The sequence below is a fragment of the Moschus berezovskii genome, chromosome 8 (genome assembly GCF_049115385.1).
Source record: "Moschus berezovskii isolate FMDL1 chromosome 8, NW_MosBer_1.0, whole genome shotgun sequence".
NCBI classification, from domain to species: domain Eukaryota; kingdom Metazoa; phylum Chordata; class Mammalia; order Artiodactyla; family Moschidae; genus Moschus; species Moschus berezovskii.
In genome coordinates, this window is record NC_142467.1 from 39735281 (window position 1) to 39879459 (window position 144179).

At 43.5% G+C, this 144179-nt stretch overlaps 1 protein-coding gene across 1 annotated transcript; it reads right to left on the bottom strand.

The window, feature by feature from the left end:
• Window positions 1-26434: 26434 nt before the first annotated feature.
• Window positions 26435-87269, bottom strand: ADRA1B (adrenoceptor alpha 1B). The gene is made up of 2 exons (XM_055429816.2): window positions 86198-87269; window positions 26435-27033 (listed from the first exon to the last, which is right to left on the bottom strand). The coding sequence occupies exons 1-2, from the start codon at window positions 87144-87146 to the stop codon at window positions 26435-26437; spliced, it is 1548 nt and encodes a 515-aa protein (XP_055285791.2). The 5' UTR covers window positions 87147-87269.
• Window positions 87270-144179: the final 56910 nt, after the last annotated feature.

Below are 144179 nucleotides of genomic sequence, written 5' to 3' on the forward strand. Positions count from 1 at the left end.
CAAGGCTTGTCTGTCCATGGGGTTCCCCAGGCAAGAATACTAGGGTGGGTTGCCATGCCCTCCTCCAGGGGATCTTCCCAATCCAGGGATCAAATGTGAGACTCCTGCGTCTTCTGCATTACAGGCAGGAGAATCTTTACCACTGAGCCACCAGGGAAGCCCCATTTTTTTAAGTTACTAAAATATTAAAAACAAAATTTGTAAGGTAGATCTATATAGATACATGCTTCTTAATTAACATATTAAATATGGCAGGTCTAATAATGACCACAATTTTAGGTAGTGATGAACATAAATGACATCTTAACATATCTGAAACAACTATCAGTTCAGTTCAGTCGCTCAGTCGTGTCCGACTCTTTGCCACCCTATGAATCACAGCATGCCAGGCCTCCCTGTCCATCACCAACTCCCGGAGTTCACTCAAACTCATGTCCATCGAGTCGGTGATGCCATCCAGCCCTCTCATTCTCTGTCATCCCCTTCTCCTCCTGCCCCCAATCCTTCCCAGCATCAGAGTCTTTTCCAGTGAGTCAAATCGTCGCATGAAGTGGTCAAAGTATTGGAGTTTCAGCTTTAGCATCAGTCCTTGCAATGAATACCCAGGATTGATCTCCTTTAGAATGGACTGGTTGGATCTCCTTGCAGTCCAAGGGATTCTCAAGAGTCTTCTCCAGCACCACAGTTCAAAAGCATCAATTCTTCGGCAATCAGCTTTCTTCACAGTCCAACTCTCACATCCATACATGACCACGGGAAAAACCATAGCCTTGACTAGACGGACCTTTGTTGGCAAAGTAATGTCTCTGCTTTTTAATATACTATCTAGGTTGGTCATAACTTTCCTTCCAAGGAGTAAGCATCTTTTAATTTCATGGCTGCAATCAGCATCCACAGTGATTTTGGAGCCCCCCAAAATAAAGTCTGACACTGTGTCCACTGTTTTCCCATCTATTTCCCATGAAGTGATGGGGCCAGATGCCATGATCTTTGTTTTCTGAATGTTGAGCTTCAAGCCAACCTTTTCACTCTCCTCTTTTACTTTCCTCGAGAGGCTTTTTAGTTCCTCTTCACTTTCTGCCATAAAGGTGGTGTCATCTGCATAGCTGAGGTTATTGATATTTCTCCCAGCAATCTTGACTCCAGCTTGCGCTTCTTAAACAACCATAATAGGCTCTAAAATATCTGTGATTTCCTTTGGTTAAAAAAAAAGTCACAGAATCTGCTACTATTACTGTGGTCTGTTGTCTACAGTCATAATAGAAGGAAATGCTAAATTTCAACTAGAGGTTAGAGAAAATAAGAATGAAATGACTTTCTCCATCCAAATTCACAACCTTTCTTCCTGGGTTTTATCCATGGTCCCTGTAAGGGTCTGGAGACTTTAAAAACTCCTTCTCTAGTCTGGTCCTTCATAAAACAGATGAGAAAACTGGGGGTCAGAGATGGAAAGTGATTACTTTGGATTGCTTAGCTATATAATAGCAAGGATAAAACCAGAGCCCAGGGGTTGTAAACAGCTCTCATACAGGGCTGTTATGAAGAATAAATACAATACATGTGAATGTTAGGTACAGTATCAGGCACACAATAGCCATCTTGCAAAAAAAAAAAAGCCAGGTGATACAGTAGAAGCACATATAGAACTTTCTCGAAATCTCCTTAAATAAAAGGGGGACAGAGTCAGCAGTATGTGCCTTTTGTTCTTGTCCCTTTCCTTTTCCTGTCCAGAAGAGAGACCTGGTGTCCACATTAGAAGGACAATGCAGGCAAATACTAGAAGGGACACAGGAACTCCATCCTCAATGGTAAGGAGGAACCACACAAGCCCTGGGTTAATTACTCCCAAACTTCTCACATGAGAAAAAAAAATCTGAGTTGTTCAAGCCACTGCTACTTGTGTTCTGTTACGTGTGACCAGTTCACTCAGTGACACACACCTCTTGCTGCTTGGTGGCTGACTCTCTCTGAGCTTTGCATCTGTAAGAGCAACATCCAGGTTTTCTGGTGAGGATCAGAGGATACAGAGGACTCAACACAGTGCCTGGTTCAATTTCAAGTGCACAGTTAAAAAGAGTTGTTGCTCATACAACTCAACAAAATAAACCAAACAACCCAATCAAACAAATGGGTAGAAGATCTGAATAGACATTTCTGCAAGGAAAAACTACAAATGGCCAATGAGCACATGAAAAGATACTCAACATTGCTAATTATCAGAGAAATGCGAATCAAAACTATGGTAAGGTACCACCTTACACTGGTCGGATGGCCATCATTAAAAAGTCTACAAATAACAAATGCTGAAGAAGACGTAAAGACAAGAGAACCCTCCTACACTATTGGTGAGAATGTAAGTTGGTGCAGCCACTGTGGAAAACTGTATGGAGGTTCCTCAGAAAACTAAAACACAAACTCTAATCCAAAAAGATACATGCACCCCAATATTCTAGCAGCACTATTCACACTAACCAAGACATGGAAAAAACAGATGGATGCATAAAGATGTGGTTCATATGTACAATGGAATACTACTCAACCATAAAAAAGAACAGCAAAAAATAAAAAAGAACAAAATAGTGCCATTTGCAGCAACACAGAGGACTCAACACAGTGCCTGGCTCAATTTCAAGTGCACAGTTATCATACTAAGTCAGTCAGAAAGAGAAAGACCAATACCATATGATGCCACATATGTGGAATCTAAAATATGACACAGATGAACTTACAGAGAAACAGACTCACAGACATTGTGATTGCCAAGCGGGGAGGAGGTTGGGGGAGGGATGGAGTAGGAGGTTGGTGTTAGCAGATGCAAACTGTTATATAGAAGGGACAGAAAGCAAGGTCCCACTATATACCACCGAGAACTATATTCAATACCCTATGATAAACCATAATAGAAAGGAATATAAAAAAGAATATATACATATTTATAACTAAATCACTCTGTTGTACAGCAGAAATTAACACAACACTGTAAATCATTATAAATCAACTATATTTCAACTTTTTTTTTTTTAAAGGCAGCTGCTGTTACTATTATTGTTTCAGTGCCTTGTGGTTTGTTTTAGTGTCTTGCGGTTCAGTGCTCTTTCTTCCATATTGGCTCACAGCTGCAAAACCACATACACGCCTCACCATTCCTATCCACCCTCCCACCCCCTCAAAACCCCTCTCCCCCTCCCTCTGGCACACACGCCTCTAATGCAACCTTGATTAAGTGCTTATCACGTCTCACAGAAAGGAACAGCTTATGAAAATGCTGACAGAGGCAAAACACCTAATAATTAGTGGCTAACAACCACAGACATGGAAGCAATTAGGAGGTTTATACAAATTCAGGGAATGAAAGCAACTTCTCATTTATTCCTCAGATTTCTTGCATAAGCCCCGGAGATGTTATTTCCAACCAGCAATGCTGACTTCACAGGAAGAATGTGGGATGAGAAGCGAGTGGAGAGGTTGGAGGGTGTTGTGAAGAACCTTCAGACCCCAAATGCCCCTTCCACCCTGCTCCCGTGGCTACTCTGCTGGACCTTTACCACCCAAGCTGGGGACCTATGGATGGCACTCTTGCCTATGGGTCTTGACAACAGGATGGTGCTATTTCCCCACTCTGTCCTTTCTTTTCTTAGACATCACTTGCCCCAGCAGTGATGGACTGGGGACCACCTGGGATGCTAATGCCTTCCAAGTAGGCTTCCTTAGCCATGGGGCACTTCTCTGCACTCAGGGCTGGCTGGGGCTCTGTATGTGTAATGGGCAGGCTAAAAGTTGGCACCTCTTCCAATTAATATCCTTTTATCATCATCACCAACTATTAAAATAGTGTCATTTTAAAAATCCCTGTAGAAGAAATAGGACTAACTTGGAACCCCAGCACCATTCCCCAGAAGTGATATTAGCAACAATTTGCTGTGTATCTTTCCAGAAAATTTCCATACACTGTAATGGACTGCATTGTGTTCCCCCCCCGCCACCCCCTACCACCCCAGTTCATAGGTTAGAACTCTAACTCCCAATGTGACTGTATTGGGAGATAGAGCCTACGAGGAGGTGATAAAGGTTAAATGAAATCATAAGGGTAGGGCCCTACTCCAGTAAGACTGATGACCTTATAAGAGGCAGAGACGCCAGGGATGTGCAGGCCAGAGAAAAGGCTGTGTCAGGCCACGGTGAGAAGGCGTTGGAGAAACCAGCATTACCAACACTTTGATCTTATACTTACAGCCTCCAGAACCATGAGAAAATAAATTTCTGTTGTTTAAGCACCCAGTCTGTGGTTTGGCCACCTGGGCTGACTAATACTTCATTACGTAAGTCCATGAGCCGGACAATTTATCAAAATGTTTCATTGTGCTCAACCTCTCTATTTCTTTCTTCTTTTACCAAGGAGAAAGTCAGCTTTTGTTATTCCTTAGCTTAGGGGTGGCTGAAGTGCCCTTCCCCTTAAGAGATTTTCTTCACTTCCATTCCTAGGAGCACTGCATGATAACGTTTGCCCACATTATCTCAAGTATACTGCCAAACTTTCCCCTTTAGATTTAGTGAGGATGAGAAGGAACCGATTTTCTAGAAATACAAATGCATAGAAATAGATTAACCACCCAGCGGGGTCCACTTCTGCTGGCAAAGCAAAATTAATGTTCTAAGAAAAAAAGTCAGGGGAGCATCTCTTATTGTTCCACATACTTATTTTCTTGTTAACTCTCTTTTGTAATTTTTCTGAATCAAACAAATTTGGGGGAGGCAGGTTAAAGGGTGCAAAATGAAGACTATTTAACAAATTACCCAGTCCTCATAAAGAGGTCCACACTATGCATTATTTAGTGTCAAAATTTCAGCTATAGTGAAGCTAACTTCAATTATTTTTGGCGTGCATTAGTTCTATCCCATCTGCATGGTTCAAAGGAATTTATCACTTTTTACCACCAGGCACTGAGGAAGAAAACTACTTATTCTCTCATGTAGGCACAAAGGAAAAGCAAGAAGCAACATCAAATGTCTACCTTCCACTCCTCTTTCTCCTGACTTTGGGTCAAGGGACACCCTGAGATCGGGACCTATTTTCTAGGTGGAAATCGCTTATCCAAAGTCAACGCTCCTTCTGGATCAGAGTGTAGAACTCGGGTCTCCCTCTCCTGTGTCTAGGAAAGCCCAAGGACAGAGCTGCTAATGAGGCCATGTGCTGATGATACATATGAGAAGTTCCAGGGTCCAACAAGGACCCTTTCCATGCCTGACCTTCCAATCTGGTCCCTTAAACTAGAACCAGGTTCCTACTGCCCATCTCTTCCATGTTTGTAAATAGGACTATTCTACCCTAGGAGCTGAGTTCAGCTAGGGAGGGATTTCTTTTGGCTAGGTTCTGCTGGGGTGTTATACAACGTTATGTCTTGATTTGTGACACACTTTGTGCCAAAATATAATCACTATTTGAACATCTTTTTTTTTTTCCCTCTAAAATTCTGTTTTTAAAGGAAGAAGAAACATTTGTTTGAGAATGTTCCCAGGCACAGGCAGAAGTAGAACTTTAAAAATACTCTCTTTGCTATGATTACTAATGTTTTGTTGACTTTGACCAAATACATGTATTGCACAAAGTTAGGCCTGTGTAAGGAAAGAGTCGACTAAAAAAAAAAGTCCACATTAAGAACTGTCTTTTAGAGCAGGAATGAGACCAATTAACTTTTCCACTTATTTACACCAGTGATGTTTTAGCATTTTTTTATAGATCCCACCCCACTCCCTGTACCCCCCGGAAGCTACAGAGCTGGTGTGCTGTTTAATCCAGTTGTCTACACTAAAGTCCCAGGGCTCTCAAGGCATCAGTTTGAAGGACACTGGAAACTCCTCAGAATGATTTTTCTTATCTAGGAAGATTTTTCTAAGAACTAAAATGCAGAGTGCTGCTCTTATTATACCTTAAAATGAATAGCCTTTTAGATCTTAGATTTAGAAATAGTGCTCATCTGGGGGCTTCTTAGTAATCATTGCTCTGAGGGGCTCCTTGAATGGATGAATGATGAAGTCTGAGTGCTTGTGGAGGCTACTTAGAGAGGAGTGGACTCTGCTAGTAGCATCCTCATGGGAGGATAGCTATGACCAGCACTGTGAACAAAACTCATGAAGACCTGTTTCTAGATCCTCTCACTTCAGAAGGATGAGTTGGGGTTTGGGAAGTAGTGAGACTGACAAGATTGACTGATTCTTGGGGACTTCCCTGTCCAGTGGTTAGGACTCTGAGCTTCCACTGCAGGGGGCATGGTTCCTTTCCTAGCTGGGGAACTGGGATGTCACATGGTGTAGCACAGCAAAAAGAAAAAAAAATAGTCTTGAAACACATCCATTGATTGATTCTTGTCACCACTCATCCATCCCTTCCTGTTGAGGACTTCTGTGAGAGAATCATGGTTGAGTCCCCAGTTACCCTCGAGGTCAGCTCCAAGGGCCTTGGGGGAAAAGCCAGATTCTGCCTCCTCAGCTTTAATTTCCAAGCCGCAGGCCTCCCTGGCTCACCCCCACTTACTCCCTTATAGTGACACAGTGACAGGGTGGGGGTGGGTAGGGGCTGCTACAAGTTGAGCCTGAGCCAGAATTGAGCCACAGCCTATAATTTCCACAGGTTTGATGGGCTCCAGTTCCTGCAAAGTAACAGCAGTATTTGAACAGTGTATTGTTTCCCAAACTTCAGTCATTAGTACAGTCACAGCATAATTTTTGCTACTTCTGGGGTCCTCTATTATTTCTGTATATTTAAGATAATAAATTATGTATATTTAAAAATAATTTCTGACTGAACAAAAAATAACTTCACCACTTAAAAAATATTTTAAAAGGAAAAATTTTATGTCATCTGCATAGTTGAAATACTAGTGCCACTTGCTCTAAAGAGAAGCTTTCAGCAGAAGTAAATACAATGAAAACAAAACAATATTATTAAAGTTGAGCTCTGAGGCTGCCTGCCTAAAGCCCTGGGCCTAAGGTGTGCTACTTCTTTACTTAAACAAGAGAGGGAGGGAGGAAGAGAGAAACAGAGAGGGGGAAAGTGTTAGAGGGGTGTTTGGGCTTGCAACCCACTCCAACTCTTGCCTGGAAAATCCCATGGATTTTCCATGGGGTCGCTAGGAGTCGGACACGACTGACTGAGTGACTTCACTTTCACTTTTCACTTTAATGAATTGGAGAAGGAAATGGTGACCCACTCCAGTGTTCTTGCCTAGAGAATCCCAGAGATGGGGGAGCCTCGTGGGCTGCACAGAGTCAGACACGACTGAAGCAACTTAGCAGCAGCATCAAAGTCAGACTTTCAATATGATGCAATCGGAAAGACTAAAAGAAACTGAAAAGAGAGTACTTTCTCATTTTACGGTCTAATATTATTGCCTATTCAGTGTTCTACTTAAGTCATCCTATAGGTAGTCAGCATGCAAAGTATACTAGCTGAGCAGTTACGGGATCTTAAAAAGTTAAGAGAAGGGACTTCCCCGGTGGTGCAAGCAGGGTCCAGGTTTGATCCCTGGTCAGGGAACTAGATCCCACATGCTGCAACAAAGACCCCATATGCCACAACAAAGATCAAAGATCAAAAATTCAGAGTGCAACAACGAAGATCCGGCACTGGCAAATAAATATTTTTTAACAAAGGATCAGAAGGTCATAATGAAATCAGTTTCCTTCTTGCATAGATAAGGGGAGATGAGGACAAACTAAATTTTTTATTGTAGTCAAGTACACATGAAATTTACTATTAGTGACATTTAGTATATTCACAGTGTTGTGCAACTATCACTGCTCTCTAGTTCCACAAACTTGCATCATCCCCAAAGGCCTCCCTGGACCAATTATCAGTCTTTCCTCACTTCCCCCACTCCTAGCCCTGGCACCCTCTAATCTGATCTCTGTTCCTATGGATTTGCTCACACCAGGTGTTTTGTATAAATGGAATCATGCAACATTTGGCCTTTTGTATCTGGCTTCTTACACCTAGAATGATGTTTTTAAGGTTCATTCATGTTGTAGCATGTATTAGTACTTTTCATTATTTTTTATGACTAAGTAATATTCCATTTATAGTTGTACCACATTTTGTTTATCCATTCATCAGCTGAGGTACACTTGGGTTACTTCCACCTTTTGCTCTATGCTGCTATGAACATTCATGTACAAAGTTTTGTTTAAGTCCCTGTCTTCAGTTCTCTGGGGTATATACCTAGGAGTGGAATTGTCAGGTTAAATGGTCATTCTATGTTTACATTACTGAGGGACTGCCTATCTATTTTCCACATGGGCTATACCATTTTGCATTTCAATCAGCAATGTACAAAGGTTCCAATTTCTCTGTATCATTGTCATCACATGTTCTTTTCTGGGGTTTTTGTTTGTTTGTTAAACTGTAGCCATTTTAGAGAGATGGACTAACTAACTTTGATTGAACACTAACTCTCCATTTCTTCTCTAATTAATTCTCCACTCAGCAGCCAAATTAATCTTTCCAAAATGCATATCTGATCACATCATCTGCTTTTTTGATCCCAATCTCTTAGGATGAAGACAAAACACATCCCAAGTCCTCCAGACTTTGACCTGGTCCTTGTCTGCCTTTCAACCGGCGCTATTCCACCCAGGCCTTTTCAGAAAGCATCCTTTTGCCAGAGCATGGAGAGTTCCCTCTGGCTGGAATGCTCCCTTGCCATACCTTCAAAGCTTAGCTCATTCTCTTAGGAAAGCCACCCCCACTCCCCCAGGCTAGGGGGCTTGTCCTCAGCTCTTAGAGCACTGTGCATTTCGCCTTTTTAACACCTTCCCCTGTTTGCAGTTACATATTTATTCATGTCATTATTTGGGCCTGTTGGAGAGCTCCACCTTCACTCTGCAGAACAGCCAGCAATGAGGCCTTGGACACTCCTTGAAACTGGGCAATTGTCCTTTCCCTTTTCCATTCAGTCCTCCCAATGAAGGAAGATGAATTTTCCTTTCTCCGCATTCCTTTGCTCAAAGAGCAACTTTTCCCTTCCTCAGAACCTTATCAAGCATGCAGGGTTGTCTGCTGGGTTTGCTCGATTCTTAAATTCAAAAAACACTTATAGGGCAATAAAAAGCATGAACACTGTTCAGGAAATGAAAACATGAGACAAACTGGGAGAAAATATTTGCAAAGCACATAAATATTCAAAGAATTGGGCTTAAGATATATAAAGAACTCTTAAAAGTCAGTAAGATTTAAAACAAAAACAAGCAGACAATTTAGACATATGACCAAAGATGTAAGCACATAAAAAGATGTTCAATATCATTAGTCATTAGGGAAACACACATAAAAATAAGCACGTAAAAAAGATGTTCAATATCATTAGTCATTAAGGAAATGCAAATTAAAGCCACATTAGAAGCTATACACCTACTAGAATGACTAAATTTGAAAAGACTAGCATAATGGCCGGAGAAGGCAATGGCAAGCCACTCCAGTACTCTTGCCTAGAAAATCCCATGGACGGAGGAGCCTGGTAGGCTGCAGTCCATGCGGTCGCTACGAGTCAGACATGACTGAGCGACTTCACTTTCCCTTTTCACTTTCACACATTGGAGAAGGAAATGGCAACCCACTCCAGTATTCTTGCCTTGAGAATCCCAGGGACGGGGGAGCCTGATGGGCTGCCGTCTATGGGGTCACACAGAGTCGGACACGACTGAAGTGACTTAGCAGCAGCAGCATAATGGCAACCCACTCCAGTATTCTTGCCTGGAGAATCCCAGGGACAGAGGAGCCTGGTGGGCTGCCGTCTATGGGGTCGCACAGGGTCGGACATGACTGAAGCAACTTAGCAGCAGCAGCAGCATTACCAGGTGTTGGTGAGGATGTGGAGCTTCTAGAGATCTAACACATTGTTGACAGGAATGCAAATGGTACAGCAATTTTGGAAAACAGTATGGCAGTTTTGATAAAGTTACCATACAACACAGCAATTCCACACTTAACTAATTACCCCAAAGAAAGACAAACATCAATATGTTCCCACACAAAGATCCTCAGCTGCTGGCTGTGCTGAAAAGGTCTCCCCAGCAGAGGTCAGTCTGCTATGTGTTTACAGGATATTTTCGGCCATCACAAAGGAGACATATAAGATGTTAAGTTATCCGTCTTGCCTTTGCTTTTACAGAGTTTTCCGGGGGATGAAGTTAAAAAATGCCAGATAAAAACGCTATATAGGCTTTGTGTTTCAGACACTAGAAAAACCTCCAAGAGGCTCATAAGCTTCCACAGAGTCTGATGAGGGGAATAAGAGTCAGGCTTCCCTTGTGGCTCAGCTGGTAAAGAATCCGCCTGCAATGCAGGAGATCTGGGTTAGATCCCTGAGTTGGGAAGATCCCCCTGGAGAAGGGAAAGGCTACCCACTCCAGATTCTGACCTGGAGAACTCCATGGACTGTACAGTCCATGAGGTCGCAGAGTCAGACAGGACTGAGTGACTTTCACTTTTCCCATATTTAGTTCCTCTAGGGAGGATTTCATATCTATGACACTGGGGAAAACTGTAGGGAAGATCAGTGGTTTCTAGGACTGAAAGTGAGAGGAGAGTGCCTACATACAGGCATGAGTGAAATTTGGGGGTGTTGAAATCTAGATCTTGATTTCAGTATTGGTCATACAAATGCATACAGTTGTCAAAATTTATCAAACCATACACTTAAAAAAGAGTAAGTCTAAAAAGATTTTTAAACTACTAAAAAAATTGAAGTATAGTTAATTTACAATGTTGTATTAGATTCAGGTGTACTGCAAAGTGAGTAAACTATATTTTCCAGATTCTGTTCCATTATAGGTTATTAGAAGACACTGAATATAGTTCTCTGTGGTATACAGTAGGTTCCTGTTATTTATTTTATACATAGTAATGTGTATATGTTAATCGCAAACTCCTAGTTTATTTCCAAGAGTTTTATTTTATATAAATTATACCCAATAAAACTAACTTAAAAACTTACTTAATTCAACCATAAAAGAGAAATAATTTAATTTAAAAATGGGCAAAGGACTTCCAACAAGCATGTAAAAGATGCTCAACATCACTAACCATTAGGAAAATGCAAACCAAAACCACAGTGAGAGGGTCTTCCCTGGAGGTCCAGTGGTTAAGACTTTGCCTTCCAATGCAGAGGGTGCAGGTTCAATCCCTATTGGGGGAGCTAAGATCCTACAAGCCTCCCAGGCAAAAAATCCAGAACATAAAAAACAGAAGCAATATTGTAACAAACTCAATAAAGACTTTAAAAATGGTCCATTTAAAAAGAATCTTTAAAAAAAACCACAATGAGATACCATCTCATACCTATTTAGATGGTTACTATTAAAAAAAAAACAACATAATAACAACTTTTGAAGATTTGGAGAAACTGGAATACTTGGGCACTGTTAGTATAGATGTCAAATGGTGCAGTTGCTATGGAAAACAGTATGTTAGTTCCTCAAAAAATTAGAATTATCAGATGATTCAGCAATTCCATTTTTGAGTAAATATCTAGAAGAACTGAAATCTGAGTCTTGAAGAGGTTTTCATACACCCACGTTCATAGCAGTTCATTCACAAAAGTCAAAAGATGGAAGCAACCTACATGTCCATCAGAGAATAAATGGTAAACAAACTGTGGTATATACATACGATGGAATATTATTTATCCCTAAAAAGGAAACTCTGACATATGTTACAACATAGATTAACATTGTGTTAGGTTAAATAAGCCAATTGCATAAAGACAATTACTGTACGTGAGGTGTCTAGACTGGTCAAACTCATAGAAACAGAAAAACAGAATGGTGGTTGACGGGGCAGGGAGGTGGAGGGTGGCTAAGAAGTTGTTTAATGGGTACAGAGCTTCAGTTCTGTAAGATGATTCTAGAGATTGGTTTACAACAATGTGAATATATTTAACTCCACTGAATTACACATTTAAAAATGGGTATGATAGTAAATCTTATGTGTGAGTGAAGTGAAAGTCATTCAGTTGTATTTGACTCTTTGTAACTCCGTGGACTATACAGTCCATAGAATTCTCCAGGCAAGAATGCTGGAGAGGTAGAATTGGTAACTATGCCCTTCTCCAGGGAATCTTTCCAACCTAGGGATCGAACCCTGGTCTCCCACATTGCGGATGAATTCTTTACCAGTTAAGCCACCATGGAAGCCCTATGTGTATTTGACTGTAATTAAAAAAAACCCAAAAAAACCTTAGAGCACTTTAGGAATATGTGTGTGTGTGTCTGTCCTGTATACAAAAAAAGTCAAGATAGGGAATATACGAAATTAAAAGAAAAACCTTTCTCTGTTCCTTTTTTCTCTCTGGTACATACTCTCATTCCCATTTCCTATTGAGAGTCACACACACACACACATAGCTTTAAAACGTACATAAATGGAATGGAACTATATGTATGGTTAGGTAACCTGCTCTTTCCATAGTGTCCACCTCATTTTAGAGATTTTCTATGTCAGGATACAGCCAGTGACTGCATTCCTTCTAACCATCACGCTGCATTTCATAGCGGGGCAGTGCATAATCTATTTAAGCATTTTTCTCTGGATGGATAGTTACATAGTTTCCATTTTTTCCCTTTCCCTGACAGAGCTTCAGTAAACATCCTTGTACATCCCTGTGGGCTTGTAAGAGTCTCCCTGTGGGTCACAAGCCTACAAGTGCCCTGCTGAAGGGACGTTCCCTTAAAATGTTACAGATATTGTCAAACTGCCTTCCAAAACATCTTCGCTAAGACCACCCCCTAGTACTGCATGAGATTGCCTTGTCTTCACACTCTCACTAGATTATCAATTAAAAAAATATTTCCTGCTGGGCTTTCAGAAGCCCCCAGAACCCCAGCCAAATGGCCCACTTTTTCCATTGACACAGTGGCCACCAGCTAGGTCTTGTTCTTGCTATCTCTCTCTCTAGGAGTGTCCTCCCTGACCCCACTACCCCCAGTCCCTTTCCCTTCCCTTTGCCTTTCCAAATCCTTCCAGGTGGGCTGCAGCTCCCCCGCCTCAGCAGTTTTCCTGGACACCTGGGCCTCACCTCCTGCCTGGAGGCCTCCATGGAGTCCAGGCCTATCTAACTGCACCTTCCACTGCTTCTTTAACAGTGCCTGTTTCTTAATCTAGAGCTTTTCAGGCTTACCCACCAAAATCTCTCTACCGGCAGGAGAGCGTGAAAGCAGAACCTGGAATGTCTGGGGAGCACAATTGCAAGGCTTCCCGGATGGCTCAGTGGTAAAGAATCTGCCTGCCAATGCAGGAGATGCAAGTGACGTGGGTTCCACCCCTGGGTTGGGAAGATCCCCTGGAGGAGGAAATGACAAACCACTCCAGTATTCTCGTTTGGAGAATCCCATGGACAGAGGGGTCTGGCAGACTGCAGTCCATGGGGTCTCCCAGAGTCGGGTACGACTCAGCATGCATAGCATAGGGAGAGGAAAATTTCTTTCAAAACCCTCGGTTTAAGATTCTTGTTTTATATTTAAAATGTTTTAATACATGTCTCACCCCGTAAAATTAGTGCTTCAGGAGATGCCCCACATCGATCCCACATTTCTGTGAAGTCCCTGGCACACCTGTATGCCCAGGTAGAAAAATGCAATCTTAGTTTGATCTTTCTCCCTACTCCCAGAGTTCTCCAGAAGAGACTCAGATGTAGACTTACCCGTCTTGTACAGGGAGGAAGATTCAGTAAATTCACTCAGTGTTTGGTGCACTTTCCCTCTCTTTGTCAGTTGGGGAGGTCATGGTTGCAAAGCAATTTCGTGCCTTCACACTTCTCTCGCTTAGGCGCGCTGGACGACAGGTGGCGCCCGGGTCTGCCTCACCGCCGAGCTTGCCCGGCTCCCATCACCTGCTCCGAAGGAGCCCTGGAGCGGTGTCGGTCACTGCGGTGTCTAAAGTACTGTTTCCCAGTCTGTGCACGTACACAGGAAGGAAGCCCGACTCTGGGAGGCGAGGAGCGGTCCCGGGAGGCTTCATCTCGCTGTGCGCAGCTGGAGACGCGGCGGCGCCAGCCCCGCAGGAGAGCGCAGCGCACCTCTGCGCGCACTGAGCCCCCCGCCCCTGAACAGCGATCCCAACTCCTGGCAGCGGCAGAAAACAGAGAAATCTTACGCCACTTATTTATGAGCCTGCTAGAGAAGGAAATTGAAACCTCTTGGTGTGATTTAAAAGACATGGTAACAACTGCTGTCTGATTTCTGGGAACTGGCTCCCCGAGCTTGTTACAACTCCGTCCTTTTCCCCCCGCTCCAGGCTTGGCGTCTTAACTCGCTGGAGGCAGGGGTGGGAGGTCAACAACTTGGGACAGAAGGATCAGAGGAGAGGCTTCGTTTCTCTGAAGCCACCTAGACTTAAGGCAGATGGACAACTCAGTGTTTACCGAAGCAGGTTCTGGAAAACAGTAGATTCTGGTGTATGTGGAAGGGGAGTAAAACCTGATCCTTTTCCTGACAGGGTGCATGTGCTTCTCCAAATGTGGTCTACCCATCAGCGGAATAATTTGCGAAAAATGCATATTATCGGGCTTTACTTCCATATACTAAATCAGCCGGAAGAGGCCAGAGGTGGTAGCCGTGGGTCTGTGTTACATTTGCGGGAGTAGTTCTCTTCGGAGAAGGCAATGGCACACCACTCCAGTACTCATGCCTGGAAAATCCCATGGGAGGAGGCTGGTAGGCTGCAGTCCATGGCATCGCGAAGAGTCTGACATGACTGAGCGGCTTCCTTTCACTTTCATGCATTGGAGAAGGAAATGGCAACCCACTCCAGTGTTCTTGCCTGGAGAATCCCAGAGATGGGGGGGCCTGGTGGGCTGCCCTCTATGGGGTCGCACAGAGTCGGAGACGACTGAAGCGACTTGGCAGCAGCAGCAGTTCTTACTCCCCGAGTCTGACCAGCTAAAAACATTGAGTTTACATAAACCGAGTAGAAAGGTAGTTGCCAGGGACTGAGAGGTATGGGAAATGGGGGGATGTTGGTCAAAGTGTACAAAGTTTCAGTTATGAAGGATGAGTAAGTTCTGGAGATCTAATGTACATGATGGTGACTCTAGTTAATAATACTGTATTGTATAGATGAAATCTGCTAAGAATAAATATTCTTGCCACACACAAAAAAAGGTAACTGTGTGAGGTTGATTAACTTGATTGTGGTAATCATGTCACAGTGTATACTTATATCAAACATCATGTATACACCTTATTCAATTTTTACTCTTCAATTACATCTTAGTAAACCTGAGGGGGGGAAATCAAACCACAAAGTACAAACCCTTCCTGCCCTGATTCTCTATTCTTTCCTATCCCTGCCCTCTGTCGCCTTTGTAAATTAAATCTTGCCCAGCATTCTCTTAGCTGTGTCAGAACGAACATATTATGGGCATTTGCTGGTGCTAGGGGTAATGGCTATGAGCGTGGGTTCCAGGATCAGACTGTCCATGTAGAAATCTTAGGTCCTCCTTTCCTTACTAGGTATCTGTTCTTATAAAACAAACTTGGAGATACAAAACAGCAAGTCATTAATTGCTATCTATCATGATTCTGGGAGTTGATTGAGCTCAGCTGGGTGATTCTTACTCAAGGGTAACTTAACACGTCTGGTGGTTGAGGCTGGCTGTTGGCTGAGACATTAGCTGGCAGGAACATCTACTGTGGCCCCTTGATGTGGCTTAGGGTTCCTCATAAAATGACAGGTGGGTTCCAAGAGCAAGCATCCCAAGAGAGTAAGACATGGGGAAACTGAATTATGTTATAGGACTTTGGAAGTCCTACAGGGTCACTAGGACCCTGCATTCTATTTGCCTCTTAATAAGAAGAAGCTGTAGAAGTTTTTTTAAACCACCCCATCTTCTAAAATCTGTATCCTTAGGCAAGTTACTTAGCCTCTTCATGCTTCAGTTTCCTTATCTATAAAGTAATGGTAACCTTGTTCAGAAAATGGCAACCCACTCTAGTACCCTTGCCTGGAAAATTGCATGGACAGAGGAGCCTGGTATTCTACAGTCCATGGGGTCGCAAAGAGTCGGACACGACTGAACGACTTCACTCTTTTCAACCCTGTTCATAGAATGTTATGAGAATTAAATGATCATGTGTGTAAACCCCCCAGCGTAGTGCCTAGCACATAGTAATTGATCAGAGGTAGTGATTATTCTCGGAGAAGGCGATGGCACCCCACTCCAGTACTCTTGCCTGGAAAATCCCATGGACGGAGGAGCCTGGTGGGCTGCAGTCCATGGGGTTGCTAAGAGTCGACACGACTGAGCGACTTCACTTTCACTTTTCACTTTCACGCATTGGAGAAGGAAATGGCAACCCACTCCAGTATTCTTGCCTGGAGAATCCCAGGGACGGGGGAGCCTGGTGGGCTGCTGTCTATGGGGTCGCACAGAGTCAGACACGACTGAAGCAGCTTAGTAGCAGCAGTGATTATTCTAGGGATTATCTCATTATCATCCACCCAAGCCTTTGAGGTAGGCATTTGACCCTATTTTGCAGAGGGTGGGACAGGGGTCCTAAGATGATATAAAACTTTCCCAACCCAAACATCTTCCCAATTCTTAGCAAAGGTTCTTCTCCAGGAAGGACAGGGGACATTGGAAAACAGTTACAACTGAGTTTCTGGTCTGAGATAAGTAGACACCCTCACCTGGAACAGCATTCCTTAAACTATGGTTCTCGCACTGTGAAATTGAGTTAGTGGGCCACAGTTAGCACTATTTTTAAGTGACCATCTAATAATACAAAATGAGAAATAGAGTACATTCTGTAAGCAAGTATAAACTTTATGAAACTTTTATTCCTTATATCTGTATGCCTCAGTGGTTTTCAGCCGTGGACAATTTTGTCTCCCAAGGAGACGTTTAGAGATGTCTGGACACAGTTTTGATTGTCACAACTAAAGTGGGACAGGAAATGCTTCCGACATTGAGCAGGTAGAGGCCAGGGATGCTGCTAAGTATCCTACAGTTCACAAGAGAGCCCTCTCCCCACTCCCTTAGAAATAAATTATCCAACCCAAACCCTCAAGAAACCCTGGTATACGTATACGTATATATTGATATCGACGTGCCCTGGGTTGCAGTGTGCAATGTTCCATTCTGTGGGTTGCAGTCAAAAAGCTTGAGAGACCCTAGCCTAGAAGACTCCTTGGAAGTCCAGCTCCTGAACCTAGTTCTGCCACTGAGATTTGCTCGCCAGGCCCTAATAGCATCTGTCCCTGCTCAGAGAATCTGAATGCACTATTTGTTTTCTCCTGGTTTGCCTTTATTGTCAGATCTCCCCAAATAGGATTTCTCCCAGGAGAGTTGGAGTGTGGCCATAAGTAGCTTCAGAAGAGAACCTTCTGGGACTTCCCTGGTGGTTCAGGGGTTAAGACTGTGCACTTCCAATGCAGGGGTTTTGGGTTTGATACCTGGTCAGGAAACTCTGATTCCACATGCTGGCGTGGAGCAGCAAGAAGAGAACCCTCTAACACCCATTAACCCTCGTTCAGACAGAAGGTGTTCACTTTCCTGTTGGCCAGTTCTGAGACCCGTGGTTTTCCCTGTGTCCTCACACTGAGCTAATCACTAACACTAGTTGAACACTTTCTGTAAGCCCAACTTCTCAGTTCCATGCCTTGGTTCATTTCTTCCTCATAGCAACTGTGTGAGGAAGATTCTATCATGGAGGTTTTACTAGTGTGGGAACTAAAGCTCAGAGAGGTTAAATCACTTTACTGGGACCACACAGCTGGTCAGTTGCAGAGCTAGGGTTTGAACTCAGTCTCATGACCAGGCTATACTGCCACTTTCCAAGCTATGTTCTGATTGGGACCTAGGCTTGAAACATATCTATCACACAGACCTGGTAGGAGAGGACAGATTCTAGGCTGGGGGCAGGCAGTGTTTAGTCTTGTTCTGACTCTCCCCTCTATCAGCCATGTGACCCTGGAAAGGAACTTTTAGAGGTTCAGCTTGCCAGTCTGTCAGGTGGGGATTCCTGTACCTGCTCAGCCTGTCTTAGGAAAACTGCTCTGGGGACACTATGGACATGGAACTGCTTGGGCCAGTCCTTTAAAGACACCCACCCTGTCACCTCTCACCTCTTTGACATTCCTCTTCAACCAGGTTCCCATTTGTCGCCTCTTAGGAGCCTGGTGGGCTGCAGTCCATGGGGTCGCTAAGAGTCGGACATGACTGAGCGACTTCACTTTCACTTCACTTTCATGCACTAGAGAAGGAAATGGCCACCCGCTCCAGTGTTCTTGCCTGGAGAATCCCAGGGACGGGGGAGCCTGGTGGGCTGCCGTCTATGGGGTTGCACAGTCGGACACGACTGAAGCGACTTAGCAGCAGCAGTAGCAGCAGCAGAGCCTCCTGTATCCATCAGCTTGGGCTGCCAAACAAACTCTACAGTCGGGGTGGCTTAAACAACAGACATTTCTTTCTCACAGTTCTGGAGACTGGAAGTCTGAGATAAGGCACCAGCAGACCTGGTCCTCGGTTGAGGACCCTGTTCCTGACTTGCAAGTGACTTCCCTCTCACTGCGTCCTCTTATGACAAATACAGGATGCGCTGGTGTTGCTTCCTCTTATAAGAGCATTCATCCCATCATGGAGGCCCTACCCTCCTGACCTCATCTAAACCTAATTACCTTCTGAAGGCTCCACCTCCTAACACCATCACATCGAAGGTTAGGGCTTCAACTCGAATCCTTTCTCCTTGGAACTCCCAAAGCCCTTTATCTACTGGTCTCCAATGGCAACAACACTGTGTCCTTTCAAAATTCCTGTGTCTTCAGGGAATGTCCAGTCTCCTCTTCCAGACTGAAATGTTCACAAGACAAAGCCTGTGTCTTATTTGCTTTTGTTTCTTTGGATCCTGGCTTTGCGCTCAACAATTGCTGGTAGGATAATGAAAGAACAGGTGGGGGAGCGAAGTACAGGTGTGAGTGCTTGCTGGGTTTCAGGTGGTGTTTGGCAGAGACACAAAGGTGCTTCCAGCAGTAGCAGCTGGCACCACACGTGAGAACAGTCACCAGGTTTTTACACTTTCATCTGCTCCTGAGCTGTTCTGGAAGCTTCGTATATAGATGCCGCTTTTCTGAATGAGGCCATCAGCAAGGGCCAATGATCTTTATCTTACTAATCCCAATGAAGTTTTCTCCACAAATAGCTTGTCTCTGAGGATTGTGCATTGAGGAAAGAACGAAAGTGGAATCACAGATCGGCAGAGCTTAGGGGTTGTCTTTGACTCAGTGCTTCTGATTGTCACAAGACTACGCCAAAGCCTTTGACTGTGTGGATCACAATAAACTGTGGAACATTCTGAAAGAGGTGGGAATACCAGACCACCTGACCTGCCTCTTGAGAAACCTGTATGCAGGTCAGGAAGCAACAGTCAGAACTGGACATGGAACAACAGACTGGTTCCAAATAGGAAAAGGAGTGCGTCAAGGCTGTATATTGTCACCCTGCTTATTTAACTTCTATGCAGAGTACATCATGAGGAACGTTGGGCTGGAAGAAGCACAGGCTGGAATCAAGATTGCCGGGAGAAATATCAATAACCTCAGATATGCAGATGACACCACCCTTATGGCAGAAAGTGAAGAGGAACTCAAAAGCCTCTTGATGAAAGTGAAAGAGGAGAGTGAAAAGGTTGGCTTGAAGCTCAACATTCAGAAAACAAAGATCATGGCCTCTGGTCCCATCACTTCATGGGAAATAGATGGAAAAACAGTGGAAACAGTGTCAGATTTTATTTTTTGGGCTCCAAAATCACTGCAGATGCTGATTGCAGCCGTGAAATTAAAAGATGCTTGCTCCTTGGAAGAAAAGTTATGACCAACCTAGATAGTATATTAAAAAGCAGAGGCATTACTTTGCCAACCAAGGTCCGTCTAGTCAAGGCTATGGTTTTTCCCGTGGTCATGTATGGACGTGAGAGTTGGACTATGAAGAAGGCTGATCGCCGAAGAATTGATGCTTTTGAACTGTGGTGCTGGAGAAGACTCTTGAGAGTCCCTTGTACTGCAAGGAGATCCAACCAGTCCATTCTAAAGGAGATCAATCCTGGGTGTTCATTGGAGGGACTGATGCTAAAGCTGAAACTGCAATACTTTGGCCACCTCATGTGACGAGTTGACTCACTGGAAAAGACTCTGATGCTGTGAAAGTTTGGGGGCGGGAGGAGAAGGGGACGACAGAGAATGAGAGGGCTGGATGGCATCACCGACTCGATGGACATGAGTTTGAGTGAACTCCGGGAGTTGGTGATGGACAGGGAGGCCTGGCGTGCTGTGATTCATGGGGTCGCGGAGAGTCGGACACGACTGAGCGACTGAACTGAACTGAACTGAACTGAGACAGAAGCCTAGAGAGGGGTGGGGACTTGGGGGCTGGATTATGACCAGATGCCTGGCCTTCAGACTCCCGCCTCCACGAGGGGTATATGAAAGCACTAACTATTAAAACACAGGGGTGTTGGGTAGGCAGGACCCAGCTGACATTCTTCAGATGCCACTTCCTACAGGAAGCCTTCCCTGACCAGGACTGCCCCTGGCCCAGCTCCCAACATCAGGTTAGAGGTAGGAGACCCTGCCATGAGGTCCCCGAGCACTCTGTTCTACTGCTATGAGAGCATTCTGACACTCATGGGAGGTAACATACACTCATTCAATCAAAAATATTCAAGCACCTACTGTATGAGAAGCACTATTTTAGATGCTGAGGATATAACAGTGAACAAAACAGACAATAATACACCCCCCCATGAAGCTTGTATTTCTAGTGAGCATAGGAAGACAAAAAACAAAACATAAAGACAGATAAAAATATATAATATGCTCAGTTCAGTCGCTCGGTTGTATCCAACTCTTTGCAACCCCATAGACTGCAGTATGCCAGGCCTCCCTGTCCTTCACCATCTCCTGGAGCTTGCTCAAACTCATATCCATTAAACTGGTGACGCCATCCAACCATCTCTTGCTCTGTTGTCGCTTTCTCCTCCTGCCTTCAATCTTTCCCAGCATCAGGGTCTTTTCCAGTGGGTCATATAACATGCTAGGCATCAATAAGCGCTGAACGATGTGGGCGGTGAGGAGGTCAGTTTTAAATAGGACGGCCCGAGGAATCAGATGACCCCTGAGAGGCGACACTTGAGGAAAGATGGAAAGGAGTTGAGGGAGGAAGCCACACGGACAGAAGGGGAACTAGGCAGAGGTGCCAGCAAGCGCAAAGGCCCTGAGTAGGGAGCAAGGCTCCCCAGTCTGAGGAACAGCAGAGGCCAGTGTGGCCACAATGGAGAGAGGGAAGGGGAGGGGCCTAGGAGAGAACGTCAGAGCAGACTGAACATTTGCTCACTCCCCACGTCCCAGCGCACACACTTCAGTGAACTAAGTAGGAAGACAAACATGTCCAGTTCTTGGCTGTTAAGCTCCAGAAGGCAGGTCCAGGTACAAGGTGGGAGGACTGCGAGGGGATGCAGGGTCTTCTAAAGTGACATGACATCTCTTCATATCTTCGCTCTCACCCTCAGCCAGCCTAAATAAAGATTCTGTGGACTGACGGGGTAGGGTGCAGATGGTCCTGAGGGATCTACTGAGAGCGGGTGGGGTAGCTGGAGCCACCATGTCTGTTTCCAGGGCCAGGCGGAAGTCCACTCAGAATCTGAGCTGAGGATTGGTGCGCTTCTCCTTTTTGACCTCTTGGGGATAACAGGCAGGGTGAGGCCAACCTTCATCTGGAGAAGTGATCTCAGTACGTTGCTGAGGTCCCATGCACTCCCCTCCCAAGGTCCCAGGGCACTTACCTGTCACCTCCATGCCCCAGATGGTAGATGAAGCCTGACACTTGGGGGCTCACCAGGAGAGGATGGTGGTAGACACCACCCCACCCCAAATCCTGTCACACACGTAAATGGGATTCCCTGGTGACTCAGCCACCTCTCATCCAGGCTGGGCTCCGTGAGGGCTCCATCTCTCTTGTGTGTGTTTCTCTCTGGATTTGGCTACTTCTGTATATCAAGGGAGTAAAATCTGTTGAAATCCATGTATCTGTTAGGAGATTTGGGCTGTTATGCCCAGTTTTCTCTGGTTTTTACCAGACTCTTAAAGGAGTTGTTGGTTTAAGAAGGTTCAGTACACATATGGTGGCCCACAGATATTAAAAATAATGCCCAGTCTGGCCAAGCTCTTCGGTATTTTGTCTCATCCCAATGTGCTGCTGCTGCTGCTAAGTCACTTCAGTCGTGTCCGACTCTGTGTGACCCCACAGACGGCAGCCCACCAGGCTCCCCCGTCCCTGGGATTCTCCAGGCAAGAACACTGGAGTGGGTTGCCATTTCCTTCTCCAATGTGTGAAAGTGAAAAGTGAAAGTGAAGTCGCTCAGTCATGTCTGACTCGTAGCGACCCCATGGACTGCAGCCTACCAGGATCCTCCGTCCATGGGATTTTCTAGGCAAGAGTACTGGAGTGGCTTGCCATTGCCTTCTCCCAATGTGAGGTCAGTGTTAATTGTATCCGCTATTTTCATGCAGGGCAATCAATCTCAGGCCTGAGTAGCTGGTTCAGACAGTGGAGATGGGCCTTGAACCCAGGTACATGTTCAGAGCAGCCCAGTGTCCACTCCTCCCACTCCTTTATCACGGGATGCACTATCCCTAAGACATCCAGGCTTCCCTCACACACAGATTCTGGTTTTGTCACTCTAGAATGTTCTATAACATTATTTTTTTAAATTAAATTTCACTTTTCCTTTTAGTTTGGGCTGGTCACTGCTTTGAGTAATATGTTTCTTCATGCTATAAGACACAAAATTCTTTTACTCTGTCATAAACTTGTGTCTTTTTTCCTCAAGTTGGACCTGAGTCCTAAAACCCTGACATCTGATGAATAGCACTGAATTTTTTTTCTTTGTCCTTTTACTCAGATTTTCTAAACTTCATATATCAAAGTAATGAATTGAATAACTAATACTCTGTGAATAGCTAGCCTTTATTGGATGTTTTCCAAGTGACTGGCACGGTGTTGTTCAACCCTCATAATCTCATTTGATCTTTCTAATATCCCTATGAAATAAGCATTATTATTATTACTATTTTATAGTTAAGGAAACTGAGGTTGTGGTAGGAGTGGGATTTGAGCCCAGAATTACAGTATTAACTACTGCCCTTGCCAAGCCACTGCCCTCTTTATTTTCTGTAAAAATGTATCCCTGTGCATGCCTCAGGGGTGACAAATGACCCAGCAGTGGTTGGGTAGCTGGAGATGACAAAGTTGAGCTGCTTTATGGCCAGTTGTGAGGTCAGAGCAGAGAGGACCTGCTCTCCCCAAGGGCTCTTGATGAACTCATGGCCTTGGCTGGGGTACACCGCAGTGAGGCTTCCTGGAGAGGTCAGCGTAATGCAGGCCCTGGCTGGGGGCAGATCCGGAACCTAGCATTCTCTGGGGATGTGAGCCATGGCTTGGTCAACCTTCATTCTGGAAAGAGGTCTGAGGCTGTCACTGCTATTTTGTGCTGCCTCGGTGGCCTCCAAACACCAATCATGCCTGAGGTCGTTGGAACTGAGCAATTCAAGGAATACCTTTGGTGACTGTGGCTTCAGATACCCGAGGTCCAAATTATAACTTGCGTCTGCCCAGTGATTCACAGTTCAGTGTTTACACCACAGTGAGCTCATTGAATTCTTTGTGCTTCCTGCTGGGCTCTGATGATTGTGTCCATTTGATAGATGCCGAAGCAGATGAGAAGAGGCAAGGTAAACTGCCCAAGGGCTTGAACCCAGGTCCTGTTGACTCCAAGTCCCGTTCACCGGTGATCTTCAGACTTCATGCTGTGGAGCCCTTGAGTGTTTGGGGCAGGCCAGGAAAGGGCTGAGAAGGTGGAGGAGGAGGCCAGGGGGCTGAGGCGCTGTCTTCCTTTTCCTACTTCACTCCAGGCCACACTTGCATCAGGATTCTGTGACAGACTTGTTTGAAATTTTTGTGTTGCTAAGAAAATATTTCCAGAGGACTCTCTCAAATGGTACTTTCTTCTCTGGGAACTGGGTGCAGGCTTTTCCTTCCCTAGGACTCCCTTTTTTCTATAGAGGCAGGAAGATACCTGCTCTTTGTTGGAGAACATACTCAATCCCAAGGTGGCAGCACAAGGAAAGGGAAACATGCTGGACAGGGTTGCAGCAGGTCTCAGTCCTAGGTTAGTGTGACTTGGCAAGTTATTTACCTCACCCTCTGTATCTGTTAAGATGAGGGCATTGGCCTACATAATTCTGAACATCCAGTTTCATTCAAGTCACCAGTGAATCTGGGATATCATTCTTAGTTCATAGGATCTTAAACAGAGCTGAGTCACTTGAAATTCGATGAACATGTAGTAAGTTTTTTGTATGCATTTTTTTTTTCTGGAAGGTGTACCTATAGCTTTCATCAGAATCTCAAAGGGGTCTGTGATACAGAACGTCTAGCATCTCGGGATTTTTTTTTTTTCTTTTTGGCAGATATACTGGGGAATCATATTTCTCCTTAGGGAGGGGGCTAAAGTTCTAAGAATGGTGTGAGAAAGCTATTTGGAGAAAGGAAACAAGGGAAACTTATAAAGACAAGCAGAGCTAAAAGATGGAAGCTAGATCAATGAGTAAGAGCCTGTGAGCAAGTGGGCAGTACTGTTTAAGCTCCTGAATCCAGCCATGCCTGATACCCCAACACTTTTCAGCTAAATAAATGACTGCTCCTTCCTCCTTAAGGCATTTTCTATTTCAATCATAATAGGATAAATGACTGATGTGCTAATATTATTGGAAGAAGCTGCTGCCATTTAAAAGATTAATGAATCGCAACATAGAAAAAGCAAAACAGGAAGAGAAAGGGATTGAGGGGGTTTCCTCATAGATTTTTTTTTTTTTTTCAATTTCAGGGAAGGAGAATGCTCCTTATTTTGTTCCCCATCCTTTATTCTTTCAGCAAACCAGTGCCTTTTAGAGGCAGAAAAGACCTTAGAATCAATCTTGACATTACACAGATGGGAAACCAAGATCCAGAGGAGATGCGACTTTCTCAAGGTCATATGCTAAACTGGTAGCAGCACCGAGAGTAGAACAGAAGTTCCCTTCTCCACGGTAGGCGCCTCCTGTCTGCAGAACGTTCCTCAGTGATTCTTTTCCAGGCAGGCTCTCCAGTTAGCAGAGCTGAGGAGAGTTCTTACACCACACGTGCTGTATCCACACATGGAGCCTTATGTTGTCCAGAAAATTCTGCAGTCTGGCTTTCTCTTTCCAGTTCCGCGGGCACAGGCGAACAATGCGGTGTTTTGTCCAGAGATGGAGGAGGTAAGGAACCCAACCCCTGACAGGTGACAGGCCCACCTAGGTAGCCCCAGCTAGGATTGGGGTCCTGGGGATCTGAACCAGGGCAGGCATTGCCCCGTCCTGCCCACAGCAGGAGGATTTAAAAGGGTCGAAAGCAGACAAGCAGGATTTATGGGACAAGTCCAGGGGGTCACTTTCAGTCATAGGGTTAGATTCCGTTCTGTTCTGTCACTCAGTCGTGTCCGACTCTTTGCGACCCCGTGGACTGTAGCCTACCAGGCTTCTCCGTCCATGGGATTCTCCAGGCAAGAATACTGGAGTGGGTTACCATTTCCTTTTCCAGGGGATCTTCCCAACCCAGGGATTGAACCTGGGTCTCCCACATTGGAGGCAGACGCTTTAACCTCTGAGCCACCAGGGGAGCCCAGGGTTAGATTAGTGCAGCCCTTAAAGGCAGGAATAGCAAAGGCACAAACCCGGGCCGAGCCGGGGCCAGCACAACCATTACCCATAGGGTCGGCAGGAGGCGCATACCTGAACGCGAAGGTAAGGGAAAGTCAAGAGCCTACCTGCCACCGCATTCACAAACCACTCAAAGCCGCACAGGAGAAATGACCTTTAATGTCCGACTTCTGTTTCCAACCCCGCCAAAGTGACACCCTTCAGGGAAGTACAGGAGGGGCTTGAGAGGTAAGAAATCAGGAGACAGACAGCGCCCCGGCGCCTCCTGGGCGCACGCACACTCGCTCTGCGCCCCCCGCGGGCGGCCCCACACACGCACACACGCAGTACACGCACATCGCACAGACACACGCACGTGACCCCACAGTTAAATACATGTACAGAGGGACTCGTTTAGATATATACAGAGAGAGAGACGGAAATCCCGGCTGGCGTCGGGTCCCCCAGGCTCTCAGCATGCTCGGCCCAGCTCTCCGCGCTGTACCTGGCACCCATGCCCCTGCCAGAAAAGCAGCTGCCCCTCTTCCCGCCCCCCACCCCCCGTTTCCCGGCGGGGCCCCGAGTCTACCGGGCGCCGACACTCCCCTCCCCCTCCGCCCGCCCTCCCCCCACGATGATGGGCTCCCCAGGGAAAGGAAGCGGTGCGCGGGGACCCTAAAACTGCCCGGGCGCCAGGGGCATGTTGCTTTTGAAGCCGGGCTGCCCGTTGGCCACGTCGGCTGCGGCCTCGTGGCCGGCATCCCCGTCAGTCCCGGGGCTCTCGGGCTCGGCAAGGAGCTTGAAGGTGAAGAGCGGACCGGAGTCGTGGCGGCCGCGGCGGCCCGGGGGCTCGGGCGCGGGTAGGCTCAGGAGGGCGCCGGGCGCCTTCCACTCCGGGAAGGCGCACAGCTCGACGGGCGGCGGCGCGCCGCGGCCCAGGTAGCCGGGGCTCGGCGAGGCCGAGGGCAGGGTCCGCTGGCTGCCGCTCAGGCAGCTGCCGCTGTCGTCCAGCGAGTCCTTGCGCGACTGCGAGCGCTCCAGCGAGCCGCCGCGCGTCCACGGCCGGTAGGTGTAGCCGCAGCCGCCCAGGCGCCGACGGCGGCGGCGGCGGCGGCGGCCGCGGCACTGGCACCCGAGGATGCGCACGAAGGCGCGCTTGAACTCCTTGCTGGAGCACGGGTAGATGATGGGGTTGAGGCAGCTGTTGAAGTAGCCCAGCCAGAAGACCACCTTGAACACGGCGTCGGGGGCCTTCAGGGTGGAGAACAGGGAGCCTGCAGGGGGAAGGGGTCGGGTGGGCACGGGCAGAAAGACAAACAATCGGTGAGCAGTCAGACCCTCTCTTCCACGTGATTTGCCCACAGACTTCTAACCGGTGGTATTCCTGTCTCCTGCCTCCTTTGCCCAGGCCAGTTCCTCTGCCTGGAATACTGCCTTTCCATCTCAAAACACACGACTCCTACATGCTTTTTAAGTGTAACCTTCATCTCTTCACCTTCGCCCATAACATCTTTCCCAATTTAGCTAAACAGGATTCAAACAACTGTATCTATAACGTTCTTAGGATAGCGCTTACCACTTTCTTCGTGAATGATAATAATAATCATACACAGCTCTTGTACAGCTGTTGGAACGGCACCGTGTTGGTTCTTCACCTACTATTTTATCCTTCACAGAATGCCATGAAGTATTTCCATGGGAAATATGAGATGTATCAAAGACCTAAAGGTGAAGGATAAGGAGTGCGTCAAGACTGTATATTGTCACCCTGCTTATTTAACTTATATGCAGAGTACATCATGAGGAACTCTGGGCTGGAAGAAGCACAGGCTGGAATCAAGATTGCTGGGAGAAATATCAATAACCTCAGATATGCAGATGACACTACCCTTATGGCAGAAAGTGAAGAGGAGCTAAAAAGCCTCTTGATGAAAGTGAAAGAGGAGAGTGAAAAGGTTGGCTTGAAGCTCAACATTCAGAAAACAAAGATCATGGCATCTGGTCCCATCACTTCATGGGAAATAGATGGGGAAACAGTGGAAACAGTGTCAGACTTTATTTTTTTGGGCTCCAAAATCACTGCAGATGCTGAGTGCAGCCATGAAATTAAAAGACGCTTGCTCCTTGGAAGGAAAATTATGACCAGCCTAGATAGCATATTAAAAAGCAGAGACATTACTTTGCCAACCAAGGTCCGTCTAGTCAAGGCTATGGTTTTTCCCGTGGTCATGTATGGATGTGAGAGTTGGACTGTGAAGAAAGCTGATCGCCGAAGAATTGATGCTTTTGAACTGTGGTGCTGGAGAAGACTCTTGAGAGTCCCTTGTACCGCCAGGAGATCCAACCAGTCCATTCTAAAGGGGATCAATCCTGGGTGTTCATTGGAAGGACTGACGCTAAAGCTGAAACTGCAGTACTTTGGCCACCTCATGTGACGAGTTGACTCACTGGAAAAAACTCTTTTGCTGGGAGGGATTGGGGGAGGGAGGAGAAGGGGACGACAGAGAATGAGATGGATGGATGGCATCACCAACTCGATGAACATGAGTTTGAGTGAACTCCAGGAGTTGGTGATGGACAGGGAGGCCTGGTGTGCTGTGATTCATGGGGTCGCAGAGTCGGACACAACTGAGCAACTGAACTGAACTGAACTGAAACCTTTATAAGGTCAAAGAAGACAAGGTGAACGACAGTCTTACCGATGGAGAGGTGAAGAACAACGACTTAACACTTCAAAAAGATAAACTGTGGGGCAAGAGTAGGAGAAGATATTTCCAATGTCTTCAGACTGTCAAGGGATTGGTATTTAGAGTATATTAGGACTCCTGAAAGTAAAAAAAAAGACAGCATTCCCAGTAGAAACGTGGGCAAAGTAAAGGAACAGGCAATTTACAAAATAGAAAACTTTAGGGCTAATGAGCATATGCCAAGGTGCTCAAAATATTAGGCCGTCAAATAAAGTGAGAGCCACAAAATGAGAGAACATATCTGTTGCATTGGCAAAAATTAGAAAGCTCGACAGTTCCAAGTGTAGGCAGGGGTGTGGAAACATGGGGAGTCTCCTGCTGGTGGCAGACACAGGCTGTGAAGACCTGATCCTATTAAGCATACAGATACCTCCTGACCCAGCAATTTTGCTCCAGGGCAGGGATCTGAAAGAATGTTCACACAGGTCATCAGGGGTCATGTGTGACTATGCTCAGGGTGACGGTATTTATGGTGTTTATGGTGACAGAGTTGGAAAACACCTCGGTGCCCCTCACTGGGAATTATGGAAAAGTAGAGTTTGGAACTGGAGAAGGCAATGGCACCCCACTCCAGTACTCTTGCCTAGAAAATCCCATGGATGGAGGAGCCTGGTGGGCTGCGGTCCGTGGGGTCGCTAAGGGTCGGACACGACTGAGCGACTTCACTTTCACTTTTCACTTTCACACATTGGAGAAGGAAATGGCAACCCACTCCAGTGTTCTTGCCTGGAGAATCCCAGGGACGGGGGAGCCTGGTGGGCTGCAGTCCATGGGGTCGCTAAGAGTTGGACACGACTGGGCGACTTTACTTTCACTTTTCACTTTCATGCATTGGAGAAGGAAATGACAACCCACTCCAGTGTTCTTGCCTGGAGAATCCCAGGGACGGGGGAGCCTGGTGGGCTGCCATCTGTGGGGTCGCACAGAGTCGGACAGGACTGAAGCGACTTAGCAGCTGCAGCAGAGTTTGGAACATGCATAGCAGAGCAATTACGCAGTACCTAAAAGTTCAAATAGCAGTATGGAAAGATCTCAAATAGCTTCTTCTTTGTAAAAAAAAAAAAAAAGTAGGAAACAGAATGAGCTTTATAACATAATATCTTTTAAGTAACACACCAAACAACCAAACACATTTGCAAAAACACTTTAAAGTTAAAAAATACATATCAAATGCAAAATGGGTGTCTAAGGGTGAGGCAGAGGGAAAGGGGAATAGGGGATAGGAATAAAAGGAAAGAAATCAATACAATAAGAGAGATGCCAGACTTAGACCTACGATGATGGGGTGCTGATAACTGAGAAACATGACTGACTCATGCATCTGAATTGAGGTCCAAAAGCATTTAATGCAAAATTAAGTTAAAAACTATTTCCATTTTAAATGCAAGGCTACTGAGACTTGGAGAGGTTAAATGACTTGCCCTGGGCCACATAGCATGTTTGTAATATAGCTGGGATTTAAACTCAATTCTGTTTGAATATGAAACATTTTTGTTTGTTTGTTTTGAATGCTATTAATTTCCCTTTGTGGAAAAATGAGAAGCTATTACAAGCAAAAAGAAAAGAAAAAATATTTTAAAAGCACAAATAAACCCACAATGCAGAGATATCACATTTTGGTACATAAACTTTCAGATTTTTTTCCTGTTGTATATACTACACACGTAAATACATATGTAAATGTTTGCATATGTACATGTAAATGTTGTATATATATACATATGTAAATGAATATATATTTGTTGTATATACATATGTAAATTTTAAAAAAATGCCATTATATTTCACAGAACATTCTGTAACTTCAAACCATGTCCCTAAGCCAGCCACTCCACCTGTAGCACAGTGACTTTTGTATTCCTGTCTAACCTCCTCTGTTACACTGTGAGCTTCCTAAGAGCCTGATCTTTGGGATCACTTTTGAATCCATCTGAAGGAAAAGCGTGAGTGGGAGAAATCTTAGCAAATCTCGAAATCCAACTTCCTCACTTGATCCACGGAGACACCGAGACCCAGAAAGTGGCTGAAGATCCCACAGTTGTTGCACAGATGCCATAAGAATCCCTATTTTGTATTGCATTTGTGTTTTCCCCCTGCAGCACTTGACCTTCTTGACTACTGAGCTCTGGCTTGTTACAGGGAGCCTCCTGATTCTCTGCTTCGCGATGGAGGGATGGTAGCTGGCCAGGGTTCCTGCTGCAGGGTTAAGTCAGAGAGGGATTAAACTTGGAAAGAGGGTTATCCATACTTGTTGCGGGTGCGCCAAGCTGCTTCAGTCGTGACTGACTCTCTGTGAGCCTATGGACTGTGACTCACCAGGCTCCTCTGTCCATACGATTCTCCAGGCAAGAACACAAGAGTGGTTTGCCATGCTATCCTCCAGGGTATCGTCCCCGACCCAGGGATCAAACCCGCGTCTGCTACCTCTCCTACATTGGCAGGCGGGTTCTTTACCACTACTGCCATCTAGCGTTAACTGTAAGTATGCTGACTTCTCAACTCTGGGTTAGGGCTAGGTGAGGCCAATTAGGGCGCCACCTCGTGGTCTGATTCGTGATGAGGTCTGCACCGTTGGGTTTTTGTCTCACTGTTGGCATCACCGACTGGATGGATGTGAGATTGCGCAAGCTCCGAGAGTTGGTGATGGACAGGGAAGCCTGGCATGCTGCAGTCCATGGGGTCGCAAAGAGTTGAACACGACTGAGCGACTGAACTGACTGTCCAAGATTATCCTTTGGATAGAAGGCTCCAGTGGAAATGCAAATATGACGTGTGAACACCTGGTATCCATGATGGGGCGAGTTGTTTCTGCCCATGTGGATGGTCTTGTTTCTGTCACAGAGTCTGAAGGGAATAGTTAAAATGGTCTTGACAAAAATGGGAAACTGGAGAATAAATCTGGAAAGTGGAGAGAGGGAGCTAACACTTGGAAACCTTGGGCATTACTCTGCAGGGTAAATGCTGGTGAGCACATGCACAGGTAGGCACACCATCCATGAGGTCATGTTAAGGCGTGGGATTCAGCTGGGGGGCCCAGACAATTGTGGCAAAGGTGGGGAGGGCCCAGAGCAGGAGAGCATCCTTGCTGAAGATAGACTTGTAACCGCTTGCCAACTCTGTTGAAGATGGGAGTAATATGGCCTAAAGTGGGTGCATCCTGAAGGACCAGCTTTTAAAGGATACACAAATTACAATAATACTAATAGCTAATATTCATCAGAACCATCAGTTACATTGTGTGTGCTTTATGCACATCCTGCATTAAACCCTTTACACCATTCACCTGTTTAATGATCACAATAATTTCTAGATGAAGGGACTATAGATGGTCCCATATTATGAATCAGGACACCAGCATATGAATGATAGCTTTTTACATTTTTATACATTCATTCTTTCACTTGTTCATGTATTCATTCCACAAATATGGAGCTCTGCTAAAGTGCCAGGCATGAGGCCAACCTGTGGGGATACAACTAGGGGTGTTTCTGCCCTGCGGCAGCCCACGGGCTTGTGAGGAGGCAGTTCCTTGCACCGGAGCACACACAGCATTATGACAGAGGCGTAAATGCCACTCTCTCCTGTGCCTTGAGGCGTTCCTTCCGAGGCTCTTCTCCACCTGCATCACACTGAAAGCACCTTGTTAGGGATGAAGATGGGCTGGGAGTTTATTTTTTCACAAAGCACTCTCCAAGGACCAGAGGGCTGAGATGTGCTCAGGAAAGGGAAGGGGGATGATGTTGATTTTCTCATGGCATTCACTTATAGCCACAGTTTGAGCTTGGGCTCCCTGAGATGCCTGTTCCTCTGAGAAGAAGGTCATTCTTTGCCTTTAGCCAATTTAGGCAATGTGGCCTGGTGACTTGAGCTCAGAGTTTGGGATCACAGAGGCCTGCTTTTGCATCCCCTTTTTTGGAGTATTGGCTGTTTGACTTTTGAAAAGTTAATTGGCTCTCTCAGGCTAAATTTTCTTATCCATAAATTGGGGATAACATCTGCTTCATAGGATTATTCTGAATACATGAAAATATCCATATTAAAATACTTAATATGGGGTCTTGCACCTTGAAAATTGATAAATGGTGGCCATTTTCTAAATATACTTTATATCCTGGCCCATTCATTGCCATCCTCCAGGACCTCTGCTGATTAAACCTACCTGACTCAGAGTGACTCCTTTATTCTGTACCCCTCAGAACATATACAATCAGATCTTATTCTGTTATTTTATTGTTTGTCTGTTAATGTTGCTGAGCCATCCCAGGGATGGCTAAGTCCTTGTTTACCACCCAGACTGTAAACTCCTTCTGGGCAGAAACCATATCTTTATTTCTTTTCCATTCCAGGAAAAGAATATTTTTATTACATTTTATTAATATTTTATATTTTTATTATAAAAGTGACACAATGGAGAATGAATAGGGGGAGCACAGAGAATTTTTAGGGCAGTGAAATTTTTGGTATAATACTATATTGGTGGATATATGTCATTATACATTTGTCCAAACCCATAAACTGCACAACATTAAGATTGATCCCTAATGTAAACTGTGGACTTCGGGTGATTATGTGTCAATATAGGTTCACCACAGTACCTTCCTGTCAATTTGGACATGAACCTAGAACTGCTCTAAGAATTTAAGATAGTTACAAAAACCTCCTATCCTTAAAAAGAGGGTTTCCCTGGTGGTTCAGATGGTAAAGAATCTGCCGGCAATGCAGGAGACCCAGGTTTGATTCCTGGGTCAGGAAGATCCCCTAGAGAAGGGAATGGTAACCCACTCCATTGCCTGGGAAATCCCATGGACAGAGGAGCCTGGCGGGCTATAGTCCAGGGGCCGCAAAGAATCGGACACGACTAAGCAACTAACACACAAAACACACATCTTCACAAAGCTAAAAATAGAGTTTCCATATGATTCAGCAATCCTTAATGAAATCCAAAGATGAAAACTATCATTCAAAAAGATACCTGCACCCCAATGTTCACAGCAGCACTGTTTACAATAGTCAAGACATGGAAGCAACTCAAGTGTCCATCATGAGATGAATGGATGAAGAAAATGTGGTGGGCGCACATGCACGTGGATTCACACACACACACACACACACACACACAGAGGAATATTACTCAGTCATTAAAAAAATGAAATGTCGCCATTTGCAGCAACATGGATGGACCTAGAGATGATCATATTAAGTGAAATAAGCGAAAAAGAGAAAGACAAACACCATATGGTGTCACTTATATGTGGAATCTAAAATATGACACAAATGGGACTCCCTTGGTGATACAGTGGTTAAGACTCTGCACTGTCAATGCAGGGGGCTCGGGTCTGATCCCAGGTCAGGTAGTTGGATCCCACGTGCTGCAACTAAAGCACCTGCATGCCACAAGTAAGACCCAGAGCAGTCAAATAAAAAAATAACACGTGAGCTTATTTACAAAACAGAAACAGACTCACAGACATAGAAAACAAACTTATGGTTACTAAATGGGAAGCAGGGGAGGGATACATTGGGAGTAGGGGACTTACAGATCCACACTACCATGTATAAAATAAACAAGGATTTACTGTATAGCACAGGGAACTATATTCAATAGATTGTAATAAGCTATAATGTAACGGAATTGAAACAAATATATATAAACAAATCACCTTGTTGTATACCTGAAAGTAACAAATATTATAAATTACCTAAACTTCTACTAAAAAAACATGTCACATTAAAAAAGTGACACCTGCTAAATTACACACTACAAAAAAATCTATATAATATAGAGTGAAAATCCTTTCTCAAGCAGATAGGACCAGAGTTAACAGTTCTGTTTTTATCCTTTCAGATGGATTTTTAAAAAGGGGTCATACACATACCTTTCCCCAAATTTATTTCTTCACTTAGAATATATAAAAGACATTTCCTCATGTCACAACATTACATCCTGCTGTCTGGATATCTACTAGTTCACTTAACTCTTTCCTGATAGTGGTCAAATAGGTGATTTTCAATTTGGGGCTATTACAAACTGCAGTGAGGAAAAGCCTCGTGCATCTTGTGTTTTTGCACACTTGAGTATTTCTGCAGGGTAACATTCTTCAGGAGGAATCACTGGGTAGGTTCCACATTTAAGTCCTGACAGCTAGCCAAACCGCCTTCTGACTGGCTGTATCAATTTACTGTCCCATTGACTGTGTAATAAGTGTGATATTTTCCCTACATCTCCACAACTTTGTGGTGTGGTCAGTTTTTAATCCTCGTGGATCTGGGAGCTGAATAATGTCCTTGCCTGCCCTCTTGTTCCATTTGCAGTCTCCTTTATTTCGTTCTCCAGCAGACCAGAATGACTCTCTCACCTTGAGCAAGCCCTAAGTGACTTCTGACAGGGACTGCCCTTTCCTCATTAGATTGTGACTCTTGGGATGAATCCTGCTTCTCTCACCAGGCCCGTGACCTTGGGCAAGCTTCATACTATCCCCAAGCTTCTTTAGTTTCCTCATCTGTAAAATGGGTCTCATAAGAGTATCACCTTCCCTGGGTTGTTTTGAGGATTAAACAAGATATACATGTAAAGCTCTTATTAGCATGCTGGGTACCAGGTTCCTGCCACCTAAATCAACTCTGCATTAATGCTAATTAATTAAATGATAATTATTCCTATAAACCACTCATTGGGCTAGAAATCTAATTACAGGAAATCGATGTTTGTTAACTTGATGTATCATTTTGGGTCAGTTGCTTTCCCTTTCTGGGCCTCAGTTTCCCTCCTGTAAAAATGTATTTATTTTACTGAAATAGGGTTGATGGACAATATTATGTTAGTTTCAGGTTCAGTACCTAATAATTTGACGTAGTTTCCCTCCTTTAGTTGAGTGGTTTGATCCAAGTCCTGTCCAGCTGTATCATTCACAGTCTCTATGAGGCCAGCGCTAGGAGACCTGCCCATCCCTGCTTCTCCAGACCCACCACAGAGGGGCAGTGCGGGTCAGGGACTGGACTGCCACGCGCCTCACATTCCACACATATTTCGGCCCCTTCCTTCCTTTCTCTCCTGCCAGCAGCACAGTAGCCATCGGGATTAGGGGCTCTGTTTGCAACACCAGTATGCCCTGGTGGGAGCCAAGAGCCCTCATTAATTTGGGAAGGTGCCAAGCCTCCTCAGGCATGAAAGCATGTTGGTGACAGGAATCCTTTTTTCTCTGGGCATAAAACCAGACCTTTGGGTGCCAGTGAAGATGCCAAGGGGCTTCCCTGATGGCTCAGTGGATAAAGAATCTGCCTGCAATGCAGGAGACACAGGAGACGTAGGTTCCAGCCCTGGGTCATTTGGAAGAGCCCCTAGAGAAGCAAAGGGCAATCCCCTCCAGTATTCTTTCTTGGAAAAGCCCTTGGGCAGAGGAACTGGCAGGCTATAATCCATGGGGTCGCAAAGAGTCAGCCTCAACTGAGCAACGAGCACGAAGATGCTAAAAGAGGGAGCAAATATCAATGGGAAATGTAGGTTCCTGGAAGCCTGCTCTCTCTGCTGGAAACAAGGCCAGTGTCTGCTCTTTGCCAGGGTTACCAACTCTCAGTGCATGTCCTTGAGGCTGGCTCCACATCTCCGGCCCATGAAATGTTCCCATGTGCTTTTGCCCTGCGTATTAGCATCATGGCTTGGCAGAACTGGGAAACCTTCTTCCTGAAGGGAAGGTCAGTTAGGGTGAGTGACTTGTACAAGGTCACTTGGCTGGTGAATGGCCGTACGAGAGCCAGAACCTGTTCAAATGTCCTTCACTTGATCCAAAAAAAACCATTTATCGAGACAGTGGAGCTCAGTGATTAAGGACCTGTTCAGCTAACACAGGCAGGTGCACCTGGGTTCAAGTGCTGACCCTGACTTCTTAGCTGAGTGATTGAGCTCTGTTTCTCGGAAAACAGGAATGGTGATAATTCTTTTCTGAGTGGATGAGTTGAGCTTAGGCTTGGTAAGTGCTTGGCATGTTGAAAGTACTCAGTAAGTACAGCTATTCGACGGCTGCAAACACAACTACCGTTACTACTGCCAGTGCTGCTGTTGCTGCTACCAAGGTGAAGGAAAGGGAGAAGATGAGCTCTCCTGTGCAGAGCAGGTGTCAGGACTCTCGCCCTGCTGCTCTTACCCGTTCAGGCCCAGGGGTAGGGCTCCAGGTGGTTCTGGAACTTGGTGAAACTGTATGTGACATTCATGCAATTTTCTGGGGGAGAATCCATAGCCATCATGGGCTTGATGGGGTCAGCAACCCTCAAAGGTTTAAGCCTCACCCATCTCTGGTCTAGAGCTTCCTAAGCATCAGTCACTCCACTCCTTGGACCACCCATTACCTAATGCTTTTCTCTAAATCAACTCACTTTTGGTATATAAAATTTTTTTTAAAAGAAAGCTTTTTATTACTGTTTAAAAACCTGCATTTTTGCTATAAACTGAATGCAATGGCAGAGCAAAAGAAGATGAAGACAAAACATTATTAGTAGCTCTGGATGGCTCCATAGTGTCGTGTGTCTGAGCCTCCTCTCTTTTTCAAAGAGGGAGATTAGCTTGGGTTGAGGGGTGTTGAAGACTTTCTGGACTTAAACTGAGGGGCATTCATTCCTCTTTGAGGACCTGAAGGATTGAAAGAGAAGTGAACAGGGAATATTTCCTCACTAGAGAATCCAGCCCTTGGCACATAATAGTGCTGCTGCTGCTAAGTCACTTCAGTCATGTCCGACTCTGTGTGACCCCATAGACGGAAGCCCACCAGGCTCCCCCGTCCCTGGGATTCTCCAGGCAAGAACACTGGAGTGGGTTGCCATTTCCTTCTCCAATGTGTGAAAGTGAAAAGTGAAAGTGAAGTCGCTCAGCGACCCCATGGATTACAGCCCACCAGGCTCCTCCATCCATGGGATTTTCTAGGCAATAGTACTGGAGGCTAGGCTTGCCATTGCCTTCTCCGCATAATAGTGCTAAATAAATATTTGTTCACTGATTGACTGACTGAATATGTGATTCAATTTTTTGGTGCCATCTCTGGCTTGCATTTCAAGCTATCTTGCACATCACTCAGATCTGTAGTCATTTTGAGCAGCACTGTGGGCCCAGCTTTGGGAAACCACCTGAAGGAGCCCCATGGCTCCATTAGGATGCCTCTTGCTAGTCTCTTACTGAGGTTTTTTAAACAGATCAAATGAGAAAACACCTCTGAAAGGGCTTGGAGGGGTTGAAAGCTTCACATCTGAGTGGGGCAAGTAAGAGGCAGAACTTGAGAGGAAAGGGATAAAGCAGCAAGCAGATGGTGCAGTGAGCCCACTCATATCACCCTGCTGAAGGGTGACTTAGAGGGATGGTGAAGTACAAGGATCTAAAAGCTAAAGTGAAGCAGGATCAGCACAAGGAGAAGCACTTCTTGGCTGGACCATGGTCTGGGTGGGTCATCCTTAAGGTGCTACTCAACGAATCTGAACAGTGAATCCCCACTCTTCAAAACCACAAGGTTTGTTTGTGGAATAGTAGCTACTATGAAGATCCCCTGGGGAAGCAAATGGCAACCCACTCCAGCATTCTGTATGGGAAATCCCAGGGACAGAGGAGCCTGACGGGCTACAGTCCATGGGGTTGGACAAAGGAGTTGGACATGACAGAGTGACTAAACAACAACAACAAATCCTGTGTCAGTCACTGGCCAAATGCCTAACCATCTTTTTTTTTTTTTAAATAGACTTTATTTTTTTAAAATTTTTATTTAATAAATGGTACAAAGCACAATGCCAAAAACATTAACAGTTAAAATTTCACCAAATGAAAAAAATACTATAGAATACACAGTTGCAAAAAGCTGCATTAAGTTATTTTACAACTGCCTCAAGCTGAAAAAAGAAAAAAAACCCAATGCCATACCTAAGTTATTCCTCTCTCAAAATAATGCCATTTATATACACCCTTTTTTTACTTCAACCAGCTCTGTTCCTGACAGCTCAGCCTGACTGCACCCTGCATGGCTCTAGGGGGCGCCATTCTGCCCGCTTGGACTCCTTGGTGTCTGGGGGTCCAACGTAACGGCACTCACTGGAGGCCACGACTATTACACTTGAGGGAACGGAATAGCTCCAAGTCACAGAGCTAATGGGGGCAGAGTTTGAATATGAATCCAGGATGCCCTTACAGAGGCTGTTAATCACTTCCAATACAATTCATGGGAAAACAAAATACACATGTTGATGTGTATTAAGGGCTGGAAAAATAGACATGAAAGGAGACATCAACTGTGTTTATCCTTCCGTGTTGAAATTATGGGTGAATTTTTATTTTCTGGGCTTTTTGGTGTTTTCCAACATTTTCTGCATAAACATGAATTACTTTTGTAATTGGGAAAAATCCAATGAATATTATTTAAAAGACAAAAAAATGAACCAAAAGATACTTTTTTAATGTTCTATTTAAATATAATCCACATGACAGTTCTATGAGCAAAGTGGGATTATCCGTACTTTTCAGATGAAGAAACAGAGCTAGAACTAGAAGGCAGCACTTGTTCAAGGCTCTCTACAGATAAGGGGGGAGGGGGGTTGAAATGAGACCTTCTGTTGTTAAGCCCAGCAGCCTCCTCTGTTAGTTCCTGATGTGTCTGTGGTCCCCTGATGTACCTTATTCTCTTACTACTGACCCTGTAATATTCCTTCATTAAATATTGGTTGAAGGAATGATCAGAGGGTGGGGATTGCACCAAGGCATAGAGAGATGCAGAGCATCATTTGTCTGGTCCCCCCAGGGCTGGGTGGTTTGTAACATCCTTCTGAATTCTGACAATCTGGGTCTCTAGGATTATAAATTTGATTTTACTTATTTCACAGTCAGCATCACACAAGTAGATGACCTCAAGGGAGCCAGTGGGTGGTAAACCATTTTGATCAGCTTGTAAATAAAGTGGAACTCCCTCTCAATGGGGCTGTTATTAGGAGCATTTGGCTACACCCTCAGCCAAGCCAAGTCTTCCCAGTGCAAACAGTTTGCCCAATAAAAACAAACAAACAAAAAATGTCAAATACTAGTTACTAATTCTTTCAGCATTGGCTTTGAGAAGGAGGTTTCCTTGGATTTGGAAATTCCCTTCGAGGTTTTTCCATTTTCATTTGCCACTTAACCCTGGAAAGAGATCACAAAATTGTCCAACAAATACAATATCCTTAGGGCCAAACAGACCCAAGTTTTAAAGCAAATGTTGAAAACAATAATAATCACCAGAGCCACCATTTATAATAAACTAAGAACCAGTTATTAGGTACTATGTTTACAAACATTCTCTCATCCAATCCTTCCAGAAGCATTGCTATTATTATATTTCATTCTATGGATGAGGAAACTGAGTTTAAGAGATTAATGAAGTCACATGTCTAGTAAGAGGTAGAATTAGGATTAAAATCTAACTCTAAAGTCTGGGTTCTTACTCATTGCTTAATAATAAGAAAAAGAAGCTTCTATCCATTTCTTTAAGCACTAGGCAATTCCCCCCTCAACTGTAACAATCTTTCTCTTCACTAAACTGTCATAGTATTTTATCTGAAGTTAAAATATGGCATTTATCACTCTCTATCTTGAATTACAGTTGCTTAGGGCTATGCTGCATCTAAGCTTCTGTGAGTTTCTAGAAAAGAGTATTCATGTCTGATTCTTCTCTTTCTACTCAGGGCCTCGCACAGTACCTGACACAGAATAGCTACTCAGTCAACATGTGTTGCAAGAATAATAATTAGTAATAAAGACAGCAAGCCAAAATATGTTAGCCCTTGGCTACTCAAGGTGAGGTTCATGGATAAACAACATCAACCTCACCTGAGTGCTTGTTAGAAATGCAGAATCTCACTGATCCAGTGAATCAGAATCTGATGTTTAACAAGATCCTAAGGTGAGAAGCATTGCCTTAGTCCACATTACAATTTTATTTTAAAAATTGTTTTCCTGGGTATCTTGGAATTCATGGATGAGCAAAGACTGGGCTGAAAGCCACCTCAACATGGGACTGACTTCCTTGTCCCAAACCCTCCAGTGGCTCCTGTAGTTTATAGGATCAAGTTAAAAACTGCTTAGGTTGGAATTTAAGAACTGTTCAACCCGGCTGCAATGGACTGATTCTTCGCAACATAATAGTTGACTTTTCTTGCTCTTTTCCTTTCATCTACTCTGTCCACTGGTCTGAAATGTTGGTTCCTTTCTCCTCCTCCTCTCCATCCCTTCTAGGCCTGGCTCAAATTCCTCCTTCTCATAACCTCAGCCCACAATGCCCAGCTTCCTCTGAAGTGTGAAAGTAGAAGGAAGGGGCAGGCTGTGAAGACCTGCTCAGATCCAGGTAACAGACACAGCTCAGCTAATCTCGCTCTCACAATGAGGCAGGAGGGAGGAGTGGGTTCTGTAATTCTCAACTTTTAATTTACAGATGAGGAAATCAAGTCTTCATGTGTATGGAACTCACTCAGTGTTACACAGCTATTAAACTGTAGAGCTGGGATTCAAACCCAACTCTCCATGAGCTTCCCTGGTGGTTCAGACAGTAAAGAATCCGCCTGCAATGCAGGAGTCTTGGGTTTGATCCCTGGGTTGGGAAGATCCCCTGGAGAAGGGAATGGCAACCCACTCCAGTATTTTTGCCTGGAGAATCCCATGGACAGAGGAGCCTGGAGGGCTACAGTCCGTGGGGCTGCAAAGAGTCAGACATGACTGAATGACTAACACGTCACTTCATTGCCTGTCCTAAAGCTGGGCATTTTTCATAACGGACAATACAACCTCTGAACTCTTAAAATACTTCTAAGTTGGGGGAAGACCAGAATTATTTACTTTCTATTTGTTGGTGTCTTTACATATATTTTATCTGGCCATTAAAACACAGAAACCAAGAATTTTGTGGCACTGTACCTCAGTGGTTCTTAACCTAAGTATTCTGGTTATTCCAGTAACTTAGTACTGCCTAATTTCAGTTCACAGACTCACTGAATCCCATCCATGGGAGCCCAGGAGATGCAGTCACCAGATTGAGAGTCTCTGCTATTCTCTCCACAGAATTCTATCACAACAGCTGCTGAACTTATTTATTTAAGAGTCTGTCTCCCTTGTTCACAAGCTCCTCAAGGTCAGGGTCAGTCTTACTTGTCTTGTTTTTCTAGCACCAAACACAGAGCTTGGGTTATAGTGAATGTGTAAAACTATCTGTTGAGCACATAACCTCCTCTTCACGTGCCTAACCCAATATCTGTGTGATTCATGGTAGGTGTGGGGTGATTTTCTTGCTTATAATGTGCTTCCTTCCTCTTCTTTCTTTGTTGAAATGGTAACCACAGGGACTTCCCTGGTGGTCCAGTGGTTAAGAATTCGCCTTCCAAATCTGAGGACATGGGTTTGATCCCTGGTCAGGGACCTAAGATCCCACACGTCATTGGGCAACTGAGCCCATGCACTGTAGAGTCTGTGCACCGTGACTATTGAGCCTGCACACTCTGGAGCCTACAAGTGTGGCTCACACTACGAGCCACAGTGAGAGCAGCCAGTGTGCTGCAATAAAGCCCTGACACACCCAAATAGATACATATTTTTTAAAAGGTAACCACAGGCCAATGCCCAGTTCAGTTTTTGTCCTCTTCCTGAGATCTTTCCTGACTGCTCCAGGCCTCTTCTCCTGTATTTTCCATCAAAACACAGGCCATATCACATAGATCAATATGGAATGTCATTCTTAAGTGCCATTTGTCTCTTTAGACAGCATCAAAGCTGTTTGAAGATGGAGTCTGTCCTATATTTCTAGCACAGGACTGGGGATCAGGTCAGTGACATCAATTGCCCACTGGTTAATTGATGGACCCATTCCCACTTCAAAGAGGGAAGCGACCTCTTGGCTTAGGTCCAGAGTTGGGAGCAGATGGGATGGAGTGGTTTCTCTAGCACTTAAGGGTCTATCTTTGATGCCAAGCTGAGTGTGTTCCACACTTTGACCTTAATGGCAATTTCCCAATAGAACCCTTTTAAAACTGAGCATTGATGGGATCTTTCTAGAGGAGATCAATCCTGGATGTTCATTGGAGGGACTGATGCTAAAGCTGAAGCTGCAATACTTTGGCCACCTCATGTGACGAGTTGACTCACTGGAAAAGACTCTGATGCTGGGAAAGGTTGGCGGCGGGAGGAGAAGGGGACAACCGAGAATGAGATGGCTGGATGGCATCACCGACTCTGTGGACATGAGTTTGAGTGTACTCCGGGAGTTGGTGATGGACAGGGAGGCCTGGCGTGCTGTGATTCATGGGGTCGCGGAGAGTCGGATACGACTGAGCGACTGAACTGAACTGAACTGATTGATGGGATCTATGTGAAGGAAGCCATTCGACTTTATGAATGGACATAAAAGGAAGACGTGTAAAGGAAGAGAGATAGCTTGCTTTAGTGTGTTGTTGTTGTTCGGTTGTTAAGTCATGCCCAACTCTGAGACCCCATGGACTGCAACACGCCAGGCTTCCCTGTCCTTCACTGTCTCCTGGAGTTTGCTCAGACCCATGTCCACTGAACTGATGATGCCATCCAACCATCTTGTCCTCTGTTGCACCTTCTTCTCCTGCCCTCACTCTTCCCCGGCATCATGCTCTTTTCTAATGAGTATAGAAAGTCTCTATCCAAGACAACTTCAGTTCGTGAATTCATTTGTCAATTCAAGATAATCTCATTAAAATACCCTCAGGGTATTTTTTAGGAGCTGGGGTGGGTAGAGAGAAGAACCTAAATGATCCCAAACTAAATATATGGAAGGATATAGATGATAAAAGAATAACCACGAAAAAAATATCCAGGTTAGTTAAAACAAGTAAAGAGGAATGACAGAAGTGGTGTGGGGAAAATGTGGAAACTTACCTGTATAGATAGTAAAACTTACCAAAAAGTCATTTCACATTACAAAAGTATTTAAAAGACTCTAGGGCAGGAAGTGCAAGAAAAGGCAGACAGATCAATGCAATTATACATTTTATAGAGGACCAACTGTCCACGAGAATTTGATATGTCATTTCAATGCTGTGGGAAAAAAGGCTATCCTATAAGTGGTGTTGGGACAACAGTCTAGCTATTTAGAAACAAATAAAGATGGATCTTTATTTCTTACATTAAAATAAACCCAGATGGATCTAATATATTAAATATTAAAAATTATTAAAATATTAGAAGATATAGTAAACATTTTTTGGAGAAGGCAATGGCAAGCCACTCCAGTACTCTTGCCTAGAAAATCCCATGGATGGAGGAGCCTGGTGGGCTGCAGTCCATGGGGTCACTAAGGGTCGGACACGACTGAGCGACTTCACTTTTGCTTTTCACTTTCACACATTGGAGAAGGAAATGGCAACCCACTCCAGTGTTCTTGCCTGGAGAATCCCAGGGAAGGGGGAGCCTGGTGGGCTTCCGTCTATGGGGTCACACAGAGTCGGACACGACTGAAGTGACTTGCAGCAGCAGCAGTAAGCATTTTTATATGATTTTGAAATAGGAAAGACCTTTTTAAGCACGACAGGAGTTCAGGATCTATAAAGTATTGCTGTATTTGCCTGGACATTTCTATAAGGTCACAAACTTTGAAAACAAAGCTATAAGAACTGAGAGAAACATTTGTAACTCAAACAACAGTAAAAGCAATACTATTTCTAATACACAAAACTCTCTTTCAAATCAAGAAGAGAAAACAATTCAATAAAAACAAAGGAAACCATAGGGATAAGCAAATAACAAGAGTAAGTACAACAGGTAGCCAGTGAATTCATGAACAGACCATAAAATTCCTTTACCAAGCAAATAATGCAAATTAAGAAGCAGCAAAATATTTCAGGTCTATTAGTTTGGCAAATATATGAAAGATTTTCATACATTCTATGTGGTAGCGCAAATTTTGGGTAAAAAAACTGGTGTTATCGAATATAATTAAAATGATCTTAGCTTTTGCTTTTGATGTAAATACTCCACATCTAGGAATATATCCTATAGAAGTACTCATAAACAGAACAAAGGTAAAAGTACAGAGGACTTCCCTGGTGCTACAATGGCTAAGACTCTGCACTCCCAATGTAGGGGGCCCAGGTTTGATCTGTGGTCAGGGAACTAGATCCACCCGCCACGACTAAGAGTCAGCATGCTGCAATGAAGATCAAAGATCCTGTGTGTTGCAACTAAAATCCAACACAGCTAAATAAATAAATAAATATTTTTTAAAAGTACAGGATACTCCAGTAATGTTACCCCCCACCAGATGGGAAATTACCTACATTCCAGCAATAGGGTATTGTGAAATAAACCATGAAGCATTCATGCATTGAAAGACCATACATCTATTAAAATGGTAAGCTAGGTCTACCTGGAATGAGGCTCATGACCCAGTTAAGTAGAAGAAAGCAAATTTCAGGAAAGAAAGTCTAGTATGACCTGATTCTTGTAAAGAAACATGTGTGCATGTATGTGTGTATGTGTCTGTGTGTGTGTTCACAGGGCTTCCCAGGTGGCTCAGTGGTAAAGAACCCACCTGCCAATGTAGGAGGCGCAGGTTTGATTCCTGGGTCGCAAAGATCCCCTGGAGGAGGGAGGGCATAGCAATCCACTCCAGGATTCTGGCCTGGAGAATTCCACGGACAGAGGAGCCTGGCAGGCTACAGTCCAATATGGCTGCGGAGGTGGATGGACATGACTGAGTGACTGAGCACATAGGCACGCGTGTTCATAGAAAAAATCTGCGTGGAAGAAACTTCGCCACAGTTATCTTTGGAGGAAGGCTTTAGGAGAAGATTTTCACTTTTTATTTAAAATTATTTTTGTCGTGAGTAACCATTACTTTTGTAATTAGAAATAGTGAGAGAGGGGAGATGGGAAAAGGAGAGAGAGAAAGAGAAATTGAAAATATTAGCATAAAGAGCCAGTCTAGGATGGCAACCCACTCCAGTGTTCTTGCCTGGAGAATCCCAGGGACGGGGGAGCCTGGTGGGCTTCCTTCTATGGGGTCACACAGAGTCGGACACGACTGAAGTGACTTAGCAGCAGCAGCAGCAGGGCTAAATAGCTGACTGACATTTACGCACGGTCATCACATTTCTGGGCCCCACTTCCTCATGGGTGAAACAAGGGGGTTGCATTAGCAAACGTGCTCCCTGCTTCTTGGATTCTCAGCTGTGTTCAGGCCACTGTCGAGGTGAAAGGGAGACTAGAGGAGAAGGCAGGAATATACCTGTGGCCAGAGCGCCTTCGAGCCTGTAACAAACAGGCAGTGAAGTACTGGAGCCTGCCCTCTGAGAAGCAGATAGCCTGCTGCCTGGCCAAGACGCTCAGAGCCGTGGGATGAAAGGCTCCAGAGAGAACAGGGACCATTACTGGCCTTGGGGAATCAGGTGGTAAAACGCTGAGATGGGACCACTTAGGCCATTAGGCATCGTGCGATGCCTTTCATCCCTTCTCTGAGCAGCTGTCTGCTGACCCCCACTGCCTTCCTCTTTCTGACTCATCCCTCTGTTCTGTCCTTTGGCTGGTGGGAGTCCAATCGTATCTGCTGGCTTGCCGGGGCCAGGCTGGGACCCCTGGACAGCTCTGCATCTCCTCTCCACTGGTCTGGGACGCACTCCTCCAGAGGGGACCACACCTGGGAGTCATGCCTCCCTTGTCACCTGCGGCCCCCAGGGTGCATGGTGCCAGCCCGCTCTATCTAGGATGTCTTGCCTTCTCAATGGAGCCCTCGCCTGTCTTTCTGTATCCCGAGGGCCAGGGACATCGCTGGTGTCATGAATATTGTATGATGAAATGATTAGTCTTTGCTGCTGTCCAGATTTCAGCAAATCCTCTTCCAGGTTCACAGACCTGCCATAAAATGACTCCCAAACTGCTGCCCTTTCTCACAGCTCAAAGGCTTCTCACTGCTAGGAAACTTTGCAGATGCAAGTGCCTAGGAGACGGTTCAGAGCTCAACTCAGAGATGGCCTGTAGGCCAGAGAGCTGGCTGGGCTTGCTGAGACCCTGGAAGAATGTTTTCTGAGAATTTCCTTGAAGGGACAGGATGCAGTTGTTCAGTATTTACTGCCTATGCTGTTTATATATAGATGTAGACGTGACATAAATTGGAGTCTTTCCTCCCCTTGAAAGCTAGGCAAGGTGATCTTGAAGGTCCCTTTTCCATAAGCCCGGGATGTCTGAAACTCTCAATGTTCCTGGATCCTGGGTGGGGCAGGGGGGATAACTTCATCCCCGTCTCTCCTGTTTCTTGGGCTCTATAGAGGCCTGCTGTGCTTATAGCACCCTGAAGCAGTGGTTTTGAAGAGGGAAGTCACCTGCACCAAGTATTTAACATGGTGCTCAGGGCTGGGCTCCCTGCCCCTCTCCCACCTCAACTCCTTTCCTCCTACATAGCTTCAGGGGTTCCAAATTCTTATTGTTTTTAAAGCAATAATTTCTGTTCTCTCTTCTGGTAGCTTTGGCACCAGCATTATTGAGGGCAATGAGGAAGACAGGATGTGGGTAGTGATGTGAGGAGATGGGTTTCACTTTCCACCTCCAGCGCTAATTAAGACATTTTCTTAAAGACAGTTCCTTTCCTCAAAGAACCATATTTTCAGAAAATACATTTTCTTCCCCTCTTTCATGTAAATAAATGCTTCTTTCTCAGTTTGATGTAGGTTTTTAGGTTACTGCTTGAAGTGGGAGGGTCCCAAACTTTCTCCACTTCACAGAGTCTTTATTGAATAACATCTCCTAGGTGTCTGGAACTGGTTGAGAATTTAATCCAGGAGATTAACACTGACTGGGAAAGCAAGGAGATTTAAGCCGGTGAGTTTAATAAAACTATCATGCCCATTTTATGGATGAAGAAAACTGTGGCTTAGAGCAACTAAAGATTACATAGCGGTGGAGACAGGATTCAATCCCGGGCACAATCCCAGAGCATCTGCTCTTTCTGCATCTCAGTGCTGATTCCCACAGACCAGAGACTTGCTATTTCCCTGGATCATTCTGTGTGAAGGGGCCTAGAAGAAAACCAGGAGATGCTGGTTGCGTGCTAAGGTGGAGAGGTGTTTGTGGGTGATAGTTTGGGAAGGGGTCATTAGATTTTGTCCTTCCCTCGTGGCTCAGCTTGTAAAGAATCTGTCTGCAGTGGGGGAGACCTGGGTTTGATCCCTGGGTTGGGAAGATCCCTTGGAGAAGGGAATGGCTACCCACTCCATATTTACACTGGAGAATTCCATGGACTGTATGGTCCATGGTGTTGCAAAGAGTTGGACATGACTGAGTGACTTTCACTTCACTTCATTAGATTTTGCTACTTTCAGAGAAATTTCCTACAAAAGCAATTCCATCTTTGCACATTCTGAGGAGACAGGAGCTGAAAAAACAGGGAATTGCTTCCCCTTTGTGAGTGAGGGTGTAACAGCAGTGGGGCAGGTGTGTTTCAGAGAGCTGGTGACCTTAGACTATTTAGTGCTTGAGTAGGGAGATCTGACTCACTGGAAAAGACTCTGATGCTGGGAAAGGTTGGGGGCAGGAGGAGAAGGGGACGACAGAGAATGAGATGGCTGGATGGCATCACCGACTCTGTGGACATGAGTTTGAGTGAACTCCGGGAGTTGGTGATGGACAGGGAGGCCTGGCGTGCTGTGATTCATGGGGTTGCGGAGAGTCGGACACGACTGAGCGACTGAACTGAACTGAACTGAGGGACGTCTGATGTCCTATGCAGTGTCCTGATTACGAGGAAGGTGGGGAAGTTGGGGTGACTCTCATGATAGCTAGAAATGGACTCAATCCTTATGATGTTGCCCAAGAAGATACAGAAGATGGTGGTGATTTAACAGCAAGAATAATAATAATAGCTGTTACCATCTACCGGGAGCATATGAGAGACAAGGGCTGTACTGAACCCCTAACATACATTATCTCAGTACCTAAGACAATTCAGTGTGGGAGGTACATTTACTGTCCCCATTTTACAAATATTGAAATTGAGGCTTAGAAGAGAAGTTACTTCTTCAGAGTCACAGAGATATTAAGCAGTAAAGCCTCTGCTCTCCTATCTTTTGCCATTTGGAACTTGTGAGAAAGGCCACCAAAACACCATGGACTAAAAGGACATTTTAAAAAGCGGAGCAGATTCCACGAGAGGATACGAGAGGGTGCAGGGGAAACAGAAAAGCCATGTTGGGGTGTGAATATATTAATTTTCAGATGACTCACATTCCCGGCCAAATCCAGGAGGAACTGTAATTATTTAGATTTGAAAAGTCATTGTCGGTCAGCTCCTGGCCTTGTGAAAGTAAGCCCCAGGGACCCAAAAAGGTGGGGGGTAAAGGGACGTTTAACCCACAAACCCTGCCATCACCTGCAATGCTGAGAACAAACGTGACAGGATAGGGCCTAGGATGAACAAAAATTAATGAACAGAGATAAAAAGAAAGAGCTAAGCCAGACAATAAAAGGGCAGAGCAGCTCCCTTTTCATTACCGCTCCTCCTCGTGTTTTTGACAAGGATATGGTTGTCCTGTGCAGAATCAGACCTCCAAGGTGGCCACGGACAGGCAGCAAGGACAGGGAGCCCAGGGTTCAGCCTGAGGAGCTGCCTGCAGCCTCTGTGTGTGCCTCCTGGTGGTCTGGTGGCCCCAGCCTGTCTATCCAGATGGAGCTAAACCTTCCACTGGGTCACCTCAAAGGGCAGTGCACTCAAGAGTGCTGATTCCTCTGTCCCCCTCCTTCCTTCCACCCCTAATTCTGAAAATGCCACTGAGCCTCAACGGATCATTATTAAAAACGGCCCCCAAAGCATGTGCTCTGGCCAAGGGAAGTTCCCAGAAAAAACCTTCCTGGCAGAGCAGCATCACAGCAGATGGATGGGCGAGATCCTGGCCCTCATGTTCCCCTTCCCTCTTGTCTTCCTCCACTGCTGGTGATAGGAGAGGCTTGATGGACCTGGGATGAGGTTTTCCAAACTATAAAAGAGCAGGATGAGAGGGGAGATCGTGAAAGACACTGGTGTGTGAAGAAGTGCATTTGGCAGGAGGAGCTCAGCCTTGTTCTTCGGAGGCTGCTGAAGCGCAGGAATGGGGGCAGGCCAGGGCTGGCCTGTCCATCTGCTCTGAGGTCTTGCTGTTTGGTGGAGGGCAGCATGACCTCAGAAGAGAGTTTTGACCTGGGTACCGCCCCGCCCCCCCCAGGGCTGCTGCTGCTGCTAACTCGCTTCAGTCGTGTCCGACTCTTTGCGACCCCATAGACGGCAGCCCACCAGGCTCCCCCGTCCCTGGGATTCTCCAGGCAAGAACACCGGAGTGGGTTGCCATTTCCTTCTCCAATGTGTGAAAGTGAAAAGTGAAAGTGAAGTTGCTCAGCTGTGTCTGACTCTTCACGACCCCATGGACTGCAGCCTACTAGGCTCCTCTCCCATGGGATTTTCCAGGCAAGAGTACTGGAGTGGGGTGCCATTGCCTTCTCTGCCCCACAGGGCAAATGCCCATTATTGTGCCTGGGCATTTTATTCCAGCTTCTTCTGATCTGGTTCCTTACACTGCAGGACTGTTAAAAAGAATAATCTGGTCAAACCAGCATTTGACGAGGTTCATTAGCCCTGTTTTTAGTTTTAGTTTCACTGAAAGCATAGGAGTCCTTAATGGTGTCCATGAATTCCCCAAAAACACAAGGTCATCTGATGTGCATGTGTGCATTTTCTGTGTAGCTGCTTTAGAGCTTCCATTAGATTCTCAAAGGGGCCCATGTACCAAAAAAAGGATAAGAACAATTGGTTTAAAGAAAATCAATGTTTTGATTGGGAACCAGGTTGCGCGCATGCTCTAAAGAGCATGAATAAGCTATCAAAAGTCTGGACTTTATTTCTGTAAGGACAACACAAATTAATAATGCCTAGTGTTGGTAATGATACAAGTGAGTGGGCATTCATATCCTGATGGTGGAAATATGAATTGGGACATGCTTTCTGGAGGGCAATTGGGCAATATGACTCAGAGGCCTTACAATCTGATGTATTCAGTTATCCTGAAATTATAATCTTAAGAATTTATCTTAGTGATTAAGGGCGCTGCCTCTGGAGTCATTATCTATGTCATTGTTGGCAAATTACTCAATCTCTCTAGGCCTCAGTTTCCTCACCTATGAAATGAAGGTAATACTATTTATTTATAGGACTCTTGGGAGGGTTAAATTTGATAATACAAACGAGGTACCACCTCACACTGGTCAGAATGGCAATCATTAAAAAGTCTACAAGTAACAAATGCTGGAGAGAGCATGGAGAAAAGGGAAGCCTCCTACACTGTTGGTGGGTATGTAAGTTGGTGAAACCACTATGAAAAACAGTATGGAGGCTCCTCAGCAAACCAAAAATAGAATTACCATGGACATATACCCAGACAAAACTATAATGTAATTCAAAAAGATACACGCACCTCCATGTTTGTAGCAGCACTATTTACAATAGCCAAAACATGTAAACAACCTAATTGTCCATCAACAGATCAATGGATAAAGAAAATGTGGTACTATACAATGGAATATACTTCACTTCCCCAGTGGCTCAGATGGTAAAGCGTCTGCCTACAATGCGGGAGACCCACATTCAATTCCTGGGTTGGAAAGATCTGGAGAAGGAAATGGCAACCCACTCCAGTACTCTTGCCTGGACAATCCCACAGATGGAGGAGCCTGTAGGCTACAGTCCATGGGGTCACAAAGAGTCGGACACAACTGAGTGACTTCACTTTCACTTTCATACAATGGAATACTACTCAGAGGTTTGACAGAAAACAACAAAATTCTGTAAAGCAATTATCCTTCAATTAAAAATAAATAAATTTTAAAAAATGAAATAATGCCATTTCCAGCAACATGGATGCAACCATAAATTATCATACTAAGTGAAGTAAATCAGAATGAGAAAAACAAATACTATGTGATATCGCTTGTATGTGGAATCTAAAACATGGCACAGATGAACCCATCTACCGGGCAGGAACAGACTCACAGACATAGAGATCAGACTTACGGTTGCCAGGGGGGAGGAGAGGGGAAGAGGGATGGCCTGGGAGTTTGGCATTAGCAGATGAAAACTAGTATTTATAGAATGGATAAACAACAAGGTCCTACTGCATTGCACAGGGAACTATATATAGTCTCCTGGGATAAACCATAATGGAAAAGAATTTTTAAAAAATGCATACATATATATATATATATATATATGTGTATAACTGAGTCACTTTGTTGTATAGCAGAGAGTGGCACAACATTGTCAATTAACTATACTTCAATAAAAATCAATCAATAAATAAGGACAATACATGTGAAATGCTTAGTACAGAATCTGAATAATCAATAATAAATGTTATTATTATTTAGATATATGAATTTTATTGCCACATTATTTATCATAACTAAAATTTTGAACCAATCTCAAATATTCAATATAAGTGTTTGGTTTAATGACCATTAAATCAAACCATTAAAGATTAGTGAATATGGTTGGAAAAATGTTCGTAATAGTAGGTTACAAAATAACATGTATGGTATCATCCCATAGAAAAATGGCTGAGTAAATAAATAGACATCAAACATTTCAGTGGTTATGTGTGAAAAATGGCATTTTATTACCTTTTTGTTTTTCTGTATCTTCTAAAAATGAACAATAAGACAAAACTAACCCAATAAAAATTACTTATACAAAAAATAAAAACAGATGACTAATCTTAGTTGAGAAATACTGTATGGCCTTGAGTAATTATTTCTGTGAAGTTTCCTTTCTTTGTGTCTAAAATGAGAGCTGTACCTCTTTCTCCCTGAGAAACTGGGAAACCCAAATGAAAGGCTGGGGTGGATGTGCTTTGTGAAGGATGATACCTGACATGCACAGAAAGGCAGGGGTTCTTAACCAGAATAGTTTTCCCAAAATAATCTGCATTGTCATGCAGGAGGGCCCCGGAGACCCAGTTGTCTGGACTCTGAAAACCTTCCCCCAGCTCTGGACTAAAGTCCTGTTATGATTAACTCTGGGGAACTTGGTATGGATTGAGGATGAAAGGCACAGCGACTTTTAGCTACGAAAATTGGTCTGCAGTCAGGATCCCAAGTTTAATCTCTGTGAAACGGATGGGCAAGTGTGGCCATGCTTACTAATTAGGCAGCAGCAATGTAATTGATCAAATCAATTCCCTTCATGACGCAAAGCCAAAGAACCTAGGGACAGCTTGAGCTTGGAGCTTCCAGAAAGCCAGAGAACATGAATTGCTCTGCCAGAGATGTTAACGCGGTTAATCTAGATTGTTTGTAAATTGCTGGCTCCCTTCTCAATAACAGACACAGTGTGGCTCCTATGTTCCTCAAGTGGCCAGGCTCTGACTTGGGGGATTTAAATTGTGCTCATTCATTCTTTTCCTGGATTTACAGCAAGCATTAAACTTCATCAGGCTTAAAGAGCCCTTGTTTTCTGGAAGAAAGCAAAGTTATAGCCAGGTTTCCCATTTCATTTACAAATTGTTGTTGTTGCCTCACCATTAATTTCAAACTCAATGCATTAAAAAATGTAAATGGGAAACCATTAGAAGAAATGTGGCTTATTGCAGGAACAACATTTTCAATTTATTAAGTACAGATCAGAGGAAAAAAAAAATGAGAGAGGCAGATTTGGTTGAGTGAAATGAGCATGGAATATGGAGGCAGACAGAGCTGGTTCCAAGTCTGGTCACTATGAGTCCTGAGAACTTGGCCCAATTATTTTGCCTTTAGCCTTAGTTTTAGGTTTCCCTGGTGGTTCAGATGGTAAAGAATCCACCTGCAATGTGGGCGACCTGGGTTCAGTCCCCGGGTTGGGAAGATCCTCTGGAGAAGGGCATGGCAACCGACTCCAGTATTTTTGCCTGGAGAATTCCCGTGGACAGAGGAGCCTGGTGGGCTACAGTCAATGGGGTTGCAAAGAGTTGACATGACTGAGCGACTAAGCACGGCACAGCACAGCCTCAGTTTTCTTAGTTATTCGATGGAGAGAATGACTCCATCCTCAAAGGGTGGTGAAGGTTAAATAAGAAAACATACTGTAACACCTAGTTCAGTGCCAGAGACATAATAAGTGTTCAGTAAATATTGGTTCTCTGCCAGTGTCTTGTCCCCTGAACAAACCCCGGAAATCATGGCTTTGTTCTATTACAGACTCATGTATGCCAGTCCTATAGTCTGTGCTGTTAGATGTCCAGACCATTCTAGACAACGGCAACTTGCAGTCTTAACAGAATTTGGACATGTGATTCTCAAGAGGGGTCCTAGCAGAATCTGGGAGTGAAGTTTATGTCAGGTTTGAAAAAAGCACATTCAACATTATATTAGAAGTTTTGTTTATATGAAAATACTGTTGTTTTCATACTACCCATCGCAGAATGCAAGGCTCAGATCTCTTGGTTGGCTGTGTAAGAGAATCTCTGATGGCAGAGGGCATGCAAGTTTCAGTTTGGAAAAAGGGGTCATAGGTTAGGCAAGACTGAGAAAATAGATTTCCAGAATGTCATTCTGGAAAAACATACTTGGAATGCCAGAGACTGACAAGACGGGGAGCTTTGGGGTGTGGAAAATTTTTTCTTTCTTGGTCTGGGTGCTGCTTACGGCGATGTGTTAACTTTATGAAAACCAACAGGGCTCTGTCCTTACGATTGGTGCGCTCTTCCATATGTACGTCACACTTCAATAAAAAGTGTAAAGAAAGACAAGTGATACATACTTCACACACATTTAGTATGAGATGGGACAAGGCCTAAAGATGTCTCAAATCAATTTAGTAAGGAAGGAAGGGTTCTCTGTAAATCCAACATCACGTTTATTTTTCCTGGATGGTTTTGCTTTTTATATATAAAAACAGAGCACAGTCCCAAGCCACCATCACCTCTCTCTGGACCACTTTTTAAACTGCCTCCCAAAAGTGTCCTTCCTGCCTCCACTCTTGAGTCTCTAAAATCAATGCTCCATTTATGCACAGAGGTCTTTAAAAAACATAAATCAAACTATATTATTTCCTGTAAAACCTTCCAATGAGTTTTCACTACACTCAGAGAAAACTAAACTCTTTATCATGACCAGGAAGAAATGTCCATGCTGTCTTTCAACCTGACACCCTCTGTCACCTCTCTGCTCTCTTCACTCTAGCACTCTGGCTGCCACTTTCTTGGACCCTTCGAGTCCACCACTTTGTTTTATTTCCTCTCTAGGAGTTACAGTGACCAGACATATTGTTCACTTACATACAGAGTATTTGTCCAGACCCACTCCCCAAGAATGATGGCTTCAGGAAAGTGGAGGCTTTGCCTGTCTCATTAGAGCTGCAGTGCCTGGAAGAGACTTTGACACAAAGTAGGTACTTAACATGTGAGCTGACTGTGTGATTTTTATAAACTTCTCAATCTCTGAACTTCAATGTGTCCTTCCTTCCTGCCTTTACAGACATCTGTAAAATTAGGTTACTAATAATCCTCTCTTCTCATCTCTAGGGTTGTTGTAGAGACTGCAGGAGATAATGTATGTAAGGCACTCAGCACAGGGTCCGGCACATCGTACAAATGGTGGCTGTGCTGGCTGGTGCTAACAGCAGGGTCTTGTTAATCTGACACCTACTAGAGGGCTCTGATTCATTTGTCATGAGCAAGCAGTCATCTTTCATTAGGGACACTTTGACAAAATTGTAACATGGTATGTCGAGGGACCAGGTTTCCCAACATCATCCTGATGTTTCTTTGGCTGTTTGCCATTCTCTGCATGTTAATCAATTATTGACTGATTAACAGAGACCTTGTGCTGCGATCATCCTTCAAAAGGCAGGGCAGATGAAATTTGTATCTAGAAGAATGAGCTGCCTGTGGGACACTGTGCCAGGGTCAGATGTAAGAAATGAAAACACAGGAGCAGGAGACTCTAGCCAGGAGATGTTGGCCAGTGAGAAAGCAGATTGCCAAGGCTCTCCGCTAACAAATGGGATCATTTGTTCTTGGGACATCCCGAGTAAACTGGTATCTTTAGAAATGCTTTGTCAAAAAAAGGAAGGCTGTTTGAAAGGTTCAGAGGGAACAGAATTTGTCTGTTTTAAGAAGTTCTCAAAGGTAAACATGGTCTCTGTAAGATGATGATGTAAATAAATGGGCACATCTTGAGTAAAGATCCTCATTGAATGAAGAGCTACTGATCTGAAAGGAAGAGAACACACAGGAAAATAAAACTGGAGAATGAGAGTCAGAGGAAGTGAGAGAGGATGAAGGAGAATGGGAGCCAACTGCGGTCCTAAGTCAGTCACTCAGTAATAACATACTGATTGGAAGAGACTCACCATGGAATTTTAGCTACATAATGAGAAAGTATTCCTTTGTATTCTTTCTCATTTTATCTTTTTTCCTTGTGATTTGGGGAAGAAAAGGTTGGAAAAAAATTCAGAAAAATCGAATGAGAAGGATCTCTCTTCTTCCCAAACTCTGGGGGAAAAAAAATCCCCTAAATAGGGTCACATTCAGTGTTCTCAACCATCTCAGCAGAGGCACAGGCTACAGGAAGCAGAAAGAATCTCAGGGTTTCACTGAGATAGACCTCCTAGTGAGAGTTTATGACAGTGACATGGAGAAGAACTCACCCAGCTAACAAATCTAAGCAGGTTGGGGTGCAGGCCCTTCAGGTCTGGGGCTCCCTCAGCAAGGAAACCAGAGGAAGTAGCCCCTCAGGAGAATTTCCAGCTCTGGAGAGTTCAGGGATAGGCAAAGTTTAAGTGTTGTACACAGCAGCTTCCCATGAGTCATCTATTTTATATATGGTAGTGTATATATGGTCAATGCTAATCTCTCAATTCATTCCACCGTCCCCTTCCCGCAACGGGCCCTCATGTCCCGTTTCTACTTCTGTGTCTCTATTCCTTCCCTGCAAATATGTTTATCAGGGAGCTCAGCTCAGTGCTCTGTGATGACCTAGAGTGGGATGCGGGGAGAGTGGAAGGGAGACCCAAAGGGAGGGGATATATGTATACAGATACTGACTCACTTCATTGTATGGCAGAACAACATTGTAAAGCAACTATACTCCAATTTAAATAAAAAAAAAGTAGTTTGCTTTACCTGGGAGAATATAAGAGGTTAATTAACAAAGTATCTGATTATACTTAGGTAGTTTATATCTTTGAAGCACGTTCTTTGTTATATTTCTCTTTATTCCTATAGGGGTGATCTAATTTATGCTTTTATTTTAATAAAGAGAGCTTTAAAAATAGTTAATTACACACACAAATGAGTACTTCTTCTTCGTAAAAATTAAGAACCTATCTTTGACAACTGCCCTCAGAGTCCTTCCTTTATGTAGCTATTGATATCTTTTTAGTGAATAACCTTACAGTACTTTTCCCCTTTGTACAGGTATTTGGAGATATTGCAGGTTTAGTTTCAGTCCATTGTGACAAAGTGAATATGCAGTAAGCGAATCACCTGATTTTTTCCCCATTGTATATAAAAGTTATGCTCACATTATACTACACTCTATTTTAAAGTGTGTAATAGCATTATGTCAAAAAAACTACATATAGTACCTTAATTAAAAATACTTTACTGCTAAAAAATGCTAACCGTCATCACCATGAACCTGCAGTACGTCATAATCCTTTTGCTGGTAGAGGTCTTGCCTTGATGACATTGACTGAGGTTGCTGAAGGTTGGGGTGACTGAGGCAATTTCTTAAAATAAGAGATCAATGAAGTGTGCCACATCAATGGCTTCTTCTTTTCAGAACGATTTCTCTGTAGCGTGCAATGCTGTTTGATAGCATTTTACCCACAGTAGAACTTCTTTTAAAACTGAAGTCAGTCCTCTCAAACCCTGCTGCTGCTTTATGAACTAAGTTTACATAATATTCTAAATCCTTTGGTGTCATTTCTCTTCCTTTCATGAATGCTTTCTCTGTAGCTTGCAATGCTGTTTGATAGCATTTTACCCACAGTAGAACTTTTAAAACTGAAGTCAGTCCTCTCAATCCCTGCTGCTGCTTTATGAACTAAGTTTACATAATATTCTAAATCCTTTGGTGTCATTTCAACCACATTCACAGCACCTCCACCAAAAGCAGGTCCCATCTCAAGAAACCACTTTCTCTGCTCATCCATAAGAAGCAACCCCTCGTCCATTAAAGTTTCACCATGAGACTGCATCAGTTCAGCCCATCAGTCACATCTTGCTCCAGTTCTCTTGCTGTTTACACCCCATGTGCAGTGACTCCCCCCACTGAAGTCTTGAACCACTCAAGGTCATCCATGAGGGCTGGAATCAACTTCTTGCAAACTTCTGGGTTTTAAAAAACTTTTAAACTGAAGTATAGTTGATTTACAATGTCGTGTTAGTTTCTGATGTACAGCAAAGTGATTCATTTGTACATATATACATATATTCTTTTTCATCTCTTTTCATTGTGGTTTCTTAGAGGATATTGAATGTAGTCCTCAGTAATATACAGCAGGACCTTGTCATCTATTTTATATATAGAAGTTTGTATCTATTAATTCTAAACTCCTAATTTATCTCTCCCTTCCCCCCTTCCCCCTTTGGTAACTGTAAGTTTGTTTCCTATGTCTGTGAGTCCATTTCCGTTTCATAGATAAGTTCATTTGGGTCATATTTCAGATTCCACATGTAAGAGATACCACACAGTATTTTCTTTCTCTTTCTGACTTGTTTTGCTTAGTATGATCATCTCTAGGTTCATTCATGTTGCTGCAAAAGCCATTATTTTTTTTATGGCTGAATAGTATTCCATTATATATATATGTACTACATCTTCTTTATCTATTCATCTGTTGATGGACATTTGGGTTGCTTCCATGTCTTAGCTATTACAAATAGTGCTGCTGTGAACATTGGGGTGCATGTATCTTTTCAAATTACAGTTTGAAATGGATATATCCAGGGGTGGGACTGCTGGATCACATAGCAATTCAATTTTTATTTTTTAAAGGAATCTCCATATTGTTTTCCATAGTGGTTGCAACAATTTACATTCCTACCAACAACATTGGTAGCATTTTTCAAATCCTTTCCAGCATTTGTTATTCATAGATTTTCTGATGATGGCCATTCTGACTGGTGCGAGGTGATACCTCATCATAGTTCTGACTTGCATTTTTCTAGTAATTAGCAACACTGAATATCTTTTCACGTGCCTATTGACCATTTGTATGTCTTCTCTGGAGAAATGTCTGTTTAGATTTTCTGCCCATTTTTCAGTTGGGTTGTTTTGTTGTTTTTGTTGTTATTGTGTTATATGAGCTGTTTGTATATTTTAGAAGTTAAGCCCTGTTGGTCACATTATTTGAAAATATTTTCTCCCAGTCTATAGGTTGGCCTTTCATTTGTTTATGGTTTCCTTTGTTGTAAAAAAGCTTATAAATTTGATTAGATCCCATTTGTTTATTTTTGCTTTTATTTTTATTGCCTTATGAGATTGACCTAAGAAAACACTGGTATGATTTATGTCAGAGAATGTTTTGCCTATGTTCTCTTCTAGGAGTTTTATGCTGCCATGTCTTATATTTGAGTCTTTAAGCTATTTTTAATTTATTTTTATATAGGGTGTGAGGGTGTGTTCTAACTTCATTGATTTACATTTGGCTGTCCAGCTTTACTAGCACTACTTGTTTTGGAGACCGTCTTTTCTTCATTGTATGTTCTTGCCTTCTTTGTAAAAGACTGACTATAGGAGTTTGGGTATATTGAGTATATGGGTTTATTTCTGTCCTCTCTATTCTGTGCCATTGATCCATATGTCTGTTTTTGTGTCAATACCATGCTGTTCCAAACTTCTGTTAATATTGATATTTTGACCTCTTCCCATGAATCATGAGTGTTCTCAATGGCATCTAGAATACTGAATTTTTTCCCAAAGTTTTCAATTGACTTTGTCCGGATCCATCAGAGGAATTACTGTCCATGCTGGTTACAGCCTTATGAAATGCATTTCCTAAATTATAAGACTTCAAACTGAAAATCCTCCTTGATCCATGGGCTTCAGAAAGGATGTTGCATTAGCAGGCATGAAAACAGACCTTAGTCTCATTATAGATCCCATCAGAACTCTTGAGTGACCATGAGCATTGTCAATGAGCAGTAATATTTTGAAAGGAATCTTTTTCTGAGCAGTAGGTCTCAACAGTGGGCTTAAAAAATCAGTAAACCATGTTGTAAACAGATGTGCTATTATCCAGGCTTTGTTGCTACCTCGATAAAGCACAGGCAGAGTAGATTTTAGCATATTTCTTAAGGGTCCTAGAATTGTCAGAATGAGAAATGAACATGGATTTTAACTTAAAGTCATCAGCTGCTTTCGCCCCTAACAAGAAAGTCAGTTGGTCCTTTGAAACTTTCAAGCCAGGCATTGATTTCTCCTCTCTAGCTATGAAAGTTCTAGATGGAATCTTCTTCCAATATGAGATTGCTTTTTCTACATTGAAAATTTGTTGTTTACTGTAGCCACCTTCTGTACAATCTTAGCTAGATCTTTTGGATAATTTGCTGCAGCTTCTATATCAGCACTCCCTGCTTCACCTTGTACTTTTATGTTATGGAGTTGTCTTCTTTCCTTAAACCTCATCAGTCAACCTCTGTTAGCTTCAGGCTTTTCTTCTACAGCTTCCTCACTTCTCCCAGGCTTTGTGGAACTGGTGAGAAGGCCTTGCTCTGGATTAGGCTTTGGCTTAAGGCAATGTTGTGACTGGTTTGATCGTCTCTCCAGAATACTAAAACTTTCTCCACATCAGCAATAAGACTGTTTCACTTATCATTCTTGTGTTCACTGGAGTAGCACTTTTAATTTTCTTCAAAAACGTTTCCTTTACATTACAACTTGGCTAACAAAAGGCCGAGCTTTTGGCCTATCTTGGCTTTCTGCATGCCGTTTTCAATTAAGCCTAATCATTTCTAACTTTTAAGTGAGAGATGTGTGACTCTTCTTTTCACTTGAACATTTAAGAGGCTACTGTAGGGTTTTATTTGGCCTAATTTCAAGATTATTGTGTCTCAGGGAATAGGGAGGCCTGAGAAGAGGGAGAGAAATAGGGAAACAGTCAGTGGGTGGGGCAGTCAGAGCACAAACAATATTTATCAATTAAGCAAGTCATGTATGGATGTGAGAGTTGGACTATGAAGAAGGCTGAGTGCCAAAGAATTGATGCTTTTGAATTGCGGTGCTGGAAAAGACTCTTCACAGTTCCTTGGACTGTGAGGAGATCAAACCAGTAATCTTAAAGGGAATCAACCATGAATATTCATTAGATGAACTGATGTTGAAACTGAAGCTCCAATACTTTGGCCACTTGATGCGAAGAGCCAACTCATTGGAAAAGACTCAGGTGTTGGGAAAGACTGAGGGCAGAAGGATAAGGGGGTGACAGAGGATGAGATGGTTAGATGCCATCACTGACTCAGCAGAAATGAGCAAACTCCGGGAGCTAGTGAAGGACAAGGAAGCCTGGTATGCTGTAGTCCATGAGGTCGCAAAGAATCGGACCTGACTTAGTGACTAAATAACAACAATGAACTCTTACACAGGCATGGTTTGTGCTTTGCCCTGCTCCTTACTATAGTAAATATCAAAGGTCACTGATCACAGATCACCATCACAGATATGGCAATAATGAAAAGGCTTGAAATATTGTGGGAATTACCAAAATGTGACACAGAGACACGAAGTAAGCAAGAGTTGGAAAAATGGTGTCCATAGACTCGATGGAGTTTTGCCACAAACCCTCAATTTGTAAAAAGTACAGTATCTGCCAATAAAGAGAAATGCACCAAAATGTCTGCAGTTTTAGATATACTCATAGAAAATAAAATATTTGGGATTTTAAAAAAATGTTACATTTTACACTGTATGCAACTCTCTGAAACTTGTTTCTGCCCCGCAACAATTTGTCTTGCAGATCTTTCTTCACTAGATCGAGTCCAGTCTTTCTAACTGCTGCACTGAAGTGCACTGTATGGATGTGTCAAGGATTTTTCCTCACTTGCCTACAGGTGGACATTTAGGTTGCTTCCCAATTAGAAGAGTATTTTTTTTTTAATTATAGCTTCACTGAGACATCACACCATAAGATTCATCCTTTTAAAGTGTATACAATTAGTGGTTTTGTGTGCATGCACAGAGTTGTACAACTATCACCACTATTTAATTCCAGAACATTTTCATCACCCTCAAAACACACCTAGTACTCATAGGCAGTCACTTCCATCCCCCGTCTCCTCAGACTCTGGCAACCACTAATTTACTTTCTCTCTCTGTGGATTTGCCCATTCTGGAGATTTTGTATAATGGAATCACAGAATACGTGACCTATTTGGCTTCTTTCCCTTAGCCTTTTCAAGGTTCATCCACGTTATGGCATGTATCAGTACTTCATTCTTTTCTTTGGCTAAATAATGCTCTATTGTATGTATTTATCAAATTTGTTTATCCATTTTTCAACTGATGGATATTTGAGTTATTTCCAATTTTCATCTATTATGAATAATGCTGCCATGAGAGCTGATGTACAGATTTTTGTGTGAGCATATGGTTTCAATTCTTTTGAGTATATATCAGAAGTGGGATTACTGGGCCATAAGGCATCTCTATGGTTAACTTTTTGAGGAACTGCCAAACTGTTTCCCAAAGTCACTGCATCATTTTACATTGCAATGAATATATATAATATAAAATATAAAAAATATGTATGTACATATTATTTTTTAAGGGCTTCCCTGGTGCTCAGATGGTAAAGAATCTGCCTGCATTGCAGGAAACCTGGGTTCGATCCCTGGGTCAGGAAGATCCTCTGGAGGAGGAAGTGGCAACCCACTTTGTTATTTTGCCTGGAGAATTCCATGGACAGAGGAGCCAAGCAGGTTACAGTCCTTCGGGTTCCAGAGAGTTGGATACGACTGAGCAACTAACATTCATGCCTATTTTTTAAAGTAAGACTAACATATTCATGGGGTAAATGGATGTGTTTATTCTCTGGAGATATCACCAACCACGTTGACAGCAAGCTGAGAAACACACTAACTCAGCGCTGTCTGGTAGAACCTTCTGCAAAGATGTGCTGTCCAATATGTCAGCCACCAGCCACATATGGCTACTGAACACTTGAAATGTGACACCTGTGACTTAGGAACTTTTAATTTTGTGAAATTTTAATTGTATTTACTTTTAGTGAATAAATAAAATATGATTCATGTTTTATGACCAATGGCTACTGTATTGGACAGCAGAGTACTTATTCTCTCCTTCCTGTAAAAACTCCAAGTTCCCCGCAAAAGTCACCTTGAAGATACTGAGAAAGTGACTTTCTGCCTGATCTGTACCTCTGAGCTCCAAACTAGCTCCTGTCACAGACATGATAGAGAAGAAATTCAGAGACTTCAAGGTCTTAAATCAGAACTGCACCACATTGAAATTCAGCAATCTCCCAACTTTTTCAGAGATATGTTTGGAAAACTGGCCCTTTCCGTCTCTCCTTTACGCTTTCAGCTCACTCAGTTTGAAGAACTGTGTTTATTATTTGGTTCTTATTACAAGAGCAACACACATTTGGCATAGAGAAGCATGAGAAGGAAACACAAACTACAGGTAATTACTGCTAATGTCTCGTGTGTGTAAGTGTGTGTGTCTGTGTTTGAATGTGTGTGTGATCATGAATGGAATTTATTTATATTTCAGTTTTGGGGAGAGGAACAAAAGTGACAGTGGAACCAACCAATCTTGTTTCTTGTTCACAGCTCTTTTTTACAGTTCCTGTGATAAAGTGCTATTCACTTATCGTGTTCTCATGTGTGCTGGGCTTGTGCTGGGCGAGACCCAGTCTCCTGGGGGAGAGGGACATCAAGAATCCATTCAGCCCAGGGTGACAAGGTTCTGATGGGGTGAAGCACGGGTAGGGGAGCAGGGGACAGGTTTCACTACACTGTGGGGAGCTGTAGAAGATGGCAGATGTACATTTGAGTACATTTGAGTTGGAAAAACTCACAACACAGGGAAGAGGGGGAGGGGTACTACAGCAGAGAGAAGAGCGTGTGCAACGGCTTTGGACACGAGGGAGCAGGCATGCTCAGGAAGGGAAAGTGCTCAAGTGTGCTGAGAGAGGCAATACCAGGGTCCCCTGTGGCTCATCTGCCTTCAGTTCAGTTCAGTTCAGTCGCTCAGTCGTGTCCGACTCTCTGCAACCCCATGAATCACAGGACGCCAGGCCTCCCTGTCCATCACCTTTACTGTCATTTAATTCTATTTCCCTGATGAGATAAGTCAAATGTCATCACCATGTTATAGGCAGAAGGTGGGAGCTGACAGAGGAAGTAATTTGCTCAAGGCTGCCCACTAGTGAGGGCAAAGCTGGGACTCCTGTTTGTTGAGCATAAAGCTTAGCCTGTTTTTATTTTTTTCTATTTAGCTTTTATATTTAATATTTTTAAATGAGGCATCTTTGTGACAGCAATCCTGGTGCATTTACTGGCAATTCAGAAAATTCAGTCTTGAGTGATGGAGCCCAGTTGTGGAAAAATATTTCTGCCATGCTCAGGAGCTCAGAAGTTACCTCCTGGTAGTTTAGCAGGATGCTAGTGTGACTGGATCTGTGTTTTAGGAAGATCGTTGTGGCAGCAATGCAATGGTGGTTTTGGAGAGAGCTCAACCCACATTGTAAGTAGGTTTTCAATTACCTGAGACTGAACTACTTTCAATACATCAAACACACACACACACACACACACACACAGCTTCAAAGACAGGAGCCTCTGAGAAGCCTGTGCCTTTTGTTTCTCTCTCCCTTCCCAAATGAAAATCCATAAGCAGCTCGAGTTCTATGTCTTTTCCAGACCACAGCAGGAGGAGGTTGTGGAGATAGGACATTGCTCCTGGCTGGAAGACCTTGAATAAAACACTTCCCAGGCCCTCCTTTGTAAAATGAAATTCTTAGAATTTCCATCTTTAAATGTCCTTTCCATCTTTTAAACTATCTGGCTCCTAAGAGCAGTGGGACCTATTAAGGGATTTCACTTTGGCCACACATCATGGTTTTTGGAGAGCTAAGATAGTCTGTGACCAGCTGCCCTCAGATTCAGAGCCTCTCAGCATTTTCTGCATGAGTCTAGAGATCTGGCTTTCTAGGGATCATGGAGGACATAATAGAATCTTCTTTTGTTCCCAGGCTAGGCCAATGGCAGCAAATAACCCAATTAGGACCTCACAAGCAGCTTGCCCAGTTAAAGGTAATTTAATTAGAGTCTTATTAGTTGTTATAACTACTTTTTAATGAAGCTTCATCACATTCAACCACGCAGATACCAAGCAATTGTATTAAATGTTGGCAAACGGCTCATTAGTCTTTGATTTCACATTTTTTTTGCATCATTCCCACCTATCCTGATATTCAGATGCCGGTAGCTCATTGTTTCTCTTCAAAGCCAGATGCAACCTTGAAGGCCTACTTCCCTCTCTTGTCCCATTTCTCATTTCTCCAGGATTCCCTGTCTATTAGAGTTGCATTGGAGCAATATGAAGGATAGGGAAAGGCTCCCCACTGGCCTTCCATATTCCCTAGTATTTCTATCCCTTAATCACTCCGAAGCTGCACGATTTCAAGGACTAAGGGCCTCTGGTTGAAGTGTAAATGGTATGGTGGAGACAAACACAGAAAACCATTATTATGAATTAATACCTTAGTGAAGATTAGCTCCTCACAATAGCTAATTGGCCAATAAATGAGACTGCAATAGAATCAACCCTGGACTGAGTAGTTTTGACAGCTGTTGGTGTGTAAAGCATGGGGAAAGAAAACAAGAGTTAATTAGTTTTTACTACGCAACAGGCACTGGGCTAGATGTTTTCATATTTATTATCTCATTTAATCCTCTTAACAACCTTGATATGAATGTATTACAATAACTTATTTACATATGAGAAACAGGAGCACAGAGAGGTTGAGTCAGCTTCAAAGGCACACAGCTAGTAAGAGGAAGAGTGAGGATTTGAAGTCCCAGGATATGAGGCAAGGGCTAGAAGGACGTGATAGTGTGGGCAGCCTTGGCTTCTAGGGGGAGGAATCAGGTCACTGGGGGTTAAGCTTCCCAGGGGATTACCTATGGCCAGGTGAACCCCAGGACAGGTGACAGAGGGGCACTAAAGACTAACTTGGCAAGGCTTACAGTTTGGCCCCAGCAGGGCTGAGGAGCTCATGTTCTGTCTTTCTTCATCTTCAGTGGGCAGTGTGATGTCCTTGCTAAGAGGATAGGATTTAGTGGCAGGTTGACCTAGATTCAGGTCCTGATTCTAGTCCTTTTCTGTAGCTATGACCCTGGGCAAGCTGTTTAGCTTTCTCAGCTGAAATTTTCTCATCTGGAAAAAGGGATAACAGTATCTCCCTCATGTTCTTATGTAAGTTAAAGAATATATGTGACGCTTCTAGCCCCAGAGAAACGCCAATAAAGAGCAGCTCCTCCACTTCTGAACAGGTATTGGTGAGCTTTGTGAGCTTCGTGACAGCGGTGAGGGCCACGGGCAACAGGAAATGGACCCACAGGGAATGTGAGATGTGGCCTTATTAGGTTGTGTGTACGCTCAGCCGTGTCCGACTCTTTGCGACCCCATGGACTGTAGCCTGCCAGGCTCCTCTATCCATGGGATTCTCCAGGCATGAATACTGGAGTGGATTACCATTTCCTCCTCCAAGGGATCTTCCCAACCTGGGGATCCAATTTCGGTCTCCTGAGTCTCCTGTATTGGCAGGCAGATTCTTTACTGAGAGCCATCTTATTAGATTAGTGGTCCTTAAACTTGAGAGTGCATCTGAATCACTTGGAGTACTTGAGAACCCAGCCTGCCTGACTGAACCCCCAGTTTCTGACTCAGTAGGTCTGGGGCATTGTTTCTACTAGCCCCTGGGTGATGTGGATGCTGCTGAGCTGGGGACCACACTAAGAGACTCAGAGCAAAAGCCTTTCCTAGGGGGTGCTCTCTGCGCGTAGCCCAGACCTGAGCCTGCGGTGAATCAGAGAAGCAGCGCTATGGCCTCTCTCCTTTTCCCCATGTTCTACCTTGCTTCTGTAGTTTCTTGGGGTTTTGGGAGCCAGTCCTTGTGAACAGGAGCTAAAAAGACTAGCTTAATTACACTGCTTTAATTTTTTGCTATGCTAGTCCCTGGGCTTGCTTAGGTTGAAGGAATATTTGTGGTTTAAATGAACTCATTTTGTGGCTGAAAGCGCTGATACAATTTGTTCTTTACAGACAGCGAGGAAGGGTTAGAATCTGAATAACAACTTCCAGTTAATCTATTAGCCTGAAATTTTATATTTTCAGTAAGTTTGCCACTTTGACAAGTAGAATAAGATATCCTCAGATGAGCAGAAGCAACAGTGTTTGCCTTCTATCATTCTTTTTGCTAAGAAGAAGCAACTCACTGACTACTAGTGAGATAATGCATGTGGAAATATCTAACACAATATTGTAACAAATACAATTATAATTTATTATGCTTATTGAATAAATATTTTAAAGCCCTTGCAAAATGATAGAATGCTCTCTATTAAGATTTCTCTCCTTTGGCATAACTGAGATCTGGGGATTGGTTAATCCTTTTTGTGGGGGCTGTTCTGTACTCTGTAGGACTCTTAGTTGTATCCTTGGTCTTGCCCACTAGAAGCCAATAGCACGCCCCAGTTGTGACCATCAAAAAGTCTCCTGACGCTGCCTAATATCCCCTGTGGGGCAAACTGATCCTGGATTGTGAACCACCGCTTTACATGAATAGTCTTATCTCATCCTCACAAAACCCAGTGAAGTGTTATTTGTCCCATTTTTGGAGAAGACCGGGGGAGAGGAGGAACAGAGAGGTGGAGCAATTTGCTATAGACTGGGAGGGATTGGGGGCGGGAGGAGACGGGGTTGGCAGAGAGTGAGACGGCTGATGGCATCACCGACTCGATGCACATGGGTTTGAGTGAACTCCGGGAGTTGGTGATGGACAGGGAGGCCTGGCGTGCTGTGATTCATGGGGTCTCAAAGAGTTGGATACGACTGAGCGACTGAACTGAACTGAACCCAGCTCGTAAAGGAGCAGGAGCAGAATTTGAACTCAGAACTGATCTAATCCAAGGCCTCATTTTGGATCACTCTCCTCCTTCCTTCTGAGAGGACCCATTTAGGAAAATGTAGAGAAGAGAGTCTACTTAATCAGAGGCAGCTTGGTGATTGCCTCTGAGGAGAGAGATGAATGGGACAAGGAGTGGGGCCTTTCAGATGTACTTGCAACATTTTATTTCTTAAGAGAAGAAAGAAGATAGGTAGGAAATTCAGCAACATGTTAACATTGCTTAAATCTGGGTGTCAGAGTCATGTGTGTGTGTGTTAGTCGCTCAGTCGCGTCAGACTCTTTGCGATCCCATGGCCTGTCCATGGAATTCTCCAGGCAAGAATACTGGAGTGGGTTCCCATCCCCTTCTCCAGGGGATCTTTCCAACCTAGGAATCGAAACAGGGTCTCCTTCATTGCAGGCAGATTCTTTATCTGAGCTGCCAAGGAAGCCCCAAGGAGGGCTGTCATAGGTATCAGTTCAGTTCAGTTCAGTTGCTCAGTCGTGTCCGACTCTTTGCAACTCCATGAACCACAGTACGCCAGGCCTTCCTGTCTATCACCAACTCCCAGAGTACACCCAAACCCATGTCCATTGAGTCGGTGATGCCATCCAGCCATCTCATCCTCTGTCGTCCCCTTCTTCTCCTACCCTCAATCTTTCCCAACATAAGGGTCTTTTCAAATGAGTCAGCTCTTCACATCAGGTAGCCAAAGGACTGGAGTTTCAGCTTCAGCATCAATCCTTCCATTGAACACCCAGGACTGATCTCCTTTAGGATGGACTGGTTGGATCTCCTTGCAGTCCAAGGGACTCTCAAGAGTCTTCTCCAACACCACAGTTCAAAAGCATCAACTCTTCAGCACTCAGCTTTCTTTATAGGTATCACGGTGTCTCAAATTTTTTTTGATCTTCTAATCTTTAAATGGAATGAGAACTGACCTTTTCCTGTCCTGTGGCCATTGCTGAGTTTTCCAAATTTGCTGGCACATTGAGTGCAGCACTTTCACAGCATCATCTTTCAGGATTTGAAATAGCTCAACTGGAATTCCATCACCTCCACTAGCTTTGTTCGTAGTGATGCTTTCTAAGGCCCACTTGACTTCCCATTCCAGGATGTCTGGCTCTAGGTGAGTGATCACACCATCGTGATTATCTTGGTCGTGAAGACTTTTTTTGTACAGTTCTTCCCTGTATTCTTGCTACCTCTTCTTAATATCTTCTGCTTCTGTTAGGTCCATCTCACACGCTAGTAAAAGTCACGCTCAAAATTCTCCAAGCCAGGCTTCAGCAATACGTGAACCGTGAACTTCCAGATGTTCAAGAGGGTTTTAGGAAAGACAGAGGAACCAGAGATCAAATTGCTAATCTCCGCTGGATCATTGAAAAAGCAAGAGAGTTCCAGAAAAACATCTATTTCTGCTTCATTCACTAAAGCCTTTGACTGTGCGGATCACAACAAACTGTGAAAAATTCTGAAAGAGATGGGAATCCCAGACCACCTGACCTGCCTCTTGAGAAACCTGTATGCAGGTCAGGAAGCAACAGTCAGAACTGGACATGGAACAACAGACTGGTTCCAAATAGGAAAAGGAGTACGTCAAGGTTGTATATTGTCACCCTGCTTATTTAAGTTATATGCAGAGTACATCATGAGGAACGCTGGGCTGGAAGAAGTACAAGCTGGAATCAAGATTGCCGGGAGAAATATCAATAACCTCAGATATGCAGATGACACCACCCTTATGGCAGAAAGTGAAGAGGAACTCAAAAGCCTCTTGATGAAAGTGAGAGGAGAGTGAAAAAGTTGGCTTGAAGCTCAACATTCAGAAAACGAAGATTATGGCATCTGGTCCCATCACTTCATGGGAAATAGATGGGGAAACATTGGAAACAGTGTCAGACTTTATTTTTTTGGGCTCCAAAATCACTGCGGATGGTGATTGCAGCCATGAAATTAAAAGACGCTTACTCCTTGGAAGGAAAGTTATGACAACCTAGATAGCATATTAAAAAGCAGAGACATTACTTTGCCAACCAAGGTCCGTCTAGTCAAGGCTATGGTTTTTCCCGTGGTCATGTATGGATGTGAGAGTTGGACAGTGAAGAAAGCTGATCACCGAAGAATTGATGCTTTTGAACTGTGGTGTTGGAGAAGACTCTTGAGAGTCCCTTCAACTGCAAGGAGATCCAACCAGTCCGTTTCAAAGGCGATCAATCCTGGGTGTTCATTGGAAGGACTGATGCTAAAGCTGAAGCTCCAATACTTTAGCCACCTCATGCGAAGAGTTGACTCACTGGAAAAGACTCTGATGCTGGGAGGGATTCGGGGCAGGAATAGAAGGGGATGACAGAGAATGAGATGGCTGGATGGCATCACCGACTTGATGGACATGATTTTGAGTGAACTCCGGGAGTTGGTGATGGACAGGGAGGCCTGGTGTGCTGTGGTTCATGGGGTCGCAAAGAGTCGGACACGACTGAGCAACTGAACTGAACTGAATCTTTAAATGAGAAGGAACTGATCCCGTTTTTATTTTCCCCAAAGACATAACCCATCTTGTCAACAGATACATATTAAATGTATTCTGCAAAGTTGAAATTATATTAGAGGCTTCAAAACATTAATAGCTGAAATATTAATAGTTAATATTTTTGAAATATTTACAAATGTCTGGGACTCAGCTGAGTCCTTTTCATCTATTTTCCTATTTATTCCTCACTCCAATCCTACGAGATGGTCTCAGTCTCGTTTTACAGATGTATTAACTGATGCTTGGAGAGATGAGCTGCAGAGTTAGGACTTCAGACCTGGATTCATCTGATTTCAATGTTCCTGTTCTTTCTAGTACACTAAGCTGCCAGTCAAACAGAACTCGTGAAGGGCTAACAAGGATGATGCAGAGAAGGGAAGGTGCCAGCCCTCTTTACTGGACGAGAGGGGTGCAATGGCCATGTCAGAGACAGGTGACTGGAAAGGCTTTCCTGAGGTTCTGAGAATCCCTGGTTTAGGATCTTCTTGATCTCCCAACTTGGTGGCAGTGGGTCAAAGTTCAACTCCTCCCTTCCCTGTCCAGGATGCTGGTTCCAACACCTCTAGATTTAGTACAGTCTGAAAATAACCCTGCCTCTCCATCCAGACCAGCAGTTCAAAGTCAAGAGTACATCACCACCCTGATGACCAGGGCCCCTGGACTGCCTCTCAAAAAGCTTTCTTCCCCAGCAGGATCTGCTTGACAGGCCTTCTCCTTGCTTCTTAAGTAATGCTCAATTCAGTTTTCACTTCGTAAGGCTGGCATCTTCCAGAGTCAATTTGAATTTTGCAACCAAAATGTGGTGCACTTGCAATGCCCTTGTCTAAATATAGACTGTCCACTGCGTTTCCTGGATCCGCACAGGCCCTCATGGTCGGGTGTGGCAAGCTTGGATGTCCGAAGGAATCCTTATTAACTCATCCTTGAGTGCCTCAAAGCTGACTGTTTTCCTGAGGTGTGTGGGCAGGGAGGTGGGGGAGTATCTTGTTTAGTTATTGTTTTTAATGGGTACATCAGCCCCAGGGCCTCGAACAATTGATGTGGATCGTGGTGGGTCTGCCAGCCCGGTGAAAGATCAAATCCGTTTAAACACTGTGGGTGACTGCTTTTTGTTCTCGGATCCTGTATGAAATATACACATTCCAAGGCTGCCACTTGCTCAGCTTCCCTGATGGATGGGATGTTGCATTCCAAGAGGGCAGCTTGCTAGCCTGAACTCTGGAAGGCTGACACCAAATTAGTTGGAAGGATTTGAAACTTTCAAGCCATCTTATCACTTCCGAGGGGAAGCTGACTTGTCACACAGATGTCTGAAGCTTCCCCAGGCAGTGAGGAGCTATCAGCATAAAAAGTGGTTTCTTCAGCTATGCTGAAACACACTTAGTGGGAGTGCAAATTGCTACATCCTTCCCAGAGGGTAATCTGATAATGTGTCTGAGGCATTTCACATGAGTCTACCTTTGGATGCTAACCATTCAAAGTGGATTTTATCCTAAGGCAATCCTGAAGGGCAAGTATACAAAAGATATTAAAGGAAAAATACATGTATAAGAAAATCTGTCACAGCTAAAAACTCAAAGCAATCGTACATCAAGAAGGGATGGATTATCAAGCATACAAAAAGACGTGTAACTTCATTCATAGAAATTTCACCTATCAAGTTGGCAAGATCAAAAAGTTTGATAGCAAACTATTAGGGAATGAATGGTCACTCTCAAATGTCAGTCAAGGGAATACAAATTGGTACAATCACTATGAAGAACAATTTGAAAATATTTATAAAAATTAAAAACTTCCTCAGAATAGTCCACTTTCAGGATTTTAATCATATAATGTGGGAAACAGTGAAGTATGTATAGGAATATTCACTACAGTGTTGTTTGTAATAGTTTGAAAGAGTTGAAACAACCTAAATGTTCTTCTTTTGAAGTCTATTTGGGAAAAAAGGAATACTATGAAATTAACAAAAAGAATGAAGTTGCTCCATTTATCCTGAAGTGGAAACATCTCCAAGATGCACTATTCAGCGAAAAAGCAAAGTGCAGAACAGCATGTTATTTCTATTAAAGAGAGCATATAAATATATTTTTATATGCATAGAATATTTCTGAAAGGATGTGCAAGAAACTGGTAATAATAGTTGCCTCCAGGGAGGAAAATTAAATAGGTGGGAGGGAAATTAGATGGGTAGGAACCAAGGAAGTGAGAGGGACATGCTTTCTTTCTACACTCCGGCCTTGTGAATGTGATACCTTGTGTGTGTCTTACCTATTAAGATAAATCTGACCACCATAAGTGGATTGGTTAATCACATTATGGTACTTCCTAGATGGTGCTAGTGGTAAAGTATCTGCCTATCAATGCAGGTAGACAAGAGACGTGAGTTCCATCCCTGCGTTGGGAAGATCCCCTGGAGAAAATGGCAACCTACTCCAGTATTCTTGCCTGGAAAATCCCACGGACAGAGAAGCCTGGCAGGTTACAGTCAATGGAGCCAAGAAGAATTAGACATGATTGAGCGACTAAATACACACACTTTCCATTATGGATTTCAATATAGCATTAAAAAGATGTGAAATATAAATTAAAAACTGAAATGATTCAGATTTATTGAAATGGTAAGAAGTCCACAGTTTATATTTAGTGGTAAAAGCACTACGTGGTCCTATTTGTGTGTAAACACACAGGCACACATGTGAAATAATGTGAAATATGAAGTAACACAGAGGCGTATAAAAAGTTAAAATCTACTCCTCCTCACTCCATGATACTCCTGAAGGTGACTAAGTTAATAGTTTTTAAAAATAAAATTATATAGAATCTTGTGAATTATCGTTTTCACTTCAATATCATGAACAACCCTCTTGCATGATAACTCTAAGCTATTCATATTAACAACTTTACATTTTAATATATTTTAAATTCCTTAGATAGTAAAAATTTTGAACATAATCAGGTTAAACCTAAATACCAAATATTTCTTGCTCCAGTGATTCCATTTCTAGGAATTTATCCTGAATATGTGGGCACAGACACAGAGACAAGAGTCCTCATTGCAGCACTGTTCTTAGTATGAAAAAACAACATTAACCTAATGTCAATGAACGGGGAAAACATTAAATAAAATAAGATACTCCATAAATGGATTACACAGCCATGAAAAGGAAAACAGTAACTGTACAATTCTGACAGGGAACTATGTCCAATAAATGCTATTGAGTGCAAAATGTAACCTCCACTATTGTGTTTATAAAATGATACCGTTTGTAAAAATACACAAGATACACACACACATTCCACACACATACAACTCAAATATTTACACATACACATGTATGTATGTGGATGTTTACAAATAAATGGACTATTTCTGGAACTGTATGCAATCTGGTAACAATGTTTGCTCCTGGAGAAAAAGACTGAGGGTGTTGGATAGAGGGCGACCTGAGGTCTGGTGTGGTTAGAATAAATAAAGAAACGAGATTTAAGAATTGCTATGAATAAACATGCCAGATAGTTATAAAGCACAAAGGTGTACAAGTTCCCTGTGGTCCCAAGACTATATAATTTGAAAGAACACAGTATAGAAAACCTCATGTCCTGAAGTACATCTTTATAATGTCATAAGACAGGGTTCTTGTTCTGGGGTTAGGGAGTCTCTGAATTAGGACAGGAAAAATTACCTCTCTCTCTTTTTTTTTTTTAAATTAACCTTTGGTTGAAAGTTAGCATTTTCTTCAGCAGGAAGGCAGGCAACCAGCCACAGAAGAATTAGCAGGGTTTGTCACCCATAGAAATCAGATTTATGATGTTATATTACATTTGTTGCAGATATCTTGAAATATTCCCACTTGTCACTAACTCAAATTATAGTAGTTATTTATTTGACTTGCTGCTAGGTCTTGTTTATTTAATATGTTAATAAAGAAGAACATTGTTTTACTCCATAATAAATTTGTTTTTTCAACATTATAATAGCTATTTCAACATAATTGATTTTCTTTGAAATCATGTGTATCTTATTTTATGTATCTGTTGTGAGAAGGGGCTTCACCAGATTACCAAAGGGGTCCATGGAAAAAAAAATCCCAAGAGCCCCTGTTTAAGATAAATTCTGAAGAGGTGGGGACAAGGAGCCGTAAATGACTCTGTGGGGGTGTACCTGGAAGCAGGTACCACTTTCTCATGATGCCAGGGGGTGATTGATGGCCTGAATATAGAAATCAGAAATGCAATTTTTTTTTGTTTGTTCCAGTTGGTGGCACCCCGTCCTCCCCTGCCAGCTGCCTCTCTGGATCTCTGCCTGGCCCTGTGCTGTTGGTGTGAGCCCTGAGGCCCACGCTTGTGAATGACAGTGAGCCTGGCTTGCCCTTGGTCCTATTTTAACCTCCTTCTGGGGCATGGCCAGGGTGCTGAGCTCAGCCCCTAAGCGATGCATGTTAGCTTGGCAGGAAACTCTATCTTAAAGAGGAATTCTAAAAAGTGTGCCAAGCCAAGCCCCAAATGCACCCCAACTTCAGGGGAACAAGACACTGAGGGCAGACAACCCCGGAAAAAATTAACTGGGGCTCTGAAAGGAATGGTCCACTTGCATGTGTTAGCACATTCTGTTTCTGAACAGTTCAGTGTGAGCTGGTCACTGGCGTGACTCTTATAGTGCACTTCGTGTGCTCACAGCACAGAGGGGCACTTGAGTGCTCCGAGGGGGCTCACATGTCCTGCCCCTGGGTGTGGTCGCAAGTGTGCTGTTGATAGAATCCTAAGAACACGAGCCTGCCAGCGAGGACGGTACCCTGAGCTGACCTATGCTCTGTTGTCCCAGGTTGGGCGTGAAGGATGGTTGGAGATGCCCCACCCCAACTGTCATTCCAGCCTGCTAAGTCCCTAAGACATAGCTCGCTTTTCTTCTCCTCCCTCAAATATTATTTCGGCCCACCTTCTTTCTGGCTCCTCTATTCTGGAGACACTCATCATTCAGGTAACACCATCTGCCTTCTGCTGAAATGGATGCACTCATGAAGTATTTAGGTCGGACAGCCACGGATTCAGATTCTAGCTCAGTGACTCACTTGTGTAGGCACGGTAAACTCACTGATGAACACAAACATTTGCAACCGTTTCCCACAAAAACACACACATGAAGTTGTGTTTTTCCTCCTTAAATTCATGCCCACTTCATTCTCTCATTATTAGTCTTTCTCTGCACTGCTGAGGCCTGGGTGCCATACTCTTCCCACCCCCATCTGAGGTTTCTCAGGGAAACCAAGGCACCTTTGGCTGTTCTACTGTAAACACTGACTCCCGGAGTTAAAATATCAAGGCACTTTTATCATTCAAACTGAGACAATTTTTGAGAATAAGAGAGGCTCATAATAATCATCAGAGCCCTTTGTAACAGACATAAGTGGAGACTGGCCCAGGCAAAGTGGGATGTCTGGTCACCCCATTTTAGAGCAATGCTATATCACCCACAAACAGACTCAGTGCATCTTTAGAGTGTTAGCAGAGCTGCTAGGTACCTTCTTTTTTGGGAGATGCTAGGGTTCGATCCCTGGGTTGGGAGGATCCTCTGGAGAAGGGAAAGGCTACCTACTCTAGTATTCTGGCCTGGAGAATTCCAAGGACTGTATAGTCCGTGGGGTCACAAAGAATCGGACACGACTGAGTGACTTTCCCGTTGATATTATAGAAATCAAAGTAGACTTCCTGGGATAAATTAGAATCTTGGCCTTCTTCCCAATTATTTAGGGTTGTGCGTGTGTGTGTGTGTGTGTGTGTGTGTGTGCCTGAGACAGAATTTAGACTTTACATTTGGAAGTGGTGGCAGCATTCACTTCTCAGTATCTTGGACCTTTCTAAAGGTCTTAATTGGGCCTTGATGTAGAATCACCAGAATCGTGCTCTCCTTTCCTACTTCTGTGGTGACCAACTCTGACCACAGCCCTCCCAGAGGTGAGAGGGAGGTGCTGAGAAGGTCAGGGAAAATGGGGACTGACTGGCAAGAGACAGGTCTCCCAGAGGCAGTGGAATGGCAACCTTTTATAAAGAATTAAGATGTCTGATTTTCAAGCTCATACCTTGTGTCCACTCTGGTCTTCACCTATCTAATCTTTCTTCATTGGCCCCATAAGCAGACCCATACTGACATTTTGGTTTTACAAAAGCAGTCAAGGCAGTTTCCTTTCAGCATGCTTGTGGTAGTCTCAAGGAATGGGACAAGTCACCTAACCTCTAAATCTGTTTCCTCAGTTGTAAAATGAGCAGAACATTAAACCTATCTGATAGGTCATTGGCAGGTTCAAACAGTAGGTGAAGCCTGGCGCATACTGTATGAATCATAGCTGCAGTTGCTGTTCTTATTGGGAGTCTAGCAAGTACACGTCTCTGGTCCTGAAGGACAGGAAGATGAGTGAAACCTGAACCCTTTCCTCCAGAGCTTTGCAGTCTGAGAATAAAAGGTGCTGCTGAAGACGTACCTGTCAATCCTGATTCCCATGAACAAACGTGACAAGCATCATACTCAAGGTATCAAGGCAACCATCACTGCCTGGGAAAGAGGCGGGGGCCAGGAGAGATTCCTAAGAGAGGTGTCCACAAAATCAGGGGTCTACAGGTGGGCAGGATATGGATATTCAAGGGTACAGGAAGAGCATTCCTGCCAGAGGGGACAGTATGAAGAAACACATTGGTTCAGTTCAGTTCAGTCACTCAGTCATGTCCGACTCTTTGCGACCCCATGAATCACACCGTGGGAGGAAAATACAAGGTGTACTTGGGGAAACGACAAACGATTTGAGTCACAGCACTCACCTAGCACTCGTATTAGGCAAGATGGAAAGATGTGGTCCCTGCCTACAAGAAGTTCACGTGTAAGTCACGAGGTTGCTAGAGAGAGCATTGCTGCAGTGTTTGGGGTGGACCATGGGCACTTCCTTAACCTCAGGGCTCCTCTCTTCACGGGGCCCTCCAAAGCCCCAGGAAGGATCCCAGTGTATCTCCTCCAGGTTGAATTATTTTGTAAAGTTCTCATGAGTAAGATCTATTACCTGTAATGTGTTAGGACCACTGTCTATTTCCACTCCAACTTCCCTCTGCTGTATTTCCCTTCATGTGTATGTTAGTATAGGGGTCATGGACATTTTGGGGAACCAGCTAGGAGTTAAAGATATGTTTCACTTGGGTTCTCTTGAAAATACATATGTGGTGTGCAGTATTTTCTTTCTGTATAGCTAGGTTATCACTAGTCAGGATTACTGCAAAGTGGAAAACCAGCTTTTAGAAATACTCTCTTGTCCATGATGCCAGCCTTTGTGACATCAAGAGGTAGGACCAGAGGCTGATTCAGGGTAGGAGAGAGTCCTATGTTGCGTGTGGTCTCAACCACACCTATGTGGTGCAGAGGTGAATCCAGCTCTGAAATGCATACAGCCAGAAATTAGGCTGTGAAAAGTGTTCTAAATTTTATGTGTTTAACCCCAAAGCCCAAATTTGATAAAAGCCTTAAAAGGTATATGGCATCACTCATGTGTTGAGAAGTTGAAAAAAGTCTAAAGCACCCATAATAAAAGAGAAATTGTGACTTAGCTTGCTAGAGGAAAGACCCAATTATTTTTATATTCTTTATGTTCTCACCAGGATATGATGCCTCTTGGTGGCTGAATAATAGGCAGCCACTTGCCCTTTCTTTCCACCTTCTCAGAATAGACTCTGCTTTCCCTAGGGCCTCTTTGAGCTTCCAAAAAACAGGGCTTAGCGTCCCACACCTAGGATCCCCCTGGTAATGAACCGTTTTAGTCTTATCTTATTGCCTAGATGTGAATTCAGGTTCTGGCACTAATCAGCTGGGTGAAAAAAGTGAAAAAGTAAAAATGTTAGTTGCTCAGTCATGTCCGACTCTTGTGACCCCATGGCTACAGCTGACCAAGCTCCTCTGTCCATGGGATTCTCCAGGCAAGAATACTGGAGTGGGTAGCCATTTCCTTCTCCAGGGGATCTTTGCAACCCAGGGTTCGAACCCAAGTCTCCTGCATTGCAGACAAATTCTTTACCATCTGAGCCACCAGGGAAACCTCAATCAGCTGGGTAGCTTGAGGCAAATCACTCAATCTCTCTGAAGAAATTGAAATCTCTCCAGTTTCCTCATCTGTAAAATTAAGACAACAGTAGTATCCACTTGATAAGTCTCTGGAGAGGAGTGAATGAGAGAATGCATGGAAAGCACTCTTACTGCGGTGTAAGCCAGGCACACGGCAAGACCTAATAAATGGAGCTATTAGTATTATTATTAGCAGACATGGTTAGGGAGCACAGTGACTGCGGAAACATCCTGCAGATGTGGGAGAAAGCAATTTCCCAGTGTGGCCTGACGGCCATCCGTTATTTTTATGAGCCACACACACTCAGGTAAAGGCATCGCCTGCATTACAGATCTGACGAGGGCCATCTGTGATGGCGCTGCAGCTACACACACACACGCTGGCATTTCTGTGCTCTCTTTCATCCCAGCAGTACTGGGTGCTTTCACAAATGGCCCCCAAACTATCATATCTGACAATCATGACCCTACACACATCATCCTTCCCGTCCTCAATTCCTGCCCCAGGCCTCTGACTCTTACAGCAAAGCTGAGGCTAATTTGTTTATCCCTCACTGAGAGGATAAATCATCCTCCTCCTTTCTTCCACAAATATTTTTCATGTCTAATCATCACAGTGTTTTCCATGATTCTAAGACTTTAAGAAACAGAGAAATTTCAAAAAAAATTTGGTGGGGACAAACATAGGGTTACCAATTTTTTATCTTGTTAAGTAGAACACTGCACGCATGCGCGCTCGCGCGCCCACACACACACACACACACACACACACACAGTGACCATCATCACCACTCATCACCATCATTCCATTAAAGAAATGCTATTTCAGTTTCCCAAAATAAGACATAGTCTTTAGAATAAAAGAGCAGTCATTTATATTGAGTACATTTGGAAAAACAGAATTTTCCTAACTTTTTTCCCATTTTTTGTCGTGAGACAGTAAAAATTTTATCACTCATGGGCACTAGACCTCAGACAAATGTCTGGAAGTACTGTAGTAACAGCAAGAATAATATAACAAATGTTTGCTGCCACTGCTGCTGCTAAGTCACTTCAGTCGTGTCCAACTCTGTGCGACCCCATAGACGGCAGCCCACCAGGCTCCCCTGTCCCTGGGATTCTCCAGGCAAGAACACTGGAGTGGGTTGCCATTTCCTTCTCCAATGCATGAAAGTGAAAAGTGAAAGTGAAGTCGCTCAGTCGTGTCCAACTCTTAGCAACCCCAGGGCTGCAGCCTACCAGGTTCCTCTGTCCATGGGATTTTCCAGGCAAGAGTACTGGAGTGGGGTGCCATTGCCTTCTCCTAACAAAGGTTTATTGAGTGCCAAATACGGAGTCTGATAGACTCCATTTACTAGCTGTGCGACCTTGGGAAATTTAATGAACCTCTCTGAACTCTAGACAGGGTGATGATGCTGGCTCTGCAGAGAGGCTGAGAGAATTATAAGCTGCACAGAATATTCAGTGTTGAGCAGTGTACCTGCTACTCTGGAGACCTGCTTCCACAGTGCTCACTCAACTCGCCTTCTCCAGGGAGGCTCTAGTTTGAAGAATTCACCTTCTCGCCAATCTTCTGCCATATGGACTGGCCTGAAGGACTGGGCAGGATTGAGGATGCTTCTGGCTACACTGAGTGAAGTTTGACCAAACTTTCTTGGCTCCCCATGGAGTATCCATTCCAGGTACCAGGCACAGGGAGGACTGTGCTATGCTGGTGACATAATTGCCTGTGGGAACTGGTTCAAAATTGAGACTCATGGTCCCATATGAGAGAGTCTGATACAAAGGGTCTGTAAGGGGAATTCCAACAGTCTGTGTGTTTGAAAGCAGTTCCCTGCCAGATGTTTCTACTGAGCATCTGGGTTTGCTGATGGTCATGGGTTCTGACTTTTGGGTTGGGACATTTTGTCTACTCAACTCATAAGTATTAGTTGCTCAGTTGTGTCTGACTCTTTGGAACCTCATGGACTGTGGCCTGCCAGGCTCCTCTGTGCGTGGAATTCTCCAGGCAAGAATACCGGAGTGGGTAGCCATTCCCTTCTCCAGGGGATCTTCCCAACCCAGGGACTGAACCCTAGTCTCCTGCATTACAGACAGATTCTTTACTGTCTGAGCCACCAGGGAAGCCCCTACTCAACTCACAAGAGTGTCTGGCACGTCACTCCTAGCATGGTGTCTTGTGAGCCCTGATAAACGGGGTTTGAGGAGATCCTGGGAGAAATTTTCTTGGTTGTGTTTCACCTCGTAAGCTCAAGAATATTCCAGACACATCTCTTGCTCTCCTGTATCATAACCAATCCATCCCCGAGTCCCTGAACCGTCTTCCTTCCACCTTGACTGCCACCAGCCTAGTCTAAATTACCATTAGCTCTCACTGGGATTATGTTCTAACTGCCCCATCTCTGCTCTGTGCCCCATGTGGCTGCCTGAGTCATCTTTTAAACACATAATTCATACTGTATGCCTTGTTGGCTTCAAATCCTTTAGTAGTGGCTGGTGCAATTTATCATAAAACCTAAAATCCTTAATGTGGCTTAAAAGCCCCCTCAAGGCCTGGCCTCTGCCCACACCTCCAGCCTTGATTCGTACCTGCAGGCCCTCTATTCTCTAGGCTCTGTTAGTTCCTTGCCAGCTCCTGCCTCAGGACTTTCAGGTGTGCCCTTCCTTCTGACTGGAGCTCTCTTCTTCTACCTGCTTTGTCACTGAATTAACTCTTCCAAACTGTTCAGGGTTCTGCTTAAATGCCACTCAGGAACCCCTGTGATATACTGATTCCTGGTGTATACTCCTAATAGCAGCACACCCCTTTTCTTCAAGTCATTTATGTTTATTTGCATGTATTTTTCAGATTACCTATGTTCCCCACTAGAACTAAATTCTATGAGAACATGGAACACAGGTGCTTTGCTCACCATTGGATCTGTAGCACAATGCCCGGACCTAGTAGGCTTCCAGTAAATATATAATTACTTAGTGAATGATGAATGCATGATAAAGATGTGGAACCAGGTTTCCAGATGAAGGTCAAGATCCCACTTTTTCTTCCTGGTTGGGGTGACTAGATGCCCAGCATAGAGAGACCCATATCCTACACAGTACAGGAGGTAAGAGAAGGCCTAGCCTTGAACAAGAATGTGGATGATCTTCTCTAATATTTTATGAGTCAATCTTTTTCAGAGGTGAAAAGGGAATAGAAGGTTTTGAAACAGGGTTTTGTAACAGAACTAGAATAATCCGCTTTTGACAAGGTGGCTCTGGGGTTCCTGGAGAACATTTGCTATGAGAGCAGGTTGGGACCAGAAAGCAAAAAGCTCAGACATCTCCTTCGTGCACTGGACCAGGTAAGTACCTGTTCTGACAGACACGGATTCAAGTTTTGTCTCTACCATTTACTTGCTGTGTGAATTTGGGCAAGAAGTCTAACCACTCCGAGTTTCAGTATCTTCTGTCAAGAAGGAGCTCCCCTGTCAGGGCGGCTGAGAGGATTAGTGGGATAATGTCTGTAGAGGGTCTAGCAGAATGCTTGGTACACAGTATGTGCTCTGTGATAACACGACCTCCCTGGGCTATGTGTCTCCTGCAGGCAGGGACCATGTTTGCTTTGGCTCAAGAACCCAGGGATTAGTACAGTGTCTAGTACATAGTAGGTGCTTTAGGAAGTCTTCATTAATGATTTCAGAAGTGGTTGAATATATTTTCCTTCAGTGAGATATCGCTTTTCTAGGAAGGGTTGAATGCATATAAGTTGCTTCTCTGGTGTCTGACTCTTTGCAACCCTAAGGACTGTAGCCTACCAGGCTCCTCCATCCATGGGATTCTCCAGGCAAGAAGTGGAGTGGGTTGCCACGCCCTTCTCCAGGGGATCTTCCTGACCCAGGGGTCAAACCCAGGTCTCTTCTGTTTCCTGCACCAGCAGTTGGGTTCTTTACCACTAGGGCCACCTGGGGAGCCCCTAGGAAGGATTCCCTGTGTGTAAAATTCCCCTCACTCAAACCCAGTTACTTTCCTTGTGAGCAACTCAAATCCCTGTATTTTGAAACCTCAGAACCAGAAATTTCATGTGTTTGTCAGGGTGGCCCCATCCTGAGTCATCCCTGAGACCCCCACCCTCCCTGTGGGAGGCAGAAATTCATCAGGCCTGATCTGAATGAGAGGACTGGAGAAACAAATCAATGGACAGAAGGATTCTGATTTGGTTCCAGTACTACAGAGAGCACAACTGTTTCTTTGAAATTGACCTTCATTTATTTGGAGGGGAAAGCAGTTAGTTCAATAATGGCTTCCTGGTGCCTTTCAGCATTTTAAAAGACGGAAGAAAGATTTGGAGCGAGGCAAGGTTCCAGTGTTTTCTAAACAACACACCAAGCTCAGCTACCAGTTGGCTGCCCAGCGCTTCCTGCTACCCACCCCCACGCCCATCTTAACCCCCTCCCCCCACCCTCCCCAGGGCAATGCACATCCCTCAATAGCCCAGGCACTTCTTGAACCCTGACCACCCCAGGCGGGTGGGAGTTGGCCTTCATTATAATGCCAGGCAGCTGAAGACTGCTTGGACATCTTGCACATGGCCCATCAAGTAGAAATGCTGCTATATTATATTCCAATTATTTCCTGTCTCTCTGTGGACTGATTCCAGGGGCTGAATAAAGGCGTTCTTGTTTGGTGGATCCATCCCTGCTCCTGAGTAAGTGAGAGCTGGTCCCTGGCCCAACTCTGTTGAAGCCACAGGGAAAGGGTGGGGAGGAGATAGGGAGGGTGTTACAGGTAGGGAGGGCTCCACAGGAGATAGGAGGCCTGTCTCTGCAGGCAGTCTAACCATGCTCTCCAAAATAAAAATAAGGGAGGAAAGAAAACAAATGGAACCCCTAACCAGGACCCTGTAGGGGGCAAAGCTATTTCCTTCCCAGGAGGAATCCAAACCCTCCTCTCCCATGGAGAAGAAAAACACAGAGACAGAAATCTGGTGCCGCCCAGGCACCTGGCTGTCTATCACCACTGGAAGTCTACTCCTACCTGGACTTCTCTGTTTGCCAGCCGCTGTCTCCCCCCAGATCTGCTTTCTCCTCTTCAGAGTGAAAAGCCTTCCATGGAAAATTTAGAATTTGGAATCTGCTTCAGATTCCAAAGGAATTATTGTTCTACATCACGTTACTTTTATTTGTGTGTTATCTGAACTCAGAGGAAGTAAAAGTCCATATCTCCATTTTGCTCAGATGCTCTTTCTAAATTAGTAAGAACATGTTAATCAAGTACCTTCTCTGTTTGAAACTCTTGAGTAACTTTTGAAGTCCATCCCAAACTCAATGCCTGGAGTCCACATTCCTTACCCGCCAGGGACTGGAGGTCCTGGGGAGAAGCGTGTGGATGGAGTCTGCTCAGGGACAGCACACTGGGAAGACAACGGCCGGCCAGAAAGTGTTCAAGTCAAGCAGAAGAGAAACAAGCTCTGATAAATCTCTGGGTGGCAAGAATGCCTCACTTTCTGTGGCATGGAAGCCAAGGACCTGAGGGGTTAGGAAGATAAGATCTCAGAAAAGGATGGACAGAAAGAGGGCAGAAGTTGAAAGAGTATAAGGGAGAGAAAAACTGAGGGTGGGCGTGAAGAGCAGAATGCAGACAGCAGCCACATTGTCCTGTACCACCGTGTTGGTGGGGAAGTGCTAACCTGTGCAGTGTTTAAAAATCTTGGTGTCCAGGAGGCTGGAGGCTAAAGGGAACTGAGAGATCCCCTGGCTGGTGCTTCTCAAAGCCTGGTGGTAGGCTGGTTAAACATGTGATTCCTGAGATTTACTGAATTAGCTTCTCTATGGATTAGGCCTTAAAAGCTGAATTTTTATTAAGATCCACAAATGATTCTGATCTTTATTAAAGTTTGAGAGCCCTTGATTTGGTCCAGCCCTCGGTGTTCCCTGGAAGTGAGACCTGAAGCCCAGAAGGTAAAGCAACACACCTAGGGTCACAGAGCTAACTGATGGCAAAGCTCACATACATGCTCTACTGCTCCTGACCCTCAGAGCAGTGCTCTTTTCATTGGAACATATTGGCAGCCTTTTCATTTGTTTCCCTTGCCCCTAAAGTGAAAGTCTGCAACTGTGATCCATTCCCGCATCTTGCTGGGAACTTGTCTTTCCTGAGGATGCTCTGGTCACAGCCTCTGTCAGTTGAGGATCAGGGGAAGAAGAAAGAAAGGATGCGATCTAGTCAATAGTTCCCTTCTGAGCCTTTAATAACAGGTATAGGATTATACCTTTAATTGAGCATTTGCTATGTACTAAACACTGTATTAAGTCCTTTCCATGCACTAGCACAAACCCCATGGAACAAATAGTAATTAGCCCTACTTTACAGATGAAGAAACTGAGGCTCACACAGCAGTCATCATTTGCCCAAGGTCACATGGCTAATTAGTAGCCAAATCACCCCATGTGTGACCATGATCTTTGTATGGTCCAGTGCAGTGTGAACTTTAGCAGTCATCCACTTTAGCTGGACAGGCCTGCAGAAGGGCCCTGAGACCTCAGGAAAGAAAAGAAAGCTGGGCAGTCGGATGTGACCGCTCCTGGGTATAGAGCTACAAACCCTCTCTGCTCAACACAATGAAAATATTTCTGAAAGGCACTAGCTCAAAAGCTCGCCTTAGAAATTACAATATGAGAGTAGGTTAAACAGCTCTTTTTCTTTGTCATTCTCAAACGGAAACTCCTGACGTCTGCTTGCCCTCTTTCTATTTGGTTCTTTCTTTTGGAAGCAGTGTGTCTTTAGGATTTTCGTGACTTGAGGGATTGGTTATGTTTGGTTCCAGCTGAGCCCCTGGTGTGACTGCAGCATTAGTGGTCCATGGCACGTAGCAGCCGTGGCCTCTTCTGATATCACAGCACATGACTGCCATGATCGCCTCCCTCCATTCATTTTCTGGAGCGTCCCCCAGGGACAGGAAGAGAAACTAAAGCAGATCACTGCCTCAGAGAAGGGACAAGTGTTTCCTGAGCTATGTGGGCAGGATGCCACAGTATCCCCTTCTAGGTTTACCTCCTAACCATACCTCGGTTTCATCCTTAGAGGAAGTCAGGTAGCGTTTTGAACAACTCACTTAGTAGGACTCCCCAGTCAAATGGAGATGGGCACAAGTTTATAGAATAGGAAGGGCTCAGTTTCATACCAGCAGGATTTGGTGTCTAGCAGCTGAAGGTGAGGGGCAACTGTAATTTAATTCTGGGCATTCCATCAATCACCAGAGTTTGGGACATTTGGGGATATTTTTGGGTGACCCTCTGACCATCATCCTTCTCTTTCAAATCTCAAAGCTTTATATTAAGGTTGGTTGGGGGTGTGAGGCATAAAATGCCCTTACTAACTCATAATGTAGGGAGTACGTGGCGGTGAGAGGAAGTGGTAAGGGATGGGGCAGAACGCAGCCTCTGCAAAGCTTTAGAGGACCGTGGGTCTCTGCAAAAGCCCTGGAAATGCTGAATGAAAACTGCCTTCCCGTGTCCGAGCTGCCTCCCTGCTTCCCAAATGCCGTGTCTGCGGTAACTACAAACTATTTTGTATGCTGCATTAGTGACAGACACTGCCTTAGCCGACACATCATTACAACTGAAATAATGCTGGTATGATGTTCAAGTCCAGTGTCCTTTTTAATTATTAAACCAAGGCTGTTGAATGAGTCATTCCACATACCAGATTTTCATCCCATGGTGCTATTTCGAGTAACTTGTACCTCCCCTTAGCGTGTTCTGCTAACACCTGAGTTGGTTCTTAGCCAGCTAGCCAATCTGCAAAGCCTTTGCAGAACAAACAATATTCCCCAGCCTCCAAACACAGACAAACTGCATAAAAAAACCCAAAACCCACGAAAACTTTATAGTAAGCTCATCAGTAATCCCCAAAGCTGAGGATGCCCAGTTCCCCTCGGCCAGTCCCCAACTTACCAAGTGGTAGAGCGATGAAGAAGGGTAACCAACACAAGATGAACATGCCGACCACAATGCCCAAGGTCTTGGCTGCTTTCTTTTCCCGGGAGAACTTAAAAAGTTTGACAGCTATGGAACTCCTGGGGTTATGGCCCTTGGCCTTGGTACTGCTGAGGGTATCCTCGTGAAAGTTCTTGGAGTGGATCCTCAAGGTCAGCTCCTTGGAGTTGGACATCTCCTTCATGACTCCAGCCTCCAGGTTCTTGGTGGTCCTTTTGGCAACGATGTAGACGCGGCAGTACATGACCAGAATGACCGCCAGAGGGATGTAGAAGGAGCCCAGGGAGGAGAAGAGGGCGTAGAAGGGTTCTTCGGTGACCCCACATTCCCTGTCATCGTTGGGTGCCGGCTCCTTCCACCCAAGAAGAGGCCCAATGGAGATGACTGTGGACAAGACCCAGACACCAAGGAGCGCCAAGATGGCCTTCCTCCTGGTGACCAGTGATGGGTACTGCAGAGAGTAGCGCACCCCAATGTAGCGGTCGATGGAGATGGCGCACAGGCTCAGAATGGAGGCTGTGCAGCACAGGACATCCACGGCGGCCCAGATGTCACAGAAGATCCGGCCCAGCACCCAGTAGCCAAGCACCTCCAGGGCAGCAGAGAAGGGCAGAACGGTGAAGCTTAGCAGCAGGTCGGCAATGGCCAGGTTGACGATGAAGTAGTTGGTGGGCGTCCGCAGGTGACGGTTGCAGGCCACAGACAAGATGACTAGGATGTTGCCCACGATGGCAAAGAGGATGAAGGCGCCCAGCACCAGGCCCACGGAGATGGCCCTGGTGATGTCCAGCTGAGGCAGTGTAGAGTTGGTCGAGGTCTGGTTGGGTCCAGTGAAGTTGGCATTTTTCAACTCTCCCCAGTGGGCAGGTGCTGATGTGTTGTGGCCGGTGTCCAGATCGGGATTCATTTTAGAGTCCGCCCTCCATAGCCAGGGGGGTGACAGGGCTCAGAAGGCTGCGGGGAAGGCTATTCAGCTGCCCTGAAACTTTGCTTCCCCCGTGGTCTTCTTCCCAGAGGTGCCCTCCTGGCGAGAAGTCATCTCCCCCGGGCAGCCCAGCCCGGCAGCACGTCTCCTGCCTGCACCGAGCCGCTCGCTCGCCTGTCAGAGGGAGGAGCAGGAGCGAAGGGACGAGGCGGCAGCTCCAAGTTTAATGGTCCGCGTCAGGCGCTCCAGGCCGGGCTCGCGGGGAGCGGCGGGCAGGAGAGGGTGGCGGGGCAGGGGGCGCCCGGCTCTGCCGGGTCCGCGGCGGGTCTGCGGACAGCGGCGCCTCCGCCCAGCCAGCGCCGAGGAGGGTCTGCTTTCAATGAGCCGCCTCTGGGCTGACTGCACGGCGGTGACATCAGGCGGGGGAGCCCGGCGCCCTGACTCCGCGCGGCACTAGGGGGCAATGCGGGTCCAGCGAAGGCGCCCGCAGCCCCGACGCCGCCACCCGGCTGAGCCCCGAGGCCGGCTGCGCCCCCGCCGCCCCCGGGGGGCAAGCCGGGGGGCTGTGCAGTGAGCGGGGCGGGGTAGGGCGACCTCAGCGTGGGGATCCCCCCTGCCCTCCGTCCCCGCTCCCCCCGGGTGGCGCTCTGGGGTTCTTTTCCCTCCTGTTCACCGCGCAGTTTCAAAATGAGGGGGGGTCTGGAGTGAGCACCCAGGTTTAAGGGGCTGTGCAACTTGTGTGGAACCTAAAAGAGGCAGAATTCCATGGCTAAGCAGGTTAGAGGGCCTTGAGTCGGGTCTGAGACCAACCCCCATTCTTCCCGCCCTGTGCAGCCTTTCTGGTGGGACGCTTCTTGGCATTCATTCACTCACCCACCCACTCATTCATTAAACAGATTGTTAATCGGGCATCCTCTGTCTGCCCTGGGTTCTCTTCCAGGCGCTGTGGGTATAGCAGCTGAACCAGGTAGATAAAGACCCCTCTGTCCTTGGGGAGCTTACATTCTAGTGGGACGAGACTGACAAGTCGGCAAATTCTGAGATTGTGCCCTAGGTGGACAGGTGTAACAGAAAATAAAGCAAGGTTGCAGAAATGGAATGGTTTGGGGGCACATTTGAAATTTTATCTGGGTGCTCAGGATTTTACTAAAGTGGTGTTTGAGTCACGGCCTGAAAGAAATGGCAACAAACTGTAGGCTAACTGGGGGTGGCAGTGGGGGTATTAGGGAGGGGACTTGGAGAATCCGTATTATTTGTTCATCCCGCCCCCCGTTTCTGCCTGATATCCATGTTGGACATTCAGCTATAGAGACACACTCCCCAAGGTGGATGAATGGTACTTAGGAGAGAAGGTGTGGCTAAGGATGCTGCAGGAGAGCCTCCTGTTGGTTAACGTTTACCCATATGTCCCAGTCCCAGACAGCGTGCTAAGTACTTTTCATATTTTCTCACAACACTAGGAAAGATAGACTATTCTCATAACCATTTCATTCTGTAGATGGGACACCAAGGTGCAGCAAAATTGAACTCTTTGCCTATATTCACACGTCCATCAAGCAGAGAATTTGGGAACTGAACTCAAATGCACGTCTCTCCAAAGCTGAGCATTTAGCTGCTATGTCACGCTTTTCCCCCAGAAGAAAGAAGGGGGTGAATTCCCACCCCAGCTTTATTGAGGTATAACTGACATATACACATTATGTAAGTTTATTTGAGACACTTATAAATTGAAAAATGATTGCTATCATAGTGTTAGCTAATACCTCCAACATGTCACATAATCACCATTTCTTTTTTTGTGGTGAGACATTTAAAATCTGCTCTCTTAGCAACTTTCAAGTATATAATATAGTATTACTAACTACAATCACCATACTGTACATTAGATCCTCAGAACTTATTCATCTTATAACTGGAAGTTTGTATCCTTTGACCAACATCTCCCCACCCAGTCCTTCCCTGCCAGCCCATGGTAACCACTGCTTAACTCTCTTTCTATGAGGTTTTTTTTTTTTTGATATTCATATATAAGTGATATCAAGTAGTATTTGCCTTTCTCTGTGTGACTTATTTCCCTTAGCACAATGGCCTCAAGTTTTATCCATATTGTTGCAAATGGCAGGGTTTCTTTCTTTATCTTGGCTGAGTAATATTCCATTCTGTATATATATATCAATCTTCTTCATCCATCCATCAGTAATGGACACTTATTTCCATGCCTTGGCTCTTGTGAATAATGCTGCACTGAACATGGGTGTACAGATATCTCTTTGAGATCCTGTCTTCATTTGCTTTGGATATATACCCAGAAGCAGGATTGCTGGGTGATATAGTACCTCTATTTTTAATTTTTTGAGGAACCTCCTTATTGTTTTCTATAGTAACTATACCAATTTACATTTGAGATAAGGGTTAATTGATTGTTATAAATGGAGCTATCTTCGAAATAGTCAATTTTGGGATCCGAGCCACTAGTGGTGGGAAGAAACTTACATTTGTTGAGTTTCCACTGATAGTCAAGCATTTACTCAATTTCCTTTATTCTTCACAACAGCCTTTAAGAGAAGCATACCACGCTCCACTGAAAGCTGAGAAAACCATGATTCAGAGAGAGTTAGTGCATTCCTGAGGTTGTATGGCTAGCAGACATGCAGCAGAGCAATGGGTAGTGATAGCTGGAGATTGAAAAGTAAAGCCTGATGCTTTCTTTTATTCTCATCCAGAATCCTGCATCTTCCTACTTCCTGCCCTTGATAATCACTATAGCCTGGTGTTCAGGGATGGGGAACCGGGAAACCACTCAAGATGATTTACACTTCAGTTCTTCATCCTAGAGGTGGGTCCCTAATCTCTTTTAGGGGATATTGTACACCTATCTAAGTATTTACTCTTCTCCCACCAAAATTTACAGACTCTCAAATGCATAAAATATAGAATTTCAAGGAGTTCCCTAAGATTAAGGAATCTGTGGTTGAGAGAGCCCTGAAAACACTTTTTCTAATTCAATTAAACTGGCTTAAGTTGTATTTGAAGATTTTAAAATAAGAGATTCACAGGTTTATAGTGATTCAGGTCTTCCAGAGCTGGCAGAATCTTCACTTGCCCATTTTCTCATTTTGGAGGTAATGCAGGAGGTAGAGGAAGTTGGTGAACTCCCATAACTACTCAGGTGCAGAGCTGGTTCTCAAACTCCATTTCCCTGGCCCACAGAGCAGAGGGAAGCCACACATGGCAGCTACTCATGACTTATACAGTGAGATGTGAGATGGGGACAGCTTAGGCAGGCCTCTGCCAGCGGTCCTTGTAAAGAGGAGAGACTGTCCTTTGTCTTGGGTGGCTCATGTACTAGTCTGTCTGGAGATAGGGCCTGGGCTAGATGGTCTTTTGAAGTTTTCTAGTTTCCAGTGGTCAGCTTCCTTTGCTGGATAAAGTGGCCTCTGACAGCAACCTTGCTGCCCCCTTCTCCCATGCATCATCCATAGTGGGGGTGGGTCCCATCATCTTCATGTATCTTCAAGTCTAGGATGATGGCGCTTCTCTTGAACTGGTTAATTCCCAAGGCAAGAGTAGGAGGAGGAAGAGAACGCCAGTAAGTTGGCAGAAAGCTGGCAATTAGCACAAAGTCAGGGATGTGGGAGGGAAAGAGTGGGGCAAGTGACAAGCAAGTTTGAAGTCCACATTTTGATTGTGGCGGCCCATTTCCCACTTCCCTGGGTGTTAATTTTACCAGCTATTGAAGAGCCAGCAACACACACTGAATTTACAGAGACTGTGTCTATCACAGCAACCAGAGGCAGTGTGAAAACTTAGCCGATCTGGCATTCTACAGTGGCAAAAGGCCAGGAAAAAAAAAAAAAAGCAAGTATGAGATACAGATTTGGTTTATATTTGTTACAAAAGAAGATAGTTTGTTACCTAATTGAGAACTTATGTCTTGATTGAGGTGTCCGGATGTGGATTTCAGACATGTTGTCATTTATTGGCATCTTTCACAAAAGCAAAGCACACGTCCCATCATAAGGCAAACAGGTATTAGCCTCAACAGGAGCCATGTACCAGGACTCCACTAAGCACTGTGTTCATGATCTGCTGCTCCTTTCCTCCCTTCACTGGAGATGCCTCTTAACCCCTCTGGCTGATATTTGACCCATGGAATTGACCATTTGTTTAGGTGTCATGAGGATATTTCATTTTCTTGGTACTCCCTGGGGCAATGCCAGGCACAGAGCTCTGACTCACTCAAGGCTCAGGGAAGAAGAACCTTTTCATTATCCATCTGATTACATTAGAAACCTCTGATGTTGCAAACTCCCATTTCTGTGAGCCCTCTAGGAGAAGACGCCACTGCGTTTGACCTGTGGGGAGACCAAGGCTGTGGGAAGTCCAGAGATCTGCTTAGGGGACCTGTGGGAAGAGACCGCTCAAGTGTGGTCATGCACTTTTGCATGGTACTCCCTCTCTACCCCTCTCCGCTTTCCAGTTCAGCCAGCCATACATAGGAGCATCTACTCTGTGTAACGCACCATGCTAGGCACTGTGGGTGAGTCAAGTTGAATCAAATCAAGCAAATAATAACCTAGACTGAGCCAAGTGCCATAGGAGATGATGATGATGATGGTAAAGCACGCTTCAGAGAGGACCTACTCTGTGGCAGGCACTGTTAGGTACTCTGTGTGCACTTACTCAAATCTTTACAACAATGCAAGGTAGGAAATATCCCCATTTTACATATGAGGAAACAGGTTCAGAGAGGTCCTGTGACATGGCCAAACCCATTCAATGAATAAGCAACATGAGTATTCAAAGTATTATTGTTTGGCTCCAAAGCTTGCATCCTTCTCTCTGCATCAGACTGAGATTAAAGGAAAAAAAAAAGCATCAGAAGTTCAGTGTTAACCCTGAAGGAAATTACAGTAGAAGATAGAATGTGATCAGGTTCCTGAGTGAGGAAGAGATCAGGCAAGGGACGGCATGGCAGAGCTGTCCGGGTGAAAAGGTTCTGTAGAGGAGCTCCTTGGGTCAGGCTTTCTTGCCTCCCAGGCCAGCACTCAGTTTGCTGAAGCTATAAGAGCCAACTTGGTGACTAATCCTGCTTCCTTTATTTAGTAGCTGCTAATGTGACCAACCACTAGACCATTCAGATATGACCTAAATCAGATCCCTTATGATTATACAGTGGAAGTGAGAAATAGATTTAAGGGACTAGATCTGATAGATAGAGTGCCTGATGAACTATGGACGGAGGTTCGTGACATTGTACAGGAGACAGGGACCAAGACCATCCCCATGGAAAAGAAATGCAAAAAAGCAAAATGGCTGTCTGAGGAGGCCTTACAAATAGCTGTGAAAAGAAGAGAAGTGAAGAGCAAAGGAAAAAAGGAAAGATATAAGCATCTGAATTCAGAGTTCCAAAGAATAGCAAGGAGAGATAAGAAAGCCATCCTCAGTGATCAATGCAAAGAAATAGAGGAAAACAACAGAATAGGAAAAACAAGAGATCTCTTCAAGAAAATTAGAGATTCCAAAGGAATATTTCATGCAAAGATGGGCTCGATAAAGGACAGAAATGGTATGGACCTAACAGAGGCAAAAGATATTAAGAAGAGGTGGCAAGAATACACAGAAGAACTGTACAAAAAAGATCTTCATGACCAAGATAGTCACGATAACGTGATCGCTGACCTGGAGCCAGACATCTTGGAATGTGAAGTCAAGTGGGCCTTAGAAAGCATCACGACGAACAAAGCTAGTGGAGGTGATGGAATTCCAGTTGAGCTATTTCAAATCTTGAAAGATGATGCTGTGAAAGTGCTGCACTCAATATGTCAGCAAATTTGGGAAACTCAGAAGTGGTCACAGGACTGGAAAAGGTCAGTCTTCATTCCAATCCCAAAGAAAGGCAATGCCAAAGAATGCTCAAACTACCGCACAATTGCACTCATCTCACACGCGAGTAAAGTCATGCTCAAAATTCTCCAAGCCAGGCTTCAGCAATATGTGAACCATGAACTCCCAGATGTTCAAGCGGGTTTTAGAAAAGGCAGAGGCACCAGAGATCAAATTGCCAACATCCACTGGATCATGGAGAAAGCAAGAGAGTTCCAGAAAAACATCTATTTCTGCTTCATTCACTATGCCAAAGCCTTTGACTGTGTGGATCACAATACACTGTGGAACATTCTGAAAGAGATGGGAATCTCAGACCATCTGACCTACCTCTTGAGAAACCTGTATGCAGGTCAGGAAGCAATAGTCAGAACTGTACATGGAACAACAGACTGGTTCCAAATAGGAAAAGGAGTATGTCAAGGCTGTATATTGTCACCCTGCTTATTTAACTTATATGCAGAGTACATCATGAGGAACGCTGGGCTGGAAGAAGCACAAGCTGGAATCAAGATTGCCGGGAGAAATATCAATAACCTCAGATATGCAGATGACACCACCCTTATGGCAGAAAGTGAAGAGGAACTCAAAAGGCTTTTGATGAAAGTGAAAAAGGAAAGTGAAACGGTTGGCTTGAAGCTCAACACTCAGAAAACAAAGATCATGGCATCTGGTCCCATCACTTCATGGGAAATAGATGGAAAAACAGTGGAAACAGTGTCAGATTTTATTTTTTTGGGCTCCAAAATCAATGCATATGCTGATTGCAGCCATGAAATTAAAAGACGTTTACTCCTTGGAAGGAAAGTTATGACCAACCTAGATAGTATATTAAAAAGCAGAGACGTTACTTTGCCAACAAAGGTCCATCTAGTCAAGGCTATGGTTTTTCCCATGGTCATGTATGGATGTGAGAGTTGGACTGTGAAGAAAGCTGATCACCAAAGAATTGATGCTTTTGAACAGTGGTGCTGGAGAAGACTCTTGAGAGTCCCTTGGACTGCAAGGAGATCCAACCAGTCCATTCTAGAGGAGATCGATCCTGGGTGTTCATTGGAAGGACTGATGCTAAAGCTGAAACTGCAATACTTTGGCCACCTCATGCGACGAGTTGACTCACTGGAAAAGACTCTGATGCTGGGAAAGGTTGGGGGCAGGAGGAGAAGGGGACGACAGAGAATGAGATGGCTGGATGGCATCACCGACTCTGTGGACATGAGTTTGAGTGAAGTCCAGGAGTTGGTGATGGACAGGGAGGCCTGGCGTGCTGTGATTCATGGGGTCGCAGAGAGTCGGACACGACTGAGCGACTGAACTGAACTAATGTGACCTTGGGCAGGCTAGTAAAGTAACTAAGAACCTGAACACTGGCACCAAACAGACCAGGGTTTATGTCCCAGGCCCATTATTAGCTGTGTGTCCTTTGGCAAGTCACTTAACCACTCTGAGCTCTGGTTTCCTCATTTGTGAAATGAAGATCATAATAGTGCCTGTCTCAGAGGACTGAGGTGGGGTTAAATGTGATACTGTGTGAAGTGCTAGCTAGCACAGTGTAATAGTCTATCAGCCAGGAGTTTAGTGCTTACCACGTGCTAGAGTAGACATTGTGCCCCAAATGCCTTATGTACATTTTCTGGTTTAAGTCTGATAATAATATTATAGACGCTGTTGTTATTGACATTGTAGAGATGAGTAAGCTCAGTCTCAGAGTGGTTGCCCAACGCGACAGCTGGCAGGTGGCACAGCTGGAATACAGAGTACCCAGTAAATGAAACTTAAAATGAAAAAAGAATTGGAGGTATGAGGCCTCTGCTTCATGAGGTACACTAGGCTCTCTGGGGACCTGAAGGAGGATTTCTCTCCCTGCTGTGGTCCAGGAGGGAGAGGAGAGGCACCCTTTCTTCTGAGCAGGAGACACTGGCTGTAGTTGAGGCATCCTTTGCCTCCAAAGACAGCAGGTCAGAGGCTCCCAGGAATGAGGGATTTCAGCTCTCTCGGGGCAAGCTTGCTTTTCTCTCTGGTGATTATAGTTTGTCAATTTTTGGTGAGCAATAATCCCCCAGCCCAGATATTCTAGTTGCACTGCATCTCCTGGTAAGTGAGTGAGAGAGAGAGAAAGAGAGAGAGCTTAGAGCAGCCCTTTGCAGTGAGCTGGTGAAGATTGATTGGTAAGTCAACGGGGCTAAAATCACATCACATGGTCCAGGAGCCCTGAACTGGGAGGGGTGGGGTGGGGTTTAAGGGGGTCAAAGCACAGAGTGTGAAAAGCCTATTGAGTGTGGAACCCAGAATGTGTCCTTTCTTCCTTATGCCCTATGCTCTAGCAGCTTCTCCTATGGGGCAAGGTAAAGGGATCAGAAACACCAGCTCACAGTCCTGCAGAGAGAGGGTGAAGGGGAGCGCATGCATTTTCTTGAGAGATTCTGATTGTGCCATTATCATCCATGGGCTTTGTTTATCACTTTGTTCAGAAATCTGTGGCGGCCCCCACATTTCTCAATAAATGGTCTTTGGGTTGCAGTCTGGTTTAAAAGCAGGCTCACAGCTGTGTTTGCACCATGCTCTTCACAAGACAGATGTATTAATAGTTGTCCACCTCAGGTGGCAATGGAGATTTTGCTGGCGCTAAAGAAGCTCTTCCAAGCTGCTTTGTATTGCCACTGCCAGGATTTACTTTTTTTTTTTTTCCTGAGCAATGGGTTTGCTTTCTTTCTTTTTTAATGTGGGTGTTTGTCTATATAATTTCATTTATTTATTTTTGGCTGTGCTGGGTCTTCGTTGCTGTGGGGGCTTTTTTCTAGTTGCGGCAAGCGAGAGCTGCTTTCTAGTTGCAGTGTGCAGGCTTCTCATTGTGGTGGCTTATCTTGTTGCAGAGCACAGGCTCTAGGGGGCGTGGGCTCAGTAGTTGTGGTTCCTGGGCTCTAGAGAACAGGCTCAATAGTTGCGGCACACAGGCTTAGCTGTTCCATGGCATGTGGTTATCTTCCCAGACAAGGGATCGAACTCGTGTTTCCTGCATTGGCAGGCGGATTCTTCACCACTGAACCACCAGGAATCCCCAGGATTTACTTTCTAACCACACTTGTTGACACTGTCAAACATGACAAAACAAAAGTTATGGCAACAAGCTCTGTACAGCTGACTTTCCAAGGCATTGATACCTTTGGGTTCCACTGCTACAGTCAGGACCCAGACTTCTGAAATGTCAGACTCAGAAGGACCCTACGGATCATCTGGTCCAGGGTCAGCAAAGTATAATCCCATGGACCGAATCTAGCCTTGTACCTATTTTTGTACATAAAGTTTTATGGAACACAGCCATGCCTGTTCACTTGGGTATGTCTCTGGGTGCTTTCACGGTACCATGACAGTTGTGGAGCTGTAACAGAGACAGGCTGTCTTGCAAAACCTAAAATATCTGCTCTCTGACCCATTACAGAAAATATCTGCTGCATACTTTGTAAACACTGTTGCATCAAATGTTTATTTAGTCTCACTCTTTTATTTTACATGCAGGGATACAAAGGTACGGAAAGGGGGAGGGATTTACCTAGGGCAGAACCAGGGTCCATAGCCTGAAGGTTTGACTCCTCCCCCATGGTTTTTTATGCTACTGAGGTCATCAATTCCTGCAGCTTGGCATGGATTCAGAGTTTGAATCCTAGCTTTGGTTGACCAGATGTGTGACCTTGGGCAAGCTACATAAACTCTTTCAGCCTCTGTTTTTTCATCTGAGACTTGGGAATAATGCTTTCTATTTCTTGAGATAATGCACAGCAACATAGGTGTTTGCAAGAATTAAAGGAACTATAGTCTGTAATGATTTAGCCTGGGATTTGGCTCATAAAAAACACTCATCCAAAAACAGCACTACTATTATATTGATGTCCTCTGTAATATCGAGCTTCCCAGTGGCGCTGGTAATAAAGAATTCTCCTGCCAGTGCTGGAGATGTAAGAAATACGGGTTCGATCCTTGGGTCAGGCAGATCTGCCGGAAGAGGGCACAGCAACCCACTCCAGTATTCTTGCCTGGAGAATCCCATGGGCAGAAGAGCCTGGCAGGCTGCAATCCATAGGATCCTACAGAGTTGGACATGACTGAAGCCACGTAGCATGCCTGTAATTTTATATGTATTAATCTTATTCCTTGCCCTCCCTCCAAATTTCAAAAGAAAAAGTGATATCCCTTCTCAGTTGTTCCTTATCTTTTTGGTTCCTAGACCTTATTGAGAATCTACTGAAAGCAGTGGACACATTGCTTTATTCCACACTTTTTCGGAATTCCTAGTAGGGGCTCCTTCAGTGACAAATTCTTGGCAGGGCCCCTTGATCAATTGATCGCCACCCTGTTGCCTCTTATTTTTGTTTGCTCCTGCTAACTTTATCTTGGTGTAACCTCTACCACTCTCGAGCAACAGAACTAATTCAGTGTTTTACCATTCATTGTGGAGGAGAACTTGCATAGAATAAAGTAAATGGACGCTGGCCTTTTTTGTCCTCCTGGAGTTCACAGTGTAAGATGGATAATGGAAATGTGCATCTGAGGATGTAGAGAGAATTGTGCCTGACATTGAACAGTAATGTGAGTTAAATAAGGAAACACATAAATATATGACATAGGTCTCGTGTTTCTCTGACTTCCTCTTCTTCCTGTTTTGGGTTCTTTGAACCAAACCATCAAACCTCTTCTGGGGGATTTTCACTTGTGGTGGCCACCAAGTTCAGAAAGGTCTAAAAGAAGTGGTGGGAACCTTTTTCCTTGGGGGCATCTAAAAATTGTATCTGGACAAAGTGTTAGAGCCAAGCTTTGGAGTAGACAGACCGGGCCCCTAGGGAGCAAGGCAAGGAAGTGATGTCATAGAGTGATCTCTGCCTTCTCTGGCAGAGGTGACTGGGCAGAACCCAGGGATCGGGGTGGACATGTTTGGGAAATGTGTGTGAGATCACTTCAGGCCCTGTGGCCATGGCGGAGGAGGGAGGAGTGTGAGAAAGAGGCAGTTGGCTTTGCCCATCTCTATCGTGTCCTGAGGAACGCTGGGACAGGAAATGCCCAGCGTTTCTCTACTGTTTACTGGACGCCAGACCCACAGATTTGGAAGGTTGCCTTGGGAGTCATGAAAAGATGAAGGGAGAAGGAGGAGGAGCATTGGTTTTCTGCCTCTTGTGGGACTGCCCTGGTAAGTGCTCGGGGATAGGGTATGTGGAAGATTTTGTAGAAACTTCTAGATAGGGGCTTCCCTGGTGACTCAGACAGTAAAGAATCCACCTGCAATGTGGGAGACCTGGGTTTGATCCCTGGGTTGGGAAGATCCCCTGGAGGATGGCATGGCAACCCACTCCAGTATTCTTGCCTGGAGAATCCCCATGGACAGAGGAGCCTGGCGGGCTACAGTCCATAGCGTCGCAAAGAGTCGGACACGACTGAGCGACTGAGCACACAGCACAGAGCAGTTAGGGCATATGGTGTGAATTACAAGTTCTTGGAAAGGCTTCCAAATATCTCCCTAATTCTTTAAAGTACTATCCGTTTAGACATAAGCATTGCCCTCTTCCAATAGCCCTATGTTAATTAACTGTGAGTATAGTTACGCATCAAGCCTGTGTCAGGCTAATTCACAGGCATCATCTTATTTAACCCTGCAAACAACACTTTTGTAGAAGACACTATTGGCTCCAATTCACAGGTGAGGAAACTGAGGATAAGAGTGATTTATTAACTTGCTCAAGATTATTCAGAGATGGGATTAGAACAGATATGGTTTGACTCAAAGGTGGCACTTTTCACCTCTCAGATAACCTGAGTTTGACTGTAGGCTGACCTCACAGATAGAGTGATAGGAATTTCTGGGTATCTCAGCAGGTCAGAGAGACGGAAGTTGTTCTTGTCTTTGCTACTGCACAATGTGGGCCCTTCTCTGGGTGAGATCTGAGGATTGCATCTTTCCTGCTAACCCCTCCCTGGGAACCTCAAGTGAGGGCAAGAGCTTGTATCAGGCTTGAGCCTTACTTCTTCCAAGAAGAAGCGTAGGGGACCTGATTTAAAAATTGCCTTTAAGGACTGCAAAAGTTATTAATCTTATGATGGCAATCAACTGTTGTCTATTTGTCTATCTCAGAGAGAGAGAGAGAGCATGTTTCTCAGAGAGAGACAGCATGAGAAATGTCAGTTAGACCTAAGGAAGTAGCTTATTAAACATCGGATTGAATTCAAGTTGCTGCCATTTCCTAGCTTTGTTACTTTGGGACTTTGTTTAGTTAAGCTTCTGTTTATTTATAAAATGTGGATTTTAATAATTCTTACGAGGATTAAATGAAACTTTGCCTGGTCCTAGGAAGCTCTCAGCTAGTTGTTGTTGATGTTCTGTATATCTTAAAAACATACACAGGATTCTCAGTATCTGGAGCATGTAGGTACAGATTTTCCTAGTTGATCTCACACTGATACTTTCAACCTCTTACTTGCCAATTGATGTAACTGATTTATTTTTTCTTCCCTTATAAATACCCCTAAACAAACAGTGGCTGGAAAAGTAACATAAATATGAAGGACACTAACATTTGTTGAGAGTCTTCTGTGTGCTAGGCTGGAGTCATGTGCTTTATATGCACTATTTTATTTTAATACAAGCATTTTAGCTGGTAGGTGGAAATAATATACCTGGCCTTTGAAAGGCAACTTGTGAGACTGGCTCTACCACACCTAGAGAGCTCAGGACCTGCTGGAAATATTTCTTCACACATAGACTCAAAATGAGGTTGAAGATCACCAGTATGGGTGTTGGTGCCTTGGGGGTGGGGTCGGGTATGTGGGTGGTGGGTTCTGTGAGCTTGCTGTGCAGAGGAAAAGGGAAACAGTTTGGTCCAGCAGGCAGGGCACCCAGTAATTCTTGGTGTCTGGTGGAATCAATGTCAACAGGAGTTTTCCATATCAGACCAAAGAGGCTCACAGACGATAAACCATCACATCATGACCATTCATGCCCTAGAAAGGCAGAGAAGGAAGGGGAGACCTATGTGAAACTCTCCTGGCTCTCAAACTGCAGAGAACCAGAGTCAAGAGAGGGGAAAGAAGAAGGGAGGGAAAAGGGCAGGGAACAGACTTAGGTAAATATATATTTTCAAGTAAATCCCAGGAGTGCAGTGGAAGGTAAAAAGAAAAAAAAAAAAAAATCCAGGGACTTCCCTGGTGGTCCTGTGGCTAAAATTTTGCACTCCCAATACAGGGGCCCCTGGTTCTATCCATGGTCAGGGAACTAGATCCCACAGGCCTCATCCAAAGATACCACACACTGCAACAAAGATCAAAGGTCCCATGTGCTGCAAATAAGATCCAGCAGAGCCAAATAAATAAATAAACAAAAATAAATATTAACAAAACACTCATAAATCTTAAAAAAAAGTCTAGAGCTATCTTCTCTTAAGTCAGTCTGGGGAACTTGTTCCTAAAACAGCTGGACCAACTCCAGGCATAAAAGCTCAGACCTTTTGTTGTCACCTGAAAACTTTAGTAGGTTCCTTCACTCAGTCTGGAGGACTGCCCACTTTACCTCTTCTTGGTGCTGCTCCATTGGGAACCTAGGAATTTAGAAAAAAATAAAGAGCCACTTAGCAGGTAAAAGTTTGCCTACCCAGATGCTCAAATTGTACTGAGCATAAGAGCCACCTCAGTTCAGTTCAGTCGCTCAGTCGTGACCGACTCTTTGCGACCCCATGAATCACAGCACGCCAGGCCTCCCTGTCCATCACCAACTCCCGGAGTACACTCAAACTCATGTCCATCGAGTTGGTGATGCCATCCAGCCATCTCATTCTCTGTCGTCCCCTTCTTCTCCCGCCCCCAATCCTTCCCAGCATCAGAGTCTTTTCCAGTGAGTCAACTCTTCGCATGAGGTGGCCAAAGTATTGCAGTTTCAGCTTTAGCATCAGTCCTTCCAATGAACACCCAGGATTGATCTCCTTTAGAATGGACTGGTTGGATCTCCTTGCAGTCCAAGGGACTCTCAAGAGTCTTCTCCAGCACCACAGTTCAAAAGCATCAATTCTTCGGCGATCAGCTTTCTTCACAGTCCAACTCTCACATCCATACATGACCACGGGAAAAACCATAGCCTTGACTAGACGGACCTTGGTTGGCAAAGTAATGTCTCTGCTTTTTAATATGCTATCTAGGTTGTCATAACTTTCCTTCCAAGGAGTAAACATCTTTTAATTTCATGGCTGCAATCACCATCCGCAGTGATTTTGGAGCCCCCAAAAATAAAGTCTGACACTGTCTCCACTGTTTCCCCATCTATTTCCCTTGAAGTGATGGGACCAGATGCCATGATCTTTGTTTTCTGAGTGTTGAGCTTCAAGCCAACTTTTTCACTCTCCTCTTTCACTTTCATCAAGAGGCTTTTGAGTTCCTCTTCACTTTCTGCCATAAGGGTGGTGTTATCTGCATATCTGAGGTTATTGATATTTCTCCCAGCAATCTTCATTACAGCTTGTGCTTCTTCCAGCCCAGCGTTCCTCATAATGTACTCTGCATATAAGTTAAATAAGCAGGGTGACAACATACAACCTTGACGTACTCCTTTTCCTATTTGGAACCAGTCTGTTTTTCCATGTCCAGCTCTGACTGTTGCTTCCTGACCTGCATACAGGTTTCTCAAGAGGCAGGTCAGGTGGTCTGGGATTCCCATCTCTTTCAGAATGTTCCACAGTTTATTGTGATCCACACAGTCAAAAGCTTTGGCATAGTCGATGAAGCAGAAATAGATGTTTTTCTGGAACTCTCTTGCTTTCTCCATGATCCAGCGGATGTTGGCAATTTGATCTCTGGTGCCTCTGCCTTTTCTAAAACCCGCTTGAACATCTGGGAGTTCATGGTTCACATATTGCTGAAGCCTGGCTTGGAGAATTTTGAGCATGACTTCACTAGTGTGTGAGATGAGTGCAACTGTGCAGTAGTTTGAGCATTCTTTGGCATTGCCTTTCTTTGGGACTGGGATGAAGACTGACCTTTCCAGTCCTGTGGCCACTGCTGAGTTTTCCAAATTTGCTGGCATATTGAGTGCAGCACTTTCACAGCATCATTTTTCAGGATTTGAAATAGCTCAACTGGAATTCCATCACCTCCACTAGCTTTGTTCCACTTAGAGTAGCCTTAAAATGCAGATCTTGGGACCCAGCCCCAGATATATATATATATATATAAATTTTTTTTGAGTTGTGAGTTAAATTTTATTTGGGAAGACAGCATTTCAGACAGCTCTGAGAAATAGCTCCAAAGAGGTAGAAGGGAAGGTCAGTACATATGTGATTTTGGTGACGGGGGAGTACATGCAATCAAGCATATATTTTTTTGCAAAAGGTTTCTGTTAGTCACAAGGAGCAGACATCACCATGAAGAATTTTATTTCTTTTCTAGATATGAGGAGTTACAAGAATTGTAGCCCAAGATACTTCGATTTAGTAGGTATGAAGTGAGGTCCAGGAATTTATATTTTTCACTAGTAACCCATTTTTCATGTGTTGTCTGCTGCAGAAGGTCAGCAGACCACATTTTGAGAAACGTAATTTTAGTCCATCATTCCCATTTTACAGATCATCAAATGGAGGCCCAGAATGTACAAATGACTTTGCTGAAAGTCTCATAGGTGGTTTCTTGGAGGGTGTAGGTCTTAACCTTAGATTGTCTGCATACCAGTACTACTAGTCTTGCCTTGGCTGCTGCTGCTGCTGCTAAGTCACTTCAGTCGTGTCCGATTCTGTGCGACCCCATAGACGGAAGCCCACCAGGCTCCCCCGTCCCTGGGATTCTCCAGGCAAGAACACTGGAGTGGGTTGCCATTTCCTTCTCCAATGTGAGCTAGACCCATTAAAAATGACTGGCCTCCACTTGCTGTGGTTTATTCCTTGCCAGGGGCCCATGGTTCTTCACATCTCAAGTCAGGGGTCAATTCCTCAGGGAAGATTGTCTCTCCCCTCCCCACCCCAGTCTAGGTGAGGTTCCTTTTTTCTCTGCTCTCAGAAAACCACATCTCTCTCCTTCATGGAATTTCCCCTGGTTTGTGTTTTATACCCACACCTTCACCTTCATGTGACTATTGGATCAATATCTGCCTCTCTCTCTAGATTTCAGACTCAATGAGAACAGGAACATTGTTTCTTTTTGCTCATCTGAGGAGCCAGTACACTGTCTGATGGAACCTATGTGCTCAATAAATATTTATTAGATGAGTAATAGAATGAATGAGTGAATGAAAAGGGCAGGTTGATTTCAGCCTTAACTGAAACACAAAATAAGGAAAAAGTTATGAAACTTTCGCCCTTCAATGGACTTTCTCTAGATATTTTTTTGTTCTTGTTTTTGACCCACTTTTTTGATCCCAACATCTAATCCCATCCTTAAAACCAGAGCTTCTTGTAGGCAAAATTGTGTAGAAGGAAGTTTGATTTGTTTGATTGTCTGTCTTTCTTTACTCTTTTTATTTTTCCAGAGAATTTTGTGTTGGAAATCCATTCTCGTCCTGCAACCTTCCCTTCCTTTCAACTCTAACCCTGTCCAAGATCCCAATGCTCTCTGACATGTGTGAGGTGATATCTCACTGTGGCTTTGATTTGCATTTCCCTGATGATTAGTGATCCTAAACATCTTTTCATGTGTCTGTTGGCCATTTGTATGTCTTCTTTGGAAGAATATCTATTTAGGTCCTCTGCCCATTTTTAAATTGGGTTGTTTATTTTCTTGATATTGAGTTGTGTTAGTTCTTTGTATATTTTGGATATTAATCTCTTACTGGATAGACTGTTTGCCAATATATTTTCCTTTTCAGTAGGCTGCCTTTTTATTTTACTGATAGTCTTCTTTGCTGTGTAGAAAGCTTTTAGTTTGATATAGTCCCATGTGTTTATTTTTGCTTTTGTTTTCGATCAAAAAGACAACAAATAAGTGTTGGCAAGGATGTAGAGAAAAAGGAACCCTCTTGCACTATTGGTAGACATGTAAATTGGTGCAGCCACCATGGAAAACAGTATGGATCTTCATAAAAAATTAAAAATAGAATTGCCATATAATCCAGCAATTGCACTTCTGGGTATTTACCCAAAGAAAACAAAAACGCTAATTAGAAAAGATGTATGCACTCCAATGTTCACTGCAGCATTATTTACAATAGCCAAGATACAGAAGCAACTTAAGTGCCCATAGATAGAAGAATGGATAAAGATGTGATATATGTATACACACGAACACACACCCAGTGGAAAATTACTCGTCTAATAAGAAAAGGAAATCTTGTCATTTGTAACAACATGGATGGATCCAAAGTATATTATGCTCAGTGAAATAAATCAGATAGAAAAAGACACTACACGATCTCATTTATATGTGGAATCTAAAAAACAAAACAAAAGGAAAACAGACTAATAGGTACAGAGAAGAAACAGAATGAAGAGAGATGATGGGGTAGACAAAATAGGAGAAAGGGATTAAGAGGTAGAAATCTCCGGTGATAAAATAAACAAGTCACAGGGATGTAATGTCCAACTTAAGGAAAATGGTCAGTACTGTAGTAATGACTCTGGATGGGGACAGATGGTTGCTAGCCTTATTGTGGTGATCATTTCACAATGTATGTAAATGACAAATCATTATGGAGCATACCTGAAACTAACGTAATATTGTACAGCCTCTGTATTTCAATACAAATAAAATTTCCAGTGTTCTCAGATTGCTTCCAGACACCCCTAATCCTGACCCTTCTAACCTTCTGTTCCTGATCAAAGTCTACCTGTCCAATGTCCTATTTCCTGAGTGCCCTGTGCATAGTAGGACAACTCTTTAAAGTGACAACTTCCTGTCAACAGTGCATAATCACCTAATCTGTTGTTCCTTATCCTCCCCTTTAATCTGATCATCATTCTCTTAACCTAGGAGCTGGTCAAACCTTTGATATTAGGAATAATCCTCTATGGAGCCTAAAAAGCAGTGATTGGAGGAGGTTTCTAATGATTAGCAACTGTTTATTGAGCCCTGTGTTAGGGTCTGAGGGACATATGAAGAGGAACAAAGAGCATTTCTTCCTCCCAAGGATCTTTATGGGAAGGCAAGCATTCAATAATGGCGCAGGAGACTTTAGTATTTACTTGCTTGTCGAATAAATGATGGTAACAATATTATGAGTTTAAATCAGATGATGTGTATAACACACTTTGTATTAGGCCAGGCACATAGTAGGCCCAGTCAGTAATGTTAATTCTTCTCTCTTAGGGAGGGAGAGATTTCTCAGGGCTGGAGTCAGCTAACTGGTCTCCAGTGAGGAGGGCACTCTTTTAGTAGCTCTGGGAGCATGTTCAACTTCTGAAGAAACTCTCTCAACTACATAAATGTGTCCATTTTTATTCAGAACTGATTTCTATTAAGTAATAATTACAGAAAAAGAATTATACATATACACATACAGTTGAATAACGGAATGACTTTGCTGTATACATGAAACTAACACAACGCAGTAAGTCTACTTCAGTTAAAAAAAAATTACAAACAAAAAAACCCTGAACTTCCCTGGTGATCCAGGGGTTAAGAATCTGCCAATGCAGGGGACATTGGGTAGATGTCCACAGGCCTGGGAGCAACGAAGCCTGTATGCCACAACTACTAAAGCCCACTTACCCTAGAGCCCATTCTCTGCAACAAGAGAAGCCACTGCAATAAGAAGCCCGTGAACCACAATGAAGAGTAGCCCCTGCTTGCTGCAGCTAGAGAAAGCAACAGTTGATTCTAGAACAATGGGGGTGGGGAGAGGGGCTGAGGAGGAGTTTAGGGGTCAAGACAGGAGGGTTTGCAGTCAGCCCTGGTCTTCTGTATCCACAGATCAGTTGGAGATTGTGTAGTTATGTTACATAGTACATATTCACTGAAAAAAAAAATCTGTGTACGAGTATCCACAGAGTTCAAAGCTGTGTTGTTCAAGGGTCTCTTCACATTAAGGTGGATCTCCTAGGACCCAGCTGATCTGCACCTTTTCACTTGCTGTATGTACACAGAAGGGGAGAGAATCATAACTGGAAGAGATTGCAGAGGTTGTGGGTCCCTTCTCTCATTTACGGATGGTGGAATTGAAGCCAGACAAGTGACATGACCATGGTCACTCAGAGCCAGAACTGGGACTGAGGCCTCAAATATCCAGCCCCAAACTTAAAATTCAACATATCTAGTATAACTGTATATTATTTGTATTATTTAACCACTAAATAAAAATAGCTTTTAAAAATTATCAAACTATGTGCTTATGGTAAACCTCTGGAAAGGATAGAAAACAAAAGAGAAATCAACTTCTTATTCCACTATCCAGAGAGAGCATCTCTGCAAACATTTTGGCAAATGTTTTAATACCACACACACACACACACACACACACACACACACACACATCCTGCTTGGGCCCTTAGCCTCCATTCCACATCCCTTTGTGCCCACTGCTGTCTGCTGGGCTTAGGCTGACCCTTCCTTCCAGCTCTAGAAATGGACACTCTGACCCAATCGGAGCCAATGAGAGCCCAGGGACTCCTTGTTCATGGGATTTGAGGATTAGACTACTAAGTGTTTAGAGTAAGTTCTGGAAGCATTCCAGCCATCATGCAATGACAGTGAGGGCACCTGTCTGGCTCTGGAGCTGAATGGAGCTGAATGATAGTGTCTGTCCCTTCCCCTAGGACTTAGTAGAATAATCCCTGTGCATTGTAGTAACTAGCTGGCTATTAACCAGTGACTTTGATTCTCACTAGAAGCACTTTGAGCAAGTCATTTTATCTCTCTGGGCCCAGTTTTCTCATCTCTAAAGTGGGACAAATACTTTGGAGATTAGAGTGAGAACAAGTTACTATTGCTGCTATCAGTACCAATAATAATAATGACGTTTACAACTGCCTCTGTTAATTGTTTGCTGTGATCAGGACTTAAGCCAAGCAGTTTAATATAATGTTTCATTTACTTCTCCCACCCGCAGAGAGTAGAAGGGGGATCTGCCTATGCTTGCCTGTGTAATGGTGAAGGAATGAAGCGCAGAACCAGATTCCAGCTGCCCTGATTCCTGTCACAGTCGTTTTGCTAACTGATCCCTTCTGTCTCTCTGAATGTCTGGTAGGAGGATCTTGGTGCATTTCAGAACCTCTTGGCTGGAGGCCACCTTTGCCCTCTACAGGGGACAGGACCTTGGTTCCAAACTAGAGAGAGGGAAGTGCTGGCTGGGCTGTCACTGGGAGGCTGGGACACTGGCCCAAGCCTTCTCTGTCTGCAGTGCCCCTCTTTCTGGCTGGGCCCCAGGGTTCCCTAAGTAACCACAGGGACGCAGCACAGATTTATGGCCCCGCTGCTCCTGAGCAAGTACCTGACATGTTCTGTCTGAGAGCGATGGTGTCTGGCTCCAGATGACTCATCAGGAGGAGAACAGACACATGCAGGCAGTACAGAAGGAAGGAAAACCCACTTTTCACCTCCCCCAAGCTAGGAGACCAAGAGGAATCACTCTATCACACAGACTGTTCAAAAGGCAGATGTTCAAGACTCCCACTTTATAGATGAGGACATCTGCTCCTTCGTGGAGTACATGAGCATTGGTTGAGCTTTGTGCCAGGCTGGGTTAGATAATGTGGGGAACACAAACATGGGAAAAATATAGACTCTGCCATCAACAATGCTGAACTAAGCCAAGGGAGAAGACATGAAACGGGGAACCATCACCAGGGAGGGATGTCAAAGTGTGGCAGGGCTCCAGAGAGTCAGCATGTCAATCATTTGTATTTAAGTAGGTTCAACTTCACTTCACCTCACTTCACTTCATTCTTATAGCATCCAGTAGGTGCTGAGGACAGTCAAGATGAACAAGAAACCCCTCAAGACACTTTTAGGAAAGTGTTGGGATGAAACAGAGAAGTCCGGACATTTCTCTCTCATCCTCTTTCTCAGGAGTTCTTCCATAGCTCCTGCTGCACCAGTGTCCAACAATGTCTGTTTCAGTCTCTACCTGTTACCTCCACCTCCATCTACACATACATATTTCTCCATGGCTTGCTATATACCAGCATGAACTTTCTATAAAGCATTATGCCAAAGAGATTTAACTCACAATAGGAGAATCCCAGGGACGGGGGAGCCTGGTGGGCTGCTGTCTATGGGGTCACACAGAGTCAGACACGACTGAAGTGACTTAGCAGCAGCAGCAGCAGCAGCAAGTAAATATGGAACACCCAGGAATAACTTTAACAAGAAATGTACAGGACCTAAATGGAAAAAAATGACAAAATTGTAGTAAGGAGCATGAAAAAAGACTTGAACAAATGGAACGATGTATTATGCTTCTGGAAGTCTTGTAAAGATGTCAATGTCCCACAGTTTAATCTATTAATTTAAGGCAATTCCATCCAAAATATCAATGGGATTTGGAAGGAACTTAACAAAATGATTCCAAAGTACTTCTGGAAAAATAAATGTTTAAGAATAGCTTTTTTTTTTTTAAAGTAAGACTACATGGAAGGAATTGCCCTACTAGATTCAAATGCTGGATAATGAGACTGGCAGAGGGTAGGCTGGCAGATCACTGGAAGAGCATAGATCATCTGAAACAAGATTAACTATGCATGAAAATTAATATGTGATAAAAGTGACATTAATATGTGATAAAATTGACACAAATGGTGTCAATTTTGGATATTTGGAAAAAAATAAAGTTAGAGCCTTACTTCTCACCTTACATAAAATATAAATTCCACACAAAGAGAGATTGAATGCAACCACCTAAATCATAAAATACTAAAAGAAAGCATAGGTGCATAGTTTTAGCTTCTTAGGTTTAGGGAAATTCTTTTCAGCAATGGCATTAACATCAGAAACCATAAAAGAAAGAGTATGACTATAAATAAAAATGTAAAACTAATGTGGCAAAACCTCCCGCATTATCAGGTTAAAACACAAAGGATATATTTAAAACATACATCCAACTTGTTTAAATAATAGATAATTAACATTAGATATTTAAAAAATTCTTTTGCTCAATCACAAAAAGGTGAGTAACATTCATTATAAAAATGTGAAAATCATATGAATGGATAAATCATAAATAAAATACATGAGTGATCAATAATCATATAAAATGTGTCTATTAATAAAGGACATGTAAGTTGTATACAGTGGAAGTGAGAAATAGATTTAAGGGACTAGATCTGATAGAGTGCCAGATGAACTATGGATGGAGGTTTGTGACATTGTACAGGAGACAGGGATCAAGACCATCCCCAAGAAAAAGAAATGCAAAAAAGCAAAATGGCTGTCTGAGGAGGCCTTACAAATAGCTGGAAAAGAAGAGAAGCAAAAAGCAAAGGACAAAGGAAAGATCTACCCATGTGAATGCAGAGTTCCAAAGAATAGCAATGAGAGATAAGAAAGCCATCCTCAGCACTCAGTGCAAAGAAATAGAGGAAAACAATAGAATGGGAAAGACTAGAGATCTCCTCAAGAAAATTAGAAATACCAAGGGAACATTTCATGCAAAGATGGGTTCAATAAAGGACAGAAATGGTATGGACCTAACAAAAACCAAAGAGATTAAGAAGAGGTGGCAAGAATACACAGAAGGACTGTACAAAAAACATCTTCACGACCCAGATAATCATGATGGTATGATCACTCACCTAGAGCCAGAGATCCTGGAATGTGAAGTCAAGTGGGCCTTAGGAAGCATCACTACGAACAAAGCTGGTGGAGGTGATAGAATTTCAGTTGAGCTATTTCAAGCCCTAAAAGATGATGCTGTGAAAGTGCTGCACTCAGTATGCCAGCAAACTTGGAAAACTCAGCAGTGGCCACAGGACTGGAAAAGGTCAGTCTTCATTCAAATCCCAAAGAAAGGGAATGCCAAAGAATGCTCAAACTACCACACAACTGTACTCATCTCACACGCTAGTAAAGTAATTCTCAAAATTCTCCAAGCCAGGCTTCAGCAATACGTGAACTGTGAACTTCCCAGATGTTCAAGCGGGTTTTAGAAAAGGCAGAGGATCCAGAGACCAAATGCCAACATCTGCTGGATCATGGAGAAAGCAAGAGAGTTCCAGAAAAACATCTATTTCTGCTTTATTGTCTATGCCAAAACCTTTGACTGTGTGGATTACAACAAACTGTGGAAAATTCTGAAAGAGATGGGAATACCAGACCACTTGACCTGACTCTTGAGAAACCTGTATGCAGGTTAGGAAGCAACAGTTAGAACTGGACATGGAACAACAGACTGGTTCCAAATAGGGAAAGGAGTGTGTCAAGGCAGTATATTGTCACCCTGCTTATTTAACATATATGCAGAGTACATCATGAGAAATGCTGGGCTGGAAGAAGCACAAGCTGGAATCAAGATTGCTGGGAGAAATATCAATAACCTCAGATATACAGATGGCACCATCTTTATGGCAGAAAGTGAAGAACTAAAGAGCCTCTTGATGAAAGTGAAAGAGGAGAGTGAAAAAGTTGGCTTAAAGCTCAACATTTAGGAAACTAAGATCATGGTATCTGATCCCATCACTTCATGGGAAATAGATGGGGAAACAGTGGCTGACTTTATTTTTTTGGGCTCCAAATCACTGCAGATGGTGATTGCAGCCATGAAATTAAAAGATGCTTACTCCTTGGAAGGAAAGTTATGACTAACCTAGACAGCATATTAAAAAGCAGAGATGTTACTTTGTCAACAAAGGTCTGTCTAGTCAAGGCTATCTTTTTTTCAGTAGTCATGTATGGATGTGAGAATTGGACTATAAAGAAAGCTGAGCGCTGAAGAATTGATGCTTTTGAACCGTGGTGTTGGAGAAGACTCTTGAGAGTCCCTTGGACTGCAAGGAGATCCAACCAGTCCATCCTAAAGTTCAGTCCGGGTGTTCATTGGAAGGACTGATGTTGAAGCTGAACTCCAATACTTTGGCCACCTGATGTGAAGAACTGACTCATTTGAAAAGACCCTGATGCTGGGAAAGGTTGAGGGCAGGAGGAGAAGGGGATGAAAGAGGATGAGATGGTTGGATGGCATCACCTACTCAATGGACATGAGTTTGGGTAAACCCCCGGAGTTGGTGATGGACAGGGAGGCCTGGCATGCTGTGATTCATGGGATTGCAAAGTGTCGGACACAACTGAGTGACTGAACTGAACTGAAATTGTATAACCATGATATCTGGTTTTTCCCTACTGGACAGATAGTAAAGAATAAAACTGAGTCTAAAAAGTCTGAAAAGAGTGAGGAAGATTGATTGTTTCATACAGTGATGGTGGGCATGTAAACTGGCACATTGCTAAGGGGCATTTGACAATATATATCAAAGGACTTGAAAATATGAAAGTCCTTTAACATAACAATCCACCTTGTTGAAAATTATCTTAATAAAACAAGCAAACAAATTTGTAAAGATCTGTCATCATGGTTTTTTATATAAAAGCAAAGACACATATACACATACTTGCAACCTCATTGGAAGCAGCTTAAATGTCTGCCAAGGGGAAACTGGTTAAGACATTACCATAAACCCACACAAAGAATGCCATGAGGCCTTTTAATGACAATGATGTAGAATCATGTTGTGTATATTTAATGACATTTTGCTCATAAAATATTGAAAGTGAAAAAAACGGATGCCAAACTGTATAAATGGCTCAAATCTACTTTTATATAAATGTTTAGATGCTTTAAAAAGAGGTAATAAGCAGATAGACAAATATTAGCTGAGATTGTATCTGAGTAGGTATAAAAATTATAGGTGATTTCATAATTTTCCATATTTTCTGAAGGTATTCTTTTTTTTTTTCAAACAGTAGGCCTGTAATCAACTGTCGCCCACCCCCTGCAAAAATTTTTTGAAAGGATGAAGTCAGTTGGAGTCAAATCTACTGAATAATATAGGAATCAAGATGGAAGGCTTTTTTACTTAGAGATCCACTAAAGCTTGACCTACCCATTTCCTCACAGTTTGGCCTTTTTTTGTTCCTTCTGCTAGAAGTATTCATTTCACGTTTCCTTCCACTTAATAATCCCACTCCTTTCCACTGATTAGAGTCCCACCAGCCTTGGAGGGCGGAGAAGGCAATGGCAAGCCACTCCAGTACTCTTGCCTAGAAAATCCCATGGATGGAGGAGCCTGGTAGGCTGCAGTCTGTGAGGTTGCTAAGGGTCAGACACGACTGAGTGACCTCACTTTCACTTTTCACTTTCACACATTGGAGAAGGAAATGGCAACCCACTCCAGTGTTCTTGCCTGGAGAATCCCAAGGATAGGGGAGCCTGGTGGGCTTCCGTCTGTGGGGTCACACAGAGTCGGACACGACTGAAGTGACTTAGCAGCAGCAGCAGCAGCCTTGGAGGGTTAGCTAAATCCCTGTGGACCTCCCTGGCCCTTGCAGCTGGATCCGCTTGCTCCTTCCTCAAATTCTCCCACAGCAGCTCTGGCACCGTCTGACACAGCTCCGGCACTGTCCCCACCTGCCCCTGGGTGTCACCGCTTCTTTGGAACCTGTCCTATTCCCCTGTGTTCACAGGAGATTCAAGATGGAGTTCTGCAGATAGGATGAGGGTGGGGAAGCCCCAATTGAGAGACCAAAAGACATCAAGTTGAAAGGTAGGTCAATGCTCACATCCAGGAAGATCTAAATGCAGGAATCAGGGAGTGACCAAATCTGGATGGGTGGACTTAAACTGGAACCAGAGGCGTGAGACCTACCAGGACAATGTGCTTTTAAGGACCCTTGGTTCTAGAAAACTAGTTTCAAGTAGATTAAGTGAAAACAGCAATTTACTGTGTTAGTTGAGTATCATAAGCAATTTAAAACCTGGCATGTCTCTGCACTTCAGGAGCAATTGGACTCAGGGTTCAAGACCCTTTGAATAACTCCTCACATACCTTATTTCATCTTTGTTTCTTTCCACAGGATGAAACCCTCGTCCTGTGATTTACAAGATGAGAAACAAGGCCACAAAAAGTCCTAGTTTTTATACCTTAGTATGTGGGCAGCCATAAAAAGCCTGGGTCCTTTACATCAGTCTTGTCCCAAAACTTCCATGGAAGGGTTCAGGTAAATCTGAGGGTCAGGGTTTATATCTGAACCAGTCAGCTGTCACTAGGCAATGGCTTCTGTCATTGGATAGGCTTTGGTAGGTGACCAGCCCTGAACCATCAACACCGGCCAGGGAAAGGGCGTCACATTTTTATGGGATGGCACCCATGGTGACCATATGGATAAGAAAGGGACAGTTCTTAGTAAGAAGGAGCCTTGTAAGTATTTACTTCAGAGCACATAAGGACCCAGAATGGAATGAAGGAAAGAAGTGCCTGACAGTTTGCCTAGAAAACCACTTAGCATTTGAAAATTATTTTTATGATCCAGCCAGCATATAATGTTTGGTTTGATTGGACACTTGTCTTATTTTTTCCTTCAAATTATAAACGCTTTAGCTTCTGTACTTTTTTGTTTGCCCATCTCTCAGTGCGAGATTCTCTCCCAAGTCTCTAGCTTAGCTTCTATTCATTGATACTAACATCAGATAGTGAGAAAATGCCCAAGCAAAAGGAGCAGTCAATACTGCCAGGATAATGTCATAGAATGTTTTAAGGATTAAATGAGGTAACATATAAAATCCTTAGATAGTGACTGGCATCTTGCAAATGGTCAATAATTAGTAATAAAAATTATAATAAAATATTTAAAAATCACCTTGTTGGAATATATAAACATATGTTTAATGTGCTAACAACCTCTAATGTCTATATTCTTGATTTAACCCCTAGGTTACGAATGTAAGTCAGAGGCATAATTTGCTGAGTATAATTGATAATTAGATGCTTATCAGATGGTGGGAACGTAAACTGATACAGCCATTATGGAGAACAGTATGGATATTCCTTTAAAAGATAGGAATAAATCTACAATATGATCCAGTAATCCTACTATTGGGCACATACCATGAGAAAGCCACAATTCTAATAGACACACATACCCCAGAGTTCATTGCAGCACTATTTACAATAGCCAGGACATGGACGCAACCTAGATGTCCATCTGTAGGTAAATGGAAAAAGAAGATGCAGTACATATATACAATGGAATATTACTCAGGCATAGAAAGACTGAATTTGAGGCAGTTCTAGTTAGGTAGATGAACCTAGAGCCTGTTATACAGAGTGAAGTAAGTCAGAAAGAGAAAAAAAAATACTGTATATTAACTCATATATATGGAATCTAGAAAAATGGTATTGATGAACCTAGTTGCAGGGAAGGAATGAAGATGCAGAAGTAGAGAATGGACTTGTAGACACACTTGGGAAAGGAGAGAGTGGAATGAATGGAGAAAGTAGCATCAATATATATATACACTATCAGGTGAAAACTAGATAGCTGGTGAGAAGCTGCTGTATAACACAGGGAAGCCAGCCTGGTACTCTGTGATGACTAGAGGGGTGCAATGTGGGGAGGGTAGGGGCTCAAGAGGGAGAGTATATATATATATAATTATGACTGATTTGCACTGTTGTATGGCAGAAACCAACACAACATTGCAAAGCAATTTTCCTCCAATTAAAAAAAATTTGTTTTAAAGTATATAAAAAATTTGTCAAGCATATGGCTCTCCCACCAAAAAAGACACTTATCGTAGTTTCAATTGTCACACACACACACACACACACACACACTTTCTGGGGATCAGGTTCTGTGATCTAGTGACTTCTAAAATCTAAGGGCATAATTCTCTGTTATTAGGCTTTATGACTATCTCAGGAGTCTCTCTCTCTTTTACCCTGCTTTCTGTGTTCACAGGAAACCCCTGAACTTGTTGGGTTGTGGTGGTGACAGGGGTCAACAGGGACAATTCTTCAGTACTTATGGGTGATGCAGAAGCAGCCAAATACATTTGATAGAATCACAGACCAGCATAATTTGTTTCTTTCTTTAAAAATGTTTAAAAATATTATAGTTGATTTACAATATATATTAGTATTTTAATAAATTATAATCCATTCAAAATTATTATGAAATCGTGACTACATTCTCTGTGCTGTATAATATACCCTTGTTGCTTATTTATTTTATACATAGCAGTTTATGTATCTTAATCCCATACCACTATCTGGCTCCTTCCCCTCCCTCTCCCCACTGGAAGTACTAACTTGTTCTCTGTACATGTGTCTGTTTCTATTTTGTTATATTCATTCATTTATTTTATATTTTACATATAAGTGATAACATATATCAAATATAGTATTTGTCTTATTTTACTAAGCATAATATACCTTAGGTCCGTTCACATTTTTGCAAATGACAGAATTTCATTATTTTTTATGTTTATGGGGGGCGGGAGGAGAAGGGGAGACAGAGAATGAGATGGCTGGATGGCATCACCGACTCTGTGGACATGAGTTTGAGTGAACTCCGGGAGTTGGTGATGGACAGGGAGGCCTGGCGTGCTGTGATTCATGGGGTCGTGGAGAGTTGGACACGACTGAGCAATTGAACTGAACTGAACTGAATATTTCATTGCCAATATATGTATATATGTATGCAGTATATATATATATGGTATATAAAATGTGGTATAGATATATATATCCATTTATATGCTGATGGACACTTAGGTTGCTTTCATTACTTGGTTATTGTAAATAATCCTGCATGTATCAATAAACATTGAGATGCATATATCTTTTCAAATTACTGTTTTCATTTTCTTTGGATATATACTCAGAAGTGAAATTGCTGAATCATACGGTAGCTCTATTTTTAGTTCTTTGAGGAAATGCTGTACTACATACATTAGTGGGTGCACTAATTTACAATTTACATTCCCACCAACAGTGTATGAGAATTCCTCTTTTTCCACATTCCTGACAACATTTGTTATTTGTAAACTTTTTGATAATAGACATTTTGACTCGTATGAGGTGCTATCTCATTGTGGTTTTCATTTGCATTTCTCTGATGATTAATGATGTTGAGCATTTTTTCATATGTCTGTTGGCCATCTGCATATCTTCTTTGAAAAAAATGTCTATTCAATTCTGCCCATTTAAAAAATTAGGTGGTTTGATTTTTTGATACTAAGCTATTTATATGTTTTGAATATAAGCCCTTTATTGGCCATATAATTTGCAAGTATTTTCTCCCATTCAATAGGTTGTCTTTTCATTTTGTTGATGGTTTCCTTTGCTGTACAGAAGCTTTTAAGTTTAATTAGATCCTATTTGTTTATTATTGCTTTTGTTTCTTTTGCCTTAGGCTGCTGCTGCTAAGTCACTTCAGTTGTGTGGGACTTTGTGCGACCCCATAGACGGCAGCCCACCAGGCTCCCCCATCCCTGGGATTCTCCAGGCAAGAACACTGGAGTGGGTTGCCATTTCCTTCTCCAATGCATGAAAGTGAAAAGTGAAAGTGAAGTCACTCAGTTGTGTCTGACTCTTAGCGACACCGTTGACTGCAGCCTACCAGGCTCCTTCGCCCATGCGATTTTCCAGGCAAGAGTACTGGAGTGGGGTGCCATTGCCTTCTCTGTTTGCCTTAGGAGACTAATTAAAAAAAATATTGCTATGATTTATGTCAAAAGTGTTCTGCCTCTGTTCTCTTCTAGGAGTTTTATGGTTTCAGGACTTACGTTTAGGTCTCTAATCCATACTGAGAGTTTGTTTTTATTTTTTTGGTATATGGTGTGAGAAAATGTTCTGATTTTATTATTTTACATGTAGCTGTCCCATTTTCCCAGAACCACTTAATTGAAGAGACTGTCTTTTCTCTACTGTATATTATTGCCTCCCTTGTTGTTGCTTATTTCTGAGATCTCTATTTTGTTCTATTGATCTATATGTATGTTTTTGTGTCAGTATCATAATATTTTGATTGCTGTAGCTTTGTAGTATAGTCTGAAGTCAGGGAGCATAGTATCTCCAACTTTGTTCTTTTTTTCTCAAGATATCTCTGGCAATTTAAAGTCTTTCATGGCTCTATATAAATATTAGTTCTAGTTCTAGTTCTGTGAAAAGTGTTCTAGTTCTGTGAGTGTCATCGGTATTTTGATAGGCATTGCATTAAATCTGTAGATTTGGGTTACGTGGACATTTTGACAATACTAATTCTTCCAACCCAAGAGCATGGGATATCTTTTCATTTCTTTGTATCATTTTCAATGTCTTTCATCAATGTTTTATATTTTTAAGAGCATTTTATTCTTTTTGATGCAAATGTAAAGGAGTTATTTCCTTAATTTCTCTTTCATACAGTTTGTTATTAGTGTATAGAAAGGCAACAGATTGTTATATATTAATATTGTATGCTAAAACTTTACTGAATTTATTAGTTCTAAAAGTTTTTTGATGGAGGCTTTAGGGTTTTCTATACATAGTACCATGTCATCTGCAAATAGTGACAGTTTTACTTCTCCCCTTCTAATTCAAACCAGCACAACTGTTGGAATCATAGGCAGAACCAGAATCTCTGTGGAGATACCACAGACCAGCCTTGCCCAGGGCTTCTTTGAATGTGGTTTGCCATCCTGGCCAGGCAGGAAGAGGAGAGAGGGAGGGAGAGGGAACAGGGAGGGGTGGTGAGTGTTATTAACTTGATGGCATTGGAATTGGAGCTATGCCAGCCGGGCTCTCAGGCATACTTGTTTTTTCAGGTGCCAGTGTCCCTTGTTCTTATCCTGCTACTGAGCATTGTATAACTGGATAAGGAAGAGGTGGCCAAACTACTTATATATCCATGTAGATCAGAGTGACAGAGAAGGTCCCAGCAGGAGGGGACTTTGAAGATCATGGACCCAAACTATTCATTTTATAGATGAAAGCACTGGGAGTTTGGAAGGAAAATCTTGACTCAAATGTTTACCAACATGGACAGGTCTGGGTCCTTTTGAGGAGTTACCTGTTGGCATTCGACCTTGAAGAGAGGTGGACAAAGATTTCAGGAAACTTGGAAGATCATTGGAAGAGACATTTCTGGAGGCAGAGAAAGTTTTAAAAATCTGCTTAAATGACTACCTGTTTCATCCACAGGTGGGGCTAGTCAAGACAGCCATAGGAGCCAGTGGGAGAGGCCAAGGAGTTCAGGGAAATAGCCCCTGGAGTCCAAAACACTGCACTTCAGTTCCAGCTCTGCCACCTCCTTGCTGTGTAACTTTCGGTCAGTTGTTAGATTTTCTGAGCCTTGATTGCCTCCTCAGCTACATGGAGATAATAAAACTGTTGTCAAAAGGTTTCAAAGGGTTTCTGGGGGAAAAAATGAAAGGAAAGATATACAGGAAATTTCTAAATTGCCTATATTATATAAATAATTATTTGGGACTTGGACAGAGTTTGGTTACATGAAGCTTTCTTTTTTTAATCTATTTTTATTTATTTGGTTGTACCGGGTTTTAGTTGAGGCATGTGGAATCTAGCTCTCTGATGAGGGATCCCTGAATTGGGAACACAGTCTTAGCCACTGGACCACCAGGGAAGTCCCACATGAATGTTTTTATTTTTAAATCACTTCAGAAGGGAATTCTTGGATTCTTATGTGTTGGGCACTGAGTTAGACACTCCCCCCAATCACTGAATATGTTTAATGATCCTTCATCTGTCTTAGCAACCTGGAGGAAAATGATGCTTGATCTGCCCTGTGCTAGGCAGTACCCTCTGCCCTTGAGAATTTTGTCCAGGGGGATGTTACATCTGAGATTCCAGTGGAGCATGGCTGATGAATATGTTTCCTGAGATGATCATGTCGGAAAACAAGAATGGACTTGACAGATAACTTAATGTGCTCTTCAACATGTGGTTGGTTTTGCATCATACTAAATTTTCAAGCCCTGTGAAATAAGGGATTCATGGGTGCCTCTCCTTCCGCCCCACCCTCCACACCTACATTCACTGAACAACAGAGATCGTCAGATATTCCCTCCCTGCCATCTGAGTCAGGAGTACACTGGAGAATTCCAGGAACACATTTAATCACTTAAAATTGGTCGGTGCCATCAATCTCTGGGGAACTGATACAAAAGCTGGGAATTATAGCAAATGTTCTTCCGGAAGCACACTGCTGAAAAGATATCTCTTTTCAGGCTCAGGTTTGGTTTCAAATCCAAGGCTTTTAACATTTTAAGTTTACCTGAACTGATCTTGAATAACTGAATTGAAAGTGTTTTCTCTTCTTTCTTTGCCTATTGATAGCTTGTTTATTGAAACAGAAGAATGTTCCATTTAAAATTCATTTTCTTTTGAATTCTAGATAATAGAATCAGAAATTGTTAGTTCTGCTTAATCTGTAAGGAACAGGAATGTTCTCTAATGATTCCACAAATCTTTACTGAGATCTTTCTATATGCCAAGCACTATGCTGGGAACTGGGATACAAGATTCATGGGTAGATGCTCAGCCATTCTTTCATTAATCTATTCATTAATTCAACAGGTATTACTGAGTACCTCCTGCAGGTGTCAGGCACTGCGCTATGTGAAGGGGACACAGAGCTGAACAAGACAGAGAAGACCCTTGCTTTCTTAGATCTTACAGTATTTAGGAAGCACTAAAACATGGGCTGTGCCTTCTGGGAGCTCTGAGCTTGGTGGATGAAAAAGACAGAGCCACAACACCTGCAAACTACTGTGTAAGAACTTTAGTAAAGCTGTGTAGCAGAGCACTCTGGAATGTCAAAGGGAGGATGGGAATGATATTGGGGAAGGCTGCAGTTATAAATATTGAATGCAAGCTTTGGATGTCTGAGAGATGAGTATGAATTCCAGTTTTACCTCTGGTTGCTCTGTGACCTTGGCCACCCCTTGTCTTTGTGTCCTTTTATTTGTGAAATGAAAGTAGTTGTGTCATCTACCCCAGGGTTGTCAAGCTTGAACAAGGCCTTATTTGTAAAGCACTTAACACAGTGCCTAGAGGTTTCTTCTCTTCTTCAACCCTCAGAGTTTATTCTAGACACATTCCTAGGAAGATGAAGACTCCTTTGGGTCTAAGATGTGGGGTGAGCTGGGGAAATAGGTCCATTTGGTCTTTGCTGCCATCCTGGTCTAGAAAGGTAATGTCTGGCAAAAGGAAGAATACTGGGCTCAGGCTGAGTTCCACTTGTTGGCCTAGGTCAGCGTTTCTCCAAGTATGGTCTACATAGATAACTTTAGATGGTATGGAGGCCAACATTTTCATGTGTGCTACAAAGTCACCGTCTTTCCACTTATGGTGGTTCTAGAATGCTTCCTTTAAAAATAAATTTATGTAAGTTAAAAAAACTGATTTGATTTAAAGGAGAACTCTAAGGACAAACCCTAAGGTATATGAACATGGTAAAACCACAAATGGTACTTTTCTGTGGGGATCTGGGAAATACTGGCCTAGAACAAGGGTTCTGAGTACCAGTTCTCCAGTCCCAGTCACGTGGAAGTTACAGCATTACATCCCAGAGAGTAGAGGCTTGACCCAAGACAGTGTGTATGAGGGCCCTGCTCCGTACTTCAGGTAAGAACTCATCTTTGTGAGGCTGCTCTGCCACTGCCTCACTCAGGATTATATGATCCTCTTCTGATTATCTGCATTGTCTCTATCACTATCTAAAATTATCTTGTTTACTGTCCTCCTCCATGATTCTGAAATTCCAAACGTCCTGAAAATGGAACATTAAAAAAAATGGGTTTGGCACTCATCAGTTTGTTCTTGATGTAAATTTTCAGTTTTTGTAGCAAAATCTGACCTGAACTGATGTGAAACTATCTGTCTCCTTAATTTATCTGTCTTAGTGTAAATGTGGATATGTGCAGCTACAGAGCTGCTAAAGTGTTTGGTTATGAAGAGCTTTGAACAGCATGACCTCTCTAAAGTGTGAAAAAATTTCTATCCCCCCAGAAAACATCTGGTGGTGACTGTTTCAGATAAGGGATTGTGGCTCTCCAGTTGTTTGTTTCCCCAACCTGAACATATACCCCAAGGGGCAGGGACCTCATTCATTTTATTTAATAGTGTATCTCCAGGCCTAGACCAGAGACTGGCAAATAGTAAGCTCTTGGTACATCTGTATGGACCAAGACACTGAATAGATGTCTCCCTATGAGCCTGGCTCTGGTGAGGGAGTTTGTGGCAGTTCAACAAGGACGGCTTTGGGCTGGCTGGCCCCTTGCGGAAGTAGGTAGCTGCCTTTTTTGGCCATGTGAGGGGTGAGCCTGAGACCCCTGAAACCAGGTCTGCCTCAGATCTTGGCTCTAAGAGAAACTTGGTTTACTTGGGATGGTCCAAACAGGACAAGCCTCTCCAATCTAGACTCCCTTAGCATTTTCAATTCCCAGAACCTGGTGGCAGATTCAATGCCTGTGAGGCTCTCTGAACTACAGCAGAAGGCTCTGTTTCCTGACCCACCAACATAGCCCCACATCACTGGACTGGTATTTCCAAAAGCCTTTTGATGATATATTGCTCTTGACTGCCTCTCTGCTCAGCTTTCTCAGACAGTACCAGTTCCTTGGCAGTACAGAGCATCTTACAAGGGCCAGGGAAATATTTACTGAATGACTGGATGGATGAATGGATGAAAGAAATAGTGAATTGTATCTTTCTTGATATTTGACCTTTTCCCTTCTTCCTAGCTTGGTGCAACCCCCGAATCTTCACCTTTGAGGTGCTGGCATGCATATCTTGTTCCCCATTTTGTTTTACAATATGTTCAACTCTCATTCTTGGTTTCCAGGCTGTGACTGTCACTTGGAGACCCTTCTTCTAGGCTGTATCTTCAGCCTCATTTCGTCTTTGCTAAGCATTGCACGAACACTTCTTGTGGACCAGGGACTATATTTAAGCTCATTGTCTTATTTAATTATTTTATCTCATCTCACATGGAGTCAAACCTAGCCTAAAGCAAAGGACTGAGGGAGCAAGGTTGCGGGAGAGTGTTGTGAAAATTCTCAGCAATGAATCACTGATGCTTTGCCTAAGAGCTAAAAGCAGTCAATTTATTTGGTGACTTTTCACTTCCAAATCATCCAACTCCTGCAGGAACCTTTGCTTGGGGATGTTAATTCAAATTTAGGGCCTCCTTTTTCTGTTGTGGAAGCCACCATCCTACCTGGTTTCCTTTCCACCTCAACAAGTTTGCTGATGTGAGATGTATTTTATGCTGAGGTGTCAGCCCTTGAGGCGCTAGGTCTTCATGAATATAATTCAAGGTGGCAGAAGTTGAGTGAAGAAAATGTAGGGTGAGCAATTTTCAAGCCACATTTGTCCTTAATACTGTGTAGTTTTATTTATTTTTTTATTATAAAAATAATCTTGGAGTTTATTGATTAAATAAGCTCTGCAAGTAAAAGTGCAGTGAGCCATAAAGCAGTGCACAGCTCCAAGGCGTTACTGAAATCAGTATCTTCAGGTTTGTGTGTGTAGCAGAGAGCTCTATTGCGATAACATTTGCATTTACTTGCTTCTTCTCAGAAGAAGGATCCATAAGAACACCTGGGACTCACTGAGTGCAGTCCCCTTCCTAAAAGGTGGATGGACTCACTGAGGATAGGATACTTAGAAGGTCAGGTGCAGAGTGAGCTGCTACATGATCATAGGAGAACGAATCCAAAGAGGCCCTTTTAACCTGAGAATTACTTAAGATGACTGGGCAGAAAGTATTTTCAAGGAAACCATGTCAATATATTTCCCATTCCACAGGCTTGTCTTACAATGTGACATTTCTCCATTGAGAAGTGGCGGTCTTTGCTTTCTTCCCTTGAAATGAAGTGGATTTTTGTAATTGCCCTGACTGTTAGATGTGGTAGAAGTGATGCCACATGACTTCTGAGGTTAGAATGCAATGTTGCTTCCATCTGGCTCTTGGAACCCAGTGCCATATTTTAAGGAAGCCCAAGACATGGAGAGGCCATGCATGGGTGGGAGGTGTTTCAGCTGGTCACCCCAGCTAGGTCCTCAGCCAGAAGCCAGCATCACCTGCTAGGTATATGAGTGTATGAGCCCTTAGATGTATGGAACCTCAGACATTTGAGTTTTCTGGCTGAGACCCTCAAACATTGTGGAGCTGAGATAAGCCATACCTATTGTGCCCTGACTGAATTCCTGACCCTCAAAATCCATGAAAGGTAATAAACTACTCTTGTTTTAAGCCACTAAGTTTTGAAGTGACTTATCACGCAACATTAGATGACTAATTTAATAGATGACAATTTAGAATAAGAGGAGCGGAGTGAGTGTCCTACTCCTTAGAGATCCTTGGCTAACATTGCAAGGAGGCTGGAGGTTCTGAAATTGCAAGGGGGTAGACTTTAGTAATATATGATATTGCTTGGTCTGGGCAGGGGGAGATGCAACAAAGCCAAGAGCTTCTTGGATAGGGGTGAATCTTGTGGGTTTCGAACTTAACCTTCAAGGAGAGTGCTGGAGACGGCTTGCTTCTACACCTCTGGATGCTGGAAGCTGGTAGCACACTCCAGCCTCTGAGGACTTCTAGAGGATTCTAGGCCAGTATGCTTATTTGCCATTGCCTATTTCTCTTGGATATTATAGGAGATGAAACTCCCTAAAACTCATGGGCAATCTTACATGCTAGACTGAAGATATAAGATCTCTGGTCACAAAACAAAGAAGGAGTTTATGCTAGTAGAGGTTCATGGTTGCAAGCAACAGACAATTATTCTAGAGGATTTAAGCAGAAAATGAAATTATTAGAAAGATTTATTTATTTATTTATTTTTATTGCCAATTTCAGATTTATTTTAAAAAATTACCAAGACAGTATATGAGCCTTATAGAAAATCAGAAATACAAATAAGCAAAAATACAATATTATTTTCTCACACCTTGGAGATTAACAGCAGCCATGACTATCATCTTAGATATTTTCAAATCATGTGTGTACTCACATGTGTATAAACATGTATATATTATTTTATTTTTTTTTAGACTTTAACTTTATTTATTTATTTCTTCTTTTTTTTTTATTTTACAATATTATATTGGTTGGTTTATTCATTGGCATGAATAAATTAGTTTTCAAAATCCCTGGGAGTCTAGATCATGTCTAACCAGTTTGGTCAGGACATAGTTGCCACAGCACTGGAAAACCTGGATATGGCTACTTCTCCATCAGGATGGAACCTTCCTGTTTCTAATTCTTTGTGTCACTAGCTCCTGGTTCCAAGTCTAAGAATAGATGTATCTGATTGGTGGAACCTTGGTCATATGTTACCTCCTAGTTACAAGGGAGGCTGGGAAATTCAAGATCTAGAGTTTTGTCTTGTACAGTGGGGGATTCCCCCTCCTAAAAAAGGAAGATACTTCAGGTACTGGACAGATAAAAGAACCGGCAATGTCTACTACTGGGTTGCTATTGCGGGTATATCACTTTGTCATTATGTATTTATAGGGAGAGCACAGACCCTGGCAAAATTCCTGGGAAGAACGTAACATTCAGAAAATGTGGTGTGCTGATTATTTCCTGCTTATTCTCGGCACCATTCTTGCCTTTCCACACCTTAATCTTCATTACAGGGCCTGGACTTCTGCAAACCACAGTTTCCATATCCCCTGTGTAGCTTCAGTCAAGGGGAAGCAGTGGTAGGATGTTGGAAGGTGGGAGGAAGTGAGAAGGTATGTTCTTTGTGCAATTTTTGGGAGTGACTGCATTTCTGAAGATTCTAACCTCATCCACAACAGTTCAGTACCAGCTGGGAAGAACCCTCCCTGGTGGTCCTACGACAGACCCAGAGGTCCCTCCTTCATGATTCTATTGTCCTTTCTGGCACCCCTAGAAATGCAGTCATAAGTACATTCCTGCACTTGGATAATAACATGCTGTTGTCCCTGTCCGAACCCTTGGAGTAGTAGCTACTTTCTGCTTTTTCCTAGTCTCCAGCTTACCTCAACTTTTCCTGTTTATTCTTCTAGCATTTCGAAAACTTTGTAAGTACTTCACTGATTTGATTTGAATCCTCTGATTTGAAATATTAATATCTTGGTGTTTCCTGACTGGTCTCTGATTGATACACTTGGTAATTTGGTCAGAACAATAGGCCTTATATTTATAACATAGTTCTCAATTTCAAAGAGGTTTAATGTTTGGAATTACTCCCATTTCTTCCCCTTTCCAACTGGTTAACTCATACATGCTGTTCAAAACTTTGTTTAGATGTTAGTTCTCCAGAAGCCTTCCTGAGATTACCCCTGCATTCTGCCCCCTAAGCCCTATAGTAACACACATTCATAGGGAGGTATATGACAACAGTGTTTGGTGATATTCATAGTGACAGTTATGTAGATTAGAAGTGTATATTTGTAAGAGAATGCTTTAGTAGCTTTTCTTAGGCAAGTGTGCTGATCTCTGAGTCTGGAATTTTAGTCCCGATTCCGTTAGCAGTTACTGTGCAAACTTGGAAGTCGGATGACTTCTCTAGGCTGTCATTTCCTCTCCTGAAAATTGAGTAGGTTCAATGAGGATAGTGATTTCCAAACTGTAAAAAAAGTTTTTTTGAGTAATATTACATGAAAGCCCAACATGGTAACCAGAAATAGATGATCTGGTGGAAGTCAGGGGTGGGCATTCTGAAGTTCTATGAACTCTGTTCTTCCTCTAGCCCCAAACCCTTGGTAGCACTTTCACCATTCCTCTAGGGCTCCATGGAGCAAAGTTATAACTCTGCACTAGCTCATCTCTTCTATGTATTTCAGCCTTACACATATAGGCACAAGCAGGTGATCCAATTAAATATGATGCCCACATATTGCTCAAATTATAGTCTGCACATGTCCTTGCTTCATCTTTATTGCCATCATCATTGTAGCCAGTTTCATTATCTTCAAAGGCATTGAGCATTTACTGTGTGCCAGGCATAACGCTCATCATGTCTAATCCCCACAGTCATCCTACCCTTTTTTTCCTGGAAGAGGAAACTGAGTTTCAGGGAAGTTCCATTACTCACTTTTTTGCATTCACTAGTTAAAGTAACTGTATTGGCAGTCAAATCCATATGGACTTCATTATGAAACTATGCTCAAAATCATGACATCTTACTGTTTATTTACTTCTAGAACCCCACAGCGTAAGGAGGGGCTCCTTGTTTCTGTTTGTCCTATTAGCATGGTGATATCAGTCTGTCAAGCCATTGTCAGTCTGTCTTCTTACTCATGGACAATGGGGGAGCCCTGCTGACCCATTCTCAGCTTGAAGCAGCTTCAGGTGTCTGCCTTTTTTCCATGTCTGGGACTTCTGGCCACTACAGAGCTCTCACCTGACTTGGGAGACCCAACGAATCAAAACTGAAATCAATTAGCAGGGGAAACCTGCCAACTCAACCCTCCAAGTCCCCAGTTGACAGCCTAATTTCCCTGGTGGTGAGAACTTCCCATTGGCAATGATGTTACCCCTGCCATGGGGAGTGTTCTAGGATTATCATATTTCTCTTCAGTGGCTGCAAAATAGTCACTTAATGAGCTGAAAAGGCAGTAATGAAAAAGGAAGTGGAAGGGCATTGAGAACCAGGTAATGTGGCCAATGATTAAAGAGAAGGGCCAGACATTTAAGCCAGAGTATGGGTCCCATGGAAAGGGATGTCTTGGTTAAAGGAGAGACCACACTGTCTCCTGATCTCTGAAATCCTCACCATCCACAGGGGCATTGAAAGAGCACTGGACCTCTGTTTCAATCCCGGGATGATATTGACTTCTGGTGCGTTTGGAGCAAATCTTCCTTCTCTGTTATACAGCATAGAAGCTAAAAGTGTAGGCCCTGGAGTCAAGTGCTTAAATTCTGAATCTAGCCTCTACCCCTTACCAGTTGATTCTGACCATTTATTTAATCTCTCCAAGACTTAGTTTCCTCAACTGTAGAATCACATAACAATGATATTCATCTCACACGGTTGCTACAAGGTAAATAAGGAAAAACTATTTCCGTTTGGATTATAGGGCGCCACAAGGTAAACAAGGGAAAATTATTTCCCTTTAGCTTATAGGATACCAGGCACAGTGACTGGAACATAGGAAGCATTCTCTAACTTCAGATATTTTTGGATGCAAGTAATTGAAACTCCATCCAAGAGTGGTTTTAAGAAGGAAGTGTAATAGCTCATATAACTGAAAGTTTAGGGAGAGGATATCTGCGGGGTTAGTTAAACTAGTTCCTCAGTGACATCATCAAGAACCTGGCTCTTTCCATATTTCTATTTGTGATCCTGAGTGTTGATTCCACTCAGGCTGGTTATCAGGATGGCTGTCTTACTTCCAGGCACCATATCTAAATACATCAACGTCCTGAGGAAGAAGGATGTCTGTCCTATGACTCTCTATTTGAAGCAAAGAAAATTTTTTTTTTTTTAAATCTCACCAGGAGGCTTTTGCATATATCTTATTGTAAAGAATTGGGTCACATGCCCATTTTGACCAATTACTTGTAAGAAGCATTTAACCAGTGGAACTCACCTTGGCTCTGAGGGGTACAGTCAGCTTCACCTGAGGCTACATGGAGGGAGGCTGGGTGTCCGAAGGAAACTGAAGTTCTGTTGGGAAAGAAGGGACATATGGATGCTGGCTAGGCATTTGACTAAAATCTCTACCATCCATAAATTTCACTATTATTGTTTTTATTATTACTTTTAAAAATCATCAGTTTTTGCTTTGGACTGCTTGTTCTCAGTCTCTTTTCTGTTCTGAGTCATGAGTCTGATCTTACTCAGCATTCTCAGTGTGTGCTGGGCTGTTTGATCCCCACCTATTCTAATGAGAGGGCAACCGAAATGTACCATTTCTATTTCCAACTTTTATTCCCTCCTCAGAAATACTTCAAGCCAAACACTCCAGGTGTGCAGAGTTACTCAGAACCAGCCAACGGAAATTGATTTCAAGATCCCAGCAACTGTCACTTACAACAGGGAGTTGTGTAACTGAGCTGATGATACAGTTGACTAAGTGCCAAAATGTCTGCCTCTCTCTACTTCAGAAACGTACCTGGGAATCCTTCCTCTACCCAAGATGGCAAGCCCACCTCAAATAGTGTTTTGGATTGAAGGGTGGTACATTTGAACATTTCGAGTGCATCTGTGTGTTGTGGTCACATATTGTATGGCTAACATTTTTTTTTAAAAAAAGAAGAATCAGTGTGGATGGTTGATGAAAAAACCATTCCCATTTTGGAGAAACATCTCAAAATGTACTGGCATGCCATTTGGGGATTGGGAAAATGTTCTTCAGTTATGTGGGACAACAAATTTCTTTTTAGTTCTCTCATCATGAAACACAGCTTAGTCACATGCATAATTAAATTGATTTTTTTTCTTTTTAATTTACCCTTGGCTTTTGGCCATAATGAAGGCTGCTTGTTAAGCAGATGGCATAGACCATTTTTCCTGTCTGTTCAATCAGCTATCAGCAACTGCTCAGCCGCTGGTCAATTGGCCTGAGTCAACCAGAAAGTGATGTTTTTGGTTCCAAGGGTAGACAGGGTCTATCACCTCATGGTTTAGACAACATTTTTCCTCCAAGGGTCAGGTCAGACTCTGCTCTCTGATGTCATAAACTCCAAGGCAAATGGCAGAAATTCAGCATTATGGTAGTGTTCTCAATGATCAGCCAGGAAGTCTCCAGCATCTGGCAGAGTGAATTATGGCTCATTGAGTAAGACATTCATCACCCTCTTCTTAGAAATAAATTCCCTTTGTTTCCTCAGAGATTCACAAACACTTAGAGCTAGAAGTGACTTTGGAGGTTATGTGTTTAAATGTTTCTGCAGCAAAATCCATGGGGTGAACCTAATTGTGTCTGCTGCAGAGACTCTGACGTAGGGATTCAGTCTATATGAAATTCCCATAGATCTTCTTGGAGAACTAGTGAGGAAATATGTTGGAGCTGACTGTTTGCTCTAGGCTAAAATTCATGAATGGAGATGGGGAAAAGAGATGCCCCTTAACTTTTGAATTGAACCAACTCTAAATTTGAGTCCAGTTCTTAGATGGCCTCTCAAAGAAGGGGGATAATTCTGAATGCTATGCTTTTTTGCATCTTGCCCTCTATTCTGGCCCCAAAGTAACCATCCCCAGATTCCCAGAAGAGAGGGCACAGTGAGAAATTGTACGTGTGAGCTGAAGGAATCATAACACTAGATTCCAAGATACTGAGACAGCAAGGAAACTCTACTAGGGGGGTGACTCTTAGTGATGAAAGCCTGACAAAAGGCAGGTCAAGGTGGGAGAGGTGAGAAAGAGGAAGGCCACTTGTGATATAGGTAGCCTGTGACTGCTTGAGCCATGCTACCCAAGACTTGGCTCAAGGGAAGCAGTAAATATGGTGACCTGGAGAGCCTGGAACAAGTAGCTGTACAAAAGAATGTCAGTGGATACTAAGGAGATGGTCATGTGACCTATGTTCATCCATCTGTCTCCTCCCATGACCTTGCAATCTTGGGAAAATTGATTGACCTTCATTCATTCCATCTATGGTGACTTGACATTGTCAGTTTGGAAGGCTCTTCAATATTCTCTGTCAATCTCTCTTTCATGCTAGTTAGAGTTGGACTCTGTTGATTGCAGTTAAATTACCCTAACTGCTATGAGGTCCTTTTATGAATTAGGTAATTGCAAAATAGACACCTATGGAGTCATTTTGGCCCTTTAGGGGGCTTGAGCCCTGAAGCTACCAGTTCATCACTGTCCTACCACTTGAACATTGCCAAGCACAGCTGTATGTCTGGGCTACTGGGTGATGGAAAAGTGTCAGGAGTGAACGCCTGACACTTTGCTGTAGGAAGAAAACACAGATGGTTAGCTGTCATGATACTTATCCCTGTCAAAAATCATTGTTCCCTTTCTTGTCTCAGTATGACCTGTGCCACCAGAGAGAGAGAGGGCTCTGAGAGTCAGCATAGCTGGAACCAGCTCTGCTTGGACTCTGGCCATCTGTGTGACCCTGAGCAAGTCATTCCCCTCTCGGCGGTCAGTTTACTCACCTATAAAAGAGTGAAATAGCACACAGAAATGCAACATATAATATTAAGAACAGCAGAATTGCTGCGCTGCTGGGAAAATGCAGGTGAGCTGCTGGGAAAATGCAGGTGAGCCAGGTGGTGGTGGTGGGTGGAAATCTGCCTACTCAGCTGCTCCTGTTACCTCTTCCTTTGGTTTTTAAGGAACCCAGCAGTCCGTGGGGTCGCTAAGGGTTGGACACGACTGAGCGACTTCACTTTCACTTTTCACTTTCACACATTGGAGAAGGAAATGGCAACCCACTCCAGTGTTCTTGCCTGGAGAATCCCAGGGAAGGGGGACCCTGGTGGGCTTCCATCTATGGGGTCACACAGAGTTGGACACGACTGAAGTGACTTAGCAGCAGCAGCATCAGAGGTGTGAGAAACACAGTTTGATGACTACAGGGCTAGATGATCTCCAAGGGACTTTCCAGCCTATAATTCAATCGATTTTAATTTCTTTTTACAAAACAGCCATGTTCCCTTTTTCTCCAGCCCTTCCCTAACCATAACCTTCATCACTCCACGTGCATATACCTTCTCTCTGCTACAGGGAAGAAGAAAACGGGCTGTTAATATGTTTATTTGCTGACTGAATTTTCTGTATTAGATGGCCAAGATCACTGATAAGATCTAAAGAGCCACAGTAACTCAAGTAGAACATCCTCCTGCAGGTGCAAAGCTTGAGCCCTCTCCAGGCCACCTATGGCCACTGGTCAGGCTTTTCAGGGCCTCATGGCCCTGAAATGGAATAACAGAAACACTAGAAGTTCTGAAAGTCCCTAGTCCCTAGAGTCCATGTTTAGACACCCTAAGGATAAACTGCTTCTCTGAGAGCATCATGTGCCATACAAATAGGTGTATAATCTGATACTTCAAGGTGTACAAGAGATGCCATCATTTCCAATCACCCATACTCCTTTCCCAAAGAATATTCCTTTCCTTTTAAACATACTCTTGGAAGCTTTGCTAAAGAGGTACTAAAGGATGCATGTTTGTACTTGATGATCTCTCCCTGTTGCCTATTAGCCTTTGCTGACTGGCCTAGAATTAGTCACCTGACTCAAGTATGACCAATCAGTTCCTCTCTACTGAGACACAGATTCCCTGTTACTTATGCTTATGGACATGGAGCTATACGGGAATATGGCTACGGGACAGTCATCATGTTGGACCATGAGCAATAGTGGAAACCAGCATGCCAAGAAGAGAACATGGTAGATACAAAAAGTGAAAGTGGAGATCAGAGGACATGAGGAAGCAGAGAGAGGGGTGGCAGGTGCTCTCTGATGTTGTTCTCATTCCACAAGTCCCTTTAATTCTTTCATATTTAGCTTACTTTAGAGTCCCTTGGATGCTTCCTTTAAACCTGAATTTTCAGTTGAACTAGTCAGAATAGGCACATTGGCAATGGAAAATCCTTAATTAAGATAAAAATCTTAACAAAAAAAGTCATGGTACCATCTACCCAGAAAGGGCTTGCTTTATTCACTCAGATGATATTTACTTAACCAAACTGTGTCAGTACTGTGCATACCAGCATGATGGATACAGTGATGAGCAAATATTTAGAGATTCAAAATTATCTCAAGTGTGGAATAGTAGAAGAAAACATTGGTGAGGAAACAGTTTGACAGTGGTCATCATTTATTTGAAGGGAAGTGATAGAAAGAGGAATTAGATTTTGTTGGCCCACAGGGCAAAAGAGTTGACAGACGGAAATGAGATGAGGGCTGATGGGGCTTCAAGATAGGAGAGAACTTTCCAGCAGTTTGGCACTGTCTATAGATAGAACAGTTTGTCTCGAAAGTTGAGTTCTCTACCAAGGGGCCAAATGGCCAGTTTTTAGGAATTTTATAGGGTTGATGCAAATATTAGATGAAAGTTTAGATGAGAGGACCTTTAAGATTCTGCCCCCAAATTCTAGGTTCTTGTTTTACCTTGGACCTCTATGGTTTGTGTGATTTCAGGTAAGTTACCTAACTTCTCTGAGGCTGTTTTCTCTTTTGTGGGATGTTGTTGTGAGAAATAAATGATGTGGCACTTAGTAAAGATCTAGTACAGAGAAGGAACTCGGTAATTGTTTTCTTGATTCTCCTCTGCCACAGGTGAGGCTTTTCTTGAAATGCTTTCTCAACTGCCACTGCCAATTCAGGGATCTTATTTGCTTTAAGCGGCTGTAGTTAAGATGATATAGCTGTCTTATTCTCCTCGCTTAGCATGGGGCTGTGCACAAAGAAGGGCCTTAATAAATACTAGTAGATGTGACTTAATATGGAGGCTTAGCTAACAGTCCTTATGGCAAAATTTATGTGAGAATTCATGTTCTTTTTATCCTTTAAAATTAAATACTGAGTCACAAATAGATATAGTATACACACAGAATTCCATGCATAGATACGCATGCGTGCATTCAGACTGCACCTAAACAAATGCATACAGCATGCAGACAAGCATGGCCATGCACACCCACTCACACAGACAGGCCAGACTTTCACTTCCCCCTCCCTATAATCAAGAAGATGGAAGAAGAATCTGCCTGTGGGATGAGTCACAGAGGCGATTGGGATAAAGGGCAGGATTCAGCATCCCTGGGGAATCTTTATTTATAGCCCTGGCTTCTGGAGAGGGGGCTGAAATCATTCCTAAGGAGCTTCAGTGATGGAGAGCGATAAGATAACCAAGAGATGTCATTCCCACCACTGTGCTGTCTTAGAAGCAGGCGCCTGTTGCTGCCGGAGCCCACAGAAGTGCTGTGTCACTCCAAGGCTTGTGGTCCATGGGGAGGAGTTGAGCTGACTGTGTTCTAGCTGGGCCATAGGCAGCCACTGGGCCCCTTTCCCTGGTGCGCAGACAATCTCTATGCTAATCTGAGTAAATCCTCCCAGCTCCAAACAAACAGAAGCCTCTCTGAGCCTGTAGAAGCCTCTGATCACAGAGGATGCAGTTTAGATTCAAAATGATACAGTCTAATCCACTTGCCCAATGGTCCTGCACCTGTCAACACTGTGGTTACATAATGGGCAGAGCAAGTTCACGGGGGCAAATGCAACACCAGACTCAGCCTGCCCTCCCAAGGACCAGGGAAGGATAGGAAGAGGCAGCTGGCTTTTTGCTGGGCTTTGAGGGACACTGTCAAGTCCAGTGGGAGGGGCGGGCAGCGAGTTCTTCGAGTGCAGACTCTGTGTCTCATCTCCTGTTGCATTTGAGGCACCCAGAACACTCCTGACAGAGGCAGTATCTAGAAGATCTTAGTTGACAACTGGAGACATGCAGGATCTCTTTAGTTGCCTGGTGTATGAGGATGCCAGTTATGGTTCTTGGGTAAGAGACATGCTAGAAAGGAAAGAATATTTTCTAGGGAGGCAGGAAGACCAGGGATCCAATCCTGTCCCTTCTCCTAGAAGACCTGGGGCAGGTCACCTAAGCTCTTCAATGGTCATTTTTCTCCTCTGTAAAATGGTAACTCACTGATATCTACGATGTTTGGGGGCTATGCTAAGGATTAGAGATGGTACAAGTATATTACTTATGTGCCCCCTGAGAGAGATGAATTTGAATATGAAGCAGTCAATAATACTTTAGTTGAACTAATTGGTCAGATTGTACCTGGCAGAACAGGGACCGCCAAAGTTGTCTGGGACTGTTTGTTCTATTGGCCCCTAACTTCTGAGCCCTCTGCATGGCCCAGAGTCCTGCTCTGAGTATGGGCTATCCTCTTAGCTCCCATGGCTCTCAGTTGGCTTATGTGTGAGCCTAAGCCTTTGCTCCTAGCTGAGGTGGGCAATCCCTTGGACTAGATACCTGTTGTCCAAGTGCAGACCCTGTGTTTTTCCCTCACATGCTCTTCTTGGTCCCTGACCCTCACGTTGGCTCCTGGCCCTGAATGTGGCATAAGTAAGAGCCGTTGCTCACCTCTGAACTCTTGATTCAAGTGGGTTCTCCGGGGCCTGCTGGTCCTGACCTCCCCAACATGTCAGGATTGCCTGAGACTAGCCTGGTGTTTGGTCCTGCCAGTTTCCACCTCTGATTCTCAGGCCTAGTTCAGTCTTGGAGTTCTGATGGGACAAAGTTGAAGAGCCCTGGACCTGTTCTTCCAGGATATAGAGAACCCAACCCAGAACTTGAGCCTTGAAGGTTTTCCCAGGGAAAGTCAGAGGGCAATAGAGAGCAGGAAGTTAGTCCAGGGAGAGAAGGAAGAAGCAGGAAGTGGAAGGGAGTCACGTTAATGGTATAGTGCCCAAGCTTATCCATGAGATGAAGAGTAGTCACTCCAGCCACCATTAAAACACCACTGAAAGAATAACATAGTGATTACTAAAAGCCCAGGCTTTGGAACCAGATAGACCTGAGCTTGAAATCTGGCTCTGTCACTTGGGCAAGTTGCACCATCTTTCTGAGTTTGGGATCTCTCACTTGTAAAATGGGGTCAGTAATGATACTTGCCTCTTAGGGCTGTTGAGGGCATTAAATGAGATGATGGATGGAAAGCGCTTAGCACAGTGCCTGGCATGCAGCAGGCAGTCAATAAGATAGTGGCTATGATGAGAGACTTGTTCTTTGACCCCATCACTGGTGGCTGTTCAGGGTCATCAGCAGTATCTAATGAGGCAGTGGGTTTGAAGGTATTCAGAAACCTGGAGAGCAGGATGTCAATATAGAGTATAGAAATAATTATTTTATTTCTCAGTTTTTGAAATTTGCTAACTGATGAGCTATTGGACATGGATTGGGCATCTGGCAAAAAGTGCATGAAGGACTCCCACGACTAGCCTCCTAGTCTAATATTTTAATATGCAGTGGGATGGAAAGGGCTTTGACAGGGCCCTCCTACTGTCCTGGGGCCTTCTAGGACCCTCAACATTGCTCAGTCCTTCCAGTTTAGCAGAATAGGTTATAAGAGGAGACGGTACATAGGACCAGTAGCTAAAGTTTTACTTGCTAACAATTTCCCAGAGCCTGTGACTCTGAGGATGCCTGGGACTGAGTGAGCCAAGGAAGAGGCGACAAGGGACCAGGCAACAAGCCCTGATTTACGACTGAGGCTCTAATTCCAGAAGCCACATCATCAGTTCCTTTGGGAAAGAGCTTTAGCCAGATGAACTGTCCTTCCAGCTGCAGGACTGAGTCCCAGTCCTGCTCCCAAGGGCAATGGTGTTTTATGCATCCTTAGGGGAAAGAAAACCTGGAGAGCAAATCCTGGGGTGAGGTCAGGATGGGAATCAACCCTCCCAATGTCCAGATGAATATCTGAAACAAAAATGCCAGGCCCCTAACTGTGGAAAGGGGTGATAGAATTCATAACAAGATGATCTTACTGTTAGCTAGGCAAAATGGAGTCCATAAGAAGGGGCAATGGTCCTTCACTTTATATTCCATCCTTATCTTACAACTCCTACAGATGCCACAGGGGCTGATTCTGCTCAGCCATATTTTAGGTCTTTTCCAGCATCCCAGCTGACATGGAGCCATCTTAGTAGAATCTTGGGATGTCCTGTATGGCCACATCTTTCACAGGTAGTAGGTTTTACAAACACCTACATTCTTCCTTTTTTTTCTTTTTTTTTAGCAGAACTGGGTGGGTAGCAATATACAAAGTGGACCCCTCTACTAGATCCAGGGATTAACCATGTTTGGGCTCATTCAAACATGATCCCATTCTCATTTGCGAACTATTGGCTTAGCAGTGGTCATGTGGTCTTGCTCCCACCAATGAGACCTGTGACAAAGTCTTCTGGAAAGAGTTTTGTCTTTGACGAGAGATACGAGAGAAGAAACTCTAGTCTCTCTTTTCTTTCTTTTCTATGTCATTCAGTGAGGATGTGGTATTTGGAGCTGTGGCAACCATCTTATCATCAGGAGAGAGCAACAAACACTTCAGAGAAGCTGACCCAGAGCCTTGAAATTGTTGAACAACTGATCTAACCCTGCATCTGCCAACTTGCCAATTCCTGTTAAAGCATTAAAAGTCCTTACTGTTTAAGCAACTTTTAGTCAGATATGTTGTTATGTGTATCCCAAAGCATTTAACATACATACATCATGGATATATATATATTGTATAAATAGTACCTCTTCTCATTTGACCTTCTCTCTTTCCTCTCTGTTCCCTGCCTTAACCCAAGAGACTCAGACTTGGTTGCCTGTAGGGGCCATATAGAAAGGTGAAATGGGCCCTGTGTAAGAGAAGCAAATTGGAGAGTGAGGATTTCTTGTAAAGTGGCTGGGGTTGGTTAACCAGCTCGAGCTGGTTGGTGGTGGCCATCAGCAGTTCTAGCATGATATGGTAAGATGATTTTATTTTTCAAGAGAAATCAGAAAACTATGTTTTCATGTGTAATTTCACAATTTTATATGTACATTTAAATTTTAAAGAAAGATACTGCATGGACTAAGCCAACACATCTGAGAACTAGTCTAGAGGTCACACATTTGTGTCCTGGTTTTAGCCCCAAAGTTATATCTCTTCCTTGGTTTGATCTCAAGTGTGGGTTCTGAGTGACTGCTCTCTGATTTTGCTGTTGGATGGGGTTGTGTTTGTGGCTTGGAAGATACAGAGATGGGAGATAGAGGATGGGGAAAATGACAGCAAATGCCATAACTGTTGTCTGCCATCAACGCACTACATTTGCAAGACTGCAAAACCTTTGCCCTGTAGGATGAACTTCCTCTTTTTATATTGCATGTGATTTTACTAAAAGGGTCACTGTCATTCTGTCTACTAAGTCCCATTACCAGAGACCCCCTTCTCTTATCCACACATCACTATTGTTCAGGCTGTAAGGATGGGAGTGAGGAGGATCTATCCTACCGAACAGTCAAGAGGCTAATAAGGTTAGGGAGTTGGATGCAACCTCCTAGGAAGTTGCTATCCTATATGATGCCATTAGTGCTGTGGAGACACAAATTTTATCTGGGAGTAAACCTCCTCAGTCCCATTTAACCCAGTAAGTTCTCAGTCTTTTTAGGAAAAACATATCCCACGGAAAATCCAAAGACATTGTCTGCAGAAAGGGGCTTGCATTGAAGTATCATTCCTCTTCCATGCTAAGAGCATTTTGGGGGTGGGTGGATGTGTTCAAACACATCCTCCAAGCAAAGGTTATGGACGTTTTAGATCCTTGCTAAACTAACCTGGGGATTCTCCTCCCCCAAGGCAAGTCCAGAGTCCTTGGGTCCCTGCATGACCCAGGAATGTGGCTTAATTTAAGTCTATAGGCTATAAAATTGGAAACCTTTGTGTTTTTCTTTAGGTCATCAAATGAAAAAGTTTACAGGGTGCCTCTGTTGAAAGGCATCAGAGAAGAACTAGCATGAATTTCATGTGGTGCATTGTACACAGCCCAGTGATGCCCTTCTGCGACAGGAGAGGATGAGTCACAACCAGCACTGGGGATTGAGAAGAAATGTCAATGAAGCCATGAATAATAGGTGCTTTACTGACACCTAAGAAGGTTAAGGGCAGGAATTAGTTGGCAGAAAAGAAAACAGTGTGTGTGGGAGGTTAGCTAGAGTCCTACAGAGCTTCTGCAGCTCATTGCCATCTGATTGGAGAGCCAAGAAAAAAGGAAATTTCTTTCATTTTAAAGGAAAAATATGGGTGTGTTGGAGAGAGGGTTCCTTCCTCAAGGTCAGAGAGGCAGACTTGATGTCTTTTAGAATTCCCTTTGTCATGGCTGAGAGGGCTGGCAGTCAGAAACCAATGAATTTAAGCATACCTTCAAGCATTTTGCAGAAAGGCAGAATCCAATCTTGGCCACTTCCAGGCAGACTCTAACATGCAGAAGTACTAAGAGATGCTAGAGTGGGTTTCAATCCCTGCCATCAAGACAGTAAGGGGTTCTGAAGGCATTTCCTACCCTCTGCATAAGAAACAAGCTGTGACGTTAAAGAGCTGGGGGTTGTGCATCTACAGAAGTTCTGATCAAATGCTTTCTGGTGATTCATTCTGGGAGGACCAGCAAAGGAAGAACATGAAGAAAATGACCAAGTGCCTTCCCATCTGAGAGTTGTTTCAGCTGCTTGTCAGTCTCAATCAGAACAATCTCAGTGAGGGCAGATTTAGAAGCCTGTAGATAGTCTAAGAGGAAAGCAGATGACATTACCCCTATTGCTTCCACTATAATGGATGGTCCTGCACCATCAACTAGTATGTGTAGATTGAGGGGTTGTTGGCCAAGGTGAGAACAATAACAACAGAAGTCATCATAGGTTGAATTCTCTAAAAGCTGGTACAGAGACACGGTTGGTGTTAGGGACCGACACCTGTAGAAAGGAGATGGACCAATACCTCAGGATTGGGCAGTGGGAGAGGTAGAACTCTGATGTTCATTTGTGTTGTTCTGCTGCAGTGTGTCCAAAAAACCCCAGCCTTTATCAGTTATTGGACATGGGCTGCCAGGGAAGGGCACTACTTTGGGCGAGGTGGCTCTCTGTAGCTGAAACAGTCCTGCTTGAGCTGATAGCATTCATAGCAGCGGGCATGGAAAGTCCTTCCATGAAGTGAGAAATGAAGCAATACATTTCTGTGTCCTTCAAAAAATCCAAATCTCAAATCCAGAGAAAGTCCTCTTAAGACAGCCTCTCAGAACCCGAAGCTGCCTCTGTGCTTAGTTGCTCAGTCGTATACCCCATGGACTGTAGCCCACCAGGTTCCTCTGTCCATTGGGATTCTCCAGACAAGAATACTGGAGTGGGTTGCCATGCCCTCCTTCAGGGCATTTTTCCAACCCAGGGATCAAACCCAGGTCTTCCACATTGCAGGCAGATTCTTTAACATCTGAACCACCAGGGAAGCCCAAGAATACTGGAGTGGGTATCCTATCCCTTCTCCAAGGGATCTTCCCAACCCAGGATTTGAACTGGGGTCTCCTGCATTGCCGGCGGGTTCTTTACCAGCTGAGCTACAAGGGAAGCCCCCAACCTTCCTCTGGAGCAAGGCAATTGGATAAAACAACTGAAATGTCCATGATGGTAGAGAGATCAAACCACGGCAAGAACTCAGAGTTTGGATTTAGATAGACTTGGACTCAAAATCCCCACTAATACTTACTAGCTGTGTGACTCTGGACAACTAATAACTTTTGATGAATTCCATGACATGCTCTATAAAATGGGGATAATAATACATGTTGGTCCTGGGCCTGTGTGTCCTCAGATCCATGCTTTTTCCTCCCTCCCCTCTTCTATGTCTCAGGAACTGATTTCTGCAAGCTGTTGTTTCCAGGCTCCTGTGGCAGCTAGCTTCTAGCTGGGTTTGGCCAATGGTGAGAGATCTGGGGGCAAGAAGAAGGGGCTAGCCAGGGCATTTTCCCCTTCCCATCAGCTTCAGGTGGTGTCTTTGGCAGCAGCTGCATCTCCCTAGAGGGATCTGGTATCACACTTTCTGGGCGATGCATATAGGGATTAAAAATTTTTTAAAATTAATTTATTTTCAATTTTTTTATATTTTTGGGGTGTGCTGGGTCTTTGTTGTTGCATGTGGGCTTTGTCTAGTTTCAGTGAGTCGGGGATACTCTATACTTTTGATGCATGGGCTTGTCATTGTGGTGGCTTCTCTGGTTGCAGAAAGTAGGCTCTAGAGCATGCTGGCTTCAGTAGTTGTGGCTCTAGGGCTTAGTTTCCCTGTGGCATGTGGTATCTTCCTGGAGTAGGGATTGAACCTGTGTTCCCTGCATTGGCAGGTGAATTCTTAACCAGTGGACCACCAGGGAAGTCTGCATATAGGTTTTTTAATAATGTTGATAAGCCAGTGCTTTCCTTAATGAAGATTATTTCACTTGATTAACCATCATTAGAGGAGTCTGGCAGGCTACAGTCCATGGGGTCCTAAGAGTTAGACATAACTTAGCGACTAAACCATACCACCACATGTAGAGGATGGGATATGGGATGGGAGTTTTCATTAGGACATGGAAAAGCAGACATTGAAGTATGTCAATGCTTCCTGAACTGCAATGATCCCAATGAGTAATTAAAGTAAGGGAAGGAGGGTTGCAGGGTGTCAGATAGTGGTGGTGAGGCAGAGGAGGGGACACTATAGTATAGGTGTTTGAACAGTTGTTGAAGTCAAGGTTGCTAGCATTACAACTCTGCAAAGAACCCTCAAAGACATTTGAAATTGGCATTCAGAGCTGGTCAAAATAGAGCTTCAATCTACTTTTATTATTCTCTTTCTTAAATCTTATAGTGGTTTAGATGGTGGCTCCCCAAAGATATGTCCAAATTCTAGCCCCAGGTACCTATGCATGTGATCTTATCTGAAAATGAGGTCTTTGAAGACATTAATTAAGGATTTCAAGATGAGATTATCCTGGATTTAGAGTGAGCCCTGAACCCAATGTCTTTTTAAGGCAAGAAAGAGAGAAGATTGAGACACAGGGAAGATAGCCACAGGAAGACAGAGGCAAAGATATGGGAACTTTGCTGCCAGAAGCCAAGGAATGTGGAGCTACCAGAAGCTGAAAGAGGCAAAGCCCCAGAGCCTCCAGAGAGTGTATGGTCCTGCTGATACCTGGATTCCAGACTTCCAGCCTTCAGAACTATGAGAGAATAAATTACTGTTGTTCAAGACACTTAGTTTGTGGTAGTTTCTTATGGTAGCCCTAGGAAACTAATACAGACATGCAAATTTCAGCTATATTGTGTAAGTAAGCTATTTCCTGAAAGCATAACTCTTTGCTGACCTCAGGTCTTTGATCATGTTACAATGGATACACATCATTTCTATATAATGCATGCAAATTTAACTATTTATTTGGCAAAAAAAATAAGGCTAATTGGTAGAGAGAGGCAGAAGTAAGAGTGAACTAATAGGTAAGCTCTTGGGGCAGCTCTGCCCCTTTCCACATGTGAAGTGGTGAGCGCCATCCTGGAGGATGCAGGAGGTGTGGCAGTGACTGCTTCTCGCCTCTCCCGTGGACCTCACACCATGTGATTTAAGAATTCATATGTAAGAATTTAAGAATTCATATTTTTCATCCAACGTAGCACTTTATTTTTTTAAATTAATTAATTTTATTTTAATTGGAGGCTAATTACAATATTGCAGTGGTTTTTGCCATACATTGACATGAGTCAGTCATGGATGTACATGTGTTCCCCATCCTGAATCACCTTCCCACCTCCCTCCCCATCCCATCCCTCAGGGTCACCCCAGTGCACCAGCCCTGAGCACCCTGTCTCATGCATCACACCTGGACTGGTGATTCATTTCACACATGATAATATACATGTTTCAATGCTATTCTCTCAATCATCCCACCCTCACCCTCTCCCACAGAGACCAAAAGTCTGTTCTTTACATCTGTGTCTCTTTTGTTGTCTCGCAGATAGGGTCATCATTACCATGTTTCTAAACTCCATATATATGTGTTAATATACTGTATTGGTGTTTTTCTTTCTGGCTTACTTCACTCTGTATAATAGGCTCCAGTTTCATCCACCTCTTTGGAACTGATTCAAATGCATTCTTTTAAATTAGCTGAGTAATATTCCAATGTGTATATGTACCACAACATTCTTATCCATTTGTCTGCTGATGGACATCTAGGTTGCTTCCATGTCCTGGCTATTGTAAACAGTGCTCTGATGAACATTGGGGTACACGAGTCTCTTCAATTCTGGTTTCCTCAGTGTGTATGCCCAGGAGTGCGATTGCTGGGTCATATGGCAGTTCTATTTCCAGTTATTTAAGAAATCTCCACACTGTTCTCCATAGTGGCTGTACTAGTTTGCATTCCCACAAGCAGTGTAAGAGGGTTCCCTTTTCTCCACACCCTCTCCAGCATTCATTGTTTGTAGACTTTTTGATAGCAGCCATTCTGACTGGTGTGAAATGGTACCTCATTGTGGTATTGATTTGCATTTCTCTGATTATGAGGGATGTTGAGCATCTTTTCATGTGTTTGTTAGCCATCTGTATGTCTTCTTTGGAGAAATGTCTGTTTAGTTCTTTGGCCCATTTTGTGATTGGGTCATTTATTTTTCTGGAATTGAGCTGCAAGAGCTGCTTGTATATTTTTGAGATTAATCCTTTGTCAGTTGATTCATTTTCTATTATTTTCTCCCATTCTGAAGGCTGTCTTTTCACCTTGTTTATAGTATCCTTCGTTGTGCAAAAGCTTTTAAGTTTAATTAGGTCCCATTTGTTTATTTTTGCTTTTATTTCCATTACTCTGGGAGGTGGGTCATAGAGGATCCTGTTGTGATTTATGTCAGAGAGTGTTTTGCCTATGTTTTTCTCTAGGAGTTTTATAGTTTCTGGTCTTACATTTAGATCTTTAATCTATTTTGAGTTTATTTTTGTGTATGGTGTTAGAAAGTGTTCTAGTTTCATTTTTTTACATGTGGTTGACCAGTTTTCCCAGCACCACTTGTTAAAGAGATTGTCTTTTCTCCATTGTATATTCTTGCCTCCTTTGTCAAAGATAAGGTGTCCATAGGTGCGTGGATTTATCTGGGCTTTCAATTTTGTTCCATTGATGTATTTTTCTGTCTTTATGCCAGTACCATACTGTCTTGATGACGGTAGCTTTGTAGTATAGTCTGAAGTCAGGCAGGTTGATTCCTCCAGTTCCATTCTTCTTTTTCAAGATTGCTTTGGCTATTCGAGGTTTTTTGTATTTCCATATAAATTGTGAAATTATTTGTTCTAGTTATCTGAAAAATACCATTGGTAGCTTGATAGGGAGTGCATTGAATCTATAGATTGCTTCAGATAGTATACTCATTTTCACCATATTGATTCTTCCAATCCGTGAAGGTGGTATATTTCTCCATCTATTTGTGTCATCTTTGATTTCTTTCATCAGTGTTTTATAGTCTTCTATATATAGGTCTTTTGTTTCCTTAGGTAGATTTATTCCTAAGTATTTTATTCTTTTCGTTACAATGGTGAATGGAATTGTTTCCTTAATTTCTCTTTCTGTTTTTTCACTGTTAGTGTATAGGAATGCAAGGGATTTCTGTATGTTAATTTTATATCCTGCAACTTTACTATATTCATTGATTAGCTCTAGTAATTTTCTGGTGGTGTCTTTAGGGTTTTCTTTGTAGAGGATCATATCAACTGCAAACAGTGAGAGTTTTACTTCTTATTTTCCAATCTAGATTCCTTTTATTTCTTTTTCTTCTCTGCTATGGCTAAAACTTCCAAAACTATGTTGATTAGTAGTGGTGAGAGTGGGCACACTTGTCTTGTTCCTGACTTTAGGGGAAGTGCTTTCAAATTTTCACCATTGAGGATAATGTTTGCTGTGGGTTTATCATATATGGCTTTTATGATGTTGAGATATGTTCCTTCTATGCCTGCTTTCTGCAGGGTTTTTTTTTTTATCATAAATGGATGTTGAATTTTGTCAAAGGCTTTCTCTGCATCTATTGAGAAAACATATGGTTTTTATCTTTCAATTTGTTAATGTGGTATATCACATTGATTGATTTGCAAATACTGAAGAATCCTTGCATCCCTGGGATAAAGCCCACTTGGTCATGATGTATGATCTTTTTAATATGTTGGATTCTGTTTGCTAGGATTTTGTTAAGGATTTTTGTATCTATGTTCATCAGTGATATTGGCCTGTAGTTTTCTTTTTTTGTGGCATCTTTGTCTGGTTTTGGTATTAGGGTGATGGTGGCCTCATAGAATGAGTTTGGAAGTTTACCTTCCTCTGAAATTTTCTGGAAGAGTTTGAATAGGATAGGTGTTAGCTCTTCTCTAAATTTTTGGTAGAATTCAGCTGTGAAGCTGTCTGGTCTTGGGGTTTCATTTGCTGGAAGATTTCTGATTACAGTTTCAATTTCCATACTTGTGATGGGTCTGTTAAGATTTTCTATTTATTCCTGGCTCAGTTTTAGAAAGTTATACGTTTCTAAGAATTTGCCCATTTCTTCCAAGCTGTCCATTTTATTGGCATGTAGTTGCTGGTAGTAGTCTCTTATGATCCTTTGTATTTCTGCCTTGTCTGTTGTGATTTCTCCATTTTAATTTCTAATCTTGTTCATTTGATTCTTCTCCCTTTTTTTCTTGATGAGTCTGGATAATGGTTTGTCTATTTTATTTATCTTCTCAAATAACCAGCTTTTAGCTTTGTTGATTTTTGCTATGGTCTCCTTTGTTTCTTTTTCATTTATTTCTGCCCTAATTTT

What these genes read in the sequence shown, in the direction of transcription:
- ADRA1B (XM_055429816.2), bottom strand. Translation starts at nt 87,146, where the DNA reads ATGAATCCCGATCTGGACACCGGCCACAACACATCAGCACCTGCCCAC. An exon ending in CTTCATCGCTCTACCACTTG is followed by an intron (nt 27,034 to 86,197) that starts GTAAGTTGGGGA and finishes TTCCCCCTGCAG; the next exon opens with GCTCCCTGTTCTCCACCCTG.